Source organism: Callionymus lyra, chromosome 5, assembly GCF_982586985.1.
Source record: "Callionymus lyra chromosome 5, fCalLyr1.hap1.1, whole genome shotgun sequence".
Taxonomy (NCBI): Eukaryota; Metazoa; Chordata; class Actinopteri; order Syngnathiformes; family Callionymidae; genus Callionymus; species Callionymus lyra.
In genome coordinates this window covers 34,364,128-34,508,306 of record NC_141822.1, presented here as the reverse complement: position 1 = coordinate 34,508,306, position 144,179 = coordinate 34,364,128, and the positions used below count along the sequence as shown (strand labels likewise).

The 144,179-nt window shown below is 38.7% G+C and overlaps 1 protein-coding gene across 2 annotated transcripts; it reads left to right on the top strand.

Moving 5' to 3' along the window:
- Positions 1-25,505: 25,505 nt before the first annotated feature.
- Positions 25,506-139,042, top strand: lamc3 (laminin, gamma 3). Of its 2 annotated transcripts, none has more exons than XM_087792129.1 (28): positions 25,506-25,998; positions 34,975-35,279; positions 47,667-47,797; positions 49,230-49,396; positions 62,259-62,447; positions 63,434-63,551; positions 71,823-71,921; positions 73,785-73,921; positions 74,709-74,828; positions 84,993-85,191; positions 94,107-94,213; positions 96,653-96,880; positions 118,319-118,507; positions 119,614-119,859; positions 121,224-121,377; positions 121,441-121,583; positions 121,703-121,881; positions 125,467-125,641; positions 128,585-128,814; positions 132,525-132,601; positions 132,879-133,013; positions 134,040-134,250; positions 135,682-135,825; positions 135,959-136,061; positions 136,360-136,562; positions 137,249-137,389; positions 137,475-137,574; positions 138,288-139,042. In XM_087792129.1, the coding sequence occupies exons 1-28, from the start codon at positions 25,626-25,628 to the stop codon at positions 138,554-138,556; spliced, it is 4,872 nt and encodes a 1,623-aa protein (XP_087648255.1). In that variant the 5' UTR covers positions 25,506-25,625; the 3' UTR covers positions 138,557-139,042. The 2 variants fall into 2 exon arrangements, with proteins under 2 accessions (XP_087648255.1, XP_087648254.1); XM_087792128.1 differs by having other exon boundaries at positions 135,679-135,825.
- Positions 139,043-144,179: the final 5,137 nt, after the last annotated feature.

Below are 144,179 nucleotides of genomic sequence, written 5' to 3'. Positions count from 1 at the left end.
ACCTGTTTTCTATTATGGATATCATTTTGTTTTTGACACCCGTTCTTGGGCAGGTTTTCTATTTAAACCTTTTTTTTGTGATTGTGTTTTTGCACTTGTTACGGACTGTATTAAATCTCTTTCTACCTGAAGACTCTTTACTGTTTCCACATCTGGGTCTCTCAACTTTGAACACCTGACACTTCATCCCAGAACCTAAGCCCTTAAAGGTTAGGTCTCAGACATGTCATCTCAGCCGATACTGCACAGTTTTTCTGCTATGTTTGACCCTCTTTCCTTCGATGATTGCCTTCACGTGGGCAATTTGATTCACTGTTTCACTAATTATTGTGTTAAAATACTGGATCATCAATCTGCGAATCTGTTGTGTAGAGTCCCTCAAGGTTTTGTCCTTGGTCCTTTTATTGTTTTTGCTGTACTTGATTCACCTGGGTGAAATCATTCAGAGATAGTGATGTTTCTTACCACATTTTTGCTGATGACATCCAGCTCTACTGCTCTTTTGACCCAACTGAGCCCCAGAGGCTGAACATCTTAGTCAATTGTTTGCCAAAAATCAAACAATGGCTGAGTGAAAACACTTTGCAGCTAAATGTGGACAAAACTGAAACTCTGGCTATTGCCCTGATAATTAGGTTCCAGGGTTAAGTCAGTACTTGGGTGACTTAGGTCAGCCTGAGAAACCTGGGTGTTGTATTTGACAAAGACATGTCTCTAGTTCAATACTCCAGAAAACTAACCAGAAACTCTCTAAACTCAGGAAAATGTTATCACAACATGATCTGGAGCTTGTAAGTTTGTGACTTCTCGTCTGGACTATTGAAACAGTCTGTTTTCATGTCTTAACAAGAAGAGACTGTCTCGCCTGCAGTTGATTCATAACTCTGCAGCGAGAATTCTGACCTGCTCAAGTAGAAGAACTCACATTTCTCCGATCCTTAAATCTCTTCACTGGCTGCCAGTTTCATTCAGGCTCAACTTTAAAATGCTGGTTCTTACTTTCATAGCTATTCATGGTCAGGCTCCTCTTTACATCAATGATCTTACACCCCAGCTCGGGCTCTGAGGTCTATGGATCAGAATCTGCTGATGGTTCCTCGCACACGGTTCAGGACCAGAGGAGAGAAATCCTTCCAGGCTGTAGCTCCTAAGCTTTGGAACGATATTCCTCTCTCTCTGCACTTGATGGAGTCTACTGACTCCTTCAAGAAACATCGCAAGACATTTTTATTCGGGTAAGGCTTTTCCTTGATTTTCTTAGACTCCTGTGTTGTTCTCAGTGTTATCTTGACCTTTTGAGTATATATTTTATTGGGTATTATTTTGATTGTTTATGCACTTTGTGACCCTGGTCGGGAAAAGCGCTCTACAAACATAAATGACTTACTTACATTCTGGATCTCTACTTTGTACGTGCCCCGATAGTTTTCCTGACTGCCTTTTGCGTCAGCGTTTTTAGTTCTTCTCTGGTTGGTTGGCTCCTTTTTTTTGTTTCTCCTCTTCCCCAGTGGATCTCACGCCTTGCAGCCATTCCCGCCCTGAACTGTCTCTTTCCCTCTCGCACATTTGTTGGTCTTCACGGATTTTGCTGTTGAACTGAGATAACATAGTCGTGTAACACTGGCACCTTCTCATGGACATTTTTTGTTGTACACCGTGTTTTGTATTAAATTGTGGTATTTGATTGTCACCTCAGCCGTTGTGAATTTGTTATCTTCTGCACTTGGGTCATTTGTTAAGCAAATCATTACACTTTTATCTCAATATTTAAGAAATACTATGTAACAACTGTGTTTTTTCTTTTTTTTCTTAGATGGAACTTTCTGGTGGTGGCTACATGACTTTTATATTAACAGCTGTCTTTATTTTTTATTAAATCTTAATGTGTTAAAATGTGTTCTTGCATTTGTTATATCAGTGCAGTTATTGGTTGTTCTTTTTTCTCTTTACCTCAACCACAGATACGAAGACCCTTATGTAAATCCAGAGTCTTTAAAAGTCCATTTTTGCAGATAATGTATTGGTATTTACTTAGCCTAAAGCATCAAAAGTACAAGGTTGAGAATGGCAAAGTAATTTTTTTTATTACCATGTCCATCTCATTATTTATATATTATTTTAAAGTCATATTTGATTACATACTAACATGTCCACTTTTCACATGAAACTGCAAGCACTTAACAAAATAGGGTGACACAACAGAGAAATTTAAGATGTGTTCACCATAAAATATTTGCGACACAGATGTCAAATGTGTGTCAGCACGTAAAAGCTGTAGTTTTATTATCACATGAGTTTAATCATCATATGGAAGTGAATCAGGACTTTCTCCAGAATCTCCAGAAGAAGGCTAAGATGCTTGGAGTGAGATTTTATTTTCAAATGTTCTCTCACAAACAAATTGAGTTTATATTTAAAATAAACAAGATAAGCTACATTACTCCGGAACTGATGAATATTTACATCCATCCATACATCTAATTGCTGAATATGAGCTGGGACCTGCAACATATTAAAATCAGAGAGAGCCACAGCGACGTGGGAGGATGATTTATCTGCATTTAATTTATGTTCAACCCACTAGAATTTTCCTCCCATCAGCAGCACTCAAACTTGATGGTTTGAAGGCAGGTTTTCTTATGTTTTGCCAATTAATACACTCAAACAAAACAAATTAAAAATAAAAATTGTGATTCCCTGCAGACGGATTCCAGAAGCTGATTATATCGAGTCTCACGCCCAGAACAAACAGTTCCTGTTGGAGGTGACAGGGGAACATGATTCATCCTTACTCTTTTTTTAGTATTCCATAAATCACTGTTTTTTAAACGTTGTGTGGTTTCATCTTGAGCTGCTGTGTGAAGTTTGATCAAATTCAGAAATGGTCTGTGTTTCTTAACCAACTCCTGATTGATCCAGCTGGAAGGCTGTGGATATGGAGTGAAAACTGTGATAAACATTCTTTGAGCAGGTCGTAAAGAACAACTGTTACAATTATGGCAGATGGCACGACTGTTGAGATAATTGTTGCAATCAGGTCCTCCGAATGAGAGGCCATTGTTCTCAGCGAGAGCCTTGAGTCATCATCTGGATAGGAGAAGTCGTCTGACAGCTGTATGTCTTTCTTTTTTTGTGACAAAAAGAACAAATAAAATGTTGTTTTTTATATCTTTTATACACTCAAAATAGATTAAGCTTTTTAAATGTTATTATTTAGCAATTCCTCTTTATAAATCGTATTACTCTTTTTCTGTCATCATCACATTTGCATTCACAGGAAGAAAAGTCATGTAATCACTCACTTAAATTTTAATGTATATTTCCTTTCTCATTAATTTTTATATACATTTTAAGCTTACATTGTTAAATTAGAAAAACAAGGAATCATGCCTTTAAAGTATTGATTCATTTTATATATATGTCTTGTGCCACTAGCAGGTCATGTGACACCTTGGAGGAAAAATCACTAATTTGGCCCAATTTGGACAATTTTATTTAGGAATGTGTTGTGTTGTTTTGAGGGGAAAGTAAAGTTTCACTCTTATATGTGTTGTACACTGACTACTCTACATTATATAAAAGTGTAATTTCTTCCCATAATAAAGATACAATAAAATATTTTTCACATGCCCACATCCTTCTCTCTCTCAATGTTATCCTGTGGGGGTCGTGTCTTCACTCCCAGGAGTCTTTTTTCTTCTTTTTTTGGGGATCATTCTCAATGACTTTGTATGTCTGTGGCTGTTGTCCCTCTGCAGACTAATTTGGGGCCAATCAATTGGATCGCATCAAGAATGCCATTAATCCTGTCTTGATCTCCAGCTCCATATACAGAAATGCAGCCCCAAACATTCAAGAAACCTCCATCCATGCACCATTGTCACCTGCAGACACGCATTATTTTACTGCTCTCCAGCCCAACAACAAACAAACTGCCTTTTTCTGTTGCCAAAGCTTTCCAATTGTGACTCATCACTCCAGAGCACCTGCTGGAGTTTCCATGCACACTTGAGTCCCAACTCTACCATGGAGACCCGTTCAGGCCAGACCATTTCAGGCAGTAGATGGACATACCTCGGTCCAACTGGTTTCTGTCAGCTCTGTGTCATGGGTCGAGCAGGACAGGAGACCCAGATGCGGAAGTGAATAATCCTCGGAGGAATAGTTCAAAACAAAAGTCTTTTAATAATCCATACGGTCGGAAAGGACCGGAACAAAAAAAAGAACAGGCGCTCGGGACGGAGGCAGGACGCGGCTGGAGATCGGGGTCTCAGAACAGCAACTAAAAACAAAGGGGAAAAAGACTCACGTGAGCAACTTAAATCGCTGACAACGTCAGGGGTCTTCAAAAGACTGTTCATTCAGAATACGAGCGCGGAGCGAGATCAGAGATGCCAACCTGGTCAGGAAACTGAATACTCTGGCGAGTTCTTCCGGGTAGAGATGCTCCTTATCTGTAGGAAGAACCCGCCATTCAATCTTCCCCAGCCGCGCACCTGCCAGCGTCTGTCAAAACAAAACAGAGGACACGTACCAAACGGAAACAGAACTTCAAAATAAAACACGAATGACATAACATGACAGTACCCCCCCCCCCCTCTAGGTAGCGCCTCCAGGCGTTCTACCCGGTCTTTCCGGGTGCTCCCGGTAGAAGTCTCGGAGGAGGGAGAGGTCCAGGATGAGTGAGCGGGAGATCCAGGAGCGCTCCTCTGGACCGTAGCTCTCCCAGTCTACAAGGTACTGGAAGCCCCGACCTCTGCGGCGAACCTCCAGGATCTTGTGGACTCTGTACGCGGGGTGATCGTCAATGATGAGAGGAGGAGGTGGAGGCTCGGCTGGCGAACTGAGAGGACTGGTAGTGACAGGCTTCAGGAGGGAGACGTGGAAGGTAGGGTGGACCTTGAGCGACGGAGGGAGCTTGGGGCGCATGGCAGTGGGACTTATGATCCTCTCGATCTCAAACGGGCCAACAAACCTGGGAGCAAGCTTACGTGAATCCACTGGAAGGGGGAGGTCCCGGGTGGAAAGCCAGACCTTCTGGCCAGGTGAGTAGTCCGGAGCTGGCACACAGTGCTTGTCAGCGAGACGTCGATTCCTGGTGGCGGTGCGGGACAAGGCAGCCCTGGTCTGGTGCCAGACAGACCGACAACGTCGTAGGTGGGCACGAACTGAGGGAACCGCTGCTTCCCTCTGTTGAGAGGGGAAGAGAGGTGGTTGAAAACCATAGGCGGCCATGAAGGGTGACATCCCAGTGGCTGATGATGTCAGAGAATTGTGAGCATACTCCACCCAGGGGATATGCTGACACCAGGAGGCAGGGTGACAAGCCGACACACAGCGTAGAGCGGACTCCAGGTCCTGGTTAGCTCGCTCTGTCTGTCCATTACTCTGTGGATGGTAGCCTGACGAAAGGCTGGGATTTGCCCCCAGGGACTTGCAAAAAGCTCTCCAGACTTGCGATCCACGATCCGAGACTATGTCTACTGGGATGCCATGGAGTCTTAAAACGTGTAGGACCAGCAGGTCCGCTGTCTCCAATGCGGACGGCAATTTCTAGGGGGATGAAGTGAACCATCTTGGAGAAGCGGTCCACTACCGTAAGGATTACCATCCTACCCAGGGATGGAGGAAGACCGGTGACGAAGTCCACTGAGATGTGCGACCAGGGGCGACTCGGCACAGGTAAGGGTTGAAGGAGTCCAGCGGGGGGGCGACGAGAGGACTTTCCGCGAGTACATGTGGCACAGGCAGCCACAAACTCCTTGACGTCGCGTGCCATCTCCGGCCACCAGAATCTCTGTCTGAGAAACGAGAGTGTCCTCGAAACGCCAGGGTGACACGCTACCCTGTGGGTGTGCCCCCACTGAAGCACCTGGGCACGAGCTGGCTGCGGAACAAAGAGTCTATCAGGCGGTCCAGAGCTAGGTCCTGGGTCACTCTCCTGAGCCTCCTGAACTACCCTCTCTATATCCCAGCTGGCTGCCCTAATGAAGCACCGCTTAGGGAGGATGGTCTCATCTGCCAGACCCTCCTGGGAAGGAGCAAACTGTCGGGATAAGGCATCAGGCTTAACGTTCTTACCTCCCGGGCGGTAAGTCAGGGAAAAGTCAAATCGGCCCAGAAACAGGGCCCAACGGGCCTGGCCTCCTGTAAGTAGAGCAAGTTCCTATGATCCGTTAAAACCAGAAAGGGTACCTCTGAGCCCTCCAGCCAATGCCTCCACTCCTGAAGTGCCCCCACCACCGCCAGGAGCTCCCGGTTGCCAATGTCATAGTTCCGCTCCGCCGGGGACAGCTTCCGGGAATAATAAGCACAGGGATGCACCTTGTTGTCCTTGGCGCACCTGTGAGACAGCACTGCCCCTATGCCGGTGTCCAAAGTGTCCACCTCCACGATGAACTGACGGACTGGGTCAGGGTGTCGTAGGATAGGCGCGGAGGAGAACAGCGAGCGCAGCCGGTTGAAGGAGTCCTCCGCCTTGGAGGACCAGGTGAAAGCACTCTTAGTGGAGGTAAGCTGGGTTAGTGGAGCGGCAACCTGGCTATAACCCCGGATGAACCTACGATAAAAGTTAGCAAAACCCAAGAACTGTTGCAATTTCTTGCGGCTAACAGGCACCGGCCACTGGGACACTGCCTCCACCTTCATGGGATCTGGCCGCAGCTGACCCTGCCCTAGAATAAAACCCAGAAAACTCACGCTGGAAACTCCGAACTCACACTTCTCTGCCTTGACAAAAAGTCTGTTCTCTAATAGCTGTTGGAGAACGCGGCGGACATGGCTGAGGTGTTCATCACGGGAACTGGAAAAGATCAAAATGTCGTCAAGATAAACATACACAAAATCATTTAAGAAGTCCCCTAAGACCTCATTAATGAGTCTCTGGAAAACCGCTGGCGCATTGGTCAGGCCAAACGGCATGACCAGATACTCGAAGTGTCCTAGGGGGGTCTTAAATGCCGTCTTCCACTCATCGCCCTCTCTAACACGAACCAAGTGATAAGCACTTCGAAGGTCCAGTTTGGTGAAGATCATGGCCTTGTTCAGAGGATCAAAGGATGGGTCTATGAGTGGGAGGGGATAACGATTCTTGATGGTTATGCTGTTTAACCCCCGGTAGTCTATACAGGGTCTCAGGGACTTGTCCTTCTTACTAATAAAAAAGAACCCTGCACCAAGAGGCGAAGAAGAGGGGGGAATCAAACCGGCCGTCAGTGATTCCCCGATATAAGTGTCGAGGGCCTGACGCTCAGGACGAGAAACCTTGTACAGTCGACTACAGGGAAGTGGAGAACCAGGAAGTAGGTCGATGGGGCAGTCATAAGGACGGTGCGGTGGTAGGGATAGCGCCCTCTCTTTGCTAAAAACCTCACCCAAACTGTGATACTCCGGAGGAACGGAGGAAAGATCAGGAGGGGGAGAAATGGGAAGTGGAGGACGAGAGGTAGTGGGTGCAGACCGGAGACACTGTGAATGACAATGAGGACTCCAACCAAGTACCGTTGAGTTCAGCCAGTCAAAGTGAGGATTATGGATACGAAGCCAGGGGAGACCGAGAACTATAGGAGAAGAGGGAGAAGAAATGATAAGAAAACAAATGACCTCAGAATGGTTACCCGAAATAGTGAGGGAAAGGGGAGTGGTCTGGTGAGTCACGTCTAGGAGAGGTCTGCCATCTATGGCGCAGACCGGGCGCGGAACGTCAAGTCTTACCAGGGGTAGGTCAAGAGAGAGGGCAAAGTTCTTATCAATAAAATTTTCGTCAGCGCCAGAGTCGATCAACACAGTCTCAGAGGTTGTGGTCGTGCCAGTCGTTAACAGGGCCGGAAGTGTGATTCGGTGAGGTGAGTCAGGGGAGCTAACAGTGTGTCCCACCTGAGCACTGACGCCCATCTGTGTAGGTCGGCTAACACGCTCCTGTAGACTGCGACCGGTCTGACCGCATCTCTCCCTCAATCTATTATCAATCCTTATAGCAAGGCTGATCAGAGCCTCTAAACCCTCTGGTTCCTCCCTGGTGGCCAACTGATCCCTGACAGCATCGTCTAAGCCCTGAACAAAAACAGTGACAAGAGCAGGCTCGTTCCAACAACTCTCAGCTGCTAAAATGCGGAAACTTATGGAGTACTGTCCCACAGATTCGGCACCCTGTCTTAAACTAAGCAGTTTACGACCCGATGATGAGGCAGAACGATAAGGCAAATCAAAAACGCGACGCAACTCAGTTGTGAAACTCTCATAGGCAGACAAGATAGGTGAGTTAGACTCCCATAAAGAAGTGACCCATTCAACAGCTCTTCCCCGGAGAAGATTAATTAAAAATTCAATCTTAGCACGATCAGTAGAGTAAGAAACTGGTTTTAGATCAAAAACTAACTGACACTGTAAAAGAAACCGCCCACAAGCCCCGACACTCCCGTCATATTCTTCAGGAGAGGGTATCGCAGGCTCACGAGCATACAGCGCAGCAACAGACTGAGATGACGTGTGCGCCGCAGCGCCTGGGGCAGACTCAGGTGCGGGAGGGGCTGAGTGAAGAGCGAGTCCCTCCAACGTGGCTGTGAGTCGGAGGAGAATCGCGCTCTCTTCCAGTGACGCCTCCTCCACAGCGCATAGTCTCCTGGCTTGGGTCTTCAGGGCATCCTGAAGCTCTGAAACTTCCGCTGGGTCCATCTTGTGGCCAGAGTATTCTGTCATGGGTCGAGCAGGACAGGAGACCCAGATGCGGAAGTGAATAATCCTCGGAGGAATAGTTCAGAACAAAAGTCTTTTAATAATCCATATGGTCGGAAAGGACCGGAACAAAAAACAGAACAGGCGCTCGGGACGGAGGCAGGACGCGGCTGGAGATCGGGGTCTCAGAACAGCAACTAAAAACAAAGGGGAAAAAGACTCACGTGAGCAACTTAAATCGCTGACAACGTCAGGGGTCTTCAAAAGACTGTTCATTCAGAATACGAGCGCGGAGCGAGATCAGAAATGCCAACCTGGTCAGGAAACTGAATACTCTGGCGAGTTCTTCCGGGTAGAGATGCTCCTTATCTGTAGGAAGAACCCGCCATTCAATCATCCCCAGCCGCGCACCTGCCAGCGTCTGTCAAAACAAAACAGAGGACACGTACCAAACGGAAACAGAACTTCAAAATAAAACACGAATAACATAACATGACACTCTGAGCTGATGGCAGTGTTGGACGCTGTTTTTCCAACTAGCAACACAGACGATAGATTCATAAAAAACAAGAACAAATGCAATAAAAAGAAAGTGAAAGATGACATTTTCTGATTTCGAAGACTAATAAGCTTGATTTGTCTTCCATCAGCTGCACTGGTTCCCTTGTCGAACACTGCATCTACAATCCTCAAGGACGTCAGTTTCTTTGTGGTTCTTAAACAGAGCCAGAACAACACATCTTGAAACCCCAATCATCCTTGAAATATTTTTCTGGGAAAGACATTGTCGACGCAGAAAGCTGCAGAAAGGTTGATCGGGTCGTGTTGCTGTGCTTATGGCGGATGACCTGCGACATGAAACTGTCACAGGTGTGAACAGGTCTGCTGTTCCTCAGCCTCCTACAGCTGCTCTGTGTTTCAACCTACATCTGACATTGATGATCATTATCTATTTGGTATTCCTTGCTTGATCATGTTCCTGACTATAATCCTACAAAGTCCTTGACTTTATGTGTCCCTTCTTAATTTGTTTTATTCATGTCCCAGTACAATTTCTATTTTTACAACATGCTTTGACCTAATACTACCTGATAAATGTAAATATTCTAATGATATGAAATATAAGGTTGCATTTGTCACTCTCCCTGTTCAGTTATTTGATATCAGTCTTAGAAAACTTGACCTCATTGGTACATGAACACAGGCTCAAACACACTTCATCACCACACTCTGTTTAACGCCTCCTTTGCACATGCTGGTACTGTACATCAATATTCCCTCACACACCGGCAACAGACGGCGTTCACACCAGGCTGCACCTTAAGGCGAAGAGTTAGTGATGTATCTGGTGGGAGCTCTGCTCATTTAAAAGTCAGTGGAGGGAGGAGAGTCAGCGGGCCAGAAGCGAGAGCAGCAACACGAGGGAGCGGTGCATATGGACGGAGGCGGAACAATAGAAGGCAACATTAATATAGAGTCAGGGTTATCAGTGACGGGCTGGCTTGTGTGTAAACAAGGCCACAGGGGTTCAATGACTAATGTGAAGCTCTCACAATGTTCTCCTGTGAATTGATTGTATATTTAGGTGACAAAAGTCATCCACAAAGACAAGCAAGCAGGAAAAAATTAAAACGGTAAAATAATAATGTATCATTAAAATATATATATATATATTATTAAATTATATAATGAGTTATGGCAATTCTAAGAAAATGTTTGCACAAAATCTACAATTGTGTCCACATGAACCACATCCATGTCTCATTATCATTTTATCCTCTTTGGCTCACTTGAACTTGAAATAAAATTGAATTGAATTGAACGGAGTTTGTAGCAAAACCTTCCGCAAAGGCTTTGGACCTCATGAAAGAACATTTTTTCAAGCGTTTTTGTTTAATTTCATTTGCATTAACTTGTGAAGTGAAAGTAGATGACAGTAGGAAGCTATGACAATAAAGCAGTTACCATGGAAACCAGGTCACATGCAACTCTCTTAACAAGTGAAGCTAATAATTCAATATTCATATTCCATGATAAATAAAAAACAGTTTGTCATTCAGTCATTATAAAAAGTATATCCAGACGACAGCTCACATGGCAGCCCAGTTTGTTTCCTATTATGATTGAATTCTTCCATGAGCGTGTTTGAATCCATGCTGGCTCCTATAGAGTGAGTTTATAATGACATATACATAGGTGGTCATTTGTCAGCTAATGGTTTTCCCTGCAGACTCCCTTATGTTCCTTTCTTCCGCCATGATCACTCAAGCCAAACGCTAATTGTGCTATTTTTCACTATGGCTGTAGAATTTTGTTCTACATGGTTGACCCATCACTCTGGCAGGTGAATCTTTAATGTTCTAGCAAGGGCATGTGATGTTCTCAGATGTTCCCGCCTCTCTTACTATAAATGTCAAGACGCTTCATGTAACAGAGTTCTCTGAAACATGTTGTTTTTTTTATTTTTCTCCTCACAAGGATGCTTCGGATTTCTACTGTCTTAACTAAGCATAACCTGCACCTAACTACTTCAAACACTCACCAAGCATTTTTTTTCCTTTCTCATCTTATCTTTAGCATCTTTATAGTTCACAATATCCTGTCCCTATACTGTCCCTGAGTCAACCATCCGGCGGATTTGAAGTTCCCCCTGAATTCACAGTGGACCATAGTCCATTATGGCTTATAATACTTTCCCTCCTCCTCCAGCCAGCTGTAATCAAGCTCCGCTATGTTTATACAACGAGCCCTAGTGCGATGATGAACACTTTTACCATAACCCACCCCAGAGTGTGTATGGTAAAAGAGATTTCATCTCCAGAAAAAAACAATTCTTTTTAGTGGGCGAGGCTTAAGCACATAATGTAAATATCCCAATTAAAAGAGAGTTTTGTATAAACAGACACATACTGATGAGTACAATAGAGGTTCAAGATAAATTTAAGAGACACTTAAATGAACACATTATTTGCCCTTTATTTAAAAAACTATTTATCTTCTTATTATATTTGTCCAAACAAATGTACCATCAGTTGATACAGACATTGTGATCGACAACAAATTGAAGAAAACAAACGGCTATATTGATTTTAACATGACCTTTGATTTTATTTCATATCATCAAAACAATATTTTTCAAATTTGTCATCAAATACAACATAACAGCACAACTTAATGACTTAGCCCTGAAGAAGAAGGTTTAAGTCACAAAGAGGTTATATGACATTTGATCAAGGTTTCTAACCTGTAAGTCTGTATACAACTCACAATGTAGGATGGATTCCTGGATGTTGTTAATGCTTGACTTTCTTGTCTTAATCCCCTTCAGCCATTTGGGAGCATAGGGCCTCAGTGATTTGTCTTCACCGTTTACGTTCTCCAGCGGTCCTCTTTACCTCTTGCCTTGAGGTGTTGGCACTGTCCCAGTTCTCTCCAAGAAGGGGTGTCTCCCTCCTGCGTTTCCCCTAAGAGTTCCATTCCAGTGCTGCTCTAGTGATGGATGATGGAGGCTTTCTCAAAGTGTGCCCTGTCCACCTCCCCTTTCTTCTCCTGATGGTGACCGGCCTGTTCTCTCAATGAGATCTACGTTGTTTATCAGATGCCGAGGATGCAGCGTAGTATTGAGTTGATAAAGGTTTGGAGTTTCTACATGTTAAAACTGAAAACAGCAAAATGGATGTTCTTGGCCATCTAGATGGGTTTAAGCTGGGCAAAGCCTTCGCCTTACCTATGCACAACTATACATACTTGGTTGCCACTCCATCATTTCAGATTGCACTTCCAATGTACGTGAACTCCTTCACTGACTCTAACTCTGTTTCTCGGCAGTACACAGGTTTGGCATTTTACTCTGTTTTGACCCACGTTATCTTCGTTTTATATCAGTCCCACTTGGCTTGAGTTGTTATCTAGTATCTGGGTTTACTTCTTCATCTGGCCGATGCTGTGACTCAACAAGAAAAGATCATCCATGAAGTCTAAACTGTCTATAAACTCTGTTAGTGTACATTGTATTCCTGTCCTTCCTGGTTTCCCTCATTAGCCAGTCCAGTACAGTAGCAGTCTCAATAAACATCCCTGTCGTACTCCAGTAGTCATGTTAAAGGGTTGTTGTAGTTCAAATGCTTTCGATATGAATGATGTTAGTATCTATAATGAAGGAACAAGAGAAGTTTAAGACAATAAATCCAGGAAATAAAGAACCAGGGACAAACAGACCTGAGTTTTGTCAGGCACCAACCAAAAGTCTTATTTATGCTGCAAGCAAGTCCTGAACAAAGCTGTGAATACAACACTAGCTTTAGTTTGGAATGAGACAAATAAAGTGAAGGAATGAAGGGCACAAAAAGGAGGAATAATAAGTCCCCTGAATGAAGCCACACACTGATATATGCTGAGATGTGTTTTGTCCTCCACCAGAGTTTTTCATGTGGTGGCACTCCGTCGCATCCCTAATGAATCCAGCCCCAGAAGTGCTTAGATCATCACTCGTGTGCTTCACTTGACACGCTTATTTACAATTTCCCCAAAAAATCCCATGAGTTCTTGAATCTACACAGTCAGTAGGTTGTAAAGTAAATTATGCCATTAACGTCCTTATAGCTGAGTCACTGGAAGATTTCAAATAATCTTTATTCGTAATGAGGAAGCTGTGAAAATGTGAAACCTTCACATACACGCTAAAAACGTTTGCTTTTATACGCTTTAGTTTCAAAAATATTTATTTTAGAAAGTTTACTTTTGAGATTTTATCCAATTTTGAGTAATTTTCAAATTATTATAATTTTAATTTTTTTTGTTGAGTGTGTTATCAAATTTGCTTAATCACATGTTTATCATTGCTTGTGTTTTAAAACAATGCTGGGTCTCATTTGAAAATTAAGTATTTGAGAATCTGTTGAATAACACCTTACTCAAAGAAGACGATTGGGAAAAAAAACCCTGACCTTTGTATGCTTCATTGAAGAACAGATTTAATTTGTTCAAGTTGCCTGTTTTAACTTTGTTCTCGACTCTCTGATAATCAAAAACTTAAAGCTCTAACTTCAGAGTGAAATTGGACATTCAATGAGAAGGTTCCGTTCACATTTCTTTCAAGTTAAATTCTTGTGACTTTAAATCAACTCTCTTCTAAGATATCCGTCAGTTTTAGCTCTAAGTCAGTTTCCTAATCTTATATTTTTACCAGCAATTGTTTTTTTATTTTCTATTACATTATAACATTTACTTGAGATTGCTTTTGATTATTTATTTCTGTTTTCAAAAATACCAACTGGGTGGTAGTCGAAACAGGGAGACTTGGCATACGAGACCTGGGCTGCATCGGCTGGCTCCGTGGACGTGGAACGTCACCTCTTTGGAGCCTGAGTTGGTGCAGGAGATGGAGCGTTACCACTTGGATCTGGTGTGGCTCACCTCCACGCATAGCTTGGGCTTCTTGGGCAGAAGCTGCTGCCCCTGCGAAACAGCAACAGATAAACCGTTGACAATGGATGGATGGATGTTTTTAAAAATAATTTTTCATTATTATTTCATGTTTAAATTATTTACTTAAATTTTCAAATCTGTATTTATCTAGTCTTTTTAGATACTTTTTGGGGTTCAATGTTTTTCATATATTTCAAGGTGCAGTGTTAGTTACCCATCTCACCTAGTTCTGCAAATGAGCCATGGAGGCTCCTGATGCCCGGCAGCCATTCACTGCCTTTCAGCCATCACTGCCATGGACTGATGGTCGTATTCTTGGCTCTGACATTTTTCTTCCCATTGTTAAGTCACATGTGAATCCCTCTCCTGAAATGTTTTACTTGTGTTGTTTTTTCAAAAACAATCCAAAGAATGTGGACTTTTGACTTATTTCCTCTAAAAACCAAGTGTGTGGAAAGATGATGAAAATGGGAAAGTTGAAACAGTTTAACGTTTTACAGAATTAGAGTGTAAAAAGTGGAGACAGTGCGTGAGGAGCATCGTAATGAAGCCATTGAGGGATTAATATGCTGAGTAATTGCTGGATCTTTTTTCCTTCTCTCTAAAGCCATTTTTTAATCAACAGTCAACTAATTACAATCCCCTTTGGCTGCTTCACAGAGAAAAAGCTTTTGGTTTGGAGGAGGTGGGTGGCCAAGGAGATAAGGAAATTGGGCTTTTTGTAGAACAGAGAGATGTGAAAGTATCAGAGATTAGGATTTAAAGTGAGAAGAAAGTAGGGACCTGAGGACAAATGGATGTTATAACACTGCATCGTCATGGTTGCTGTTTGAATAAAACCATTTTTTTAGTGAGTATGTCATCACAGCATTCAGGCAGTATTCAACAAGAATTAATGAAATAAATGAAGACAGGGAAAAGACACTATTGAAAAAAAAATTGCAGTGTTAAATTCATTTCTTTTTAAATGCATCATAGAATTTTTATTTTGTTGTTAATGTATCCCTTAATGAAATTTAGCAAAACAATTGTATTCCTTTGTAGAATACTCGCTGGCTTTTTAGTCTACTGAAAATGTTGTGTAAAATACACTATATATGCAGCTTTTTATTGCCTTCATGATTATTTATTAATGTTTTACTTATGTTGTTGATGATGTTTTGTGATTGTGATCATCCAGGTTTAAATCCCTGCTTTGAAGTGACATGTACCAGCTTTAAAACACTTTTAAAGGGTTTCCTTCATCCTTCCTCGGCCTTCATCCTTGACTTTAAACATGTGTTATAGTACTATAAATACAACAAAAGTCATTTATAGACATGCTTTTGTAGAAGGGGCCTTCTGAGGGTGGGATACTAAGAGACTATATCTCTGACCAACATATACGTATTTTTGCTAATTTACCATAATGTCACCACAACAAGCTGATAGGTTGTCCTCAATTCAATCCTTTATGTTTCAGTCATCCGTAACAAGAAACTTTTTGGTCAAACGAGTGAACATTACTCAATAATATAACCTCCTTTTGATGCTTGCAAGTTTTTAATCAGACTCTTCGGATCATAGTATATAATAAAAATCTCTTTTGGTATTAAAGCAGCGTGAAAATTCCTCGTTTAAGTTATGAGAGAGCTTAGCCGCCCCACGTCTCAGAAGGACCAGGACTTCTACACATGACATCCAGATCCTCGTCAGAGCAAGAAAACACTTTTCACCCCATCACTTCAAATCTTGAAATAGCACTGACTACACTCAATAAGCTTTCCTTTGAAAAAAAATTGAAAGGTCAATTTTGGTGCTTCTTAACACTTCCCACGCTGGCGGATGGACGCTAATTGCATCCACAGCTAAAGGAAGCTTGTTTATGCAATTATTCGGGTGAGAGGCGTGTAAAAGCACATCTGAAACAGAAATAAATCCTATTTATTCATCATGCCACCATTTCTCTCTTCAATCACAGATGTTTATACAGAGTTATTTCTGAGCTGCAAGACATGTTTCCAATGATGCAGCCATTAAATATCACTTTAAAAAATCCTCCATGTGTCTTCATCCAAGGTCAGTTCTTTCTTCTCTCAGCATTTACCATCACTGGTTACCAAATGCAATCTTCCATCTCAACCGGTCCAGTCCTTTGTTAGATATGTTTTTGTCACTTCTTCGATGATTAGCTGATTTTTATTAAAAATCAATCATTGTATTTTCACCGACTCGTTTCGTGCTGCTTTGTTTCTATTTTTTTTATTGGTTTTATTCTCAATTAATGGCATTTTTAAAATGATTAATAAAATGTTGTCACTATTGTTACATTTTTTATTATTTTAGTGATTTGATTTTAAAAAGCAAAAAGATCTTAAAAGATTTTTTCCTCATATCTTTTTCTTTAAAACGCTCATACATAAAAATGTACAGTTTCAAATAAGTGCTCCCGATGGCTTTGCTGTGCTTTTCACATTCAACCAATTAATAAAAAGTGTATGTTAAGCCAGTCACCAGCCTTCCAGAGTATTGTATTTGACAAATTAGAGCTGCTTTTCTTTGGTATGGCAAGAGTCGGCAGCATGGGAAGGATCTTGTTCCCTCTGTCAGTATCAGAAGACATTCTGTTATCTCGACGGGTACGTGTGCTCCACAGCTGCGACAGGCTTTTGATTAACCTTTTTCAAGTCATTTAAAAGCAGGGCTGCCGTATTATTTCTTCCCTGTAAATATTTGTTGTTGGATTTATATCCGTTTGACTTTCCTGAAATACACCCGGAGTTGGACTAAGTATGTATTGTGGCTTTGTTAAAGCAGAGATGTATTTCATAAAAGACACTTTGGGGGTGGTGGTGGGGTTTGAGGGAGCGAGTGACAACACAGAGGTTGTGCGGTGCTCATTAGTTTGGGAGGTAATGCATTCCCTGCAGGGATATGGCAGCCGCCTTCTGCATTGCTAAGTGAAGCAAAGACAGCCCCGACATCAAATCAGTGTTTGAATCCCTAATACATCTCTACGTCGTGTCATCGTAAAAAGGCGGGTATAGCTAGCACTCCTGGAGAAACTTGTGTCATATCCTGACAGCCGGCTGCCACAGTCTCAGAGCTCGGCAAGGCAGGACGTGAAGCTTCCGCTAAATTCTGGGAATAAGGAAGCTTGGTTGAAGTTGAGCAGAGTATGCGACGTGGCGATGATATGAATGGATTCAGAAGTGAAAGCATCAGGAGGAGCAGAGGGACTGTTTGGAGGTCAACTTAGGTCAAACCCTTTGAAACGAGTCAGATTACAGGGCCTCTCAAAAACTAATATGACATTAATATTCACCACAGTCTTTGCCAACTTTTCCATGTCACAGCAAATTTTTTTTAACTGAGAGGTAACTTTCTGAAGCAGAGTACAGGGACTTTGCCGCTGCTTAAAGCGTCAAAGACCAAAGAAATGATCAATGATTTTGGCAGGAGTCCCTCCTATCAGCTGGCTATTGAAGTACGGGAGGCTGAGGTCTTATGATGTGAGCAGTCAAATGTTGCACCTTTTCGTCTGTCGTTGCTAGTGCCGTGTTCCTTGGGCTTGTGTTTTGGGGTCTCGACCTCGAGAGACAGGCTGATCAGGAAATGTGTTTCCGTAATGGGGAAAAGTGGGGACCCTGTGGGAGTGCTGGAGGCAAGGATGAGAGCTTTTATGCAGGGCATCTAGAGTAACCCTTGACACCCTCTGAATGTCACTATGGTGGCGTAGAAGAGGAACCGGAGCCACAGGCTCCTCTCTTTGCACTGCAGAACGGAGTGGTTTAACATGGTTCTTTCTTAACTAAACGTTTACTTTTGTTGGCAACTTTTGAATTGTTTATTTATTTAATTGTTTTAAATGTATGTATGAATGTTTGGATGCATGGATGTGTTATTGCGGCTGGACAACAGAATTTTTCCTTCGTCTACACTCTAAAACATACAGTAGACATTCAACTTAATCACAGAAGAAGCAAACTTTTAAAGTAAGTCCAAAACACATGTTAAATTTCATTCTAAATGAAATTTAGTTCTCTTACATCTGCTTGTTTTTCTCTTCCTTTGATAATGCCCCAAAACTGCAGTCTTCAAAGGGCACTGTATAGACATGTATTTAAGGTAAGTTTCTGCTGACACCTAGTTGAAATTTCATACATCTTTCTGAATTTGACACATGGTCAGGAATAATTAATCAAGAGATTGGTTCCTTCGTGTTTTGTTTTGGGGAGCTTGTTGAAAATCTAGTAAGTAAAGTAAAGTAAAGTACTTTAAAAGGTCAAGACACATAAGACAAACACAGGAGTCCCAGAACATCAGGTAAAAGCCTGCACAAATAAGAATGTCTTCAGATGTTTCTTGAAGGAGTCAGTAGACTCCATCAAGCACCAAGGGAGAGGAATATCGTTCCAAAGCTTAGCAGCAACAGCCTGGAAGGATTTTTCTTCTCTGGTCCGGTCTTTGTCAAATGCAACACTCAGGTTTCTCAGGCTCAGTTTGACCAACTGACATAAGTTGCTCAAGTACTGACTCAACCCTGGAACTTATGATCAGGCGCAATAACCAGAGTTTCAGTTTTGTCCATATTGAAGTGTTTTCACTGAGTTTTTTCAATGAGCCATGGTTTAATTTAAGCAAACAATTGACTAAGCTGTTCAGCCTCTGGGGGTAAGCTGGATCAAAAGAGCAGTAGAGTTGGATGTCATCAGGAAATCTCTGAATGATTTCACCCAGGGGAATCAAGTAAAGCAAAAATAATAAAGGCTTCAAAACAGAACCTTGAGGGACTCTACAGAACAGATCCGCTGATTCAGAAGTTATTTGATTGGCAGATACACTGAAAATGCGCCCAGAAAGGTATGACGAGAACCATTGTAGCACAGAACCAGACAGTCCTACTTCAAGGGGCCAATTACATCGAACACTTTAATAAAGAGCCTAAACGGAAGGATGTCGGACGAGCAATGGGAGGGTTTAATCATGTTCACCAGTGCTGAAATATCAGCCAGAGTTACTGGCTGAAAGTAGGCCCACAACGTGGAGACAGGCTCAGTGACAGCAGGGGTTCCACACAAAAGGGGAAGGATTTTCTCTTTGATCAATTTCATTTTTTCAGTGAATAATCTCAACAATGTATTGCTGGCAGCTCTACAGAAGACAGGGCAGATTTGAGGAGCAGGACACACGAGGGAATTGATCATGTCAAACAACACTTTTTCTTATTTACTGTTACCAGTTTCCGAATGTAATCAGATCTGTCAGTTTCCATCATCTCATCTAAGTCTTTCGACAAAGTCTCTTCAGACTTAGGAGATCTTCATTTGTCTAAGGGCACCGTTTTTTCTGAATTGACAAGTTCGATTTAACAGGTGCCACTTTATCCAGTACTTCAACACATTGATAAGTGAAAGAGTGAATCAATCAATCAATCAAGTCACGCCTCTGAGACCTAACTTTCAAGGGCTTAGGTTCAGGGATGAAGTCCATGTTAAACAAAACAAGAGAATGATCACTCAGATGGACATCATTTACAGTACTATACATTAGAAATGTTCAGGACAAGAGTAAAAACCAAGTCTAAAATGTGGCCTTTTTGGGCAGTGGGTTCAGAAACATGTTGCTCAAAATGAAAGGCTTCAGTTAAATTCAAAGGTTATTTAGCAGAGCAAGATGTGACGTCATCAACGTGAAGATTAAAATCTCAAAGAATAAGAACAGATCCCATTTGAATAATGGAAGATAAAAAGTCACTAAAGTCCTTCAAGAACACTGCCGCAAGAACCGGGCGGACGTCAGATTAAAACACAATAGAAAGGTCTTGTAGAACCAACCAAGATCATCTGAGACTGAAAAGAAGTGAATTCTTGTGTCTGAATCCTGCAGCCAAACCACCCCCACGATGACAGGGACAAGGCTTCCCTTCAACAGAGCAGCCAGCAGGACAGAGTTCATTAAGATGAATAAACTCTTCCTCTTTCTGCCATGTCTCTGAAAGCCAGATTAAATCCAACTTTTCTCTTGTGAAGAGATCATTCAGAGAACGTGAACCTCTCCTTGATTTCTTGTGGAACTCACCTAGTATCCGAAATAGCAGCAGATATTACGGAGAGTCCGTGTCAATGAGAAACGGAGGAAGACTCGATAATAACTGTACTGTATGATGGGCTGTTTGATACAAAATTTAATTTTTCTTATATCAAACCCTCTCACATCTACCATCAAACTCTCTAACATATTCTATCAAACTCTCTCACACCTTCTATCAAACTCTCTCACACCTTCTATCAAACTCTCTCACATCTACTATCAAACTCTGTATGAGCACTTAATAGCCGCCCCTTTTAAATATGACGAATGTTTTTTTTACGTAAGGTGCACTGAGTCTGCTGAATTTCCAAATCTATTATTCTTCGTGCAACATGACTCCCTGTCTGTCTCTGATTTTCTTCTGTTCCAACAGCCTGGACCCTGAATTTCCAAACGTCTCCACTCTGAAATGTTTGTTTCTGATCTTTTACTTCCTCGTCTCTGCCTCTAATCCCTCGCAGTCTCATCACTTATCATGAAACTAAAATAGTTTAAATAATTTAAAGAATCAAAGTTTTCAAATACAGTATTAAAATGTGACTTAAACACGGAAAACTAACTTCTCATCATTTATTTCTTTTTTTCAGATTGATGTCATTCGAAAACAAAGAAGCCAAATCACTTATTAATTAAAGGGCGATATGGCAAATGTAGAAAGCTCTATCAAACTCTCTCACATCTCCTATAAAACTCTGTATGAGCACTTGATAGTGAGTATAAGAGAGTATTACTGGTCTAAATAATAATTAGTAGTATTTTTCAGCTCTTACTATTGCATGTCCTGGTCATCTGTGGAGGACAAAAAATTAAACTTTTAAAGGATCACTATTTTTTTCTTCTATTAAGTCCCTTTTTTTATATTCTCTGCAGTGTTCCCATGCCAATCCTTATATCATCTACTGTGATGAGTAACTGAAGTATTTCCCATGTGTCACACCTCAGGAAAAATAGGACTGATCTAAACTTTCTACATTTGCCATCTCCACCTTAGTTGATAAATGATTTGGCATCTTTGTTTTCGAATGACATCAATCTGAAAATAGGCAAAAAAGGAGAAGTTAGTTTTCTGTGTTGAAGTAAACTGAATTTGCAAGCTTAGATTCTTAAAAAATTATTTATACTATTTTAGTTTAATGATAAATGATGAGACTGCGGGGGATGAGAGGCAGAGACGAGGAAGAAGATCCGAAACGAACATTTCAGAGTGGAGACGTTTGGAAATACGGGGTCCAGACTCAGATTGTTTAAACACAATGAAATCAGACACAGACAGGGAGTCATGTTGGACGAAGAATAATAGATTTGGAAAATCAGCAGACTCAATGCACCGGAGCGTAAATAAACAAACACTCTAAATATAAACCCCCCGATAAAATTCAACAAGCACACAGTATTAACTGGAGGAACAAACTTTTACAGACTGTAAAACTTTTTTCACTGTTGTAACACAAGTAACGGTCCGACCAGAAACATGCAAAACCTTCCTAGCGATAGAAATAATATTGCTGCGATAGTATATAAAAGAGATAATTTAACGTTCATGTGCACAGCGAGAATAAATAATAATAAAACAACTTACATACATATGACATATTTCAGCAGAAACGTTTATCAACTAAGTTATTAATGCGATGATATAATTAAATAAAATGATGATATCAAAAATAACATGATACTAATCCATTTTAAACTTTTTAAAACTATCAGTTTTATAGTAGATTTGATAGAGCTTGATAGTAGATGTGATCGAGTTTGATAGAAGGTGTGAGAGAGTTTGATAGTAGATGTGAGAGTTTGATGGTGGATGTGAGCGAGTTTAATAGGTGTGAGAGAGTTTAATAGAAGGTGTAAGAAAGTTTGATAGAAGGTGTGAGAGAGTCTGATAGAAGGTGTGAGAGAGTCAGGTGCTGCCGATCACATAGTCCACACATATCCATACATGCTATTGTGTTCCCCAAACTCTCTTACACCTTCTATTAAACTCCCTCACACCTATTAAACTCTCTCAAATCTACCATCAAACTGTCACATCTACTATCAAACTCTCTAACACCTTCTTTCAAACACTCTTACACCTTCTATTAAACTCTCTCACATCTACCATCAAACTCTCATATCTACAGCTCTGGTCCAATATGGTGTGTACCATAACAACAATAACTGTGGGTAAACTTGACAAATAATTGTTGTTGGACTATAAGTTAACATAATATAAATTATAATTAATTGAAAATAAAATGTAAATGATTATTCAAGGATGAAACAGAAACCATAGCAATATCCATTAAAAGGGATGTTAAAGAGGTTAAGAAATGAAACAACATAATTTATCTGCCACAAATTAATCTCTTAGATGATCTTGATAGAGAAACAGGCTGCACCTGTGAGATGCTACATTTGTGTTTGACATATCAAATTAATAGAAGGGAGAGATTTCGACAAGCACGGAGACTGTGTGTGAGGCACATCATCCTCCAGAGTAACAGGGAAGCGTGCGTTTGACTTGTCATGATGGTTGCAGAGCAGTAGGTGGTCTTTGGCAATAAAGTATCCTTGTGTGCTTTTGAAGATGCTTCCTGTGGTTTTTCTGAAAAGCCGCCCACTGAGCTCAGTCAGTCAGTACAGGTCACTCAATATCAAATCAGTAAAACTTCATTTGTCTTCCTCTTAAGATATGCAAATGATATAGAAAAACCGGGTACGAGAAACTAAACTAATGAAGCGTGAGACAGACCGATAAAACAGGTGTCGATTCAACACATTTCAGTCACAACAGAGGAATGATAACAAAGCGGCGTAATGAATAAAACTTTGTTTGCAGGAGCTTTGCATTCTCTCCATGCAGCCAAACAGGATTTAGGCCTAATAGCTCAGGATTTCACTGCAAATTGATGTGGTCCGATTGACAACAGCCCAGTCTCAGCGCTGATGGAATCTAATTCGAGGCAATCACAAGGAGATATCTGCAAGACTTTGTGATAAAACCCTAGAGGATCATAAACATACATCTTCTAAATTCATCCATCCACAAAAGCCGTTCTTCAGATCTTTTTTCTGAGACGCAGAGAAATGGTGATGTGAAGCGCTTTACATCTTTTTGTCTACCTCACTTCAACTTGCATGCAACAGAATTCAGCTCGTCTTAATCGTGTTGATCATACAGATGTTAGATAGAACATTGTCCAGATGACAGGTGTCGTTTCATTATTTTAGATTTTCATTATCTCTTGACTGAATATACAAAGCTTTATAGCTATAGAAAGATAACTTTTCGCAAAAAAAGAAGTATGTGTATTAAAGTACAGTACACGCCAAAACTATATAGTTTCATGTTGTATCATGATGCAGAATCTTAATTTTGAAAGGCCACAAGATGACTTTTGTTTAGATGGCTCAGTTAAAAAATCATGCCAGGTTTCATTGAGTTAGTAGACCAGAACCGAATATTAAAATGTAGATATTGGAAGAACTATCAAAATTAAGACACAGCTTAAAGATACAGCTTCAGCTGGGTGATGCTGTATTATGAGCCCTCAACAACCCATCACTAGAAGTCACAGTCCTCATAACCGACTAACTGCTTGTGAGTCTGTCATGAAACCACAAACAGGTGCATCTGACATTGTAGGAATGTTTTATTAGCCAAAGCATCCGAGCAGTTAAACAAAGTCACATGTTAATGAATGAATTACAGTTGACCCTATGAGTGCCACCTTGTAAGACTGTCAGGAGACATAAATCAAAGTCCACATTTGGCCTCTTATCCCAGCTCTGCTTCTGGCACTCCCGGCTGATAAAGCAGCACAGCCTCCCTTTTTACTTTGCTATTATTACAGATAAATTGTCCCTTTAGGTCGCACAACTCCCAAGAGAGACATGTCAGTCTCTTTAAAGAGATGACCTGCTGGAATATTCCAGGCAGTTTTAGCACCCAGAGTGTTTCATTACTAAACGCTGCAGTCAGCAGTTTGTCCACAGTGCTGCCAAGTGCATTCATCACCACAACCGGGATATTTTGGTGCTATAAGTGGCAGAAGCAGGTGCTCATCAGCAATAAAGTCAAGTGGAGGAAGTCGTTTTACCGTAAAATAGTCAATGAAAATACAAAGATGATTAATTTTGTCTAAAGTTACCGACTCTGGTGTCAGCAAATTTTAAAAGATGCATCAACATAGAAGGAATAAGTCAAATATAATGGCTGGGGTTGAAGCATTTAGAGAAACAAACATAACAGCAGCCTAAACATTATAACCACCACTGGAACATGAGTCATACTTCACATATTAATCTAGGCTAAAATGGGTATTTTAATGTGGTTTGCTTTTGTCCTTTGTTCATTTGTATTCTCAAACAAATGATAACATCTTCTTCAACACATCTTCTTGGCCAATTACATTGAAAGTGTCACGTTATCTCGATACACTTTGGAGTTTCGACTTATTTAAGACATGACAGAGGTACTCTGATGGAACTTTGAGGAAGATGGTGAGTTAGAAGTGTACACAAGTTGAGAAATGATGCAGGAAAGAAAGACAGACACAGAGAGCTTGACTTGTAAAACCTCCGCCAAGAATCGTAACCTATAGCAACACTACTAAAAGCTGGTCCGGACAGAGCCTGAGTCAGTCCTTACTAACTAACTTGTAAGCCCTCTGGTAATTGGTTCAACAGCAGACAAGATGATAACTGAAGATTCTTAATCTTTATATTTAAAATAATGATAAAGATATATTTCAAACATTTTAGTGGTCTGTCACATCATTGTTTATGTCAACTTCTTTATGTCCACCTCATTATTGATGCGTGAACTACACCAAACATATAATGGATAACTACCTACAAAAGATAAAGTATATTGTACCGAGTTAAATAGAAATGATTTGTTACAATAAATGAAAATTTAGGATTGCCTGAGTAAGATGTTAGACGATAAAATAGAACAATCACACTGGGTTGACCAGTCTCTGCATTTTTTATACTTAATTTTGATGTAGTTTAATCTCTTGATATAGTTTATAGTAAATTAATTGTAGATTGAGATTGCAATCTCTTATTAACAAGGTTACAACTCACAGATACATTTAAGAAGTTGGTTACTAAATTTAAGGATAAAAGCTACTTAACAGACTATGAATAAATCAAAGAAGGTTTAGGGTTTGCTATCTTACTGTCAGTCTAGGATTTGTCCTGCACCAGTTCTATTGACCAGCAGATGGAGAAGTGTTCTTAGTCCCCCACCAGGTCCCCCCTACCACCTCCTTCTCTGTCTCATGTTTCCCCCAGATGCACAAACTTCCAACACATGTGGAGAGTTTACAGAGTTAGAGAGAGAACTCGTCAGACTGCAGCAGCTCTCTGAAGTCCTGGATTATGTCTTTTTAGGATCTTCACGTATTTATCTTCACATCAAGCTTTCCTTTGATGTGTAAATGTGATTATCGTCCCACACAAAAATGGATGCAGGAGTTGTCTCTTCTCTGGCATTTCTTCTAATCCTGCGATGTGACCTTTCTGTCTGGGCTGCGATGGACTCCTGCTACGACGAGCAGGGCACGCCGAGCCGCTGCCTGCCGAAGTTTGAGAACATTGCTTTCAACCGGACAGTTGAGGTGTCCAATGCGTGTGGCTCCCCACCTGAGGACTACTGCATGCAGACCGGGTCGACCCGCTCATGCCACCGCTGCGACTCCTCACACCCCGACCTGAGTCACAGCGCCAGCCTCCTGACGGACTTCCACATCTACGGAGAGCCCACATGGTGGCAGAGCCAGTCCATGTTCTACGGCATCCAACACCCGAATATGGTCAACCTCACCCTGCACCTTGGTAAGAGCCCAGCAGCCCATCATGACTTCAACTGACCTCTGAGTCTGTCTTTCTGAAACTTTAATTATCATTAACAATCCGAAGGAGAGAACTGGGTCAAGAGAGGACTCAGGGTTCAATCAAAGTCGTTGATCCTTTTTAGTTATTCATGGTGTTTATCCTCCATTGCAGTCATTCCATGTGTGCCCTGTATCTATTCTGTGAGTAATGGACACTAGAAATTCAGAGGGTAGTCAAGGGTATGTAATAATCAAAATAAAGTGTTCATTTTTAAACATTTGGTCCAACCAAAATTACCTATTAAAATTAAAAACGACAACTGAGCAGTTTAAAGTGGCAATAAAAGTGATTACCATCCTAAAGGGATTTAGACGTGTTACACTGTATTCATACTATATTTATATATCCTAATCTCAAGTACAATATATGTATTTGTGATCTATGCTTTTTCTTACTTCCTTTATAACTATACTATTGCCACAGTAAGTTTTCCACCTCCATCCATCTTGATCATCCTCCCAAATCACAGCTGTCCTCTTCAATCACCCATGAGCCTCCTTGGTTGTTCTTGCATCTTCAACATTCTCCCAACACTCTCTTTCCACATGTCCAAGCATCTGTTCTCCCTAACTTTGTCTCCAACCTTCTCATTAGCTGTCCCTCTGATGTACTGGCATTCATTCACAATGGAATCGAATCGTCTTTTTCACAGAAAAACAATACATTATTGATATTATTATTAACACATAGTAAACCCCAAAGTAACTCGACTTATTATTATTATATACACATATTAAAGTTGGTCATTTTCTTTTCAATTTTTTTTATTTTATTTTTTTGACGACAAAGCAAGGAGGCTTGTGAACTGACAGCAGTGTTTTTGATTTCAAACATTGAGTTGCATCTAATTTGACTTTTGAGTTTTATCCTGCAGCTTTTACTTGTATGAGGAGAATTTCTGACATGCAAATGTAGAGGTCGTTGAAGGTTCGGGAAACGTAAGAGGATACAAAGTACAAAGTATCAGTGTGTTTATACTTGCTCAAGCTTAACAGACTGAGATTTGGAAACAAAATTGTAAATGTTGTGTGAAATGATAGAAAATGACCATGATCACTGGTTCCAGAACAAATAACAAAGGAATAAATCTTCTTGTGTCCTGCAGGCCCAATGAAGGACAGCCCGCTAACACAAACCATATGTTCTAACAAAACGTGCACTCGCCTATTCAGCTGTAAGCAGTCCTTGTGAAAACAAGGTCTTTGGCACATATAGCTTAAATATTTGTAAATGCACGACTAGGAGGGTGTGTGTGGTCATGAGGGGGAGATTCTTCCTCAAGTATTGACCCCTCTGTGCAGCAATTTTCCTTTTAGCCTCTAGTGAAAAAAAAACAAACAGATCTGCAATAAGGTTTTTTTTTTTTATTTAATAAATATTTGTATACGTTATCATCTATAAAGGGGTTATGAGTTCATGGGATCAGTCCTTTAATAAAACTTTATTTTATTTCGGGAAGGAATGTAGTCATGACTGTTTAAAATAGTTTAAAAAAAATGTAAAATTGTTTCATTCAGTAAATTCCTATGTGAGAAACTGATAACCTTCAGCTCAATGCTCATAGTTGGTCACGTTTAATCTTTATTAGCAAAAGAGGAGGACAGAAGTCAGTGGAGTCTTTAGAAAAATGACATGGGAATCAGAGAGAGATATATTTAATTTTTGGGCGACAGAGATTCCATTAATGAAATATCTGTGAGAGACACTTTCATTTCACCGGGGACTTAGTCAGCATTTCTATAGCCCTAAATTAAACTATGCTAATTTACCCTTTACTTCAAAGAAAGTGTCCACCGATGATGTCTGTAATCAGAAATGTGGAATACACGTTTCCAAGTGGGACATTGAAGTGAGGTAAAAGATATGATTAAATTAATCTTCATCCAAGATTAATAAAAACGCAGAGCTCCTGGCTCAGCTCTTTCGACTGAATGGCCAGGGAAGATAGAAACGGTCAAAGACAGACAAGGACTTAAAGCGAGAGAGACAGAAACACAAGGACTTACTGAGGCACACTAACAAACATAGATGGACAACAGACAACCGATGGATTCAGGCAAACACACCGAGACAGATCGGATTCTGAGACACTGCAGCGGACAGACATTGAATTATACCTTAAAAGCACATCTCCCAGCACCTGAAGTAACAATCAACAAGCCCCTCAGTTAGAATATAATCTCCAACTCTAGTCGACAAAAGTGCTCAGACCAGGTTCACATGTGTTTCATTTCTCAGAAAAGGCAGCTGCTAAGCTTGATTGGGGTAAACTAGTCCTCCTGTAGCCTCTAAGTAGGCTGAGTGACTGTGTTCGAGTAAATAAGGCAAGGATTCTTTAAACAGATTATTTTAAATTAAAATCGCTGAGAGGCCTGACTAGAACAGACATTAAAACAAGACAATAATTTCATGCATTCAACTCGAATATGGTATATTTGTGACGTTAAGATAAAAGCCATGAAACCCATCTGGTATGCATGAGGGGTTTTATGTTTTCTTTTGCCTCTCCAAACAAAATGTTCTGTCTCTGAAAGTAATATGGGATGATAAACAAAGCAGCAGGATGCAGCAGGGACACACATTGCAGCCAGGTCACAGTGGAAGCCGGGGAGGGAGGGGGGGTCCTGCTTCACAGGGAGTAAACAAAACAAAGCCAGGAAGAAAACGGGGGTGGCAGATCTGAAATTGCTGGGTGGTTGAGTTCTAAGGATTTGGGGTCAGGTTTTTCCCACAAATTCTTGGGATGGTAAACATACACACACATGTCATGTCTGCAGCTGGTTCTAATTCGTGACGGAGACGCAACATCCTGTCTGTGATGTGGAATAATGATAAAAGTCTGCAACTGTTGGCGCCGAAATCACTTCTTGGATTTTTTGGTGTGCGCGAGCTACTGAGCTTTCTTCAAGGGACTAATCTATTCTATTTCATTTCCAAACTTTGAGACACAGCGAAACTTGTAGATAAATCTCATCCGTACGATTGCTGATCGCACCACTTTTGAGTAAACATTGTAAATATTGAGTCTGCTGCAGCTCGGCAGAGTTTGGACAACAGAATCTGTGCTACATTGATATGAGTGACTCAGGGAAAGGTCGGGCAGTATAAACCTGCATGTCAGTGTTTTATCCTCAAGTATTTATGACCTCACTGGTGAGAAGCTGTTTAAGGCCTTTAAAGTCACACAAGGTCTTTTCTCAGATTTCCTAACAAATGGCATTTTCACACTCGAGCATGACCAATAAAGTCAAGGAGAAAATGCAAAATTCAAGACCAAACAAGCCAAAGGAGAATGACCTTCTTCAAATGTCAGGAGGACGATGATCTTTCAGCCCTCTCTCCATAATTCATGATAAGAAAAACTACACACAGTAAAGACAACAATCTTTTGTATTCTGTGACCTTTGCTGTTTGATTCCTGGAATTTGAGATCAAAATATAATGGGGATGAAATTGGGAATTGAACTGAGTAATTGTTACAGATTTACCACAGCATGGGTGTATTGTTATTATGCAAAGAAACTTTAAAGAAATGTAAATAATTAGCATCAAGTTTAGCACTAGCATGTCTGGTGTATAAAGTTCCATCACACCATGAAATCGTATGCATTCTCGGAACTTCAGCCGAACAGAATGTGTGTTTGTCTACAACTCGAATGGTTTCATTACAGGAATAAAAGATTATTGTAGGCCCACATTGGATATCTCCATAGATCAAGATATCAAAATGAACCTTCATTTGCATTGACTTGAGCCAATTAAATTGCGAGCCAAGTACAATAATGTGGTGTGGCCTATTTGGACCCCAGGCCGTGAGTTTAAACCATTAAGATAGCAATGTAATTCTTGTTAGCAGATATTTTTATTTTCAGTGTAAATGTACTGAGCAGATGTTTCCCAGCATAATTTAATGTGTCTAAAAAGGGTCTAAATCACTAAAGAGTGTTAGAGGTTTTTGGGGTTGTCCACTATGAGGTCCTTGCCACAATTGACACTCATCAAAACAAATAAGCAGCTTAAACCTTATATTAGGTCACCTTGACCTGAAAAATGTATTTGTAGTATCCCTTGCTTTGCTTCTGGGTCAAGTTAACAACCTCCCCGGCTTCCAGAAATACATATACAGTGGTGGAGATCCTTGGGTACCCACCTTGACCTAGAGACAACACAAGCGTTAAAAAAACATCCTGTTTTCCATGCGAAAGCATTTATATTATTGAGTTATTACCTCTAGCAAGGGGGTCATGTTTTTGTCGGTTTACATTGGCTGTCTGAACTAGAAAATCTCTGTTTCAATGAACATTTAAAGCTGCACAATTTCCTCTTCAAAACTCCCACATTTAATTTTTTTTTTTTTTTTCCTCTTCAAAACTCCCACGTTATTTATTTTTTTTATTTCCTCTTCAAAACTCCCACATTAAAATATATATATATTTCCCCCCCAATACTCCCACATTTTTTTTCCCTCTCCAATATTCTCAAATTTGTATTTATTTATTTATTTTTTCCTCTTCAAAACTCCAATTTTTTTTTCTTTCCTCTTCAAAACTCCCACATTGAAATTTATATATTTTTCCCCCCTAATACTCCCACATTTAAATACATTTTTGTTCCTCTTCAAAACTCCCACATTACATTTTTTTCCCTCTTCAAAGCTCACACATTTAATTTTTCTTTGGAGCAAAACATAAAGATGTGGTGTTTGGAAAAGTCTTTGGGTGAATTTGTATTACCTTGAATGGCTTCTTACAGTTGCAGCTCGTGGGCTTTGTTGCATCCAGAATCTAAAACATTAAAGGACAACATAACTGTATTAGACAATAGGAACAGCAAACAATTGAATCACTAAAGAAAATGGTTTCTGTGTTACTGTGCTCCTATAATGTGTGTTGCTAGAGCAACAACAACAACAATTCTATTTTGATGATGTCTTTTGTGAGCAACAAACATGAAAATGTAATAAAAGTATAATAATATTTTACTTTTCTTGATCCCTTTTATTATCTCAGGGTCAAGGTGACCCGAGGCAAATTGTGTCACTTCAAGAATGCACTAAAATAATGTTTTTGACTAATTTAGATGGGATTAATTTCCTGATGGCGAATTATTGTTCTAAATCAAAAGATTAACTATACTTCTAACTATATTTTGAAAGTTTAAAAAAATTAAATATAAACTCAAATACAGGCTCACAATAGGGTAAAATAACAAAATAATTAAACAATCCTGACAGAGAGGTTTCCTCAATCATGCGATTGATGAAGACTGAAGAGCTTTCTGATCCACATAGGCAAGATTAACAGGTAAAGTTAGTTTCATATTAAATATTCGCTCCAGAACATGTAGATTATGTCTGCTCTGCCCAATGTTAAGTGACGTTAGTGTGTGTGAAGTTAGTAAGTTAGTAGAAAATAAGAACAAGAAAAATATAAGATTTTTATGATGTCAATCACAAACCATGTTGTCCGTGAGCATAGTTGTTGAATAATGAACCATAGAATTTCTTTTCTTGATTTAACATCTTAACATCACCACCAGAAGTCAGCCGCCCTAAAATCTAGACTCCATTTCTGGCCATGTTCAACAACCTCACAAAATTCTAGTTGTTAGTAAATCACTTTAGGTTGCGATCATTTTACGTTAAGTTTATGTCATTAAAAACCAAGGATATATTTTAGTTTTGAGCGGATAAACTCACCATCGGCTGCTGGTTTTTCCATACCAGCAGAGCCCGACTCACCACACACCGAGAGAAAATGAAAGCTAAATGATCTTAAGGAAAGACACTATTAGGGCGTCAAAAAGAGACGTGGGTGTCTTTTTCCGGCGTGACAGAGCAAAGCAACAGATGTCATTAAAGCAGCCATGGTGGACGGTAAACCCTGATGAGCCAACGGAGACTTTGTGTCTAATGATGGAGAAAAAAATTCCCCAGAGGCCTCAAGAAAAAGAGTTTCTGGTCGTTGCAGTGCACCGGGGTGTTGGTGTGAATTCTGATGTCTGGCCAGTTTATTTGCTCTCATATATTTATGTTCTACTATTTGTCATAGTAAGGGAGAATGCTGACCAGAACTCCAAATTTTAGGGTTTCAGAAATCTGTATGGTATCCAAGCTACATAGGGCAAAAGGAAACATATTAAACTTTTCTATTTTGTGTTATCATTTTGTTATTCTTTAAAATTACAGTACTAGGATAGGAGTAGATTCCTTAAGCAGCCCTACCTAAGATTGAACATTCTTTTCTGGCTCCACCACTGTTAGAACAGTGTAACTACAAAATTTGCTGTTTCCCATTATAGGAGGCTTAAAAGTAGTCTCAACACTTCAGTGAAAATGGATAAAAGTCCAAATACTACTGGGTTTGACAAAGTATAAACATGTGGTTGTAATATTTCAGCTACAGGAACATAGAGGGATGTTCTTTGTGTGAGTCACCATAAGAGTTTTTGCAGATTTATGATCGATCCTGGAGCAATCATAAATGTTGACACAGACATGCTGCAGAACACTAGCAAGACTGTAGTATGTCGGGATTCTGATTCTGAAGACTGCTTCATGGAAAAAGGACTAGTAAAAGTCCAAGACAGTTCAATAGAGACCAGCAGATATTAAACATCAAGTCTATTCTGGATTACATAGCTTCTCACACTACCCCAAACAGACCTTTTTTGGGATGGGAAATAACTCGCTTTTTGAATTTGAGGATTGAAAGATTAAGGATTAAGGAGATTAATAGGAGAGAGACTTTTTTTTGTCTGCTTCTGTGGTTGCTTCTTTTATCAATCTTGTTCTTTCTAGTAAATGTTTGTCTTCTGACTGTAGACATTTAAAATCGAATGTGTCCTTTAGTTAGGTCTCTTGTGAAGGGGACCTCAAGATACAGTATGTAAACTAGTGATGGGTTGATGATAATGATGCAATGTCTTAATTTTGAAAGGCCACTAGATGTCACTCTCTGCATTATATCTGCCTCTGATCTACCAACTCATTGAAATCAGGGATCATTTTCAAAGTGAGAATGCCCACTAGTGGCCTTTTGAAATGAAGACTCATGCATCATGATACAGCATCAAACAACTAATGCTGTTTCATGAGGCCTCATCAACACATCACTAATACAAACCCCTTCACCATGACGACAAAGAATGTCAACAGAATCTGAAGCCTATTTGGACTTTTCTTCCTGTTTGTAACTAACTAGCTTCACAGTGCTCACTACTCTGAATTAAACTCACTCTGCCGTACCTTTAGATTTAAAATATCCTTCTCACCTGGCATGTATTCCCTTCAACTCTATTTCAGTTTTCACTATCTGACTGCACTGTGTCATGTTTAGGTTCCTCGTCTCAGCTTAGGTGCTAGTTTTTAAAACGACAGAAAACATTAAAACTGTTGTTTGTCTGTAGTTGTTATTGTAAAGCAGCATGAACTGTTCACAGTTCATTTTTTAGATGTTAATTTTTATGATCCCTTTTATTTTAAGTGTTATTGTTTTTTTTAAGAGAAATGTGTGATTATTCAAATGAATGCAAATCTTTTGTTTAGCGCACTGACATTGCGGGCAAAGATCTGTTATTTGAAAATGTATTGCTTAAACACCAAAGTGATTTGCTTTAAAAATATCCAGGAAATTTCCCACTCAAATGTCACACATGGGCTACCTACCACAAAAAGATTTAAAAGATTCATACATCTCTACCAATTACCGCCGGGTTAATTTCTGTTCATGTTTTTTTTTCTCAATTACTTTTATTCTTCGTCATCAATTCTTTACAACTTTTTGTTCTCTCTTGAGTTTACTTGATATTAATATTTACTTTCCCACAGATTTTTTGGCCTTTTAGAAAAATATATCGTCCTTCCTGGTCTCACATTTCTTTGTGTTGCATTTAAAGGCAATTTCTAATAGTGTTTTCCTTGAGTGTTGGGTGAGAACTGAAATGTTCTTTTTTTTAATCAAAATATTTTAAGTTCTTCGTGTTCTATTTGTGACAAATGGGTCTCTTATATTAACTTGATTTGAGTCTTTTCCTTTTTTGAGTTAAGCTATGCATTATTAGTTTGTTTTATGTTTGTAATAGTTCCCCCAAAAGCCAAAAAGAAGAAGAGAGCATGAAAGCCCCAAACAAGTCATTATTAACTAACAAGAAAAGGGTTGTACTCTTAACCTTAAAACTTTAAACTCTTCTTAGGAGTAGCACCGTCATACTAGACCTACTTTCATGTACAATAGTCCCTTAATACCAACATATTAGTGTAACCAAGTTATCATCAACTAAACAGACAAATAATTCACAACATTTATACAACTTTTTATTTAAAAATGAACTTGGTTTATGTCAGTGAAGGTCTGATGAAGATTCGTGAAGCAGTGTCATGTTGTTTAGAGGTCAGTAGGTGGCGCCATCAGTTTGAAAATAATGTTAATGTTTCATTAGAACAGTTGCTCAAAACAAAATAGTACGAAGATCACCATCTAAAATAATGACACTGTCATGAGACATTTCATATTTGATTTGATTTTCCTCTATGGCACAATGAGATTTTTCATTTTTCTAATTGACCAGTAACTCTGAAAAATGGTGATAAGAACACTCTTCTGTGTTCTTTTTTTTAAAATGCTACTGAACCAAATTTTACCTTTGATAATGAAAAAAATATATTCCTGCCTATTATTTTTATCCTGAAGGGATCGGCTACATTTTCCCAACCAAGGAAATTAAACCTTTTCACAATTGTCTCCCCCCCTCTAGAATGTAATTAAGGAGGGAAGGGAGTCAGTTTTTCTCCCTACTTGCAGCTCCGGGGATCCATCACCCCACAGTATTAGTATATTGCATAACGAACCTACAATGAATCCAGCTGTAATTCCTTCAATGGTTCCATCCATGCTCATCATTCTTGTTTCTCCACAGGGAAGGCGTACGAGATTACATACATAAGATTGAAATTCTACTCCAGTCGCCCTGAGAGCTTTGCCATCTACAGACGTACACAGGAAGAGGGGCCCTGGCTGCCTTACCAGTACTACAGTGCCTCTTGTGCCCAGACCTACAAGAAGGTTAAAAAAAGTTTCATCCGTACTGGAGAGGATGAGAAGACGGCTCTGTGCACTGCCGAGTTCAGCGATATATCTCCACTTACAGGAGGAAACGTGGCTTTCTCCACTCTTGAGGGTCGACCCAGTGCGTACAACTTTGACCAGAGTGCTGCCTTACAGGTAAGATTAACACAACAGAGATGTGTTTTCTTACCTAAACCCCAACTATTGTCATTCAGCATGTGATCTTCATAATACTATACATATCCACAAAGTTAAAAAATGACTGAGTCTACTATGCACTACTGTGTAGTGATAGGCTTTTCGTATCTGAGCAAATACACCAACTCCCTCAGCAGCCCCTCGTACCACTGTGAGCAACATCAGGCATGCTGTAGTCAGGCCAGTATCAAATTCATTCAATATTAAATTGGCTATTGAGTTATAGCATCATAAAACTGTCATCTTTAAGAATGATCTGTGTCTTAGCTAAAGAATTATGATTGATTTTTCAATTTCTCTAATATTCTGCATTCAAATGATGTACGACAGTTTTTAGGAAAGTCCAAATCTTCAAGGAGAAATAAATGGCAGTCATTGATTGTACTCCTGGATTGATTTATCACATATTAATTTGCCATTTGTAATGATCTGAAACCTATATCGAGTGAAAATCTAAAATGTGTTTCAAACAATTATTTGATTAATAAAATATTGAATCAGAAAGAATTAATTAATTAATGAATAACAGAGCGCAGCGGATGCACTGCCAGATGTTTATTTTCTACTAAATGTCCGCTTGCCATGCTGTTTAATGCGAGATGTAGAGGTTGTGCAAAGTGATAACATTAGACCCAAAATAGATGAGACTGTGCCTTTGTCTGTTTAAGATTAAAGTTTCATGTTTCAAGTTTAATGTGCACATCACTATACCATTACTGACAATATAAAATAATACTGATTCCAATTATGATGATAGCATCAATGATTGTGATCTTCGGTTTGTTGAATCCTGCATAGACTGTTTATATGATTTCATTCTACTGATCTGGAAAGGTAAGCACTATGGAGCTGTTTCTTTAACTGGATATATATTTTAATAGAGTAATGTTGTGCTGCAATTTGACTTGTCGATCAGGTTATGTGATAGTGGCAACTCTGTACACATTAAAGCTGGAAGTGAAAGTCTATCAGAGACAGTTGTTTCCATTCTCACTCATCTGAGCAATTTCTATCCAAGTATTAGTCCATCCAATATACATACATAGCATGCTAACTATTTGCCCATTAATAGTGTTGAGTTGTTCTGGTTCTCTTCCTCCCTCCTCTTAATGATTATTAATTAAGAATGATTATTCTCGTTCATTGATAAACTTATTTCTTACTTTTATATTTTAGTGTAAACTAGCCTTGGGATATTGCTTTGTTGAATTCTGCAACACAAAAAGCATTTAAGCAAATGTTTACACATATAAACACTTACTTTTCCTTAAAAAATGTTTTTTTTTTTACATTTTCCTCTGATTATGTTTTGTCTTAGGGTTCTTTGACTTTTATCATGAACAAAAAATCCAATAAGAAGAGCATGGAAAGAAACAGTACACACCATTAGGGAGATCGTCCTTTGCGCCTCTAAAAACAGTTTGTTTATAGGAAGATAAAGCGAATAATAGTATATTAACAAAACAACGAATGGTTTCATTTATTATTTTAGAGAAAATAGATGTTGTTTGCAGTGGAATATTTTCCACACTGCCAACTTGTTCTGTTCAAATATAAACTGTCTACTGTTGGATATTAATATTCAAAATGTAATTGTGTCTCCAGTCCATCTCTTTTTCAATTAATTTCCAGTAAAAAAAAAAAAAAAGACTTATTCTCTCCTGGTTCCATCCCTTCTGCTTCTGGCCAAATTTGTTTTCGCTTTTTTCCAAGTCCTTGCAGCCAAGAAAACAGCTTTTTCAATGTTTCACTCAGTTGTTGCCATCGGTGTCTGCCATGTTCTGCCTTGAGCAAAATGTTACAAGACCTGTTCTACTGCATGGCCCTTGTCGTAGCGTGTTACGTTACCAACACATGGTCTTTCCTCCTGCACATCATTAAAGACAGATAGCTAATGTCATTTAGGGGTGAAGTGAAGGAACCTATGGCTAGAAGAATGAAGCATTCTGCCTACAAAAGCTGATATTAGTCAGTCTATGAGTGATCAGTGTCTTTAAATCTTAGCTATGTTCTGCTAGTTTCACTGAACTCAGTGAAAACATCAAATCATCAGTTCCACCTTATCTGAGATCTGGGCAACCGTCTAATCATGGATGATGACCAAACCGCCCGAAGCCCATGGAAACGTTCCCCAATTCAAATAGTGAAATACCGGGACACGGTTTTCTCTTCAGCATCAGTTTGAAATGCCTTTCGCTCTTCACGCTTCACTCTTTGCTTATGAAGAAGACTTCACTAATCACTGGTGCAGTTGGTCTGCCCACCAGCAACACCAAAATAATGTTGACCAAATGCATGCTACAGCATTTGATAATCTTCCAATAACCCAGCATTTTGGCAGTTCTTTGGTTCAGCATTTAAACTCCACTTAATGGTTCTGACCAGGTCCACCATCCTACAGTTCCAAACCATTAGTGAGTCCTTTAAGCAGAACATCCCTGAAATGCTTTTTATTTTTTATTTTTAAATCACTATGTCATAATTAATTGTAGTGAGACCAATATTTTTTGGTCTATACTTGACAGTACAGAAAATGACCAGAGTTCACTGACTAGTGCAGTCCTCACATGATCAAGTGATCTAGAAAATTCATCCACTGCAGAAGCACTGGGCTCTGAAATGTTACTGTTGGGAAAGGGTGCTATGAAGCTATTTCAATTTTAATATGAAAGCAATAACCCAAAAGTTGTTGCTTGTATCATTAGCTAGTGTCATTAAAGTAAAATGTTGTATTGACTTTACTTAACTTAACAATAATACTTTTATACTTTTGAACTTCTGTTCTGTTTGGGCAAGGATTTTGTTTGTTTTGAATAATAAAATTGAAATGCCACAGCATACATTCTGTAGATCTGTATCATTGTGTAGATGTGTTTTTTCACGTAATGACTCATCCCTTCTGATCTAGATCTCTTTGGTCACTTGTGCAAGTGATCAATCATTCCTGTGTGCCTACACTATACAACTTCTGACACCAGTTGAGTAGATGATACCTATCGCGTCTTAAGACAAACAACCCACCAGTCATGTATTTCGGATACGTTTCAATGACGAACCATATCTAAGGCAACTATGTTTGCCTATTGAAGAGAGGTGACCAGCCGCCTTCCTCCCAAGAGAGGATTTTAAAAGCAGATGAAAAGTAAGAAAGGTGAGAATATGCAGCCTAAAGGAACTGTGAGACTGGATTGGAACTTTGGAAGGAGTGCCCCAGTGGACGGGCAGCAACAAGGGTGATTAAAAAGTCTAGGATTTAGCTTTGACAAAGTATATTGGAGCATTTTAACAGGTCACAATATATTGGCGTATGTTAGCATTAGCACCTAACCCTCTGTTACCACAATCGTTTCCAAAAGTCCTTTTTCTATACCCCATTACCGTCAGCTCCATCCGTCTTTCTCACTGCTTAGTGTGCATTACGCTAGCTCACCTCTTGCCCCCCCATTTTCTGCATGAGAGCAGTTATAAAGTGTTTACAGGAACATATGGCCATGGCCTTGTTTTCAAGTTTGGAGCCTGTTGAATTGTTCCTCATTTCCGAATGAATCCTTCAACAGCTATTTGCTGCTCATAGCAAGGAACCGCTGAAGGTTTATTGTTTATTTTTTCCCTTATCAGTTTCTAATAAATGCCTTAATAGACACGGGAATGTTTTTTTTCTTCTTTCCATGAATGGATTATTTCTAAGTTGAAGGAATACTTGCGGTAACAAATCGGTATCCCGCGGGTTGTAAAAGTGAAAGGAGATGCTTTGTGTGTGAAAGGGTGGGGGTGATTTTCATGTCCCTAATCTCTGGTTTAGTTCTGAGTCGTTGCAGGTGAAGAGATGCATTATTGTAGATCCTGATGAATAAATTCTGTTTGATTGCGATTAGGAGATCTGGGATTAAAGCCTTTGTGGTTTGTAACAAATGGTATCTTCTATTAAACAAATGTGGATTGTTTAAATTAATTTAAATGTCAAGGTTGGAAATTATTATTGGAACTAAACATAGGGATATGACAAATGTTTAAAAATATGTCATTTTTTTCTACAGAGCAATTCATGAAGTTCCTTTTTCTAAAAGGTCCTGACCAAAGTCTTTTTAGGTCTTTTTGTTAACTGTGTCTTTTCCTGACTCTTTTTACAAAATGTGTTATAAACTTTTTTTTGGATATTTCTGTCTTTAGGACTACCAAATTGTTTCCCTTCTGTCTAGATTACCAATTCTTTCCTGAGCCTACTAATCTCTCATAACAGATCTGTAGTCTTGAGCTGACAAATGATTTAGATTGTTATATACAAAACATCTTCTAATTGTAAGTCTGTCTTCTGTATTCAAGTCTTTTATCATTATCGTAGTCCAAAATCCAAACATCCTAAAAACTGGGAAATGTCAACATGCATGGACACCAACAAAAAAGTACCAAAACCCAGGGAATAGAAAATATCAATGCATAATCAGTCCAAGTGTATCAAAAATGCCAATTACCAAAGATGGAATTTGATTATCTGACGAATGCCAGATTTTGTTGGTTTTAATCTTCTGCCTTTATTAGGTAACCAAGTCATGCTGTGTCCCAACAACACACACATTAAATCCTGCAAAAAAAAAAAAAAACAGTAAAATAAGTAAGTAAGTCATTTATATTTATAGAGCACTTTTGTAAACCTGGGTCACAAAGCGCTAAAACAATCAGAAAATATACATACTAGAAATATCAAGATAACACCTAGAAAAACACAGGTGTCCCAGAAAATCACAAAGATAAAGGAAATTTAAACATCACACAGTTCATGTTATTCTGCTCACATGCACTCTACTAAACTGTTGATAAGGGGGTTTTACTTTTGAAAAGCAAAACATTAATTATCCATCAAAACACATTTCATGTGCTCCACAAGCTGTCGATTTAATCTGACATCAGTTGATAGCTAAAAAAAACTAGACTTATTTTCGCTTTCATGAATAGAACAGTAGGTGTGTATTAGTCGACTTTCACCTCACAGTGCAACAAAAGGGCTAAGATCTTGATTTTCCTGTCAATCTATGTTCTCCATTAGAGATGAGGTTGTGATGCTCAGTCATCAGGGAGAGAGTAGAACCGCTGCTCCTCCACATCACAAGAAAAGCCAGTTGAGGTGGCACATCCCTGGTGAGATACTAGGGACATGGCCAACTGAGAGGAGACCCTGGGACATGCCTAGGGCATGCAGAGATTTCATAGTTTAGCTGCCCTTTGAAAAGCTAGAGGAAGATTCTGTGGAGGGAATTGTGTGGGTCAGTGCTAGGATCTTCTTAATCTGTTTCCTAGATGTTAGAAATGATTGTAGATTTTGAATTTAAAGAATAAAAACAAAAATACTTTGATTATTTAAATGTGTAACTATAGTGCTTCCACGAGTGATGGCATGCGACCAATGATGGAGTTTGATGCCATGCTATCATGCAGGTAAAAATAGTTGAGAATTAATCCTTATCTATATGTTCTGTAAACAAGGCTTTACTATGTGAGCTGCCTTAAGCCTGCTCGACCTTTCATTTTGATACATCGTATTGACAGAAGGCGTTGAGGTGTGTGCATGCAGAAATGTGGACACCTTACTTACATTAGAAAGTGACTACTAATAGTGCTGCTGGTGGTAGATCAGCACGCTCTGGATGCACGTATCGACCGGTTGATTATGAAGCTGCAGGGGATCAATAAGAGGCAAGAATACATAGATTAGGTGGCAAATCTCTACACCGATCTGCCAAACACATTTTTGTTCCACCTCTCCTGCTCTGACTTTCTCCGAAACAAGATGCAAAAGATGAGAAAATATTCCTCAGTTCTCTCCCATTAGAATAAAAAGTTGTATATGTTCCCCCATTAACTCAGCCATGACTTCAGTAAAAAAAGTGACAGATGGTGTTTAAAGAAGCCTTTTCTTCAAGGGAAACAAAACAAAGTAAAAAAGAATTATACGGCGAGTGAATCATCAGAAAGAGGTGGGAAGGCGTGATCCTTTTTAACGGTGACATTCATTTTTAGCTGAATGACTAATGAAAAGGAGAAAATGGGAAACCCAATAAAAATGGGTTGGCTGAGCTGCATAAAAACAGCATTTACTGAATCCATGACGAGGGCCCTGATGGACGAGGAAATGTGAGGATGAATATCTGCGTTTTCTTCACAAATAAATCAGAACGCTACATTTTTGATTTCGAGACATTATCCCTCTGAGATTATAAAAGCTTTATCTATACTCTGGTAAGTATAGATTCTTTTTTTTTATTCATATTCATACAATACCCTTATTCTGCAAGGTGAAAGTAAAAAATGTTCTTGTGGTTTAGTTAAATGAGGTGAAATCCTTAAAAAACCTGAACTGAAACACGGATTTCTCCTGAGGATTTACAAATAAGTTTTAAGTGAGGGAATTCTCTGCAACTCTAACTTCCTCCAGCTGATACCCAAATGTCAATAAAGTTGCATTAAATACCTTCTCAGAAGCATTTCTGGTCAGTTATTCTGGTCTTTTTGGTGGTAGGGCTGTTGAAATTGACGTGTCACTGATGCAGTAAAGAAGATTGATCCATCATAACTAGTCATCGTATAACTATTTTAAAGCCTACTTCAGCATAGATTCAATATGTCCACCTGATCGTCGTCCAGCATCACCAGGTCAATCATTTTCCTAATTTTTCACGAGATCCTGAAGATTGAGCACATTTTATAATTGCTTATGTGTTTAGTGCAGTAATTCACCAGTGTCTCATTTTAATTGATCCAGGAGTTTGTTTCAATTAATTAATTATAATATGACAAACTTTTTTGGTGAAAGCAATAACCCAAAAGTATTTGCTTGTATCATTATCTAGTGTAATTAGAGTAAAAGTTGTATTAACATAACTTAACTTAACAATAAGACTTTTCATTAATTAAATTAATTGATTCAGGAGTTTGCTTTTGAGGTTTTAAAAAGTAGCCACAGGAAATAGTCCTTTGTAAAAATCCTTTAATATCCGGAGATTTTCAGTGATCATTTGTGAAAACAAATCTATCAAATAGACATGGCAAGCATACTAAATGAACCCTAAATCCTCACTGCCCATTTTTATCAACAGCATTGTTTCTCACTTCAAAATACCTCAGAAGCTAATTTCATGCCTTGAAATGGAACTTCACTGTGCAGCACTTTTAGTATTCACAGAGCAACAGACTTAATTTTCTCCAATGACATATGAATTCAACAATCTTTTCTCAAAATTATTGATTTTTATTTCACTCCTTAAATTATTGAAATGATAAAACTGCTGTCTCTGTCTTGGTATTTTTTTGTATTTCTTGTATCTGTTTAAACCTAATTTAATCGTTCAAACCATGTTTCAAGTCCATATTTTTCATTCAAACATTGGCTAAAAACTCCCATTAATATTGAATTACTGCCAGATATGGAAATGTAATTTGGCATTAAAGGACATCACTCTTGGCAAATTTCTAGAGCCAGTAAATAGAGAATAAATCAGCAGCCTGTTATTTCTCTCACTGTCAAGGCATCAATCAGGTCCAGCTCCATATACCTCGATGAGTGTTCATCTCTGAACCAGCGCATGTGGACTCACACTCGTGGCACACTTTAATGTTCTCTGTGAGGTTGTGGTTTACTTCAAACACAGTGTTTGTAAAATTTGTAAAGCTCTTCTTGCCCCCACAATAATCACACATAAGATGAAAGCTGCTGCATGAATTGAAATTTAATTTGTTCAGTCATCCATTAAAACAGTTTGTCTCTTCAGCCACCAGTCCGTCCTCTCCCTCTGAAAAGCCGTGTGGCAAATTGGAGCGTCGGCGCTGAATGACAATGAGTAAAATACAGGAGGGAGAAGGGCGGGGGCAGTACATATTGAGGGCAAAGTGAACTTAAGCAATTATATTAAAAAGTTATTAACTTTGGAATGAGGCACACTCTCTCTTGATGGTGCCTGCTGCTTGAGGCTTGGCAGTTCAAGGAAACACTGAAACAGCAAAAGTGGAGCCTGAAAAGATCCTGACCGGCAAAATTCGGAAAGCAAAACTGTTCACAAGGTCATACGCTTGGAGCGAATTTGTCCTCTATACAGGAGGCCTTCTGGCTCTTGGTGGCCTGATCCATGCCTGTGTCAACACTCCTGGGCTCTGAATCATTACATTCTTTTAAGAATAAAAGCTGCCTGATTGCCTCCACCCACCACCAAGTCAGCATCATTCCACTCTCCCAAATTTCAAGGGAGCTGGAATCAAAGTTAATTAAGCTTTTGCTGTGGTTTGCACAAATAATAAGTAATGGGCTGACTGCTAATTAACCCTAAGAAGCTGCTTCCTTTCAGTGCAGTAAGTGATATTTTGAGCCTTGTCTCCTTTTCCTAACACAATTAGCGTTGCTCATCGGAGCGCGACTTTGGCTTTCATATGATAATAGTCTAATAAACGGGGGGTTAACAGATGCACGTATTTAACTGCTGAGCGTGCATGACTTTCCATCACCTGTAAGTATGTTAAAACTCCAGAGATGAAGGTTATGAAAGAGTCCAAGGGGTCACGAAAGTAGTTTCAATGACTCTAATAATGAGTTCATGTGTCATAATAAGGCAGTCATTAGTTAATTAAGCCTAATAATTTCCCGTAGGCGACCTCCAGAGGGATCAATAAAGTTTTATCTAACTATCTAATGTGAACTCATATTACTGCATTAACTACGCGTGTCGCCCCAACTCTCTACAGTGATTTCTTTACAACGTGTTTCTTTTTTTAACTGTACATCACAAATACAACCTAAGATAAATACAAATAATAAATAAAAAGTGGGTGTTTCATAGAGCTAACTTATTCATCTTTACATCTCACATCATATCATAAAGATATTTTCATGAAATATTCAGTTAGTTAAAGGGACCTTTAGAGTTCTTGTGTTAATAAGGTTCGTGACTCTTGTATTGTTGGAGGATTTATGTTGCAGAGAGGTAAGAAGCACTGGCTTATTTTTCTTGTGTAATAACAAACAAGACTGAAGAATATAGAGACATGATAGATCAACATTTATCACAATTATGATAGAAAGAAAGATATTAGGTTTTAAATTATTATAACATGGGTTTAAATAAGCATTGTGCGGTCTGCGTTTCAATTTCTATCATATTTCTTTGCTCCTTTTTTTTGATTGAAAGCAGTCCGTCAGTGGAGCTTAACACAAATACAGTTTAAATAAGTAAGTTCTATATCCAGTAGCCATTACAAGAGCATTTTTTCATCTCAATACTTTCATTTGATTTCAAATTGATTCCAGGAGAAAAACTAGGAGTTAATTTGACACCACATCCACAATTTCCCTCTTGCTTTCATCTAATTTAAATTGTTCTCTCGCTGATGCAGCATGAGAGAGGAACTTAAAAGCAATAATTGTCAGTTTCTATTAGAAATTAGTTGCTTTTTACTCAATTTGGTCTACCCCATACAAACCTCACTTTACCTTCACTTTACCTTCATACAGCTCTGTTCATCCTAGTTAGGGTAGCCTTGCTCAGAGATAAATGGGTGGGTCCATCTCAGCCTTTAAAATCTTTTTTTTAGAGAAACACCAACCATTAGGACTCTGTCAAACCAGTAGATGGCGAAAAAAAAGGTGTCGTGGTCAGAAAGCAGCTTCACTGCTCTCCATAGGCTGCCATACACACAGTGTAAATCCTCAAGTGCTCTCCAGCTCTCAGAGATAAGGCCTGCAGAGGGAGAGAAGGAGACATAAAGAGTCCCCGTAGAAGGTAACTAACAAGGGCATTTCAGGTAAGAAAACTTAATGAGCTACAAATGCAGAGCTGCTGAGAAGCATCCTTGTACTAATTAAAATGAAAGGATTATCTTACGTCTTTTAATGTGCCTCGGAGTACACGCACACCTCGCTTGAATAGTGCATCGAAGCAGCTCTCGGAGTGTGTTTTGGCCATGAACTTATCAGAACATTACCCGAGGGACTCTTAAAATGCAAATGTTAGCTCGGGTGGAGTGGACAATGAGGTCGCTTAAGGATGTCATTGCACGCTTGAGTCCAAGCGTGAAAAAAAGTTCAGGTGGAGAGTCTCAGTGTCATCATATTCAGATATCACGTCTGCCATGTTAATAATGGATATAATATTGCAGAGGGGATCCAGATTTTTTCACAGTCTTCTTCACAGGACAAAGAGTTAAACAAAAATTCTACACAAAACACATTAAAAAATATTGGGTAAAAGTTTTAGAGGATGTGACTAAGAATGGTCTCTTATTTATCAACCTTGCTATGTACTGTAAGTATGTAAAAATGTTAGCTCTAGCTTGTGTAGCGACGGGTGAAGGGAGCAGACTTGTGAGGGAAAATATTAAAGTTTTTGGGAATAAACTCTGAACCCAGTGTCTGATGCTGACAAGCATGGTTTTTTGAGCTGTTAAATGAACATCATTTCTGAGTCATCAAGGCTGTGATCTCCTTCAGGCCAGGTCAGTGTGGTTCGTGGTTCCGGTAATGATGGAAGAGTTTTTAGCTCCTCTTAGAAGACCAGAGAGTTCAACCTCTGTGAATACAAACCAGTTAACTAAAAAAAAAAGATTTCCCCGTGTTGGAATAATCACCGTTAAAACAGGCAATAAGGTCTTTATTAAAGCTGATGAAGGCATTTGTTATTCATTGATAAAAGGCAGAGCTGAAACCAGAAACTGCACACCAGGGGTCCTTATTAGGGTGTGTGACCCACCTAACCTTTGACGGCCTGTTCTATATCTGCAGGCAGAGATCAGTGACACGCTGTTCTGATTTGAACATTTAAAACCAGAGAGCAGAGTAAAGAGACCCTGGGAAGATATGAGAAAAGTTCACTCAGCAGATTATTACACATAACAATTGAACACTTGTGAGTCTTGACAGAAAGCACTAGTTGGATTTTCACACCCATTTCTAAACTAACTGCAATCACTGCAGTTCCAACACAAGGAATAAGCCAGGTTCGATGCCAAACTCACATGGTTATCCCATTACTGACTCATGCTTGAGTTGTAAATATTTTGATCAGATCTAAATAACAGAATACCCTTTTTTTTGGCTTTTACATATACTGGGTACGGATACTCACTCTTCATAATTTTGAATCAACATTTAATCATCTTACATCCTTAACATTATCAACAATCAACAAGTTATTTTGCTAACAAACAGAGAAACTACAAATGAGAGAGAACCTGAGAGAGGAAACTATGAAAAAAAAACAGATAATTAATACCAGTCAAGTCAAGAAGTTTGAACAACATATATGAGTTTAAGATAGATGAGGTCTACATTAACATTAAAAATATTGGCTTTTGTAATCATACTTGCAGTATCGATTTTAAATCTGCCAACTGTTCGAGTATTTGAGCTTCCTACGTGTTCCTCTGTGAAATAGCAATCTTTAGCTATTCAGCCAGCAATGGTTGTGAAATCCATAAATAAAAAATAAAAACTCAAAAAAGAGTCTAGTCCTGTTATGTTGGAACCTTCAAACATAACATAGAGTATATGCTGCTAGCTGACAGTAAATAAAGTATAGCAAGACAGCAGAGCTTGTCAAAGCTCCCCTGCTGATTATAATCTTTAGTCTTCAACAACACATTACTGTTTTCGTCCACACACTGCAACATTCTCTCCCTTCACTAAACATCAAAAGAGTCCTCTGGAGAGAAGTTTCAAAATGTACATTAGGGTTTTTTACAGAACTGCCATAGAGTCCCAAACCAACCGAGACAGAAAGTTTCCCTCCAGCTATTTATTTAAAGGTTCTTTTCCTGTCATGTGTTTTTCTATTACTAGGCTTCTCTTTTGTACCTAACTTTGGCACTTGTTTTTTTCTTTCCTGTCTGATATCCTCTTTCTCCTCATCCCTGCTTTACCTTTGTGATACACTCAAACAGAGGAGCTTAAATCATATCAGGGATGTTAGCTTTGCCAAGCACTATCTATTAAAATTGAAGAAGGACTGCAGGGACAGCATTTATGACTGCTTTTCTTTTTACGACTAAGCCTTAATCATTTGTTAGCTTGTTCCTTAAATGTACATTCGATTTTGGTTACCTTTCCATTTACATCAATGCATTTTTAATTTTCATCAACTGTTTTTTGCTTGTCCAGCAGTTATCACTTACCTGTTATCTCCTCCGTCCACAGCAAGCATCTGATGTTCTGCTTGCCTTTCTTAACAGCATCACTTTATCCAAAATCCTTCTTACTTCAAGTGTGCTTCTATGTCTGTCCAAAACCAGCTGCAGCCAAAACACTGGCCTCCTTTTTCTATCCTCAAGTGTTTGGATCTTTGTCTCTAACAATTTTCCTTCTATTTCCAGGAATGGGTTACTGCAACAGACCTGCTCATAACTCTAGACCGGCTCAACACGTTCGGGGACGAGATTTTCAATGACGCCAAAGTGTTGCAGTCATATTTCTACGCCATCTCTGACTTTTCGGTCGGAGGAAGGTAAGAAACATATCGTACAAACTTCACAAACTGTGGAACCATACGATGCTGCAAACATGTGTGCTTATAGTCAATCCCATGAAACCTCTTCAATCTTAATACCTACACCTCCATCAGTCTAAAAGTCCACACCCAAGCTTGCAGATTTACTATGATAACTGATCCTCAGCTCTTTCCTCATCATGACAAACAAAGAGAGCTTCGTGAGTGTAAGTAGTAAGTCTCATCACTGACTGGTCAGTCTGTTGGTCTTCTTTCGAACCCATATTGGCTTTTATTCTGACAAAACGGATAAGAATGAGTCCGATGCATCCACAGCTTTCAACATTTTTCTGATCAAATGTTTTGACTTCTTCACCCGTCTATCACTGTCCAACTACGGCCCGGGTGTGTCTGAACTGTTTCCGGGTCATGTTATTGCATTATAAGATGATACTGAAGTATTACATTATTACATGATAGTTGAGTATTATGTTATAACATAATACTTCAGTATCATGTAATAACATATTTGTTGGGTATCATGTTTTAACGTTATAGTTGAATTTTTTCTTTTTAGTTTTTTTTTTAATAAAAAAAAAAAGGATGTATTTTTCTTTTTGTAATTTTTTCTTCTGTACATATAAACTTGGTTTTAATTTGTATCTATGTTGAAATATTCTCATTAACTTTCAAACACCTTCTCTTAGCACCATATTTTTGTCTGATTATCACTTTCCAGCAACACATCGCAATCAACACTTTCTCTTGGATAAACTTTGGAATCATTTTTACTTAAACATCATGCTGTTGAGTTGTTATCACCCTCTCTTCTCAAATCATCGTAATCACAGAGGACACAGCACTTGGGACTTTGTTGCTCACTGGCACTGCAGAGAGAAGTGGACGTTTAAACAGTGGCGATGAAGCCTTCAGAGGGATATATACAAACGTTATCTGACAGCTGTCATAAACGTTCTTGATCACAGCAGCAGCATGACAAATGATCTTTCGTTGCCGTAACACCTGAGGGAGAGACCGTTCTGACAACATGTGAGCTTTATTTCACTGCTTTTAATGCACACCTCGACAACTTGGTGTTATTGAAGGCTGAATTTATTACTTATCAATGTCAAAATCACCAAAAGATATCTGAAATGTGCAAATTTTGTTGTTGATAATCACGCTCATCCACATGGGCACTCACCCACAGCTGCAAACACACAACACCCATCAAATGCACATAATTACAAACAATCTGTAAAAGTTTAAACACTTGATAGAGTTGTTTCATTGAAGTGTTTAATGTAGGAACTGTCATAAGTATCTTAACATCTTAACATTGCTGTTGTGACAATAGCACACAGTGTAAACACTTTCACGTTCACCTTTCTGCAGCTCTCAGCTTCACTCGTTGTGAGCTGTTCTAACATCTTGCCCTTGTTCCCCGCAGATGCAAGTGTCACGGTCACGCCAGCGAGTGTGTGGAGGGAGAGAACGGTGGCCTTGTGTGTGCTTGCCAACATCACACTGTTGGTGAGGACTGTCAGAGATGTCACCCCTTCTACCAGGACAGACCGTGGGCCCGGGCAACCGGGGACTCTGCCAACGAGTGTTTGAGTGAGTAGTCTTCATTCCCTCTTACAAACCGACCGCTTACAGGCATCTGGAGACAATGAAAACAATCCTCACTGACAAGTGGCTGTCCCCCAAAATCACACTTCACCTGACATAGCAAGGCTCTTTGTGAAGTGACTGGATGGTTCAGATCTCTTGTGATGGTTTTAACACATTGGAATTAAAGAGAATTTAAGGAGCATTATAAATATTCAAATTAAAAAACTGACAATTAGCTAATTTATCCAAACTGACTATCGTTGAAAATATCATCGTCATGCGGGCAGTAGTATAACAACATCCTTATTTTTATAAAATATTCACTTTCAAGTCAAGCCCTTATTTGAGCAGTGCCTCCTCCTCTACTATGGGGGCCAACAGTGAGGGATGCCTATGCAGCTCCACAAAGCAGGGAAAGAACATGCTTGCCTTTAAATAAATGTTCACAAAAAATAAGACAGCACTAGACAAGAGAATTTAATTAGCTGAAAATACATGTGTTATTTTTCAAGTTCATGTTTTTAGTTTAGTTTAGAAAAAATCAATCAAAGTTTGCGCAGAGTACACTATTCTCTATGCTACCAAAGTACTAGGAATGAACTTCTAGTACGTATTTTGTAGATTACAGAGTTTGCATGTACATAACATATCTTTGTCACAATAGATGCATCAACGTCAAAGACATGTTTCCAAAGAGTTTGTGCCGATTTGTTGTTGCCTGCTCATTGCTTCGAAACAATAATCAGTTCAATATCTAACATAACAACAACAATCTGTTTTTTTGCCGCCCATCACTCCCATAATCCTTTGGACCTTACTTCTGAATCACCACAATACTACAGTTGACCAAAAAAGGTAGTAGTACTTGAAGTAGATTTCATTATTTTAAAGGATTTTATGTCAAAAGAAAACTATAAGTTTACCACTTCAATTTTGCTAAGGATTTGAAATGGCTCCAGAGAAGTCTGACCTCTGACTGACACTGGCCTCATCCAGCTACACCATGAGTTTGACAATAATAAACCTAGTGATATCATACCATCTATGTAAGGGTCGCTCCATCCCTTCTGTTCAAAGATTTACTTTTATAGATAGTTTTGTCATCTTTCTTAATACCCAGCCTTGATCCTTGAACTCTGATTCATGGACACATTCTTCCACATTTACTCATTAAATAAATGCACATCTTCATTGCTGCAGATTTTAACTTTGTACTACCTTTGAACTTTACATAGAAAAGATTCCCTTCACCACAGGACGCCTATTATTTCTCATTTTATTTTAATTCTTGGAACTGGTTATTGTAAGTAAGTAAGTAAGTCATTTAAATTATTGGAGTGCTTTTCCACACAGCGCTTAAACAATCAAAACAATACAAAATATATACTTAAAAGGTCACAATAACCCCATAATAACTTAGATAATAGTAGTAGTATAGTAGACCTGTTGTCTTGAAGGTGGAAAACTTTAATAGTGCTGCTGTCAGATATGGTGTATGACATAAAAACTCATCTATTTGATTTTTCTACCAGTAAAATTGGAAGTCAGGATGTTAAAGCAACAAAGTTCGCAGAAAAATTGTGTTTTATGAAGCAATACTGTAGCAATCGGTATTAAGTCGAAGGAGTTCTGGGTCTGCACCATGGCCCCTTTCATACAGGAAAACCTAAACAGAAGTCATCCAACATTCTACAATCTAAGGTTTACAATATTTCTGATCATTAACTAAAACTGAGGGTAGAGGAAACAGTGATATTCTGAGTATGATGAAGAATCAAGCTCAAGTACCTCTTTATCTTGACCAACCTCTCCGTCCACAGTTTCACTCAGAGGTTCTCAAAGTGATGGAAATAATGAACCGATGAGAACAAATGAGTCTGTGGGGGGTTCCTCAACTTTTGGCTTCAGAAAGGCTTCTTTCTGAAGCCAAAAGCCAAAAGCATCGACACTTGTTTCATGTGTTTGTCCATGACAGGCTGCTCATCATCGACGGTCATGTGGTTATTAATTAGCAGGTTGTGCTCATCATAGTTTACACTTTAACTCTGAGCTGTCGAGAATGAATTTGCAAACTGATGAGACTCATAAATTAGAGTGGCTCACAAATTGTTCCCATATTTTTATTATGCTGGAATTCTATTAAGTGCAAAGCGTGTTTTAATTACTCGTACTCTCTGTTCCGAGCAGATGGCGTCTTAAACAGAGTAGTGCCTGCGTGACTTAATCAACACAGTATATTAATAAATAAACACACGGCGTAGAAAAGAGACGCCGCATTGAAGCATACAAGTGTCGACTGTAATTGCGCATCTCTGTCAGGCACAAAACTAATTTCGCTTCAGTTTGCTCCTTTCAGCCCTTCGTATTTCAGTCAGGCACCGGAACAGCCTTCTTAATACCAGCTCAGTGTTTGGGGAAAACATTACGATAACAGTTTCCACGCCAATGTAAACTCAGGAAATGAACAATTTCACTGGGAAATTAGAAAAATAAACCGAGTGTGTATCATTGGATATGGAGAACATTCGTTATGATGGTTATCACGCGGTCAGTATCCTGTGCTTAATGATCTTTTGTCCAGACCTGGTTCTGATGCCTGTAGTGCGACTACTTATTGGTGATTCAAGAGTGAATCTGCAGGCTAGAGCAAATAGTCTGAGCTTCTGACTTGTTGAAAGTTGTCGATAGAATTAATCTACTAAATGCAATTGGACTGGATGAAGCTACCTGAGTGAGTCTTTGTGACTAGAGATGATGGACATCATAGAACATAATACGGTTAACATAGAACAGAATAACATCAAGAATGACGGAGTTGCTCTTAAAGTTGACCAGGTTTAACTAGGACAATTGAGATAAAAAATAAAAAAAAACATGGTTTTCTTGGACATTCCATGGTTACATCGCACTCACAGGAGATTGTTTGAAGAAGATAATGTAGTCTAATCATTGTTTACATGGCTGTATATGTTATACGAAAAACTTAAATACTGCCATATTATGATCGTTGGATTCAGGTCAATTTGTTTCTTCTGATTTCAGCTCCAAACTGATTGTTAATTATGCAACAACAGCAGGTAAAACATGTATAATCTTCACACAATTTGAGTCCTTGTTCACCACGCAGCACTGGACAAAACAACACCCTGGATCCTTGAAACCGTATCATTGTTGACGAACTTCTGATGGAACATTTATTAAACAAGGACACCTTAAGCCGGATTTCAAAAGCCATCAAATAATTGAAAGAATCAGAGTTGAAATTCAGTAAAGACTACTTTTTGTGAACCTTCTGAATTGAGCAGGGATTTAAGCTTCTTTACTTTCCACGAGCTGCCACTGACGTGTGATTAGGGAGAAGAGGAGAGTTTAAGGAGAACCAAGTGAAGCACTTTAATTTTATTAGAGCTTTCATTTAAAAGAATTAGCTTTGTAGAGAGACTCTTTCATTTGTGAGTCCTGAAACTATCCCTTTCACTTTAATCAGTTTAATTAAACACTAAACAATTCACTCAGTCCACTGGAGTGTTTCATTGCCAAACATATTTTTTTCTCAGCTGGACCTTACATTTTAACTAAAAATGTAACAAAGCCTGCTGCGCTGCTTTCATCTGTTTCTGAGTAATTATTTCTGATGTCTTCACCTGGAAACTTGTAGAAAAAAATGATAATGTTCTCTCCTGGTCTGTTGTTTTTATTAAAGGAAAGAAATATGGATACTTTAATAGAAGAAAGTCCAGGAACCAAAACTGATCAAGGAGGAATTTATCATGGAGGCAGAGGCTGTTGTTAAATCAAAAAGCTTTTTTTTCTTCACAGTGCAACATCAAAGTGATAAAAAAAAAATCTCTCTATCTGTCACTCTTGCACTTAAATAAAAAAGAGTGGTAAAAATATCTACATAGTAATATATATAGTATAGGACTGTGAAATTATGAAAACAATAAATATTGGATGAGGAAAAGAGGAATAATGTAGAAATATTATTAACATTGTTAATGCTAAATCTTAGCAATCAATTATCATTTTAATTCCCAAAAGTTAATGTCTTAAATTACAAACAATTTTGATTCTCAAAAAAAGCTACCATTTTCATCATTTCCATCAAATGACACCATTTTGAAATATACATATCAGTCATTTCTTCAAAAAAAAAATACTGAATGAATAAATCTTTAAAATAGATCTACATCGATACAATATATGTAAACATTAATGTTAACATTTCCAAGATAAATATATGTCATTATAAGAAAGATGTATATCTAAGATTATATTGGTATTATAGGTGTGTTTATAATTTTACTTTTAGAACAATGCCACATTGCATGCTTTTTGGGAAGGACTCGACTGCTAGTTGGTTCATGAGCTTGTTTTATTAGGCAAGTGTCCTTGGTCTGAAACCATTTAAAAATCCGTATTTGGATGAGCAACTCATTGATTCTGTGTTAGATATCGCAAACACACTTCTCCCAGCAGGTGGTAAATCCAGGTTTTATTACATAATGTCTCGGACCATCTTGAACAAGTATGCTTAAAAGACAAGTGGGGAAACACACCAGGGCTTGTGCAAAGTGGAGAGGATAATAGCCCATCACTCTCCTCAAAATTATTCCCCCCGGAGACAGAATTCATTTATAGTGTAAGCAGGCGGCTGCAGGTTATGATGATTTCCATTGTGTGATGTTGTCATTGGCTTCGCTTCCAGGCTATTTATGCCAGATTTTACTCGTCTATCCTCAGTGCTGACTTCCTGTTGACGTTTTCTAGTCTAGCTGTGTTTGCTTCATACGTATGATGAGACTCAGCAGCAACAGACTGGTTAAGATTAAAAGAGCGAAACTACTTTCTAAAAAGTGTGTGAGTCCGTGTGATTTACTCATCACACTTTGCACTTTTAGTGTTCAACTCAGTAATCACATGTGCATCTAAACAATAAAAACAAACCAATTAGAGATCTTGGGTATCCTGAAGGATTTGTGTGTTTCATATCTTATAATATGTACATTATATAATCACAACATTTATATAAACATAAATCAACGTATATGTGCTGACGACTCTCTGCGGAGGAAGCTTCTGACTCTCCAAAGGAATTCTACATGTTCAGAAACTAAATCAAAGCTTGTACATATTGGCACCTTATAAATGGAAAAATGGTAAGAAACATGATGAGTTTCATTTACGGAGGTAGTGTTGGATTATATGTGTGATAATCAGTGGCGGGCCGTGCATTTCACACTTGGTTTGAATGAATCCACCTCTTAATAACTACTTTAAGGTTATTTATACACCACATGGTTCTAAACATGTACTGTTATAGGTCAATAAGACGTTTAGATCATCATCAAATGAACACAACATCAGTGCATTATATCAAAATATCACTTTGACTACAGTCTGTGTGGTTTCCATGGCCACATGCTCTGCATCGAAACTTAGTAACACAACAACACACGGAGGAACAACAACAGGTACAATTTAATCAGCAGCTACATCACGTTGAGAGTCGCGAATATATCAATGATAGACACACAACAGCCCAGACTAAAGGGTCAGCAGCGTCTCGGGAATGAGAACCGATGAAATCAACTAGAATCAATGTTTTTAGTTAGGAAACAAAATCTGGGTCTCAATAAACTGCAGCGACACACACACACACACACGCACACACTGAAACTGCAGCACGATGCAGCGACAAACACGCACACAGTAAAGCAACACACACACAAACAAGCACCAATATTGATCTCATAAAGCGCAACATTATTTTGAAAAAATGCATTTACTCACGTAGCTCATGGACAAAATAAATAAATCCTTTGAAGCTGGTGAACGACTCGTCTTGGAGTTAGTATAGCTTTCTTAACAACGTCCAGCTTTTCTTGAAAAGTCCTTCTTGAAAATGGTTTTGCAAGGATATCCGCGACCAGATCAAGTTCTTCAGCGATTGTGTGTTGAAAAATAAACAGTTAAATTAACTCAAATCAGCGTCTTGGCAGGTATCAGAAGGGTAGCTTCCAAGACCCTGTTGCAGATGCCGCCAACTCCAATCTGAATGGTTAACACAATCTTTCGGCTGCCGTTGATTTCAATGTACAAGAGCCACTTCTGAAATGTCTGAAGGCCTCGGGTAGATTTCTTCTGGCAACACGTGACAGCTCAAATATGATTGGATGAAAGCTCTTAGACGAACGTACAATCCTGGAAGCAGTGCAAGCAAAAAGAAAGCTATGAAATTAAGAAAAAAGACTATGAGGAATAATTTAATAAATATTTATTAAAATAAACAATAAAGGAATACAGGTCAAAAAATTAGCATATTGTGATAAAGTTGATTATTTTCCATAATGTAATGATAATAATTGAACTTTCATATATTTTAGATTCATTGCACACCAACTGAAATATGTCAGGTCTTTTGTTGTTTTAATACTGATGATTTTGGCATACAGCTCAAGAAAACGCCAAATTCCTATCTCAAAAAATTAGCATATTGTGATAAAGTTCAATATTTTCTGTAATGTACTGATAAACATTAGACTTTCATATATTTTAGATTCATTACACACAACTGAAGTAGTTCAAGCCTTTTATTGTTTTAATATTGATGATTTTGGCAAAAAAGTAAAGAAAACCCCAAATCCCTATCTCAAAAAATGAGCATATTTCATCCGACCAATAAAAGAAAAGTGTTTTTAATACAAAAAAGTTAAACTTCAAATAATTATGTTCAGTTATGCACTCAATACTTGGTCGGGAATCCTTTCGCAGAAATGACTGCTTCAATGCGGTGTGGCATGGAGGCAATCAGCCTGTGGCACTGCTGAGGTGTTATGGAGGCCCAGGATGCTTCGATAGCGGCCTTAAGCTCATCCACAGTGTTGGGTCTGGTGTCTCTCAACTTCCTCTTCACAATATCCCACAGATTCTCTATGGGGTTCAGGTAAGGAGAGTTGGCAGGCCAATTGAGCACAGTAATACCATGGTCAGTTAACCATTTGCTATTGTTTTTGGCACTGTGAGCAGGTGCCAGGTCTTGTTGAAAAATGAAATCTTCATCTCCATAAAGCTTTTCAGCAGATGGAAGCATGGCATTTCCTTCTCCCCAGTCTTCCTCCAGACTCTGGCACCTTGATTTCCGAATGACATGCAAAATTTGCTTTCATCCGAAAAAAGTACTTTGGACCACTGAGCAACAGTCCAGTGCTGCTTCTCTGTAGCCCAGGTCAGGCGCTTCTGCCGCTGTTTCTGGTTCAAAAGTGGCTTGACCTGGGGAATGCGGCACCTGTAGCCCATTTCCTGCACACGCCTGTGCACGGTGGCTCTGGATGTTTCTACTCCAGACTCAGTCCACTGCTTCCGCAGGTCCCCCAAGGTCTGGAATCGGCCCTTCTCCACAATCCTCCTCAGGGTCCGGTCACCTCTTGGTTGTGCAGCGTTTTCTGCCACACGTTTTCCTTCCCACAGACTTCCCACTGATACAGCACTCTGGGAACAGCCTATTCGCTCAGAAATGTCTTTCTGTGTCTTACCCTCTTGCTTGAGGGTGTCAACGATGGCCTTCTGGACAGCAGTCAGGTCGGCAGTCTTACCCATGATTGCAGTTTTGAGTAATGAACCAGGCTGGGAGTTTTTAAAAGCCTCAGGAATCTTTTGCAGGTGTTTAGAGTTAATTAGTTGATTCAGATGATTAGGTTAAGAGCTCGTTTAGAGTACCTTTTCATGATATGCTAATTTTTTGAGATAGGAATTTGGGGTTTTCTTGAACTGTATGCCAAAATCATCATTATTTAAACAACAAAAGACCTGAAATATTTCAGTTGGTGTGCAATGAATCTAAAATATATGAAAGTTCAATTATTATCATTACATTATGGAAAATAATCAACTTTATCACAATAAGCTAATTTTTTGAGAAGGACCTGTACATTTGAATTAAATTAAAATGTAATTTATTTTCTGTAAAATAATTAGTCAGCATTTGTGCTATTAAACTGTATCTAAATAAACTGACATCTCACATGATGGATCTAGGAGGAGGCCAAAGGTCGGACGCAGGATGTACTGTAGATTACTTGGCTTGTCTCTGGAGGTTTGTTTGATGACTTTTGCCACTGTCATACAGCTTCAACAGAGCAGATCAAACTCATCTGTGTCATCCATCTCTACCTCCAATTAACTTGTTCTGCAGATCTATGATCAAGATAAATATAATAAGTAAAAAAAAAAAAAAGCAGTAACAGATGAAATGCTATTAATGCTGGCTTGCAACAACTTGGCTTATAAAGTGATCTGACTCTTCATTAAGGAAAAGAGAATATAAAAAGGTTGTCTTAGTTGTCTCACATTCCTCTGAGGCTCTGGGTGACACCTGTTGACATTGTGGCGATCTTTCAGTAGATACATGAGAACGTGTTGATGAGTCTTTAAAGTCACGACAATGTTTTTCTTGTTGTTGGTTTTTTTTTATCACATCCTGAAACCTTCTCTACTACTCTTTCCTCAACGACACATTCACCAATTATGTTTATCTGCCAGCAAATCGGGTCAACCGACACATGGGCACAGATGTGTTTCTTCGTCAACTCAGCTCGTCTTTGAAATCATTAGGCTGGCCAAGCTGTCACACACACTTATGATGGAGGCAAACTTTTCCAATCATATATCCATTTTTAACACAAACATGTTGCAGCTGAGCGGAAACATCATCTGTTATTTATAGTATAATTTGATTCCGTACGACTCTATCAGAGCGCAGCTGACAGTTAAAATAAGTGTCTTAACAAATGAGCTGTGGTCTTCAAATACACACACTCCTGCAGAATCTGTCAACATTTTATCGTTTAATTGTATGTACATTTCTGTGCTGACGAGTTTGTGTGTTGATGGTTGTAATTATGAGGCAGCTGTTGACAGCGTGTTCGTAAACATGAATTTGAAGAGCAATGCACACATTTCAAATAAGGTTATATATATACATATATATATATATATATATATATTAATAATGTTGTTTATAAATCTAAAATCTAAAATGACCTTCCTGGCTTCCATACATACATAGCTTGTTCACCTTGACCCTGAGATAACACAAGGGTTAATATGATGGGAAACTTTAAAAACAAAATTCCTAATATAACCTAATACTCACCAAGTACCAAGAAGCAAAATAGAAGGTTGCCAGGTTCAAGGGATTTTTTATGAAATGATACATTACATTACATACCTTAGCTTTCTTAACTTTATGAAAGAACAATGGAAAAAACATGAATATTTAATATGATACACTATTTTCCAAGTATGTACAGTATATTGGAGAAATCTAAAACTAATATTTGACAAAAGCTCAAAGTAAAATTATGTTTGAAATAATAGATTTTTTCAACAAGCACAGAAATATGTCTAAATAAATTGATGAGAAAATTACAATCAACAGGTACGTTTTCATTTATTTTTCTACATCATCATGTTTAACTATGAGCTCTTAATGGGCAAGTAATGTGACTCTCCTGACTGGGCGGAGCTTAAGCACATTTACTAATATTTCAATTAAAAGAGATTGTCGTACGAACAGACACATACTGTACAGTAGAAGTCCAACATCAATTTAAGAGACACTAACATCAACACATTAGTTGCCCTTTAAGGGACACATGAAGACAGACCAAGTGCTATATTTCTTCCTGGTAAGATTTAAATAAACTTATATAAACCAAACTTATACAGAAACAAATACAGCTATTACATTTTAAGGGGTAAATTTGTATCAGATAACCAGGTAGCCGGAATCTTCAGAAAATAGCTCCTTCCCCCGCTGGTGTTCTTCTCTCTCGGCTGCTGCGACATCTCATTCGTCTAGCAAATTAGATGTAAAAATGAAAAATTATTGTGCCTGCGGGTAGTGTGGCCTCCGCATCTGCATTGGATTTTTGGGACTCTTGTGAGAAATGATTCTTGTAAAAAGGGCACAGGACAAAAGGATGGCCTTTTTTCTTCTCATGAAACGCTGCAAAAGAAAAAAAATCTCCCTCCAACCACTTGATCTTTAAAACCATTGTCCTTCTACTTATATCACGAGGGATCTGCGCTCCAGACTGTTGCAGTCAAGCAATAAACCTTCACAATGGCTCCTGCTACAGTCGTAAAGTTGTTAAAACGTCATTAATGATTCAATCGGATCGGAGGATTGGTGTCATAAAAACTGTAACACCATAAGGGTTTTGTTTAATTATGCATCTTAATGTTCTGTACTGTGACATTTTCAAGTATACATGTTAAAGTAATGAGGCATGTGCTGAAGGTGCAGCACTTGAATGACAGTTGAGGTGTTTGAAACTAACATGACTAGACTTAAATGACACACTAGACTAAACTAACATGTGATGCCAAAAACAATAAACCTCTGACTAGCACTGCAAAATAAATGGATGACTGAATGAAAATGTTTAAGCGTTTTAGATAATATTTATTTCTGATTGGTTTGTGGTTTACGGTGCCTGCATAATCTTGAAACTCTTTTTTGGTTTAAAAGTTTGACAAATTTGTTTCCAATCAATCAACGGTTTAGATTTTTTTGTAAGGTATTACCATTAACCATGCATGCTTTTAAATAATGTATCACTCTTTGGTGGAAGTTAAACCCGCATTAGGAGGCACTCTTTAAAAAAGGTGCTTCAACACTTTAGACCTGACCTGATGTATGATCTAATGATACTTTTGTTAACAAGTTAAACTTCCTAAAGTCAAGCTAACGCTAGTCTGAAGGCCAAAACAAAGATAAGAGTCTATGTTGATTCCTTTGTATCAACATCACGCTTAAACTAAGTGTGACATCATTTGTCATTACACTCTCCAACTTAATAACCAGATTGATTTTTGTACACAATACATCATAGATGAGACTAGATAAAAGCCCCACTTTACAGTGATTGTCAAAGCACTAAAACAGCTCGCTGTGAGGTTTGAGTTGGTCTTTTTATTCTGACCTAGTCTGTCGGGAGACCGTGCTGAGGATCAGCACCATCACACACAAATAACTGTGTTAGTGTGCCATCCAAATTCCTGACTGGGTACCACACATTATATGCACATTATATGGTACTTAACAACTTGAATATTTCTTACTCAAAGACAAAACATATATTGAAACAGTTTCATCTGGGAGTGACTTTATTTCTCTTTAGACATCAAACAAATGCATATACTTTTCCTGAAAGCCGAACCAGAAGAAAATCTGGCCTAAACCAGGCATTGGCCATGGAAGATATCTGCCATATAAGCGGAGCTCAGCCCACAGATGGAACACTATAAAAAGCCTTAGGGACTGTATTGTTGTGCAGTCATGACTGATGTGACGTCTGTCTCCAGTGTTCATGCCCTCATTTTTGTAAATAGAGCACCAACCTACTAATCTGGTTATTCCCTAATCCTTGAACACCTTTATGTTATTATAAGAACAGCACTGATGGGGTTTCATGACACAGTGTTGTAATAATCTTATACATTTTTATTGCTATTCAGTTTTGTTTATCGACTGCTCTTTTCTAAACAAAACCAAACTTCTGCCAGACAGAATAACAGGTTTTAAAATAAAACAAGGAGCAGAGAATTAAAGTATCAACAACTTTACTTTTCTTTAGTCACTTTGCAACAAGATGCCTCCGTTCAGTTTGCCCTGGAGCTTATTTCCTGTGATGGGATCCAATTAAACAACTTACTCCACACGCTTCTGCCAGCATTTGGAAGTAATTTGACTTTTAACCTGTCTGCAGATTAAAAAATGTTGAAAACTCTAAGCATAATGGGTATTTCTTATGAAACAATTCATTTTATGATTTTCTGCTGAACACACTCAGTGTTCCCTGAAAGTACTGCCACCTGGATATCAGACATCTTGGCCCGCAGGACCACTATTTGGCACTGCAGATTTGAACTAACAACTCGCACTGACTGGTTGTGTTTGTGCTCTAGTTGCTGACCTGTGCCAGCAAACAGCAACACATGCTGCCAGGACTCTTTGTCAAGTGTCAGTTCTCGAGCACGTAGGATGAGGGATCGAGGATTTAATAACGAAAGACACTTGTCAAAAAAAGGTGCATGTAGTGCGGCTGCTAGAGGCACAAACGCTGCCTCTAACCTGTGTCACACCTTTTCCCTCCAACTTCAGATAGCTATCCAAGAGTCGAGAATTTCATACTTTACTTGATGATTTACTTGTGTTCAAAAAGTAAATGGAAAACATTCCCAATAAATAAAACGTTACAGGCCTGTATTGTTTGGCATGTCCGTCACCTCTTATTTTAGGAGGATTAAAATTATATAAAATCGTCATTTCTTTTTTTGTCAGTTCCTATTTCAAGAATCCATCAAAATATAATGAATGTATAGCTCACATATTTCCCTTTTAGTGTCATCAAAGATGGGTCTTCAAATATGGGGAATAAATAAAATATCCATGTTTGTTTTTTTTAAATACAAATCAAGCTGGCCAACAAGAATCGTGTGAATACGGCACAACGCGGATTCATAATAAAACGGGCAATTTCGCCTAAATCCCCCCTCGGGGTAACTGGTGAAGGGAGGGATTTGATGTGAGGGGGTTTGAGCTGTGCTTGTGCGTTATCAGCCGAGTAATTTGCTCTTGTATAAACATGAATTACTGTTATCTAAGTGCCCCCTGACAGACGATTGGCTCCTCATTAGGCATGTGTGAAATGAGATTAGCAACGAGCCTCTAAATTATGATCCAATCCCAGAACACATAATCTGCGACTTCTATTTCTGTTCTCTCTGTACTACCTTGATTCCTCTCTGATGTGTTTGTGCTTCACGTCCCTCACTTGACCTCCCGACCTTTCCTCAGAGTGCAACTGCAGTGGAAGATCAGACAAGTGCGAATTTGACGCAGAGCAGTACCGCAGCACCGGCAGCGGGGGACGTTGCCTGTTCTGCAGAGACAACACCAAAGGGCCCCACTGTGAGGAATGTGAAGAGAACCACTACAGGAAGTCTCCCGAGGACCCATGTCTACCCTGCAACTGCAATCACAACGGTAAACCCACAAAGAAGAATTGTTTGACAATCACTTGGGAATAATAATCAGCACCGAGAGTGGCGTATGCTTGTTTGTGACACTGGCAGAAAATGAACATTTAATTATTAGTTGAATTAGATTGCTGTGTTGCCTCAGTTAGATAAGCCAGAAAATGAAAAGTATTAGGTTCCGAGTGGGTATCACGAAGCCAAGCTTGAAGGTGTAGCTGGGAAATCTCTGGGAAAAAAATGTGTTGTAAAATAATTTCAAGAAACCGTTTTACTTGCGACTGTTGTAATCAACAATTTTGTTTTTAACTGTAAATTAATCAATCAATATATTGAAAACTACACAAAAGGTATTTAAATTGTTTTAATAAAGTATACAAGTATATAATCTTTAAGTTTTTAAGTTAATTTTGACTTTTAAATAAGAGCAAGACAGATAACATGGGGAAATTTTGTAATGGGTTCAAGTCATGAACTAGCAATGCTACAACTGATGGAAATGTATCCCATAATATTTATATGCAAATTCGTGTACAGCGGAGATCTAAAAGTGGACTCCATACATTCCTTCCACTCATGTATTCCACGTCTATAAGTGTTCTCTCCAGGAGGCGGCTGTTACTTGATGAGAAACTCTAATGATTGACCACTTAACCTGCCTGTGCACACGGAACATGCTCAGTTTAGTCAAATCAGCAGGAGGCTAGATGTTTACATCTCATCACATCTACAGGGAGAGAAATGAGCATTTGCTGTTGTTTCCTGTGTGAGGCAAGCGCTTTGATCTGATGGACTATTAAAAAGATCAAAGGTTCATCAGGTTTGTGTTTTTTTGTCTTTCGTGTCCAGAATGCCGCAACTCATTTCCTTCACAATTAACTAGAGCTGTTATTCCCAGTCCGGCTGCACACAAGATCTCTCAGAGCCACGTTTTTCTTCATAAAGTGTTCTGCGTAATTTGAATTTAATTGTTTTAAATCATGTCTTTTCTTACAGGTTCTACAATGTTGTGGTGCAGTGAAGATGGAGAGTGTTCCTGTCGAGCTGGTGTGACAGGAACAAAGTGTGATGTCTGTCAGCCTGGATTTCATTCTCTTGGACCAAGTGGTTGCAGGTAAAGACACATTCCATTTTTTACAGCAATGTACAACACGATTAGTCTGAGATGTGATGAAAACTACTCTGTTGTTTAATCATTACATACTGATTTACATCTGCTATATTCAGATGTAATGAAGGCTATGGTTAACAATGACATTACAAATCCCTTTTTTTATCATCTTAAAAACACTGAAAATAATTGTTCAAACAACTACAAAATATGAAAGATAATTAACATCCACTAATCAGTCAAGTGAACAAATTAATGATATTGTTATTGTGCTTACACACCACTAAACATTTTGAGTAATTCTTCAAATTCATCATGTATCCGGATTGAGGTCCACAACATAAACAAATGTGTGTTTCATTATCAACGTTTTCAATTGAAACTTCATCATCTGTTTCATGAAACCTCATCAGCGTATAACTAGTAATTTAATGTTTCTGAATTCTGTCAAAGCATCATACTTTTTCTGGCTCTACTGTTGGAAGAGTCTTATTTTTGTGAAAAAAATAAATGAAAACAGCCCTGATTTATTTTACTATCTGCATGTTTATTTACAGATACAAAAAGAAAAAGCTCTTGTTCTGAAGCTATTCTAATCCTGGAAGTACTCTCAGTAGTTCAACCATGACATAAATAAATACCTTTGCAGCAAAGCAGTTTGTTAGTCATAGTGCTTAAGTTTTGAAGTGAAAAGGGTAAAATAACGGCTAGAGAATTCAAGCACACAAATTATGACTTTTCAATCAAACCAATAATCCTATGGTTAATAAACTGAAAAAAACATGCAATCTGCTCCATCTTAATTCATGAGGACTCATGAAGGTATTTTCACAGTGAAGAAAAAGACAAACCTCGACACTCGACCTGCGATCACGAACTTTGGCTAGTGACTGAAGGAACAATTTGGTGAATGAAAGCATCCAAGAAGTTTAACCTATGGGGTGTTGGTTCTCCTATAGAGTGTTTCAATTTAGGAGGGAATGTGTCTTCTCAGTGAATTTTTCAGACATGTTCAAGTAGCAAAAGGACCCGGGAAAGATTATTTCCTTTAGTTGACATGGATAGAGGAGGTTTTTGATAAGTTTAGGCCGTTTCAACTTGAACTCAGGTATGCAGAAGAAAATGGATCTACTTGATCACTGCTTCCAGATTTTACTGTTAGATAGTTCAAAGATATTTATTTCAGCATCTTATCATCTGCCCGTTATGCCTATACAGGTTTCTGAGGATGGTTTTAAACAGGTGACGTATGGGGAATAACTTTTTTTAAGTTTTTTTTAAAGGGTTTTTTTTTCTGACCTCACACAGATTAGAAACACTGGTCTTCTTGCAATCCTCCCTCAAATAACTTTGTCCTGTACAAGAAGTTTCAGATTCACTGCAAGACTAAACAAGTGAATTTTGACAGCCTAAGTGATAATGTTGAATTGCTAGAGGAAACTCAAAACCCACTTTCAAACCCACAACTGTTTTTGAAGTCGTATCCTCCAGCATTCCTCAAGCCTCAATTATAAAACTACAAAGCAGTCTTTAGCAAAATGATTCTCATTTTTCTTTGTGACACAACTGTGCCTCCCTGATCTTCTTATCAGCCAGCACCAGGGTACAGGAAACATTATCAACCCGCTACGTACGGCGCAGACACGTCCAATGTGCAAATATGACCTAGAGAGAAAGCAGCTATTCAGTAGATTGTGAAAAAGCACAATTTTAAGGCACCCGTTCTTTTGAAAATAGCCCCAAATACACAATTTATCATCTGCACACGCTGGGCATACATAACACCTAATTGGAAGTTGTTTCTTTCCCCTAAAGGATTTTTATAATCTAACAAATCTACAAAGCACAGAAAGATGCAGATTTTGGATCCTTTCCGAATCCACATGAAAGGCAAAACTAATCAAGCTAATCTTTAACTTGTTTCCAGGTCAAGCGGGTAACTCTTTGGCCATCGTCGCCCCCCAAAAAAGGCCTCTTAAGAGATTCCAGTTGTTACAAGTCAAGATGCAATGCAGACCTGGACAACAAGTCTCCAGCAGTGGGCTGAGCACTCGACTCCTAAAAGAAGCATCACGGGCTTCAAAATATGCTTCACCTCTTAGTCAAGCCCTAAAGATTTAATGGATTTGAACATCAAATGAGTTGACTACATCACAATTGAGCTGTTGCTATGATTGTTCAATCGATGTCCATTATCATCTGCATGTCCAAACCCTTCATAATTTCAATGATGCTTGGCCGCTGCTTCTTTCCTGCTTTTAAAAAATTAACAGTTACACTAACCAGTCAAAAATCAGGGCCAAGGGGCATTTGCAGCCCATGAAGAGCATGTCTTCTTCTTTGGCTTTTGCCTAAGGAAAGTCAGCTTCCTCCACCTGAACCTACCTTGATGGTCCCCTAGTCCATAGGAACAAATGGGCATCATGAACATGATGCCCATTTGTTCCTCCATCTCTGACATTCTTGGTTCAGCTACTATCCCTCATTTTATGCATCATGAAAGCTCTAACTATTGTCATAAAGTTTTTCTAATTAATCAAATTTGTAATACATGAATGCAGCGCTATTGGTTTAGCTACATTATTATTACTACAAGTGTTTTCCTTCAATGTAAGTTTATGCATGTTTAAAACATACTGTGAATAAAATAAAATGTACATGTTACCATCTAATGGTGATAGTGTGAAATGTATGTGTTTGATGAAAGCACAAGTGTCGGCTCTGCAGATATTTTCCAAATTTCAAGAGCCAAATCTTCTTAGATTGTTTGCAAACTATGCAGATATATAGTATACCTAAGGATCAAAAATATTGACAAATTATTAATATATTTACAATTGGACAACTTTCTTATGGATGTACATTATATAATGAAGAGTACATTTTCATTGTGACATTCTACAGTATATTAACGATACAAATGTGTGATACATCTTTACATAACTGTAAATGAACAGCCTATTGAAGTATAAACTTACATTCAAACCTTCAAACCAGGATTGATTTGATTTGTCTTCGACAAAAGTAAAAACGCCGATGGGGGTTTCGAGTGTCGGGGCCTTTCAATCTGGAATCAAGAAGAATTTCAGTCAAAGTGGCGACACGACACCTCTAGTCCAGACTTCACATTTGCTTTTGCTCACTTCAGAAAGCCTTCAGTATTTGTATGTTCCAACAGCAGCACAACATAATTCGCTTTGGGAGAAACTAACACATTTGTTTGATTATTTGTTGGGAATAAAAGGCTCTAGAAATATATAAAGTAGAAAAACTTCCAGGAAACTTTCATAATGGGAAAAGGAACAGATTAAATGTTGGATATTAATTATATTCAACAATATTTTAACTTGATATTTTTGCTTCTTTTTTTTCTAATTTTACATTTTATATAACTAACTAATGATTCAATATTTATGTGTGCATGTTTTAAGTATAAATTGCTTTGAAATGGTCAAATTGTCTGTTTTTCTTATTTTAGATAAAATACTTAAAACCAATAAATCCTTTAAAATAAATTCCACTTATTATTGTTTTTATTTTTTCATAAACTATTTCTACTGGTTTATGAATTAAGAAGACTGAAACTCTGATGAATTGTTCTCTATTAACAGTGAATTTATTTTCTCAGAAGTAAAAACAGCCAGAAAGCTTAAACTATTAAATTACTTATAAAAATATATATATATATATATTATTAATATATATATATACGTATATATATACATTACATAACAATGTGCACCATTTCTGAATCAGTCTGCGTGTGCTTGTAGAAGGAGCCTGAACACATGATTTGCCTTCACGATAACTATCCAGTCTGAATCAATAGCTCAGTTTATGAATTGTCCTCAGCAACAAAAACAAGACCAGTGGTTTTCGGATTCTAGACAGCCAGACCAGAAACCATGCCGTCACCTCCATTTGTTGCCATGACGATACACACAATCCTGTGTGTCAGGGGAAAGTTATGAAAACAGCCTCTCGGGAGCCAATGCACGGATGACTATGTCTTCATACAAAGTCTTTCAAAAATCTTTATATGTGTCTTTGGCATCAAATATAATCAGTTTATTATGGTGGAAAGTCCCCTGTAAGGAGTTGCACTTGCATTGAGACACAGACTCTGCACATCTGATCAGCAATGATGTCCTGCAAGAAGAGAGATATACAAGATAACATGTTAGATTTGGCATGTGAAGAAAGTGGATGGATTCTGTAGATAAATAAAAACACACAATTATAAGAACATTTGAGATAATATGAGTAAAAAATGCTTTTTTTTTTTTTCATCACAACTACGCAGCTACATCTGAAGCTGAATCTGGATCGTTTGTTTATCGATTTCTCCTTTTGTTCAGGTGGTCTATCTGGTACCTCGGGTTTCCTCTCACAGCTCAAAAACATGCACCTTTTCATTTCCTCTTAGGTGTGTCTTGTGATCTGTCCAGGATGTATCTGGGATTGAGTTTAGTCCGTTGTACCCCTGTAACTGGATTAATGAAAATACATGCCATAGATGTGGGGGCTGAAACTGAAGAGTAAATCCGGAAAAAATATTTTCTAAATTCAGAAGTTTGAAATGTAAACTTGTTTTTTTACATTGCTGAGCCTTCCCGACACAAAGAAATTTGAAAATAATTCATAATTACATTTTTACCTTAACAACAGGACAGCAAGATATATATTTTTGGTATATTTGTAGTCATGTACTGAGGTTGTGTACTGTGTACTGAAGTTTTTGGGCAGAGCAAAGTTTTTACGATAGATTAGTATTTACTTGTTTGTTGACGACTCATGAAACCAGTTCCAGATTCAGATTATTTCTGATTAATAACAACACGTTACAGTAAATAACTTCAGGAAATATTTTAGATCCGTTTTTTTTCCTATAATAACAAAGGCACAACAGCAAAGTCTTTAAATAAACCTGCATGGTACAAATTGTTGTCAAAGCTTTTGAGATGTTTTTTTCTATAATTTCCTCTTTTCAAAGTAAATGTGTGTTTGCAATAATTGGTGTTTGGGCAATTATTAGGATGATTTGCTTTGTTCGATCCAATTTACTTATAAAGAGAGAGTTGAAAGAAAAATGATGTGTTAAACGTTCAGAGTGCATTAGCACTTCTGCCGCGTGTTTGTGACGAGTTCGATGTCAACTTGATTGAAAGAGAACTCTTCATCAAAAACTTCTACTCACTCATTGAAAAACTTTTGATCGAATTTACTGACTCACACTCCAATAATTGTTTCTACTTGAGCGACGTTAATCCAGTTTGTTGCCAGCATTCATTTAGCCTGTTAGTTACTCAGGGTGCACTTTTAAAAACTTCATACTTGGCTTAAAGTTGCTTCAGCTTCATACAAACCACCTTATTTCACCTACTCACACTCAACCTTCCAGACATTAATACGTTTTCGTAAACCCTCCGACATCATGACACAGATCCGCTACTTTCAGACTCTCATAAGCGCACCGCCTCCCCAGGAGTAAAGCAGTCTGACAGCGTGGGCGTCGATGTTGCTGAGGTGTGTGTGAGCATATGAGAAGTATGTTTTGAGATCCATATTCATAAGAAATCTGTCCTGGCTCTCCCTGACGCCCCCTCTACCTGCAGTGGGAATGCTAAGTTGTAATGTGGCAGAGGCTGAATCTCAATGATTTCACCACCGCTTCACTCCTGATGCAGGAAACAAAGGCTCAGAGTTCATACTTGTTATTAAAAAGCGTAATGACGCAGTAAATATTAAAAGGTAAAAAATCGTATTTTATTCTCGACAACAAAGCACCAAAACAAGTGTCTGTTTAGAGCTTTTAGAATGAATGTGGGTAAATCAGCATTAATTCAGGTTTCTTAATCTGACTTGATCCAACCAATGTGATACATGTCTTTGATATGACTCTCTACTTAATCCACAGACATATATCCACTTCCCCATCAATCATCAAATTCTGCCCGCTAGGAAACTTAGCTTACTTTAAATGCGTTTGGACTATTGTAACACATTTATTTCCGTGTCTATACAAGAAGCTGTCTCGCCTGCAGTTAATATAAAAATATACAATGAGAATTGCTCCAGTAGAAGAACTCACATTTCTATGTGATCATTAAAACTCTGCCAGTTTCTTTAAGGATCCATTTTAAAATTCTGGTTCTTACTTTAATATTATATTCTTAACAATAAATTACATAATTGTTTTTTGGTTCATTTACAAAAACTCCTTATGGTTGCTTTAGTATTGGAGTGTTTTTCCTCATGTAGTCATTAGTGAAACCATCAAATTGAGATGAACACTAGAAGCGGACCCTTAACTTATCTTTCAAAATTAAATATACCACCTCTAGAGTCATGAGGGTAAGTATTGTTTTTGTTCATCGTTTGGAACTACCTAGTCCACTTGTAAAGTCAATTTAATCAGAAACAGTCACGTATTTCTGAGCATAATGAGACACATTTGCCTAATCCTGGTCACATATTTAACGTGTTGAAGCCATCAGAATTATTAAACTAAACAAATAAAACTGCCTTTCTTCAGCCATTTTTTGTCTCCAACGATATAGGCCCGCCCTCAGCGGATTGACCTACTTTAAGAGCTATGGAATAAGTTGTATATCGTCAGAAACCAGTGACCATGCAGGAATCTTAGCTGCTTATCAAGAATAGAAGCTCATCAATCATTTCCATCTTAAGCTGAGCAGTATCTGTTCTTGCATCATCATTAATTCATCAATACACCTCCCACCAGGTGAAAGCCTTGCTTGTGTTGAATGGTCCAAGTGAAAGACCTCTTAACAGCAAGTGCAAATAGGGCCTAATGGATTTTCATTAGAACCCTGCAACTCCCGGCTTGTTTTGAATAAATAATTGATGTATATGTGGCAAAAAGACGGCCGTTATCCCTCAGAGGTTTTTCCCATCCTGCCACCCACATGTGTCGACACAAGCACACGCGCCTGCATCATTGTGGGTTGCCGGGTTGAGGTGTGAATTACGCAGCCCGCTGGAGCAGAAAGCACTATGGGCAGTTTGTGTTGAGATAATTGAATTTTTGCTAATTGCTCTTCATTATAAATCGAATATGGCAAACAGAAGTCATCCATCAATAAAGGTGGTTCAACTCAAATTTGACAAGACCTGTTGTTTTGTAATTCATTATTTTCATCTATTTTAATGACTCATGTCCAGTAGATCCAGGCTGGAGCCTCGAGATGGAGATGTGTGTTGTAAGAGTGACCTTGAGAAATACTCCCTGCTGATTGTAGAGACGCTTTCATGTCACTGACCATCTGTGTTCAGCACTGAAGAACGGGGGGGTCAGAAGAGCCGGAGAATATCCTTACAGGGCTTTTTCTGACTTTGTGATGCCCTCTTATTACTGCACATGTTAAAGAGGCCTTGGGATCTAAAATAATGAGCTCTGTCCTGCTTTATTGGAGTATGGTGAAACTTCCACCGCTTCAAATGGCCAGTGTGACTATATCATACATGTATAGTTGCAAATATTCCAACATGCTGACGACAATCAAATTTTGACTCTCTAGTAGGCTGAAATACCCCCTCATGACAAGAAAAAAGGATCAAAAGTGCTTTACATTTGACTAATGTTTATTCATGCACTGTCTGTTTAATAAATATACCTCAAAACGTTATCATATCTCTTAGCATTTGCAGATGTTCTGATGCATCTTGTTGCAATAATCCTACACACAATTGTGAAAAGACACTTGACTTAAATAAAAAAACAGAACAAACAAAACAATACAATTCACAATTTTGTTAATATTTCAGCGTACTAGTTCATTATGGGCCTGTACATTATTCATAACTGAGGTTTAGTTTAAAATGTCATTCTATTTGATTTTGTTTATTTTTTCTAAAATATCACTCCAAGTAAACATCTTCATAGTTTTTTATAGTTGTTTATTGCATCTCATTGAATTATTAATTATTATTATTACTCTAAAGGATTAGAAGCCAGAGGTTCATGGTCTAACTAAATTAAGCCTTCTAAAGTTTCCTTAAGTTGTTGTTGGTCGACATTGTAATCTTCAAATTTTGGAATGTTCTTGTTAAAGTGCGTCAACATTCAAAAGAGTGAAGAATACGTAGAAAAGTGAACATAGTTTTGCACACATGACACTTTCTTATCTTCTTCCTCAATGACAAACAGCTCATGTGGCTGTCAGCTCTTGTTTCAGGTTTCTGTTACAAAGAGGACAACAGACTATATCTGAGAGTTTTCATCGATTTCCACATGTTTTTCTGCCTCTGCAGGCCATGTGAGTGTGACCCCCGCGGCAGCATCGATCATTGCTCCCCTATCGATGGGCAGTGTCTCTGTAAGGTCAACGTGGAGGGACACAGTTGCACCTGGTGAGTCATGCTATGACAATACTTTGAACAAGTACAGTTAGTCCAAAAGTTTGGACACACCTTTCTCTTTACTTAGCCAATTGGTTCTTTCCATAACATGAATTATAAGGTTGTCTTATAGGGCTGAATCAACATAATCTTTGCACAACGCAACCAACAATTTCAACCTCATTTTTAATGCAAGACATACCATTAAGTAACCATGAAAAGGTATGATCTCTTTGGCACAGGTATGCACTCTCTTGGTGCTTTTCTAGGTCTTCTTCATCATTGTTATTGCAATATTTTAAAGCAAAGATGACAATGATATATTTGTCCAGGTCAACTTCCATGGATGAATGAGTGAAGGAAAACAATTCAATATTTATATGAGACCTTTCAAAGGAAAAATATGGTCCTGTTGCTGTTAATCTTCAGCTTTAATCTTTATCATTAGTCAAAAATAAATGGCTTTAATATGGTTGGAAAATACCCAGCTAATAAGGACAAGAAAATATAAAGACCAATGTTTATAACGCAGTAATAAGAAAGTGTAATAACATAAGTTATGTAAAACATATTGCATACATGCATTTTAAATATAGTCTATGAAATCATAAAAAATAAGGACAAATTTAATTATATAACTCTGCTCTGTTAGGCTCTTGACAGCGCCCCAACCTGGCTATTTGACTTTCGGCCGAGTGTCTGTGAAAATTAGCGGTGTTAAATGTTTTTAACGTTTTACCTCCAGGGCTTACTTCAAATTTTCAAAATTGCAATTTTACTATTCTATTCTACTTTTACATGATAGAGAAGTATTCCTGTAAAAATGGCAGACTCATGCTCGTAACTGTTGGCATTTCCACATGAAAGATGTAATAGTATAAACTTCTACAGAATCTTATCTATATATCCATCTTGTGTACGAATATAACAAGCATAAATCGTACATTGGGGGCAGCAGCTCTTAACATGATTTAATATGAAGTGATAAAAGCTTTTTTATTTTTTTTTCTATCAATCTGAAGTACAAAGTACTCGACTGAACTGTAACGATGTTCAAAATATTTTAATATTTAAAATTTAATTGTAATGATAGATTATAATAGAATTGTCAGTAAGATTTCTAAACCTGTCACACATGCTCAACATTGTTTTGTCTGACCTCAAGAATAAATACAATGTAAGGGCCACATGTGGACCCCGCATTTCGCCCAGGTGTACTTTTGAATATGCTGTGTCTTGTGTGTCAGTCAGGCTATAAAATATTTACACTGACACTGGAGAAATGAGGCGAGGATTTCTGTTATTCAGTGCAAGATAAAACCTTGAGTAAAGAGTAGAGATCCACTCCACGGTCCATAAAATCTGGACCAGAGGCGAGGCAGTGTCTTGTCTGAATAAATGAATTGGCTTGCAGAGCTGGTTTCATGACGCTCCAGTAAAATATGGACTATTGACACCAAACAGTTTTTTTGTGAATATTTGAAGTCAAGTTAAGGTAAGGACAACAAACAAATAAATGATACTCTCACTTCATAGGCTACCACCAAACACCTATAGAGAGAGTCAGTGGCTTCAGATCAGGATGGGGGCATTTCCAAACGCTCCTCAAGCCTCCAGCTATTGAATAATTCTCTTGTTTGTTGACTTTTTTCCTTGCTAATTTCACAGCTCGTTGAGCAGACCGCTCTCGTGTGTAATGTGACCGGTGTATTGGCTGAATCGTGTCACTACCTTGCGCCGCTTTTAGGTCACGTCGTTGAAGACTTTACCTCAGTGGCCCCCAACATCTGCTCTGAGAACAACTTAAGAGGAGGTGGACGTGATGAATGTTGGCTGTGAAACTCATCGTGCATCTTGTTACGTGTGTGTGTGCAGGTGCCGTCCAGGATTTTTCAACTTACAGGAGGGAAATCCATCAGGCTGCACGTCCTGTTTCTGCTTCGGTCACTCCCGTGCCTGCTCCTCCTCTGACCGCCACGTGGCCGTCAACATCACGTCGGACTTCATTGACGGTGAGTGAAAACGCAGTGGGGAAGATTTGCCTCATTGTGTGTCGTGCTAAATTGACAATACTTCTAATAATTAACAGTTTGACACGCCCAGTCATCCACTAAGAGGGTTGATGAATACACTTTTATTTTGTTGAAGATTTTGTTAAAGACAATTTACATCACAGTTATTCATTTACTGACTGATTATTGTTGTGCTTCATTAAATGTTACTAGAGTACAGATACACATTAAATGCTGATATTGAAAATATTGACCTGTTCCTCTTGTTGAGGTTTCAATACAAGATGGACATTACGGACGAGCACCTTCGAGTTATTTGGATGTTTTTAAGTGTGTCATTTTGAAACTATGATCACCGAGCAGGGTTCGCTGCGTTAAAATGGACTTACATTTTTGCCTATTACTCTAAAAGTAACAGATTTCTCTGAAAATATTCCCAAACCTTACTCGACATGAGAGTGTGTAGAAAATATGTGAAGTTTGACTTTTGTGTGAACTAACCTTTTAAGTAAGGGAGTATTTAAAGATAAATGATTGTATGGACAAACACAAAGAGAGAGGATGTGGTGCTCACTGGCCTACATGAGCACCAAGACGAGTTACACACACCCAATGGTCCCATAGCAGTGACCCGCACAGACTCTTAAACAAAGTCAGGTTTGGGGAAGCATCAAAAAATGTTTGTAGAGCCATCAGACATTATGCCATCTCACTTTGAAATCAAAATGTTTGCAGGTCAAGATGATTTTGGGTTGTACTAAAATATGGATTATGTTTTCCCCTCTAGACCAGGACGGCTGGGTGGGCGAGTTCTTTGGAGGCCAGCAATACCCCCTGCTGTGGAAGGAGGGAGAGGTTTACCTATTGCCTATCTCGGAGGATGACGTGGGTTTCTACAAAGCCCCCGGTGAGTCAGCCTGGAAAAAATAGATATTTGATGTGATCCTCCATGACAGATGTTTAATCCATGCTGGATCAAAAACGTGGTTTATAGCTCCCAAGAATACGGTTTGCCATTGTTGACGGTCATGTTCTTCAATAATAAACCCTCAGCTGCTGCTCTCGTAAATATGTAAATGATATGAGTGCTGCCGGAGCATCCGTAATACCCATGTCCTGTTTCTGTTGTTCCCCCGGTAGGATTAATCGCAGGCTTTGGCGGCGGGTCACAAGGCAGATATTTTAACACCATTCCATCCGTTCCCTTATCAGAACCATTATGAGATAAGGCAATAAGCCGGCCCAGCTCTAGGACTTAGGGCCCAACTCTATCAGCGTTATGTCCCAGCAGCCCATGGCCTGATGGAATTAGAAGTCTCAGCCATGTTGGAGAGGCAACAAAGTACAAAAAAATCTGCTTCTTGGCGAGACTGCAGGCCCTCCAGCACTTCACAGCCAGAAGCTAAACATGAGCAATCCCATTAACTGTGCTTCCTGGAGCTCTGATGGCCAGAATGTGGGCTCACGGGCAATGACTCTATTCTTGGACATTTCTTCTTTTAATTGATGCTCTCAGATGGAAGAGTAGGAAGAGATATATAGGAGGGAAAATATAAAACATTTAAATCTACAGGAAAAGGAAGAGAAGGTTAACACACTGCCTTGTGAATAATAGGTCGCAACATGGATGGTTTGTTTGTTCATTTTTTTGATTCAGGATAAATGATTAACACTATTATTTTACGTATACGTGATAATCTGTTCATATTTTCATTAGATTTGAGCAATTACATTTGACCAAAAAAAGTTGTATTGTGACTTTTGTTTTGCAATATGCAAAAAAAATAGGGAAAAATGTTTAAATTTTTTTTAAATATTACAATCTAAACGTTTGCATGCTGAACATAAAAAGATCGGAAAGTTCAAATCTGAAGATAGAATAGAATAAAAAAAAGAATACAGGAATAGAAGAAAACTGAAAACCCCAAAAGGCTGGAAACACAAAAAAAGTAATTCTCAATAGAGTTTACTGTATCTGATACGTACAGAGACCAATAGCTCTTTAAAAGACAGCTGGTGATCACCTAGATTATCTCAGTCTCTGTAAAGAGAGGGCAAAACAGGAAATAGCAAATTCAAATAAAACTTTGACACTGGCGAGTGGCTTTATTGATTAACTACTGCTCCCCCACCTACACTTTCATCAGAGAGGCTTTAGAGTGACCATTAACTTAATCACTCTAGGTGAAAATATTTACTTTCAACTTTTGAAGAATTGTGTTATTCTCTTTACTTCCACATCCCCCCCTTCGACCAAGAAAAGTGGGTGAGAGCACATCCAATCAGTATTTAACCAAGATTAAAGACTAATACAGATAGCTATTAAATATGAGACCTTTTTCATTTAAAAAAATTCACCATAAACATTATATTTGCAGTTTGACTATATGAGGGCCGGATTATAACGGGCAAGGGGCTGGATGTGTGGACCCAAATATTGATTCTTGAAAATGCTAGACAGAAGGGAACTAAGACAGATAAACTACATAGTCTTCATTAGTGTGCTTTCAACAAGTGTTTTAATGCGGCGCCATATATATATTCCCAGACTTTTAAAGCTGCTTTTTTCAGTCTTTAGCAGTGTCTCCACGGGCCGCGGCACATAGATTAGTGGCTCGACTGGCCGAGCGAAGCTTCCTGGCAGTCTGCTTATCTTCTCCACACAGCGCTTGCTCAAGTTGTTTTCTCTTGCAATAAACTCTTGAAACTGTTGCTCGTCGTCCCTCTTAATGATCTAATTTATGCCTTATTTTTGCCGAGTGGTGCATGTATACACTCACTTTACAGATTAGACCAGAGTGACGCGTTTTTTGCGAGTCGACTCAGCAGCAACCTTGCTCTCTCACGCTTGTCTTTTATTGGTTTAATTTGTATTTTGGGCTCAAATCCCTCCAGATAATGCTGACTGACATCCTCACGTCCAACTTCACACGAAATGCAATTTCTGTGATTCCCATGAATGCATTTGTCACAGTAGTTTGTTTTCTTTCCTCAGCTTCAGCAGACATAGACGGAACAAGACTCAATCATCTTTTTTCACTCGAGGAACTAAAAAAGAAAGGAGGATTTGTGTGCTTCACTTAGCTGCGGAAATATAAGCCTATGCAAGTGAGGGCGAGCTTGTCACACATGTTCCCTGAGAAGTGTTTGACACATGTTGTGATGTGTGCCACGACAGCAGGAGAAATTAATGTTTTCATGAATTTTCTTGAACAGTCGGAAACAGGCTTTAGCTTTCTTTTTTGTTGTTGGATGATTTCTTATTTCACAATTGAGCTGATAATGAATGAGAAGATATGAGCCTCACATTATCATTTATTTATTTTCATGTATTTACACTAAGAAAAAAGCTTTCTCTTTACCTTCAAATAGAAAAAACTGATTCGTGCTTTAGACTACCTTCTGAGTGGTCGATCTTATTCACTCAGAGACATGCGTGTTCTAAAACTGGACGGTTTTAGTCAAAAAAATTATATTTTCAATCATTATGTCAGCTCTCGTTCATCTTCTCTTGCAGTGTTGTATGGCACTCGTGTGACATTTAGAGTGAGAAACTTTAACCAATTTCATCAGACATCTGATTTAATGAGTTGATCTGCTGGTGCTTGTATTCATGTTTCTGCAGATACTATAATTCCATCTTGGTTGTGATATCAATGCACCTTCTCTAAATCAATAAACCTAGTGAGCAGAATAAAAATTCAACAAACATGGAGGCTTCCTCTCTCGCCTGCAGTGCAGGTCTGTCAGGTGCCACATGTTGTTTGCTGTGTGTGAACGTATATCCAAGACATTGCTGAGGGACGAGAGCGTCTCCCTCAAGCATGTTCGTCTCCACTTGTCGTCTTCCTGATCCCGGACATCTGCTTCACGGATGACCCCGGGGCGGCTCAACAGCCCAAACACTCTGGCGCAGCTGCTCGACTGTATCGGCAGCAAACATGAAGTGGCCCGAGCGGTTTTCTTGACCGGTCTACAACGAGCACTTGAATTAGCTGGACGGCAACTGCGACTCTCACGGCTGAGCGGCCTTTCATGCTGAAGGGGACATCATCTAACATAAGTCCTTACAGCAATCTGTAGAGGATTGCGGTGTTGATCCTTTTCATATCTGCCGCGGCACAGACAAACCTGCTAAGCCCGAAGCAGCAGGGACAGGAAAAGAAAGACACAAAGTCGGAAAGAGAGGAAGACAGAATTTTAATGAAAAGCCCTCTAGAAGAAGAGGAGGCAGCAGCAGCAGCAGCATATGGCTTTTCTGTCGAGGAGTGGAAGCAAAGGAAGAGCAAAGATCCATGAGAGCTGCTTCAGGCTACCTGTCACTCTGACACAAGCTGCAATTGCAGAGAGAGAGAAAAAAAATCTTCAAACGACACCAGAGCTACCTGAGTCTGCATGGAACCCAGTCGCGTGGCCTTGTCGTTCAAGAAGAAAACAAGATGTAAAAAAAAGAAAAGGTGCGGAGGAAGTGTGAGAACACGCAGACAAAAGATTAAAGAAGAAACAACTTTCAAGCAAGTGCTGATATATATTTATTATTTTATCCATTAGATGCCGCAGAACAAACTGTTGCACATGTAAAAAGACATTTATTATGAACAAGCATGGTTTAGTGAAAATGAGGGGAAAGTCCTGCATCCCCTGGTTGCTATGATGCAATCAATCTACAATTTCAGAAATAAATGCAACTAAAATGCAACAAGATTTATAAAGGTTGAGAAATGTGTGTATCTTTGCTCACACCTAATGAGAAACGGGAACAGAAGTCTGTGTGTATTATCTCTAGCTGCATCCTTTAATCTGTGACCGAGTCATGGATCATCCTGGAAGCTTCATGTGTAAAATTTTCAATTTGTTTCTTCCATTTGCTTTTGCTTTCCTTCTTTGTCTCTGATCATTGCCTGCTCATCCTTGACATTTGAGTTGCATAAATGCATTTTGTTTCCTCTTTAGTCAAGTGACATTACACACAAATACCGTTCGTTTTGATTATTGTCTCGTATGTCAATTTCTTTCATTGTGTCCTTTTATCATTTTCATGAAATGTATTTTCTCACCCATTTTAGGGGCAGGATTTTCTTGTGACAATAAAGGCTGTTATAAAAATAAACATTATTATATAACATTATATACATTTTTAAATATAATTATTGCAGGGCTCAGATCTCATCATGCCACTGCCTTTACTGCGCTATTTTGACACATTTCTGTCTTAAATTGTCCATATTTTCAAAAGTGCTTTCTCAGCAAAGCATTCATATGACAGCTACTTGCTTCCCCTTGATTAATCACATTTCCAATCAGGTGTATTGCACCTGTAAGCAAGAGAGTTTAGTTTATCGAACCTGATTAAAAGTTTTCTTTTTTAAGTGCTCCCTGTTCTTCTGAGTGGTCGATGTCTGAGAGTGGTTCTGGTTCCTCTGAGTGGGGCTGTGATGTCATCGAAAGGGAGTTGATTTAAATGGGTTGAAGCGGAAAGTCGAGGGTTTTCTGAGTACCCATCACTCGTGATTTTGTTGTTCCAGACGACTCGCCTCTGTTTTTGGCAGATTGACAGGAACAAAACTAAACTAAAGTGACACCAAATGCAACTTTTCCCCCCAGTCTTTGAACACTGAATTGTTCACCAGAACTTTCCTTAAAGTAGTTTATGGGAATTCTTCAACTGAGCTGTACGTCTAATACTAACTCTCAGTGATGGGTTGATGTTGTCAAGTTTCATTGAGTTAGTAGATCAGAGCCAAATAGTATAATACAGAATGTCATGTTGTGGAATTTCACAATTAAAACACTGCATCATGATACCGCATCAGCTGTGTGATACCGTATCATAATGCCCAATCAACCTATCACTAATAACTCTTAATAACTTATAGGTTCATAAAATGTATATTAATTAGACTTATCCATATGGGAAAGAGATAGATGCAATTTATAGATATTTTTATCTGAAACTTGTACACATTTCTTTATAAATCATGTATAAATTCATACACTCACAGTATGCGTTCTTTTACTGATACTGTTCACTTCCCATGCAGCCATGCGGGGTGAAACAGTTCAGATGGTGCTTAACAAGCTTGTGTCCTGAGTTGTGGGTTCAATCCCAGTTTGGACAAGTTTTGTAGATCCCATCGATATTTTGGTAATTTTAACATTTTTTACATATAATGAACTTAAGTCAAGAGTATAAAGAAAGCATACGCTCCTTGCAAATTGTATACACTTTACATGCAGAAAACATATATAAAATGTCATATAATCATATATGAAAAGTCTTTAAAGCAGACATGTGGTTAAAATTACTTTAAAAGAATGCTCTGCACTTTCCTTATATGTAACCTTCTTTTAACTGATATTTACTTCTTTCAAACCAAGATTTCAACCAGGAAAGTTTCCACAAAATTTGGATGGTTTTTGATAAAGATAGATTTGTTAATAAATAACATTACTTTTATATTTCCATTCATCATTTGGTAATTGTTAAAATAGAAGAAGGAGAAGGAATAGATTCTACTTTCAGAATGAATCTTCAGAGGCGAGTGGATGACAAGGCAAAAATGTAGCAAGCTATAAGTTATGCTAATTCCTGGTTATGCGTTATGCTAATTCTGGATCAAAAGAGTGCCAGAGGTTAAATGAAAGCACTTCAAAAAGTCTGTTTTAGTTTTCCTCACAAGTGGAGAAGACTTTAGTCAACCTTTAGCTCCATCCATTTCAACCAGCATGTCAAGTTTATTCAACAAAGAGTTGCTGAATCACATGTCTGAAGGAAACATGCAAGCGCCATCGCGTGTAAATATCACAGCCTATTCCTTAATAAGAAACATTCCAGTGCGTAAACACAAAGAACCTCCTTAATGAATACATTATGACATCACCTTCTGTTGAAAGTTCAGTGAATTACTCTGGATCAGTGGCTATTAAAAACAAATACATTCTCATTTAATCCCGAAAAATAATCATCTTTGTTTGCAATATTTTCACTTCTTGCTTCAATCCCATTTGTCATCCAAGAGCTGAAAATGAATATAAATCAACCACAATAACTGACTGCACTTTTACACTCACACATGAACAACCCTCTAAACGTGTGTTGTTATGGAGATTCATTACCACCACTGAGGCCGGCACTTGTTGGTCTGTTAGCGCTTTGGTTTAAACTGTTCTCATACGTCAGAGTCTCAGCGATGTCACTCACAAGTGAGCAGCATAATGATCCACGGGCTTCAAGTCCGAGCCAAAAGGGAGCGCTTTGTAAAGACGACACTCGCTTAGTCCCACAATCACATTACTGGGATCATTACCCGCCGTTATGCAAGAATCCATACAGAACATGTGTCCAATAAATCAGTCCAGAAGTGATATCTATTGACTTTTATTTGCTGGGAACACGAGACTCCTGCATTAGTCATTATTATGGTAAACCAAAGTAAGTTTCACTTCAAAAAGATGAATGAGATATCTGGTCATGCACATATACATCTACCTGGAGAGGTAGTGTTCTAAAATGGTCACGAAAAGTTTCTTTATTAAACGTAGAAATATTAGACAAACATTAACATGTCTATTTTCTTCAATTGAACTACAGTAGCTATAAGATTGAGTTCATGGAGGAGACACAGAATTAAGTGTTATTTGTCAAAGATACGTTACACATTTTATTTCTTCCGCCACTTATTACCTCACATCATCACCAATTCAATTCAATTCAATTCAATTTTATTTAAAGTGTCTTATCATAACAAAGTTATCTCAAGACACTATACAGTTGAAATAAGACTACAGTTGATTAAGGAAAAATAGATCCCAGCAATTCAACACCACCACTGTTACTCATCATATAACTAATCCAGAAGCTTATCAGGATTTCTTCTCACTTGAGAACATGTTGTCGTAAGTTAACCACATTAAGTCTCTTTTCATTTATCAGTTTGTAGTTTGTGTTGTTTTTAGGGAATCATTCTCCAGGAACTCCTAGAGAAAAAGAGTAAAATATTCATTCCATTTCTTTTTTGTATTTTCATTTTATTATAAAATTTACAATAGGACTTGAATATTCGGCCGTAAAAGAAATTCATAAAACTTTTAACTGTTTTTAATAATTTATTAATCTTTAATTTTCTTTTGTTTATCATTATGGTCGTTTTTTTTGTAATGTAATTCTTGCCTTTAAATGATTTGGAAGATTTGTGGTTCAACAGAATTTTCAGACAGTTTCCAAATAGATTGAGATACAGTAGCTATCACAAACTGAATGCTGGCATTCTCGGCTGGATGACCACAGTAATAAATATAAAAGAAGTTCTGTGAATCCACTGAAATCAGGACATGTGTCCTTCCCCTGCTCTCTTCTTGCAGACTCAATGTTCACTGCAAAACCTTTCTTACATAAGGTTGAGCAGAGATGAATTCAATCCTTTGTTTGTGGGAAGTAACTTGACTTTGTTAACTATACACAAGAATATGTATGACTGCATAAAATAACTCGTAAAGTAAAAGTCGTTCAACAGATATTAAAGTGCAGTCTGTTTTTTTGACATCTTTAATAAAGCAACAATGATTACACTCTGAATGTGATTTGTAGAAATGTTCCTGACCTTTGTATGAATGTAAAAATGAAACAGAAAAATGTCTTTCCATATTTGTGTAGCTGAACCTTTGTGGATCCTGAGCATTTCTTTTTACGACTTTATTTATCTGAAACAATCTGCAGTTAGAAATATAATGTTCGGCATAATCTTTATATCTTATCTTATTTAAAGCATGTCAAATCTAAAATCTGATCAATATCATCACTACTCATATTTCAATTATTTAAACATCAGGAGGTCGAATAGCTCAACACACGCATTAAGCAAAGAAGAAAGTTAGTTTTCTAGCTACGGTGCTAGTATTGCCAGGTAGTGATTAATTCTAAACATATGTTGATCATCTGTTTTTCTTTTGTCTTCTTATCGGTAATTTTGCTGACAGGGCAAAAAACCCAAATGGCCATAACCTTCTCAGCCGAGTTAACAAGTTATTTAATCCCTTTTCTAAGGGCTAGAGATAAAAACTGAAGTCGTTCTTCATAAGAAGGTGTAAATAGCTGACTGCTTACATCTGTTTTCTAGAGTGATTCTCAGCTTTCAAATTTAGAAGGAAGCCCTTCATCTCCTCACACTGTTGTTGTTGTTGGTCATCAAGTGAAGGTTTATTGGAAAATGTCTGACACATTTGCTGAGGAAGATGATTTCCGCGTCTATTGTTCACTTTTCTTTTACATCGATATGCATCGTTTGTCAAACTGCACTTCAATGTGTGATGGATCATTATACGTATCTTTGTTTTTATGGATCAGATATAAAGATTCTCTAAACTGCCTGCAATGGTAAATTTATCTTTCCTCTTCTGTCACTTTGCTTTGATTTAGTAGCGAAGATGTTATTGATTGATACAAATTCTTGATTGAGCCTTTTCACTGTTGTCTTTCCTCTGATCAACTACATCTCGTGCAAGATAGTTAGAATTTTATTGGTCCACGTTTCAGAGCACTGGAAAAGGGATGTGTTTCCGCAGGATTGTAGGACTTTTCATAAAAAAAAAACATTGGTCGGATTAGAAAGAATTAATGTGACATTATTTAAGTTTTCTACAGACTAATGCTGCTTGATGGCAAAATAATGAAGCGATTGCTAAAGCATGTAGCAATAACCACTCAGCCATGTAATCAGAGAAATCTTGAAAGATGAAACATGGTTCTGACCTAATTGAAGAAATTACAATGTTTCCTTTGCTTGAACCATTAAGAACTTTAATTAGTTTAACACTTCACTGAGTCTCACATCATCAAGAGAAGCCAGAAAGTTCCCACAAAGTGTCAGACACCAGGTCAACCCAGAGCAGCGATTTATCTGCAGACATAAGTTTTGTCGTTCGATAGCTCACTGGGATGATAAAGGCTGTTTGGGGAAAGCAATCAACAGAGGGACTTGAAAAAGGCACTAAACTCTCACAGAACAATTTATTCTTTCATGTATAATTGAGGAGTGAAACAAGCTGACGTCTGTGTCCTTAGAGAAATGAAATACTTCCATATATTCTCTCTCAAAAGTACTGAGACAGGTCTAGTCTCAGGTACTGTGTAGGAATGTGACCCCTTGTGCTTACAAATATTGAGAATTGATATTGTTCATTCAGCTCGAGTGGTGTTTCTATACATCTTTTATTATGAAGCATTTCTTTTTATTTAATCTAGTTTAGATTTTTTGTTTCTCCTTGAATTGAATTGTCCATTTTCAATAACGTGTTGCCACAGCAACTCTTCCTTCCTAATCACCACTCTCTGTAGCCTTTCATACGATTTTCACCCCTTTCTTTTTTTTTCCGATTGATTGTCGTCATTTGAAGAAAAAATGTATTTTAGTTGATTATACTGTTATTATTTATTTATTGTACCTTATACAACACAAAATTGATCTTAATATAATATATCTTAATATATATATAAGTGCACCTTCTGATTACAATATTATATACATTAATTTTCCTAATAAGGCTTTGTGAGCGGGATTGGTCGCCCAGACTTTGAGTTTGTCTTTGTGGGTGAGGGTTTTAATATGCAATGCATTAGGATCAGAATTGTTTTTCAAGGATACTGAAATTGACTTACAATGCCAGTGTTGTCCCCCAGGCCTTGAGTTTGAAACATATACTGGCATAGCATCTCAAACTGTTGTTCTTTAAAGCTTCCCATTTACTCTTCCGTGGCTTCAGGAATATGTCTCATTACTGATAAACAGCATCTTCCATGAAATCCAGAATACTGTAAATTTGTTTTAGTGACTTATTCATCATTCTTTCATAACATTTGGGGAATTTGTTTTAATATTTCCAGGAGGAGGTTTGTAGTCCTGTGTCTTTGAAGTGTTTCTTAATGTGTAATAATAAGTGCGCATTCAACCCTGAAGAGCTCCACCAGGGCTCAGTGAAATGGTTCTTCATGTTTCAAAACAGCGCACAACTCATAATCTTTTTTGGGAGTATGCCAATCGGCTTAATAACTGAAACATCCCTTTTTGTCTAACAGATCAATTCTTGGGTCATCAAGTCCAGAGCTACGGCCAGCGCCTCTACATCACCTTCACCTCCGAGACCCCTGAGCTCCTCCCTGACCACGCAACTCTGCAAATCCAAGGCTCCGGAATGACTGTGTTGGCTAATCTTTCACCCGAACCAGCACTTGTCCATGACCCCGGCCTCCCACCACGGATCACCTTCATTGTCAGGTACATGAAGCGGACATGGCCTTCCAGACTAAGCCAGTAGCTCATAGAGAAATACATCGACAAGGAAGTAGCATGTGAGGTGTGTCTATTTGCCAGTCATGTAAGAACAACACAGGAAAAAGACACAACACTGATACTGGAGTTTTTTGCTGCAACAACTCATTATAGAGGTTTTTCTATTTTTTAAATTGAATTGCATTGAGGGTTGAAGTACTGTCTCTACTTTCTACTTCTCTCGCTTTTCACTTGATATATGGTGTTTCCTCTACTTATTGCTGTTTCTACATCTTGTTATATTTTCATTGTGAATCAAATTGTGAATCACAGTGTCCACAATTTTACTTCTGTGAGCTGCACTGGAATTCTCGATCATATATTTCTATGTCAGAACAGAATCTAAATGTCATCTCAAGTGCTTCACTACTGCTGTTTCAAGGCCCACTAACAGAATTTCTGCCCTAAATTCAACCTTTTAAAACGGGCATTTGTCAGATTGTGGGCGGTTTGGAGGGAGGTGAGGTGTGTTGCAATCACCTGCCGACTATCGAGATAAAGATTGCGGCAATCAAACTCAAACCGTGACAAGGTTCATGGTATACGGAGCTAATGGTGATTGCAAGAATTGCTCCCAGCAATCTCCAGCAAACCTTTTTTGTTTCAGTGATTTTGAATATCAGTTTATGTTGTGTGTAACAGGTGATTGTTGAGACCAAAGCATGTTTTCCAGTGCTATTATCTTGTGTGGATTGCCTTGAAATTCATGGACTTAAGAAAGCGTACATATGGAGTTGTTTTTATTTCACTTCTTTTGTTTGTCCATCTGTTGAATGCATGAGGTAGTTTAGAGAAGGTTTTAAGGGGCAAGGCAACTCGATTAGGTGAGGATAAGGGAGGCAGAAGACCGCAAAGTAAATTCAAACATTTCCGTTATTTATGATATTTGACTCATATATGATATATTCCACGAGTTGAATGATTTTCAGAATTTTTCTCTACCTTTGTCAAACAAAGGGAGAAGAAAATATCAACCATATTTGATACATATTTACAAAACCAGAGACCGTCTTACACTACAATATATTTACTGTAAATATACTGTACTGTATGCAAAAAGAAAAAAATCCCTGAAACAGCAATACCTTGTAAGGTGAACCCCTATATATTGAGGGACAACTGTATTTAACTGTATGTATGTAACCTCCTTTTGATTATAATCCATTTAAACTTGCTCCCTCTACCTCTAACTTTACAGTTTTAGGGTAATTGGTTTCAAATGTTTTTTTTGTTATTGTTTTTTTATAAGGGCAATGCCCTGTATTTCAACCTTTTCATCATTGTCCACATTTTTTTTTTACTTTTTCAATCAATATTTTGGGTTGACAACTCGTCTTTGTGCGTGTGTTGACCTCTCTGCTGTTTTCAATTTAAATTCAACAGACAAAAGATTAATAGGTGACTCACAGCTAAGTCCAATGTACGCAGGACATTATTTTGTGTGCAAGTGCTTCCTTTCCTTCATCACCAAAATGAGAACATTTGTGAAAAATGTAAGTACAGAAAGGAGTGAAAATCCCAAATGTTCCACGACTAGTACATGCAGTTCCTTGCTAAAGGGAACAGTCTACTCTCCCCTTTAGTGATCATCTGCTGTCTCAAACACTTTCCAATTTGTTGCTGATCTTTAGCCCTCAGCTATTTGTAGAACTCTTCCACTGCCACTTTCTCTGAGAGAAATCCTCCACTAGTGTTTTTGGATTCACATTAGATACCGGTTTATTCTTCTCCAGGCACTTCTCGGCTCTCTCACGGTAAACGGGTCACTCTGGGAAGGGATAGATAATGAGCCATATTTTTGTGGAGAAATATCATTACGCATGTCAACCTGTGTACAGCTGGCCTCCTCACATTGTTGAACTTCTTAACTCTATTTCTGTTTTCTAGCCCCCATGTGGCCCACCGTCAAGTTGCCAGTAATCCTATTTATCCCACTCAACTCCTACTTCACACTCAATTGTTTGTATCTGTCTCTTAGACTCATAATCTTTCTTTAATTTCCCTCCTCTGCACCATCACAGCGAACATCTTGGGACCTACAAATGAGATTTAACCTTCTCTTCATTTAATTTTGTTTTCTTTTTTGACGATTGATTTTTTTTTTTTTTTTTTAATGATTCATCCTTAATTGTACGATGATTCTTAATTCACTCACTTTTCTTTGCTATGTCAGCTATTTTAATTTATTATAGAAGGGGGGGTGGGTCTAAATAAATACACCAAAAATGTTTTTAATTGGATTATAACCGACCCCTGGTTATTATCTGCACCAAAATAAATCTAAACGCACCACTTCATTTTTAAAGCGTAACCTCCTACTCGTTCCATGAAATCTGAAATTTAGCATCAATGGCAGGACTGGACAAATAAAAGGACTTCATACATAATGGGACTTGTTGTTTATGGAATAAGGGGGATAAGGCATAAATGGACAATTGAATAATGTCTCAGTGGCCCACATCAGACCAGCTGACCCATGACACATAATGTTCCTTAATAATTCCCATATTTTGTATTGATCTTCAATATTATTTATACCAGTCATCCTTCAGACACTGTATGTTTGCTATATTGTAGGTTTTCTTTTAGTCATTCACAGCAGAAGTCACTAAGGTTTCTGATTTCTCTGATTTTCCTCGCTACTGTCGCTCTTTGTGATTGGCTTGGACCTGTTTCCCTTTCTCTTATACAGTGTTCCACACTGTAAAGTGTCTGGAGAAAACCAAGTAATGATTTGATACTTTTGAAGTTGAAGGAGTTGAAAAAAATAGTGCATGATTTAATAAGTGATGGAACTTAAGGTAAAGAAGTAAGTATACGTTTTCCCTCACCAGATTACCTTTGCAACTCAATACATTGCTGAATCTTTTTAACTTTTAAAGATTACTTTTTTATGTTGAGAAGTTATATTCAACATGTCTCTAAAAAATAACTTATATTAATACTATTTGCAGACCCACCCAATGTCACGCTCTCAGAGTGACAGTTACGCATTAAACCATTCTAACGCCACATGCCACCTGACATTTCTCAGGCTTTAAATTTACCGTTTAATGCTTAATATTGGGGACCCAAACTTTAGTACAGAAGTAGGAAAAAAACTTCAGGCTTTCAAATGAACAGTAGCAAACCAGTGCGCCTTGTAATCCTCCTTGGTCATACTCTGTAGTGTATAAAATGCACATTTGTTTTAACTTTTTTTTTTGAAATTATATTGTTTATCTATTCATTGTTCAGAAAATATTAAAATCTTCAGTTAGTTTACAGGATTCAGATAATTTAAAATAGGAAGATTAAGATGCGTTGAATCAGTAATTACCATGGGTATCTTCTGGAAGATGTGGACGATTATCCCAGGAAATATAACATTTGAATATAGAATTTAAAAAAAATGTTCATTAAAACATTTGTCAAAGATGACACACTCATCTAGAGGGTAAATAATTGGGAACTTTTTTTGGACACTCGGCCCAGGTCTGATATTGTAAATAAAACACAAACGTTTCAAAATATCTGATATTGGCCTGAAATATCATTGTTTGCTCTTACCATTCCTCAGGCCCTATCTTAATAAATACAATTAGCTGCTCATTATTTAATGGCTGATTTATGTGTATAAAATTATATTTGTAAAATGAATCAACAGAAAAATCATTTCTAATGATGTATGCAATAAGGGGCCATTTGTCTTTTTCATATTTGCACAATCTAGACGGCACATAAGTGTATTTTCATGTTTGACAGAGCACACGAGGAAGTCTCATCAATCAAATGTCCAGGTCTGATATACCTGCTTCTCGATCAAGTGCCCCCGCTTACAAACAACTCCCCCGGCATCACTTCAACCGCAGCGTAAATGCAAATAACAAAAGCCTGGCTGTTTGTTTTGCCTTACAGCCTTGATTGGTATTAATTGTGCAGCCGATTATAAATCAAAGTTAAACGGTTAAACAGTTTTTCTGTCGGGGTATATCCATCACACGCTCAATTGAAATGTCAGGAATGTGTGAGAGAGGCGCATTTACTTCCACCTGCTGCTCTGTTATTCCTCTGTCTATGTGATGCGAGAGAATATTCAAGCATTTTTTTCTCAACTTGTCACCACAGCCTAAAGAATATAACATTCCTGTAAAAAAAAAAAGATAAAGGTATCTGGGGCAACAACATCAACAAGACTGTGTACTCACAAACATAGACCTTCTGAAGTGAGTGTTTCATGTGTCTGATTTGACTGTATTGTAACCCTGACAGTCAACAATGTTTGGAGTTCAAAAATGAAAATGACAGGTGTATTGAATTTTAGCATAACTTGTCTGCACTCACCCTGAGACAATAGGTCATTCAGGAGAGACACAAAGAAGAGTCACTGCTACAAGAGCTACAACTGGTTGAGGTTGCCCTAGCAAATTTGTAATGATGCGCCATGCATGCATTGTTCATCCTTGTCCTACTAGAGAGAGAAATCTGGGCAGACGCTGGACACTTTGGAGAGGCTATTTCTACCGCTTGGCCTGTTAATGCTTCGGCCTACTACTAGAATGACATAAAAAAAATGTGAACTGTTTGAGCTAACTCCCATTAGCCCTCCGAGATCCTACTTTGTGTGAAGTAGCCCACCGTTAAGTGACCAGGATTAAAAACTACTGCCCCTCTTGTATCCAAGTCCTTGTTTTATAAAAGGGTAAACACCATTCAGCGAGCGCTTCCAGTCAAGTGTCTACCTACAATGCAACACATTCCTCGACAAATACTCAAGTCTACAAATAACCGATATAAATTGGAAATCGGTTTTGATTTAAAAGATGTGAGTGCATTGATACACAAGCTCCTGGACCGATCTAAATTGACAAAGAACCAGTCAATGGCCCATATACAAAGTTATGAATCGGTTTATTATATCAGCAATACAGCGTCTACAAATAACCAAAAGATCGGATCAAATCCTTACCGAATCGTATCCAATCTTTTGTTTTTAAAATGTATAGTTTTAGAATCATACGTACCCCATGTATCTAGATACGTATCAAATCGTTATATTTTGGAGAGATGCACACACCTAGAAACTGACATGATTGGCTGTCAAAAATATCCTCAAGGTTAACTGAAAGTATTTTCCAAGCTCCCACCAGACTCCAATGTGTGAGTTGTTGTCTTGAAAACAGCCACAGCTTTACACTGCTTCATACCAGTCAACTGACAAGACCCATGATATATTCTGTTGCATATTGACATTGACACTGATTCATGAGACCTGAATTGAGTTTGCAAAATTGTTTTTAGTGTTAGCGTAAGTAAGTAAGGAAGATTCTTGATACACATTTGGATTGATTGGAACAGGAAGATGATTCAGAAGCAGAGCTGTGCTGATGAAGAGTCTACCAGCTGTCTCTGCTCCATAATCTTTTGCTTTAATCAAACACTGACCTCTAAAAAATAGGACACTGCATCGTGAAGCTTCATTGGCTCATCGGTACTAACTGGATAGATGGATGGATGGACTGATGGATGGATGGACGGACGGATGGACGGACGGACTTGCAAAAGTCCAGTAGTCAAAAGATACATAAAATAAGTGACTGAAATTGAATCCAAACTTGTATTATTTTCTCTTCCAGTTAGAAGATAACTCTTTTTTTTATTTTGTTCATATTCTTGCGTTCTAGTCAGAGTTTGACTGCTCTTACAGAAAAGTAGCTTCCACCTTCATTCCAATTTAATAATGAAGCTCATTCAGGTAACTGCATTCATATGTGACCCAGAGTACAGCCGCTCTGCACTGATTTAGTGTTTGTGGAATCAGTGGACTGTATAAAGTAGCTCAGAGGTTTCTTAGTGCCTCACTGAGGGAAGCAGGAACAGTGTGTCATTACTGGTTAATAAAGTTTAGCCGCCATGAACTGTCGGTCAAGTGGGACGCAGTGCATCCACACATGTTTCATGTATCAGCTCCAGAAAATGGCTGCACTTTATTCCAGCACTTATTATTTTCATGCACAAGTTGCTCCTTGATTGTTTTTCGGTATAGGGCTTCCTGATCGTCGCGGGTATCATGGCTAGTGCTAGGATTTGTCCAACCCCCGTAATCAGCCCAAATGTGGTAGCTGGAATAAAAAGAACCGATGGTACAAAGAAGTGTAATGAGATCAGTGGAGAAGTTCTTCAGAGTCGATCACTAAATGACAATCCCTGTCTCCCAAGCTTCGATGCGTCTCAGAGATGGAATCAAAGAGATCTTTTAGCCCGGGCTTTTGGTGCTGGGGGGGACTCATTATTGGTGTGCAGTCACCGGAGACAGTCACGGAGAGGGTTGAAAGGCCCAGCACCGGTTCAGGGTCCAAATCCTCTGACGCGGCAGACGATGGTGACACTATCTCTTGAAAAAATGGAAGTCAAGCATAAATTGGAACTTTTGCGATGATATTATATGTGAGAATTTAAGGTGCATCCAAAAGATCAAGCAGGTGACTTACTCTGCGTGAGTGCATGGGCTTAACGTTTTCAGTTTCACTAAAGACTTTAGTAAGTTAGGAAAACAACCATATTTGAAAGGTATATTGTCAACCTTTTACTTTTGTCTTCTTCTGTTGTTATTGATCATGTAATGTAATCCAATTATCAACTCTTTTTACACCAGTGTTGACACGTAACCCAAAATTATAATGTGTTATTGATTACTACTTATTACTGTGTTGGATTGCTAACTGTTAACAAATTACTCCAATACTCTACTTTTTTTGTGTGTCTGTGTGCACCTTTGTGTGTCTTTGGGCCCATATTAAGCATGTGTTTGTTAAGCATGTCAGTGCATATGTGTGTCTGCATGGATTAACACTTATTGTGTTTAAGTTTTTGTATGTTTCTTAAGATACAACTGGACACACGGGAGGGCAATCCCATCCTCAAAGGGCCAGGTCTGTGCAGGTTTTTGTTTAAACCAATTAAGGTTTTCAACCAAGTGTGAAGTGGCAGTGATGAGGATTAGCACCTCCAAATCCCAGTCCATTTTTGTCAGTTGGAACAAGGTCTAAAGCCTTCTCCGGGTTGGGGATGAGATTTTGCCCTAAGTAGAGGAGAAAAGTACCGTGGGGTCTTGTTCATAAGTGAGGGAAGAATGGAGATCGACAGGCGGATTGGGGGGTCATCTGCAGTTATGCGGACACTGCACCGATCCATGGTGAAAGCTACGCCAAAGGGCAAAGCTCTCTGTATACCGGTCAAGAACAAGATCGAGTATACAGGTGGCAGATATGTTTTCTCGACAGGGTGGTTGGGCTCTCACATAGAGACAAAGTGAGCAAGCTCATCCGAGAGAGGCTCGGAGTAGATCCACTGCTCCTCTGCATTGAGGGCAGTCAGTTGAGGAGGCTTGGGCATCTGCTTAGGATGCTTCCTTGACGCCTACCGGGTGAGATGTTCAGGGCATATCCGAACAGTAGGAAACCAGGACCAAGACCCAGGACATGCTGGAGAGTCTACGTCTCTCAGCGGGTCTGGGAACACCTTGGTCCCCCCGGAAGATGAGCTTGGGTGAGGAAATTCTGGGCCTCATGGCTGAAGCTGCTGCCCCCATGTCTGAAACCCAAATAAGCGATAGAAAATCTGATTTTTTTGTGAGAGTTCTTGGACTCAAAATTCTTTAGAAATATTCTAGTAGAGTGTTTTCTTGAACTATAATTTCAACTTGACTAACTATTGTAACTTGTCCACACTCATTTACTTCTTCCTGGTTGTTAATGTCTTTAAGAATAGATTTCTGTTGGGCCGTCCCCTTGTGATGATCACTCACTCTCCACGGAGCGGGCTTAATTACAGCGCCGCTCTCTGCGCTCTGCTTCGTGCTGATTAAATGGGACAATGATGATCCGGTGGGAAAGCCTGACTGGGAGTTTGTTCACTTTCATGCCCTCCCTGCTTATCTCCGTCTGACCAGCTCCATTACCACGGCGCTGTGAGCCAGTTTGTAATCGTCTCTCTTTATTACTGTGCCTACATGCTTGGCAGGGGACGGAGGATCAATGAACAGTCTGTTGTTACTGTAACACACAAACACAAATGAAGAGTCAATCATGCATCCTACTTTCAAACTTCCATTCTGAATGAGGGTCAGGAATAGGTTCTTGAGAAAGTTACTAATACCACTCCTGGATGATCAATGTGACTCAAGAGGTTCCTGAATCAATGAAATATGGTATGCAATGAAGCTAAACGTATGCAGCTACAGTGATAAGTTCAATGAGAGGGAGTGTAATAGGGGCAAGAGAGATTGGTGTCGGAAAACGAGTTGAGAGGACTACCTGACAGAACCCTGCAGGGGGATACACACCTCCTCACAAACCCACCAAAATAACTCAACAGATAATACAAACGTGCACTCTGGAAACAGGTGCATAAAACAAACAGCCAGACAAACAATGCTAATCGTCTGCACCGTTGCTTGTGATTAGAAACCATCATGTTGCCGCTCCTTACCTTCGGGACTGTGACTTGAAAGATCGTAAAGGATGCTTTTCGGTAGCACCTGTGAGGAGCTGACACAGCACCTGTCATCAAGATGGAAGGAGTTCCTGATACCTGCAGCAAAACAGGCAGATGTCAGCTGTGCAGTCTGGCTCTGCAGATCATTCTTCAGCAGATGGCAAAGCTCAATGATCAAGACCCTCGATGTGTCGAAGTCAGCACATCTACATTTTCTTCTCTCTCTACAGCTGCATAAATCCCAGAGCTGCTGAAGAAATCAGGGGACGTCAGGAGCATGTGTGATACTTTTTCATGTCATTTAAAGGCAGTCAGCGCTATATTCCGGAATACAATTATTTCATGGATTCTTACTCACCTGTGAATTCTCTTTTGTGTCCTCACAGGCTTCATGAAAGCGAAAGTTTCCAGCCACCGTTGTCGGCCTTTGACTTCCAACGTCTCCTTTACAACCTGACAGACATGAAGATTAGCAATGCTGGAGGGCAGAACTGTGAGTGTGTGTTCATGTTAGGAAATGTGATTTTGCTTTTTATATTTTTATAGAATAGACATTGACAGTTTTTATTTTTTCACCATGCTTTTGAAAGTTTACTCCAGGCACTCTTGTTTCCTCCCACAGTTGTTTGCTCTAAATTGTGCGTAGGTGTGAGTGTGTTTGCATGACTGTTTGTCTCTGACTGACTGGTTACTTGTACAGAATTTGATTTCAAGTATCATATTATAATAGTTATATCAAGACACTTCACTGTAAAAATAGAACAAGATCAGGGAGAAGAAAAACATGTCTGTATGGATGGATGGATGGATGGATGGATGGATGGATGGATGGATTGGTGATGGATGGTTGAATGATGGTTGAATGCTGGTTGGATATGTATATTACTATTCATGTAGATAGTGTGTTTAACCTATTGAGTCGATTTAAATTGATAATTAACAAAAAATAACACAAACTGGATTTTAAACCTGCTAATTGTCAACTGATATAACTCAATGTGTTTTACTCAATGGTTTCTTATATTCAAAACATCAGGGCAATGTTTACATAACAGGGCAGTAGTTTGAGTAGTAGTTTCAATGTAGTTTCAGGGTTGTGATACCATCAGAATATATAGTAAAAGCTAATGACAGGACAAGTATGGGACAAGCAGTAATCATAGAGAACTCAGTATCAAAGGTGAAGATCCATGTAATCAGAGCAGAAATGATTCTGAATCTTTGAAGGATGAAGTCTGCAGGACAAAGACAGTTAATTTCCATCTAAAAGAATTGTCTGCTCCAGGGTGTTGAGAGGAGATTGCCATCCAAACTTCAAAGAAGCAGCAAAATTCCTGTGACTTGATTACAGCATTCTTTAATCCAACAAGAATGCCTGTTCATCATGTGTCACAGTCTGCACTTCTTCACATCACAGAGGAGAAAAACTTTGCTAATGATTCAAGTTAGAACTTTCGATCGAAAGTGCCTAACAGCTCCGGGATGGCATACCTTAATATAAAACTCCCGTGAAGCTTACTCTCATCTCCCTGCCTCTAACTGTCTCCTTAACTCTTTAAATTTATCTGAATACCAGAAAGTCTCAAGTCGCTCATTGCTGGGCTTTATTGTTTTAATGACTGCGGGCTTGAAAGATGAAGAAAAAAATGTCTTTAACAGAGAGCACATAGCAATTTCACAACTCTATGAGAAATCAATGGCTTATTGGCTTAATTTGCAAGGTACCTGTTATTTCGTCAAGTCCAATAATCCGTCCTGGGGAATTAAAAATGTCTGACAATCTCCTCGAAGGAAGGATGGATGGAGCCAGGGTTTACAGTGTGACCGCAAGTGGAATGTTTTTTAATTAACATGAATATTAGGTTCACTGGCCAAAAACTATTTTAATTGCACATTTCCTTGAGTGAATGACTCATTAAAATGCAGGAGGTGCAGGAGAGCCAAGGGTAGAGGCTAAAAGGAGTCACGGAAGAGAAAGAGGAAGGTAGAAGGAAGGCACGGTGGCCAAATGATTAGCTGGAAATGAAGTCTCGTCAGCACTTGAGGAAAAAGGTTGGAGCTTGACTTCTGTAACATGCTAGCTTCCACATTAGCCTCTCTTTGTGTGTGTGTCGATGTGGGCCATGTGTAGTGAAGTTAGAAGAGGAAGAGTGAATTCCCAAACATAATTATTAGAATATTTAGTAACACGTAAAAAGAAAAAAGATCGAATGACCAAGTAAATAAATTCTATTCTATGCTATTACATAGAAATTACTTGAATTACCATTTTGAGTGCAATATTTTTTCACATGGAAGTGTATTTAATTAAATAAGTACAATATATGATATACCAATACATCACACAACTGATGCATTATCATATTTGGCTCTGATCTACTAAGGCAATGAAACCTGGCATCATTTTCAAACTGTGAGTGCCATCTAGTGGCCTTTCTAAATGAAGACACTGCATCATGATACAGCATCAAACAACGGAAGCTGTGTCTTGAGGCCTCATCAACCCATCACAGCTAAATATTATATTCCACAGCGAACAACACAACCGATATTCCTCGACAGACTCTTTGGTCTCTCTTACTTCTATTCTCAGTCTGCAGGGAGGAATTTATTCATTTGAGGTATCAAAGATTCCCAGAGAGAAGCGCACAGCTGTGTGCATGTGCTTATGTGTGCTCAGCTGAGCAGTGAGCATGTTTTTTAAGTGTATGTGGGAGGATGAAAGTGTCGGGGTCACTTTTTCATCAGACAAAACATTAGGTCAGGTGATTGTTTAAAGGTAAACTGTAGACATAAGGAAGGGAACAATTTGCAGAGCTGCTGTTGGACACACAAAAACAAGTCAGACAAGCCTTGGAGGATACAATTTCTAATTTGTTTGAATCTCTTCTTTAACAAAAGGACTCTCCTCTCTCTTTTCTTCCCTCTGCAGATACATCGCAGCTTGCAGGAGTGACCCTGACCTCCGCTGTGCCATCATCTGGGACTTCTGGTGTTCCAGCTCCATGGGTCGAATCATGTTCGTGTCCCCCTGGGTACGCGGGCCAGTTTTGTGAGCGGTGTGCAGAAGAATTCACCAGGAATTCACAGAGTCAAGGGCCATTTTCAACATGTGTGCCCTGCAGCTGCCACCAGCACGGGAGCTGCCATCCAGAAACAGGTAGAATTCCAAATAATATAGACTTGAGCAGCTGTGTCACGGGAATTTTAAACAGAGAAGAATCCTTGTCCACTGCTAATCACTGTTTAGTATCATGAAACCTCACAATAGTGTCTTATTTTAGACACATATTTGTGCAGTAGATAAAGACATTCCTTCTTTGTGTGTTTTTTACTCTTGGGTGCATGTGATTTGTAGAAATGTTCTTGATACAATTATTGACCACCTTTTGAAGGCGAAAACAGCGAAAACAGCCCTCACAATCCACACCAAAATGGCGTCATTAGTCACTGAAGCAGCATCTTTTTGAAAGCTTTGCCATGACATTATAGCAATGTCATGCTTGTCTTTCTTGCCAAAGGTTGTTGCTTCAAAACAACAACAGCAGACAACAGATCAGTTGTGTACGCAAAATGTTCAGCTTGTCCATCAATATAATGAGCAGCAAACTGCCTGATAGCTGGATGGATGTACCAAGGATGCCTGATACCAAGGAGTGACAGTAGAAGCAGGAAATCACAAACCCAAGTCAAATATTTGGAGAAATTGTATATCATCAAAGCAGACTCAAACTTGAAGTGTTCTTTACGTTTAGGAACATTAGTGCATTTATAAGTCAGTCATAATACGCCATTTATCTTGTGTGAGGACAACATGAGCCCTCTTCTATAAAAAGATGCTCCAATAATCTCTATTCCTTGTGAATTCACTTTTTTATATTTATAATGGACAAGATGTTGAGAAGTGATTGACAGGCAGGGGCAGGAAAAATGTGCCTCTTTGGATTCAAAGTCTGGGACATTCATCTAAGTCGTTTTCAACTGAGAAAGCTAAAGAAGCAAACACTAGGTTGGTCAATTTTTTACTGTTCGCCTATTGAATCCCAGTGAGGAAGGAATGGTAGCAGCTAGTCCTACAGCTAACTAAAGATTGCTCAGTAGAGGACAACACGGTGCCTAAAATAGTGACACCTAAGAATTGCTGTCAGCCATGCATTCTGTGCTTTTTTGTCTATTTTCTTTTCTTGAGCGTGCTCGTCCAATTTAACTGGGCGCTTCACTGAGCTGCAACTTGTGTTTAAAGACAGAGGCAGCCGAAGCAGCATCTGGCAGACAGAACATCCTCGACACTGTCGCTTCATCAAATTACGTACTTCAATGCCACATTCAATCATTTCATTGTCACTGTAAAGAATACAAACTTTTTTTCTTTTTTTTATTATTTATTTACCTTACATGGATTAGCAAACATGGTGATGCACCATTTACGTCACAATTTCATTTGATAATGGATAACGATTATAAGTCAACACAGACACTGATCATGGGGCCTTCGAATTATCCATAAAGGGTCACTGCAGCTTAAAGACACCCAATTCTTCTGGCAGACATCGAAGGTCAACTAATGAGTAGATTTAATTGTTTCTTAAATTCATCTTGGACCTTTATTGTACTCATCAGTATATGTCTTTTCGTATTAAACTTTCTCTTAAATCAAATACTACTGTAGAAAATGGGCTTTAGGTCCGCCCTTTGAAAATTATTGTTTTTTTTAGATTAAATCCTGTTTATGACATAACTTTAGTGAACCACACCTACTCTGCTGTGATTGGTCAAGCATCAATATTCGTTTCCACGCGTCATCAATCCCAGAAGTCTTCAACTGGATGGTGGTGGAGTAAAGGCCATTTTGTGATTATGTTATGTCATAATAGACTCCACTCTCGCAACCCCTTGTTCGCAGAGATTTCAGATGGCGAAGAACTCTATAAAGAAATAACTTTAAAACATGGTCATGATCAGGGACTTACTGCAGCTTGGAGAGAAAGACTTACTTTCCAGCGTTACCACTTACTAGCAAACACATAACACATATCACATATCCATCATGTGACGGTGCCTTTATAGTATTGTGTGTTTCAGGAGAGAGCTCTGAGCACATGACCACACAGCTCTCGCTGCAGCTCTACTTTGAATCTCTTCAGCTGAAATTCAGTTCCATATAATACTACTGACATTGGTTATGTGGCCAGCTTTTTCTGGAATAACCTGGTTGCAAACATTACTTTATTTTTGAAAACAAGATTTTTATTTGCCTAAATGATCATTAAAAAAAAAGAACATCTGCGATTTTTGGAAACAGAATCAATCAGACTCAGATCATTTTTAAAAATTATATTATAAAAACAAACGGTTAATTCCTGATCATTTTTCTATAGACCAAGTGAAATAGCTGATAATAAAATGTGTTAATATAAACCAATAAGACAAGTAAGAAAAAGTATGTGCACACGCCCGGGTCTTTCCTCACCTAGAAACCCTTTCGACAGAGCAGCTCCTCTATGGAGAAGCAAGGCTTCTGCTTTGAGCCACCCCCGGATTTCTGAACGTTCAACAATGTAAAGTAGACACCCTCACTTGGGCCACCCTGCAACATTGTTCTTTGGGTCAACACCTTTAGCTTGTAACCACATGGAGGGAGAAGGAAGATCAATCAATCGTGAAGTTACCTGGATACTCTCCTTTATACTACTTTACATGGCGAGAGCTCTCATCTCCAGCATCCCTAACCTGGAGAGACGAAAAAAAATGTATCTAATAGTTTAAGACTTAAGCTACTTTTACACAAAGCCCTTTTTCATGCCTAAGTTTGGATAATAAAGAGAAATTCTCCTGAACACTTATGTCCAACTCAAATGGTGGCGAAAACGCAGAAATAAAGGGAATGTTTTACAACTCTGAGTGCCATTAAAATCGCCATAGTGTGGGAGAGTGTTATATAAACGCAGTTCATTTAAAATGAAGTCCATTCACAGTCAGGTGCGACACTTTCATCCACATTAGAGAGGTATAATTGCTATTTTCACTGGCAGCTTGTTTAACAACACTCATTGCGTAACACTTTTCGAAAGTTTTTTTGAAAGTAAATTGCGTTAATTAACTCGTTAGTTGTCTGATCCCACCTTTGAGAAAAATGTTATACTGAATATTCATTTTCAGACATTGTAGATTGTCTTATTAGGCTTCAATAAGTCATACATAGGGTCCAAATTGGTTTGTACTATGGTCGACACCTGATATATTTCTATTTCATGAAGAAGTTTCAATGGCATTATCAATGGTTCTGAAAAAATCCTTAAATTGGCTATAGATTGGAAGCCTATGGTCACGACCGTACGGCCTCCCTGCTGAAGGTGCTGCCCCCATGACCAAACCCAAATAAGTGGCGTAAAATAAAAATAAAACATCTCAATTAATCAAAAAAGAGTTGTCCAGGTCTGCTCTTAGCCAAGACAAATTCAAAGTGTTGCAATGCTCAGGGAAATGCTCGCATGCACAGTAGAACATTCGAACCCATAAAGAATTCCGAATCAAACTTTCTTCAAGCTGGAATCAAACTTCAATAAAACTGGATTAAAACTGCAAGCAACTTTCTTACGCTGTGGCTACAGTTTTTATTCTAACTCATTTTCAATTGGTAGGATTTCCATTTAACTTTTTCCCACACTAATGAATTTTTCTACGTGTGAGACGATATAGAATGTGCCTTGAGGCACAGAGACACTTTCATCTGGACTTTTAAAAGTTTTCCAGGCAGCAACGCTTTAGTAAACTTCAGTTATTAAAAAGTCATTTCATAACTCAGTGCTCAATACTGTCAGCAACGACTGCCAACTGTACTGACAGTTTATTATTATTCCATTTTAATATATATAAAATGGATCTGGGTCAATAGTTTCATTGTTCTGAAGCAGCAAGCGTTACATGAGACGAGGGATCGTCGGAGGTTGTCGAGGCAACATTTCCTGTCACTGCGCATCAGCAGGGGAAGGGGAAAAGACGCAGGCGTTTTGACTGCAGCACTTTTCCTTCTCTCTAAAACTGACATCCAGTCATCATCACTTCAAGAGAACGTTGCTCAGCTAGCCCTCAGGAGCATTGGCAAGCCATCACTCAAACACAGAAGTGTTCTAATTCAGCAATATCCAAAATATTACCCTCATCGGATCATGAAAGGTACCTGGAAGTGGTTTGTACGTCAACAGTTGACTGTCATAGGCAATCAATAAGTTAATAAGAAACCTTCATGGATCTTACCTGGGAGCATATTATCTAGTATCCATCAATGTTTAATGCCAGCATGGACTAGGTGATGCACTAATAGACCACCACACTAACACTTCAAAACCATTTGCGATAAGAAAGAGACAGACATACACTGCTTCAACCGGACCAGTCTGTAAGCTCCTGGAGGCCTCGCACTCAAAATACTAGCATCTGTGTATTCACATCAGGAGAAGCCGAGTGAGCTGGATGGGCTCTTGTCTGAGTGTCTCTGATATGTCTGCAAACTGCAAGACTTGACTTGAAACAATTAAGTATTTATGGAGAAGGTTTCTAGGGTCTGAGAAACTTTTCTGGATAGTAACTATTATATGTTTATTCATTTAATTCGGCAAATGCTTTCTTTTCTTTAGAAAGTTCGACCCGGCAGGAGAAAACAAAAGCAAGAAGCTGAAAAACCGAAAGTGAAAATGAGGTTTTAAACCATTGATCCTTAATAAAATACAGAAAGAATGATTGAAACATTTCACCCGCTTCAAAACAAACCACAGCTGCTGTCTTGTGAAGTAAAAACTGCAGCTGCTTGTTGAGTAAACCTCGTCTCTTGTTTATATATGTGTGTATTCTGCTGCACGCACTCCGCGAGTCTTTCTCTTACTATCTCACCCTCACAGCTTGACACAACAGAAAAAAATAGACAAATATCCCTTCGAAGGTTCCAGTTTCCATGTTTTTTATCTTTCCTCAATCTCCCGTCTGCACCTCCACCCCTTCAACTTAAAGTCTCAGAGATATGACCTAGTTAGAAGACGCCTGAAGGTTTGGCACTAACTCTCCGTTATGTTTGTCATGATGTGTGTCTTACTGTGTGTGTGTGTGTTGCTGTTGCTGTGCGTGTCTGTGGTCCAAAAGCAAGTATCGGTGCCTGGCTGCCTCCTCCCTAATTAGACGTCTCTCATCTAATGATGTCTCATTTGTGCGCCACTTTCTTGTGTCTCTTGAATCTGTCACTCCTCTCTTTCACACTCATGCACTTCATCCATCCATCATTCCGCTCCTGAGACTCCTGTCTCTTCCTTTGCACCTGGATATTCACCCGATGTATATACTTGAACTCGTAGAATGTCTGTGAAAGTGTTTCGATTCTGATCTTGCAACCGAGACAAAGAGTTGTTTAGTGTATTCTTCCACCAGGGGATTCTTTGTGCGTCCTGTGTGCAGTTTCTGAGTTTTTCCATTCAGCAGGCTGAACGGACTGATGTCATAGCTGTGCTAGGTTGGAGAAAACTTTTACAGAGGACTGGACCTATCTTGATGTTAACTGTTGTTGGAAAGGTGATTAAATGGACATGCATTATACTTTGTATTCATATATTGTATGTTACATCAAGATCTTGATTGTGGTTCAAAATACTATATCTAAATAAGTGTGATGTGACATTAGTCAGTTTAACATTCCTACTCCCAATTATTCCCAATCATTGTTGGGCAGTGACCAAAAGAGGAAAAGCTGGTGGATACGAGAGACCAAAAGTTGCATTCTTTGCAAAATGTCTGGATTCAGTTCAGTCACATGCGAGAGAGAAGTCAAACCAATGCATTAAAAAATGAGAGATGCCAGTTGAGATTATTTCAGTATAGAGAATCAGATAATCTTTATTGCCAGTGATGTCAGAACCAAACCGGACTCTTTCAAATGTGAAACACTTGTTTATTGTAATTGTATTCTATGTTTAATAATATTGAGAAAATAATATGGATTTATTTCAATTTACATCATCTTTAATGCTCCAAACACATGGAATGACTGGAACTCTTTATAGTCTCCCACAAGTCGATATTGGCTGCTAATCATTACTCTTACAAATGTGTTTACAGGATCTTGGTGATTGATAACAGTTAATCCTCTTAATTAGCATAATTATTTTCTGCTTAAACCTGCTTTGGGAGAGCAGTATTAGTCATGTGCCGTGTGCATCAGGATGTAGTTAGCATTTTGATGTCTACTGGTCACCGAAGCTGCTCTCCTTTCTTATATTTTGATGGGAGTTTGGGAAGGGAAACAAAGTGCGTTTTTGTTGTTGTTTTTTTCCTTTTATCGTTTGTCCTTCACTGAAGCACATTAGCTGAAACAGAACTGCTTGATTTTTCCTGATTGAACCGGTACTTCTACCCGTGCATCTGCTACACAAACATAACATATAAACAAACATATAAAACAAATGTTGAACTTTTGATTTAAGTTCCTGTGACCCAGATTTCATTCAAATTAGCAGATGTACTACTCTTCATCATATGAAGGGCAATATGCATAATTGAAGATTGACAGAATTTACAATCTTCAAAATACACAAAAATACTGTAGTAGGTAGTAGTATACATTTCAGATTACAATCTTCACTCTACATTATAGAAATATTAATTTACATTGTATAAAAATGTCAATTGTAAGAATACAAATTATGGTTAAAGATAAATTAAATTAAATTATAATTATAACTGGGACTTTTGTGAACAAAAAATAAGTCATTCATATTTACACTGAACATTAACCACAGTTTTCATTCATGTTAATACATCTTGACACACTATTTTACATATTTAGCCACTAGATACAAATGGCAGCAGTTAACCCACATTATATTGTTTAGCTGGAAATTTAAAGGTGGTTAAAGTGGTTATTGTTCTGGTTTTCATGTGGTTCAAGAACAGCTTAAAGCTCTTAGTCTCCTGGTGGACAGACGGGGTGGCATTAAGGATGGCAGCAGAAGTATTCGGGAGGGTGTGTGCGGTCTGAGTTCACTGAGATAGGAGGCAGCGAGGTTATGGAGTGCTTTGAAGGTGAGTAGCAGGGTTTAAAATGAAATTCTGAGATGGACTAAGAGCCATTGAAGCTGTTTGAGGACACATGATGAATCGTCTTGAGGATATTAAATACACTCTACTCCTCAAAACTAATTTATTTACTAGAAAACCCATTAATGCTGTCACTGAAGTATGACAACTACTACTACCCTGTATCCAGGGACAGGATTGAGAACTTAACAGACATCAAAAAACTACTTCACCATCAATGAAACTCCTCATCTTTGAACAGCACAAAAAACATTCATTTGTGGATATCAAATCTATGAGGCAAGTGTCCACTGGAAGCTTTTCAGCCCTTGTGTCCACAGGATTAGATGGCAGTACCCATCCATGATCCTTGGGAGCACACCCTCCATAGGTCTGTATATATATATATATATATATATATATATATACAGTATATATATATATATATATATATATATATATATATATATATATATATATATATATATATATATATATGTGTGTGTGTGTGTATGTGTCAACTGTAGACTCTGTACATTGATACATTCGGGTTTGGTCTTATTGTTGGGATAGGCATTTGCTAGTCTCCTCTTGCTTCTTTATTTAACATGGCCTGCAAGCTGGAAAATAACTACCATCTATATGAAACAAGGGCGAACAGAGACAATTAATTTCAATCTTTTTTACAGCAGTGTTGCCTCAATGGCTATAAATACTACTATTGCTACAATGTGTTCTTACTCTTCCATGACCTACAAGGGTATAACTTTAACTCCTCAGCCTTTTACAGCGACAACAATAGTTTCTACATGTACAATCGTATGAATAACTATTTATCTTTGTCAGAAATGTATTAATAATTTATTTTTAAATTATACTGTGTCATCTTATACTACTACTGCACACAACAATCCATGTGTTTCAGAAGGTAACTTTGATTCTCTAATTTATTCAGAAGATGTCCTTATGTTCAAGCAATCAAAGTCGTCTTCGCCCAAATTGCAGCCGATAGTACATCAAAACAACTATTTTCTCTTTAGGCTAACCATCAGGCAGGAAATATTATCTCAGGTGCATTTCAGGTAAACCTGTCGGATTAGCTACATCCTTTTATCATTCGTCACCAGAAGAAAGTCCCGGCCGCTCCCCCTAGTACCAGAATCTTAATTGCTGTGAGATTGCCTAACGACTCGGCTCATAATGCAGGGTGTTTCCACAGACGGAATCGGGATACAATTTATTCTCCGGCAGAGGGGGGAAGCAGCCAATGGTGCTTCATAATCATGATTTATTAACAGTTAGAGTCGTGACGGTTCTACCCGCTCTAGCGTAACACAACAGATTGGAAATGTTAATATTTGTGTTGGAATAAAAAAAAAAATGTTTTTATTTGCAGACTGCTCATGCTGCAGAGCATCAGGAGTCAAACATAAACACAAACGTTTCCTTCAGTTGGTGCGTGTTTGTATACTTACCCTTTGATTTCAAGATAATTTCAATATTTTTTGCATTCTGGCATTGATTCTTACGTATTGTATGCATGTGACCTTTCTGAGGACGCCTACTTTTCCTTTTATGTAACATTGGCACTTTCCATTACACCAGCGTGTATATACTAGTGATGGTCTGATGAAGCTTCATGAAACAGTGTCATTATTTTTCAGAGCCCACTAGATGGCGGTCTCTGCACCATTTTCTTTTGTTTTGAACAAGTGAAACATCACACCATTTAAAACCTGATGGCACCACCTACTAACTTCTAAAAGACATGACACTGCTTCATGAAGCTTCATCAGGACATCAATAGTGTTAACATGGTGCACATGTGCTGCATAGGCACATCTGCTGCTTTAGCATTTTGGCTTTAGTAAAAGATATGCATTAAATCCATTAAATAAATCCGCCTTTGTTTATCATTTGTCTATAAAACAGGATTATATGTTTGAGAATATGATACAAAATCAGATAATACACTAAATGTTGATTGTACTTTACATTAACTATCAATTGATTTGTTTTTACAACATTAGCCATCAAAGTTTCTGATTCTGGTTCTGATATATTTTTGACACAGTGGTTCTCCGAAGTAGTCATTGTGACTCAATGTTGAAGAGTCAGGGCGAGAGCTTCAGGGAGAAAAGAAAAAATAATCAGAGTTCACCCAAGCATGGCATATATTTGGTCTCTATGGTCACAACCTGTCCAATGAAATGAGAATGTGTGTCACATTTGGTGAGTAGAATAAACCAGGCAATAACTTTTATGGCAGCAATACAGCTATTAAAATTTAAAATGTCCCCTTTTTTAATGTATTTCTTCTTTTATTACCATCATTTTTTAATTAAAATATTCATTTCCCATTTTCAAGTGACAGAAATAATCGTATTCTCACTATTCAATAAATGTGTTTAATTTAGCTTCTTATTTTCCTTCTAAGATTAAAATCTTCTCGATCTAGAGTTTTGTTATTTCTAAACCTCACGCAAAAGGTGACAATAATCTCTAGATGGACATTCATCCATTCAACTTTTGTCCAATACCATTTCAATGCCTATCAGGGGCCGGACTACCTTTAAAAAGATGAAAACATCTCATTTAAAAGCACAAGACCTTGGTTAAGCTGAGTATGTGAAAGAGAGATCGACACCACCTTTCTTAAGGCCACATGCTGCATCGTATTGTCTTGATGATTTTGACAGAAAACCATAAATCATACTTCCTTTAATATTACTTTCAGATGTTCCTCGCATCACCACTTATCTTTCTATTCCTTTGTTTCTTCCTTTTTCGAATTGAAACTATACCGTTTTTATATAGATGCGCAGATTTGTGATATCTCCTGATATGGTATTGGGAAGCCTGTTCTTATTTACATGGTCTGCATTCATTGTTCGCTCCGTTCACACAAACATCATCCATTAAGAGCGGCTCACGGTATCACTTCAAGCTGGAGGGTAGAGAGATTGTGTTGAACGGCGGATAAAACCAGGACGCTAAACTTTCCCCGCAGCTGTGCTCAGGCCTTCATTAATCTTTTAGGCAATTGAAACAAATGATGCTCTGAAACACCAGTGTTCCCTGAACCATGTTGGAATTCAAAATTCCAGCTTGTGTTACACCCATGTGTAGGGAGGAGTGTAAAGGAAAACATTATGTTAGTGATGTCAAGTCCAATGTCAAAATGTATTAAAATTAAAAAAAAAAAAAAATTTACAAAAAAAATGTTGCACATTAACAAAATGAAACAATAGCATCTTTCTTTCTGGCAGTATTAAAGAAATGCCACAAATTTTACACACCACTCTATTGTCATCACTGTTCACCCTAAAAGCTCCAACTAGCACACAAGCAATCACACACGGTCATGTACACCCTGATAATCACCCATAATAATTATACAAACAACGGATGGCCTTTTTACCCGTGAAGTAATGAGTGTAAAGAGAAAAACGACACCAGATGTCCAACTTAAGATAAATGGAATAGAACAAAAAAAAATATTCAAAAACACAAAATATAAAAAATCCTGAATTTAAAAATCCAATTATATTTCAATGGATTTCTAAACCAGTTATTAGGTCTTCTGTAGTACTGAATGAACCACAAAGGATGACTGGACATAAATGAAAGCTCTGAAAGTGAGGAAGGGTTTTTCGGTTTGCTGGCAGTGCTGAGATTTAGAGCCTTAATATTTTGAGTGTATTATTGTTTACAATATATTTGAGTATGCTACATAGAAGGAATAGTGTTTCATAAGCATGAATTCATTTTGGATTCTTGCTGCCATTTGGAAACAAGATAATGAGAAAGTTTTCCTCGTCTGGACAAATTTCATCAAAGTTTAAAACCTCTTCAGATCTGCCAGGAGACACTAATCCTAACCGACGGAGCGTGCACACTGTTTGTCATTTGGGTTTTGGTTTCGATGGTGAAAATAATGTGTTGCTTGTGCTGTGAATGAACAGGATCAGCGGGAGCAATTACATGCAAAGATTCTTCCTCAACTACATCTGTCTCTCCTGCTCTCCTCTTCCTCTCTCTGCTCCCTTCTCATCATCACGCTCATACAGTCCAGACGTCTGCGGGCTCAGGCTCGGCCCACCAGAGAGATTAGGGCTTTGAAAAGGGCCGACACTCAGGCCAGCGCTTTCCTCGATCAGTTTGTCTGCTTCAACTTTCTCCAATAGATTTTTCAAGCTAATGACCTTCCAGAGATGGAGATGGCATTTAACCAGACATTTGGGAGATGCACGTCCAGCTCGGCTGTCTCACTTAAAGCTCTTTGTTGGTAAACACAGACTTGCAGCTTCTACCATTTTCAGACAGCATTTTAAATGAGCTCAGTGTTTGGTTATAGTTTTCACTGGAGCTCTAATGGATGCAGCAGGACATGTACTGCTGCTCTGTGTTAGTCCAATTTATGCTGATAAAGCCTGTGGTTGTTCCTTTCCTCTTCTTCAAAAAAGCGCAGTTCCCTGCCCTTATATGACCTACTGCGGTGAGTGTGACATTTAACTGCATGCTGAAACATTATTCAAAACATGTGGCCTTGTACAAATGTCAAAATTTGAAACAAACATGCTGTTATGCAACGGAAGGAAAAATCAAAATGACTTCTGCTTTTGTAAAGTTTGTGAGAAGGATCCGTCTGTGCTGTCACGAAGAAAAAGGAGGCTCAACAGGTTCATCTGCAGTGTGTTGGAGTAGATGAGTGCATGAGTGCAGAACAAGAACTGGGCCCGGATGAAGGAGGAAAACCCGATCATTGTATTGTAGATGATCTGCACATGTAAAGGTTTAAAGAAATAATTACAACTATTTATACAAAGAATAAAGTACCATTTTGTTTTGTGATGACAATCTTGAGTAGATTTATAGATTTGTATATGTTACTTAAAATCATTTTCACACCCAGATTGCAGTTAATTAATTAACAAAGGTGTAGTTTTTGCAGTAAACAAATATATATATATGTAAAAATAATACAATATTTGAAATAGTAATAGATAGATGCTAATTAAAACTGAAGTTTTTTTTTTACTACCTGACTCATGATTCATATATTTGTATTATATTATGTATATTTGTATTATAATATAACCGTTGTGTAATCTCAGGGTCAAAGTGACCCAAAGGCCCTGAAAACAAAACACAAGGGTTAAAATGATGTTCACACCCTGATGTGATTGCAACAAAAAAATTAAACCTTATAATACAGGTGTGTTCTGAATTAACTTTTAAAATAAAAAATAGTCATCTGCCAAAAGAAAAGGTTACAAAAATAGTCCTTCCAAATTAAATTTGGACATTTTTTTACTGAGCCTGTTGTTATCATAAGACAACATTAAACAAGTATTGGACATATGTTAAATTATCTTGTCAGTTTAATACATTAGCACTCACAAACTGCAACGTATAGTACACTAAAAACACTCTCTAATCAATTGAGGCTGCCTGTTTGAAATGATGGGATGGGGCTATGTCAATCAAAATGAAGAGCTGGCATTTGTCCTGCTCCCCTCCTCTGTCTTTGGAAGAACTATCACAAAAGGGGCACTGATGCCGAACAGCTTCAGAGTTTTCCAGGGAACAGAGAGGATTGGACTTTTTAATACAAAAGCATGCTCTTGAGCAAAGTTTGTCAAGTTTCCATAGTTGAACTTGTATCTCTTCACCAACAACTTTTTAGTTTGAATCCCTTTTAAGACATGCATTATAAATTATCTCAATACATCAGCTTTTTCTATTCAGGACATAAAGTCTTATTATAGACCCCGTTATTCAGTTGTGACATTTATCCTCCCGCTGTTTCTCTCATTGTTTATTCTCCTCTGTTGTTTTATTTTAAGATCTAGCCTGAGTGAATGCATTATTTTTAAGTCTAGTTTTCTGTTTGCTGCTCCAAACTTTGATTTCTTAAAAAAGCTTCAAATCTATTGTCTGTCTAAACACAATGAATGAACCATGAATGAAGCTCATGAGCATGAAAAGGTACTTTTATCTAATTTACTTGATTAACGCAGACTGATGTGCCTAGTTTATCGCAATAAAAGTAAAAAATATAAGAGAATAAGAGAAGCTTTATATGAACCCAAATAATAAAGTATACCTTTACATTTACTTTTACTGTCGAAAAACATACAGTATAAGCAAAATATAACTTACTTGGAAAAACATTTGAGAAACATGTGAAAATGTATTAATCAATAGATGTTGAAATACTATTTGTAACAAAATATCATTATTAATAATATATATTATATTATTATAAATTGAGTACATATAATTATAAATAATATCTCGTATTAATAAAATACATTAATGATAAATCAATGTTCAAGTCATGATAATAAAAATATCATTCCAAAGACAAAAAACTCATAAAAATGTATTATATTTGTTTTTAGGTTATTTGTTTCCTCAGGAAACTGATAAAAACATGAAATATATTCAGTAACTCTTCTTGACGATAATCTACTGTGACTAAGGTTATGAGCTAATACAGATTTAAGATAAACTTAAGAAACAATAAAGAGGAAAATACCTCAAAATGTATTCAAATTCAGATAAATGCAAAGTGAATACGCCAACTTTGACCTGCGTATGGGGAAAAACACTCAGAGCGAAGATGCAATTCATCATCTGAGACCAGCCAGAAATAACCACTAAACGGTTTATCCGCCCCCAGAATAACAAAAAATGACCCCCAGTGGCTGCAACGTCCACAAAAACTGGCTGTCTCTCCTTCAGGCGTCAACGATCGCAATTTGGCTGCCAGCCACCGAGCACAATAAGGAAATCAGTGCATTTAGTTTCCTCAGTCACACAACGACAAAACTTATTACTACACTCATCCGTACTGCTCATGTTATTTACAGAGGCAGACGTAAATAGACAACCCCTCCTCCCCGCTGTCTACATCCTTAGACGGCGCTGACGAGCCACATCTGCACCAGACAGGAAGCGTGTCGGTGTCAAATTAGGGGTAAAAACATGGCCGTCGAACGATCGGGCTGCAAATGTAACTTCTACCCTCGGGCATCAGAGCCGAGAAAATCTCTTTCTGTTTTGTTTTCCCTGGTGCTTTTATTAAAGCCTTCACAAACAGGAGGGACAATATTTCTTCAACAGGCCTGGAGCTTCCAGAACGTCTGAACTGACACACAGAGTAAACACACAAAAAAGCCCCTCTTTGAAAAAAACTAAACTCAATCAAAGGATTAAAACTATAGGATTCCTCTAGAGTGAAATGGATATATACAAAATGAGGAAGGTTTTGGTTTAATAAAAGCATATTATATTTTTTCTTACTATTATTTCAGACTAGCTATTTTGATTAAAGTATTATTTATTTACTGTGAAATTAAATATATTCTCCGTTTTCCTGTTATGAAAATGTTTGTTTTAGTTTCTTACATTATAGGATTTTTGCTTTGGTTCATTTTCTCTACCCTACTTTAGGACGGCTACTTTTTTCTCTGGGTTTTTTGCCTTGCCATCAACTGGGATTTGAACTTTTGACCTCCATCTTAATCTCTACAAATTGGGAATTATTAAATTAGCATTTACAGCTCAGACAATCTTCTTGATATGTGCTAAATTTAAAACTATATATATCATCCTCTCGGCGTGTCTATCAGTATTCCCGCTGAGGTTTTTTTCCCTCTTGAGTATTCACGGAGTGTCTGTGCATCAGAAAACTTTGAATCATTTGAATCCTTTTAAAACTTTCAAGTTCTTGAAGTGACTGGGCATGGATTGATAACAATAATTACTCTGATGTTACAGCGCACCAATAACGTCGACATGCAGACACATTCTGCAGGCGTGAGACGTAACGCTGCTCTCATTAAAATTTCCCCGCCGCTTCCTTGCCTTCGGTGCGATTCACGCAGTAGCTCTCTGCTATGCATTTTTAAAAGCAGCTCACAGATCTGAGGAGTAAGAGTTATTACGAGGCTCACATGGCTAAATAAGGTTCCGTTGACTCCGATATTAGATAGAATAACGCTCCGTGAAGTGATCAGAAAACCATCAGAGAGAACAATTATCCTGTGCCTGATGAAGTGTACACTTGTGGGTGAAATCATTAGTTCAACAGCCGGGTCCAAGTGAATAATACATGACTTCCAAGCGAGTAATGCCACTTATTTAAAGGAAGCGTTTAGTAATAATGATTGTTCGGAGCACAAAGGAGTGAATCCGTCTTGGATTTCACACAGTGTTACAATGACACTGATGGTGCGCGACGTCAATCCCCAATGAGCCGTTGTAGATTTTAATGGCAGCAGGAAATGTGCTGACTTTACCGAGTGTGAAGATGACTGAGCGAGATATGAGGCGGGAATCACTGAGGGCCTCCTCCACGCTTTTATCATCCTTCTGTTGTGTGACTGCAGCTATGATTCTGAAGTCTTCCCGCGCCGCTGTTCCACTAATTGAGGGTTTTCTACTTTAATATTTAATCAGCAGAATTGAAGGTCTGTTTTCTGTTTTCTGATCGACTGATGGGCATGTTGTGTTCATTCTGAAACCTTCAATCGCTTCTCTGCTGTCAAAAGATCTATGCAGTGACTCATTGATGTCCTTAAAATGGAAATCAGCTCTGCTTTGGCTCTTAAGTTGATAAAGCAGCTCTTAGTCTTTTGGGAACAGACACTAGATACTGTCCTGAGGCCCACTATTTGTTATACATGCGTTTTTGTCTTCTCGTCTGGACTATTGCAACAGTTTGTTTTCATGTCTTAACAAGAAGGAGCTCTCTCAACTGCAGTTGATTCAGAACTCTGCAACGAGAATTCTTACCTGCTCTAGTAGAAGAACTCACATTTCTCCGATCCTTAAATCTCTTCACTGGCTGCCAGTTTCTTTCAGGATCAACTTTAAAATTCTGGTTCTTACTTTCAGATCTATTCATGGTCAGGCTCCTCCTGTTTATTGGAATACTGTGTGTTAGGTTCTCAAATGAAGTTCATTATTTTGTGAACTAAATATAGAAGACTCTACATGGGAAAAAACTTTCCCATGGCTTCTATATCAATTAAAATTCCTGTTCACTATATTTTCAAATTAATATAAATTTGTTTTAATACCACAATACTAATTTCTAAAGCATCGAATGTGATCATTACCATCTTTAGTCTCCTTTTAAGCTTAGATAAAGGACGACCAATACATACAGTATCTATGGCCTCATTATAACAGTCTTGATGATATTTGTTCTGCTTGTAGATTTTAAACAACTTCTGTTCTTTGACTTTCACCCGAAAGAGCAGCTTCTTGGTTTTAATCCCAGTCCAAACCTACCAAAGTCCAGAACACTTAAATAAATTCCTCTTCGAGCTGCAGCCTTTGAATCAAGAGCCGTTTTCTCCGCTTTTGAGTTAAGGAGCAGCACACTTCACTGCTCATCTCCGCCTGAGATTCCATGTGATATCAGCAATATACTTCTTTAGCTGCAACAAGCAGCCTGAGAGTTCTTCATAACTGCGTCACACTCCAAAGAGCTTCTTATCTGCAAGAAAGTGCTCACCTGTATCAGCCCTCGGTCTGCTCCTAATTGTAGAATCTCTCCTCAGAAACAGACACATTCAGGGACTAATGCGCTTCATTAAAAGAAAGACACTTGTGACACAGAGGTAGACGCTTGAATACATTAGTCCAGGGAACTGAGAGAGGAGAGAAATATGTCACTTCCCCACCTACCTACTGTCACACCTACTTCCTAACAGATTCTTCCTTTACACAAAATAAGTAGCAGATGGAAATGTTTTAGAGTTAAAACTACATATTTTGGGTAAATTAGGTTTCATTGGGAGGTTTAGAATAAAGCCAGACCCAAATGTAGACGCAACAACCAAACAACAGACAAAAAACGGAAAAAATGTCACCGTCCAAAAGAGACACAAACCGCACCACAAAAAACACACACTATAAATTAAATAAATCCACATTGGAGAATTCTTGAACATACCAGGAGATTATAATATGGCACCTGTTGCTGCAGGAAAGCTATCTTTAAGTTGTTGCTGAGGAGGTGATTTTTGACGGGCTGCAGCTGCTGTGAGAGCAACAGGCGCCGTGGAACTCAGGAAACAGAAAAGTGTGACAAAACATGCTGTTGTAACAATATAAAAACAAATCATACGGTCTGCTTTATTATGTATGAAAATGTAAAAATGAAATGAAAAATGGAACTGCCATCTTCAATCGACTGCTGTCAAAGTGAAACTCAACAATCAGCTCTTTATCGGATGTGTGTTTTCTAACTTTGTACACAAACCCCTTAAACATTTTATGAAAATATAAAAAAATGTTAACTAATTAAACATGTTTCCATTGCAATAGACTGTGTATGTGGTATATTCTGTCAGTATTATTCCCGGGCAAAACTGTGTGAGTGGGACTGCATCCATCATGGACAAGATGATTTACAGTGGACAGAGGAAGAGACAGTAGAGCAACTCACTAACTCCAATGAAACATCTCTTTTTTAAATTCTAGGTTTTACATTTTTAACAGGGAAAATGAAAAAAGAAATGAAATTAAGCAGTGTAATTTGCACTGTCCTCCAGTGTTGTTAGGTGTGGTACTCAATTTCCCAAAGGAGACCTCCTGAGGGATCAATAAAGTTTTACCTTACCTTACTCCTACTGTTTATCAGTATAGGGTACCCATCCTAAATATGGACGCAAGAATGAAATAATCTATAGATGGCAAATGACAGAAAAAAAGTTCTTGAATGAAGCATTGAGAGATCATTTCGTTGTTATTTGGGGTAAAAGAAAAAAAGGTGAGAACCTGTAAGGCCACCAGTACTTGAGAAAACGACACAACACCTTTTAACAGAACATGTTCAGAAAAAAAAACAGATCCAGATGTTCCTATAAACTCTAGTTAACCCGTTTTATTTGTGTTTATGCAGTCGCAGATGTTATAGGACCACACACACATACACGCCTTCTGTGTAGCTCAAGATGAAAGAGGGGCAGATGCTGTCTGTGAAATTGCTTAACGATGAGTTTTACTGTGATAGGGCATTGTGTTCAGTGAGTATAACAAAAATATAAATATTACATTAGACCCTGAAGCGCTTTTCTCGTGGCTTTTGTTTAGTATCTGGATGCACTTAAAGAAAATATATTATCATCTCTTTCAATGTAAAATGATTGTGTGATAATAAAATTACAGAAACACAATTGTCTATTTCTCCACGTTGCCAACTTAAGAGAAAATATCGTAATCAAAATAATACTTTAATACACTCAAGATGCAACAGAGATGTGCATGAAGCGGCGTCTCATTCTTAGAGCTCAATAGGAGGCGTTCTCAGTCTAAATTAACAAAAAGTTAAATTTAGTTTGACCTCATCAACCCATCAGTTACACTTAAATAAAGCATAGAACTCCATCTAATGAGCTTTGAAAATGTGTACAGTGATTCATGAAGCTTCATTAAGACTTGTTTGTTCCATTTCATGAGGTCTTGTACTTCTTTTAATGCTCTTACCAGGAACATGTTAAATTACTATGTCGAGAAATTCCTGCATGAATTAACATTAAAGCAGTTTTTAACTTATTTTTATTAATAGTATAATAGTATAATAACAATAATGACATTGATGCTATATGTACTAGTGATGGTTTGATGAAGCTTCAAAAAGCAGTGTCATTAGTTTCAGAGTCTACTAGATGGCGGTCTCTGCACTATTTTCCTTTGTTTTAAACAATTGTTCTGATTAAACATCACATCATTTTAAAACTGATGGCGCCACCTACTGACCCCTAAACAACATGACATTGCTTCATGAAGCTTCATCAGCCCATCACATATATAGTTCTAAAATAAATGTATAATTCCTTCAATATAAACGTGCTTTACATACACATGCTTTCATAGTCACACTGTTTCTTTAAGTGATATTCTTAGGGGTTACATTACTCAAACCCCTGTAGGAGTCAAGGATCTTAAGCTGACAATTTGCAACATAATTGAGATGATTTATATGGTTGTTTCGGCAGTTTGATATGATCCATTGAGTTGAACTTGACCACTGCATGATAGACGGGGATATTTAAAATAAAATCTTAACTGTAAGGTGGCTTGGTTCCAACATGGCACAAGGCTTCGGCTTACATTTTTTCAAAATATGTTTTTAGACAAATACAGTATATATCTCTCTGCCAGCTAAGCTAGTGCCAGCTCAGGTAGAATGTATCACTCTTCTTCATAAATTCAAGTTTATAACAATGAAGTCATTTTCTAGTTTAAATTATAAATCTGTCCCAGGTCAATGTGCATGGGGCACCCTTCGATGTGTCAATCAGAACAAGTCATTAATCGACATTTATCTGGAGAAAGACACTTTAAAAATTCAAATAATTTGACCCACAAGTGTCTCTCGCATGTCCTTCTGGAGCCCCTGATCTCCACATGTGTCATCAATTTATTTCATTATCTCAGTGATCGTTCTATCCTGGGATCAGATGGACATGCCAGTGACTTCACAGCGAGTCATTTCATTTCACTTATGAGGCAAAAGGAGGTCCAGGTCTATTTGTCCAAGAAGAGCCTCACAGCTGAAGCCTGGGCTCATTATGGCGACAGTCAGAGAAGCTAAAGCGGTCCTCTGTGACAACACGGAAGCATTAGATTCACTTTTTACTTGAGAGCTTTTCTTTTATTATGTGAAACACACCTCAGGGACAGGAGTGAATGGACAGACACACTGTTGGCTGTGGATTTTTCTTTTGTGTGGTTGAGTAGAAGTTTAACATGGGAACAATCTTATCTGTGTTTCCTCCAAAGTCGAGAGCCATTATTTGCACCGTTTTCTTACAGAATATCATTATTTTTATTTTTAATATGTCAATATCTCATATTGTAGCATTCAATGTATTTTTTGCCAACTATATATACTGTAATATAATAATAACCAAAATCACTTAAGTTCCTACATGAAAAGCTATGCCTGACCAAAATAATCGTTTCATGTTTTCATTTGAATGTTAGTTCCATGATCCACACATAAGTTTCTTGGTTTAAAAACATTGTCTTAAAGCAGCTCTGGGTAGTTTTGGGTACCTTAATATTTTTGTACTAAAATAACTTGTGATGATACATCAACTTAAAACTAGTTGAATAACTCATATACCGTCACTTGAGGTGTTTTGTGCGATTTTTATTTTCACTGTAAAAGTTCTTGGGGATGCTGTGAACATGCGACATGTCGCGCTGATTGTGGTAGTGGCGGGGGGGTGACTTACGGTACAAAAACAAAGTTAAAGTTATGTTATTTATAAAGCCGTCATAACACATGTCATATTTCATTATCCACAATCTCATTCATTACCTCATCGATATCCATCCTTCATTCAGTCAATAGAAGTCTGGAAACAGAAAATTTGTCCAACTGTTGCGAACAGGGACGTTTAGCGAGTGCTCATGGGAAATGTGGTCTCTCGTTGGGCTAAACACTACTACTTTAGTCCACTGGCGTCGCTCGACTAAAAATCGCATACAGCTGCTTTAAGAAATCAAGGTTAACTACTTTTTCATGACTCATTTTTGTTGAGTAAAAAAATGGTTAAGGGCTGGTTGTTTTATTTGTTGTCAAATTAAACAGTTTTCACATGGCAAAACACAAAAAACTTGCCGTTAAAGGCAAAATATGATTCGTTGTGTTGTGTTAGCACTTGAAACAGATATTATCAAGATAGCTTTGCTTAAATCACAAATTATTTTTACGAAATTTGATCTAAGACAAATTTTACTTGTGAATAATTCTTCGTTAAGTTGTTAAGACCTGGGTTGAAGGGATCTGTCCAAACTGCGTTGATGTTCTAGAAAAGCTTGTATTAAATGTCTGCAACGATTTGTGAATCAGAGACCTGCTGATGACATCACAGGTTTAACAGATGAGGGATAAACACATGAGTTTCAAGTCAAAGGTCTGATCAGCTGAGCAACAGGGGGCTTACTTCTATGTCCCCAGACTCACACCAGTTATGCGTTTGTCTCATTCTTCAGTCAGTTGTCGTCCCTAACAGGAGAGCCCCTGTGACGGCAACAAGGCAGGTGGGTGGAGCCCCCCTCCGGAGGGAGTTTGAGGAGCTCAGCTCAGTCGTTTCCAGGACATATCACAGTGTGATATTCAAAATGTGACTTAACGCTCCAAGTTGCCTTCCAAACAGCAGTTTGCTTTCTGAACTTCATAGAAATGGTAATCTCTGCTACTTGGTGCAGGAATTGCTTTACTTCTGGAAGGTCTTTTCGGACTGCATTTGGCCCTCATATTTCCCAAAGCAATTATAGTCTGGCTGAATTTAGTTGTCTTTTCCTCTCTCCACGGTGGGCCACGTGGGGGTGTGGGGGGTGTTTTTTTTTTCTTTTTCCCAGGATTGGATTTGTGGTCTGGTGTGGAAGCAGCAGTGGTGGCTCCCACTCAGAGACACAGCGCACTCTGCTGGACATGAAGTGAACTGGGAGTGTCTGTTTAAATTAGACGGTTAAAAAAACCCAACAATTCTCTGTGTTTCAGGTGTATGCCAGTGTTCACACTCCACCACTGGCGAGACCTGTGAGCACTGCCAGGGTGGTTACTATGGCAACGCTTTGATTGGCAGCCATGATGATTGTCTACCCTGCCCCTGCCCGCAACAAAGCAGCTGTGCCCAAATCGCAGAGACGAGCCAGGTGGTGTGTACCAACTGTCCAGACGGACAGACAGGTGAGCTGAGGCGCAAACGTCGGTTTGATGGCACCGAACCAGCAACACCGGCATCTTGTGTTTTTAGCAAGAATTGTAAAGTGGACGGGGAGTAAGCAGGGGTTCAAGAAGATCCCTCAGCTCGTTAATGAGACATGATGTCAACGACAACAGCAACACAATATAATGCATTGCATGGTGTGCTATTTAGTTGGCTAGATTCAATGAAACAATTCAAGAAAAACATAGAATGTTTAAAAACATTAGCCTGGAGTGACAGTTATTCTAAATATGAGGTTAAAGTTAACCCAAAATTTAAACTTCACTCATTTTCTTTTCACCCTTGTTCGACCATGTCAACTCAGGGTTGGGATTATTTTGAGACTAATGAGAGTTGAGTAAAAGGCAAAAATGTTTGTTCATTTTAATGTAGAGACAGATGCCCAGTTTTTTCTTTGTCTTCATTTTCCTCTAAAAAGACACAACATCCAATCTATATGACACACACACATTATATAAATATCTCCATAGTGCTCTTCTGTAACATCCATCTTGCATTGAAGCCTTGACAAAAAAAAATCTCCCGGTGAAATAAAAACCTTGAGCACTAGTTGCTACATTTAAATGGATATTTATATTTATATATTTTTAATATTGTTTTCACCATTGTAAATCAAATCCTTTCTATTATGTTTTCTATGATTATCAGTGTGGTTTTAAAAAGGTAGTCAGAAATGATGATTTAAAAAGGAAAAGATGCACAGTCAGATAGTGCAGACCCCTGCCAAACAGCTAATTTACGCACATATTGTTTAGCCCTTATCTCAGGGTCAAGATGACCCGAAGGCCAGAAAACAAATGTGTTTGTGGTATCCCTTGTGTTGTCTCTGGGTCAAGGTGAATGACATCCATTAGTTTGTGGGCCCTTCTACACCCCCAGCAATGTGCTAGTAAACACTTAAACACTGCAGCACATGATTCAAACACTGCACGACAGTGTGTGACGTCAATTGTCCAAGTGTGTGCCGGGCACGTGTGTCACCTGTAATTGCTGTGCAGTCATGACACTCTCTGACGCTGACCTCGAACACAAGTTCTGTCGAGCACTCATGATCTCCACCATGCAGGGATTCGCTGTCAGATGTGTGAAGATGGTTACTATGGCGATCCACTGGGCCAATCTGGAACCCCAAGGCCCTGTCTAAGGTGTGACTGCAACAGAAACGTTGACATCAATGCACTTGCGATCTGCGACCATGTGACCGGACGCTGCCTGAAGTGCCTCGGACACACAGAGGGTGAACGCTGCGACCGCTGCCAGCAGGGCTTCTACGGCGATGCCCTCGATAACACTGCCGCCCAGAAGTGCAGACGTAAGTAACCTTGGCTGGACCGAAGAGGAACGCTGGTCATTAAATCTCCTGCTCTGCTGATGATTTATTCATGGAAATTGAAGAAATGTTTTTTCAGGCAGTGAAAATTGACAATGTGAGCTAAATCTCACCATGGACGCACATGAATGAATATCAGGTTCAAGACAGGTCAAGTGGCCGGTCAAAGGACTTTTAGTTTTCCCTGGTGCTGGTTTTAATTCCATAGACGCTGGATTGATGCAGACAGTGCAGGGCTTCAGACGTAATACACTATAATTCCTGTTACTTTAAGCCTTGTAATTCTTTACTTAATGCTTTCAAATTAATTAATTCAATTAGTTAACTTGGCTGAGTAATGTAAATTCACTCGAAAGTTTAGTTTAGCATTCGCTAAATGTATTTTTTATTACAAAATGCTATTTATATTCAAACACAACGATAGATAGTTGGAACATAATGTTATTACTCCTTTAAAATAAATTAACGGTGGATACGAGAATAAAAGAAACACAAACCTTCACTGGACAGGTTTGTTATGCGCAAATGATGCATTCAATGACAATGGGCATTCCATTAAGCATGATGTTTTAATAAAACACACAAAACATATTGACTTTCTTACATTTTAGTGGAAAAAAAATTAATCTGTCCAATGATCAGACAGAAAATGCTCCTTTTTCCGATTTGATTATGACCACAACAATGATGATCGGTGCAACCATAATTTATTTTATTTTTTATTTGTATTTTTTTATTTCATTTATTGTTCCTTTTTTTCTAAATGTTTAATCACCGCATACAAAGATAATTTCCCCAATAAGTAGTTTCTTAATAATAACCTACATTGTATTTAACAAAACATCCAAAAGCAGGTTAAAATAAAAACCTCATGGTATATGTCAGAGTGAAATTAGGTAAGTAAGTAATGGTTATTTCTCGAGCGCCTTTCGAGACCAGGGTCACAAAGCGCTTTAACAATAAGGTTCATGGTTGTGGTGAGCATATAGTAGAGGAGGGGTGTGACTAGATGATGGTCAAGTTATTTAGGTTAACATGGAGGACATGGTGACCCAACCACTCATGGGAAACGCTCAAGTTGTGCATTGTTGTACAGTATTTATTTAATAACCTACTTTATTTCATACATTTGTGAAAGCCAATTCATGATTTTGGAATTCATGGAAATATATTTTCAAAAATCTCCAGAATCTTATTTTCCAAAAGGTTTTTAAATATAGATCAGACCTTTAAAAGGTACATCAAAATGTAAGTTCACTCTCACTTATTTGTCCCAGACAGAGGCCTGTGTCTTAAACCATGAATGTTTCAGCTGGAGTGCTTTTTAACTTGTGTTTGTTCTGAAGCATGCAGCTGCAATCCTGCTGGGACCACGGGCCCTGCACGAGAGTGTCACCCGCAGACAGGACAGTGCCAGTGCCTCAGTCATGTGAGTGGGCGGGACTGTGGCTCCTGTGAAGTCGGCTTCTTCAACCTGCAGTCTGGTTTCGGATGCGAGCGGTGAAGTGATTTTATTCTTTTCAAATATTTACAACAGGCATGACTTACACTCATTCTTCTCAGGTGTCAGTGCAATCCCATTGGCTCCTCGTCCACGGCATGTCATCCAATCGCAGGCCAGTGTGTGTGCCGTGCAGGAGTGGAGGGGAGATTATGTGAGTCTTGTCGCGTGGGCTTTTTTGGATTCTCCTCACGAGGTTGCAGAGGTATGAGACTTTCTTCTGCACTATGAACGGTCCAATACCCCTTCAGTGATCAGAACACATGATGAATATTCTCTTCTCTCTTTTATCTCTCCACGCTCTCACCTTTTATTCCGGCCCAGCCTGTAACTGTGACCCCATGGGCTCCGTCTCCATGCAGTGTCATGGTAATGGTACTTGTCTCTGTCGACCCGGATTTGTGGGTTACAAGTGTGACAAATGTATGCTGAACTATTTCAATAACGAGGAAACACACCAGTGTGAGGAATGTCCAGTTTGTTACGGTCTTGTTAAAAAACAGGTAAGTGATCCATTGAGACCGTTGTTAAATATTTCTCATTTATTTCTATTAATATCAAGTTAGGTTATAAATTAGATATTTTCATTTGAACCGATCATTTTTGAATTCATGGTATTAAATTCATACTCAGAATCAATAGTTGTTTAGCCTAAAAACAGGTTTTAGACAAGAAGTAGAGTTGCAGAGTATATATTAGTTCCTACTGTTGAACATTGTTCGTTGTAATCTTTGGAGGAACATTGTTGACTTAAACACAAGAATATACACAATAGTCTTTTTTTGTGAAGAAATGATGGTCAACAAACCAAAATGACACAGGAAGGGCTGCTTACATGTGAGAACAGAAAATACCTATGGCTATACTGGATAGAACGTTGCTCTTTTAGATGACACATGTTTGACATTTAGTGGACAAAAATGACTCATCTGAGCAAGCAACTCCAGTAATCCCTCATCATTCTAGACCATCTTCAAAATCTGATCAGCTACGATCAATTTCCACATAACAGATTCCAGGAGATACCAAACGATTAAAGAGTGCCATTTAGTTTTCTTATATAGTGGGAAACTGTTTCATCGAATACAATCAACCCATATGTACTTGTAGTAAACATTAGTTGAGCCTAGAGACCCTTATTCGTTATGTGAGTGCTCATGTTATTGCTCACTCGCTCTACACTAAGCTGGGCCTTGAAAGTGGCTAATATTGAGAGCAGCTCAACAAAGTTGTCATCAACAGAGTTTCCTATTCACCATTAAAGGTGGCTTTTAATATGAGGCAGAAACAAAACACCGAACATGCATGTCAAGTGGTAGCTTCTGTTAAAGAGGACCTGAAAAGTTAAGTAATATTCTACATCTACTGCAAGTAAAGATTTGAGCTGCATATTTGACCACAACAGCATGTCTTGGAAAAATTATGATGATGTTCTTTGGGGAGATTTAAACTTTCCGAAAAATATCAGTTTAACATAAAGGATGTTGCATTGTCGCGGTCTAGTGATGGTGAAAATGGCCTCCTCCTTCCCCTCCGTGACTCACACGTCTTTTTCATTATTCTGTCCCATTCTTTCCATTTTCCCTTCTCATTGATCATCGGCGACAATGCTTTGTCTTATCCCACTTTCTTCTCTTTGTGCTTGTTAGCCCATTTTCCCTTCCTGAAGAAAATGTGTGCAGAAAGGTAGAGAGGGGGGTGAGGCAGCGGAAGGGAGATCAGCAGAGAGAGCAAGGACAGTTAGAGTAATTGCAGGTGTTCAGAGCCGACAAGGCTTCGGGATGTTCTCTGAATTTATAACACCCTGGAAATCACAGCGTGCATTCACATAAGAACAAGGCCGGCCCAGAGAGAACACACGGCCACTTTAGCCGAAACAAGAGTACATAGGGAGAGAAGATGGAACATGTCGACCGCACTGGATTATTCTCTGAAGGCAAATTGAGATGCAGAGCAGCTCGGCATATGGACGTGGGCTGCGATTACCTTAAGGGACAGAAAAAAGCTGCACAGGACATCGTTAGGCCAAAAGTCTCTCTCTCTGTTCGACTTCACGTCCACCGTCTTATACACAAATACAAAGCAACAGATGGCTGTCGCGCGGCGACGCAAGCGTGGTCCATCGGGAGTCGCGGCTATTTTGAGAACATCTCATCATTGCAAGAGGCGCGATCAATACCCGACGGAGGTGGGCGAAACACCCGTATGAATAATTGCAGCAGTTAAACGAGAAACTAAAGGAAGACAGTGCATAGACATAAAGATGATAAATATTTAATGCCAGCTGAAGATGTTTATGAACCCAAGTAATGAATCACCAGTACAGTATAGTCCCGATAACTGCACACGCGTTGACTGCTACGCTAATGAACACACTACATAGAAAACACTGACAGATTTGAATGTAAGAAAAATGTAAAAAAATAACTTTTTCTCTGTGAGAATTATAAACGGTGGGTAAAGTCTGTCGATAGAATCAGTCCCACCTCCAACACTGCAACCTGCACTGTAACAGATGAAAACTCTTGAAGGAGTTAAACATGTATAACTTGAAGATGCATACATATTAAACTTAAAGAAAGAGACATGAGGTCACCAACTCCTAAAGATCACAGATACAAGCAGACAAGTTGAGGTTGCTCCGCAGGGTGCCTGGATGCTTGCTTAGAGATTTAGGTAGGCAAAGCATCTTTTCAGGATTCCTCCTCATTTCCTGGCCTCCTTATTACTTTTGTGGTAAAGACTTCCAGGGAACGAGGTCTAAATTGTCCAAATTAAATGCTCCTTTCTGTATTTCTTTTTTAGGTCTAATAATGTTTCAGTATTTTACTAGAATTCACTAAAGAATCAATCTAAAGTTAACCCATCATAACAGCAACAATCTCAACTTCCAGTCCTACATTCAGTCTCAAGGCCAGTTTGGTCCATTTGCTCAAACAGTGAATTCATGAGGAGAAGATTGCAAAAGATAGGAATCCAGATGTAACACTTAACCTCGAGCAGATCCTTCCTGTCAAGCTCCTACAGTCAGTCTTCACCCCTCGCAGTTTCATCAACCATCCAGGTCAAAACAACCTCCCATTGAACCGCGTGTGAAATACTCTTGGACAGATTTCTTCCCTCTTCTAGATTATTGTGGTTATCTCCTCAAGGGCTTCAACAGCTATAACCTCCACATCCTTCTTTTTGAACATATTTCTGTGTTCCCTCTCAAGGGTTGCAACAACAGGTTCTCTACCTCCACCTATCTTTATCCTGTAGGATCAAACTGTAGGGGGGTCAAACTATATTAAGCAAGGGCCCAAATGTTTAATCTCAATAAAGACGCAGGCCAATGTACATGTATAAAATTCAAAGTAAAGCTAATTAAAGCTTCTCTTTGTTTGAGGTCTAAGGCTCAAAATTTGAAAATGAGTAACAAAAGGTGCTCTTTCACACTCGAGACAAGAGTGTGATTGTAAGACAAAAATGTTGGATGTCAAGTTTCTAGTAAAACTAATATTCAATAGTTGGTGAAAGCCCAGAGCCTCAGGCATGACACCTTTGCTCCAGTCACACCTCTCCATGTCCTCTTTCAACCAGGAACCTCATTGATTGTCTTCCTGTGTTCCCTGTATCTCCATCTGCTGCGTTCTTATTCAACAATCTCTCCTGGTGAACCAAGATCTTAGAGTGTTATACATGTGACAGATGTGTTGGACAAGCTTATCAAAAGCGAAAGGACAATCGCGATAAACACTAACTAATCGTGGTTAACAAGTAGTTGTCGGGGAGAACAAAACATATGTGGCCTTTCAGATCTTCAATGCTTAAGAAAATCTATTTGTGACTGAAGATCCATTTTCCTCGTGCGTGCTTCCAGGAGAACATTGAAATGCTATCTCTTATCATGCTGTTTATATTCATTTATTCATTGCTTTTGTTGAATTCATGTTGTGGAGAACCAAGAATCAGTCTTCCCATCTCAATCTCTCTGTCTGAATATATAAATACAGATGCAGAGGATATTTCAAAATGCTATTTATTGTTGTCGGGGAAGAGGGACGTCTCTTTGGCGCGACGAGTCACAAATCTCTCTGCTGTCACAGGCGGGGAAGCTGAAGAGCCGTCTGCAGGATTTGGAGAAACTTTTGTCTCACTTTGATTGCCGGAGTAGATTTGCCAAGAAGCCACACTTGCTCAAGGGCCACGTGAACGGGATTCACCCACACCAGAGGGAGGATTCTCTTCCTAATGCTCTAGAGGATTTCCTGGCCTTTCAAGGTAACGCTTGTTCTAGATGTGTTTTATTTCTTCACAAAAGCTCTCTTTGATCATTTTAGGAATAGCAGTCAATTTAATTAAATATAAAACATTTTTAAACGTTTTGTAAAAGATGAAAAATGAACTAAAATTACTATTAAAACGAACCTGCTAAATGTTAAGTGTATAATTTGAATCTGTTTTCCTTATTTAAATAGATTTTATTGCATATGTTTCAATCTTCTTGATCTCTATAAAGGCTTTCAATGTTCCACCTTTTTTACAGCTATTTAAGCTCCATAAATCATTTTTGTTCTCTGGCATGCCATTTGAAGGGAATGCTCTGAAAAGAGACTTGAAATATTCATCATGCCATCTGAGTTGGAGTTAACTAACGCGGCTGTGACTGGGTCCTTGATGACTCACCATTGTTATCATGTTTGTGTGCTTTACAGAAAACTTTATTTAACCCTTCCCTGAGGTATCAACGTCATGTGCCTGCTTAACTGCGTCAGAGTGACAATGTTAAAATAGCTTGAGGATGAAGATATGGGACACCCAAGCTTCTAAGAATGCTTTGGGGACATTTGTTCTCACTCTCTTCTTTAGATAAACATGCGATGAAGCTGCAGCATCCATAATGTAGGTGCAATATATCAAAAAACTTGGTGGAGGGAATTAAAAAATGCTAAACCCCATGAGAGGACCTTTTTTTAGGCTGAGTAAAAACTGAGTAGAAGTCCTACTAACAGGCCTTCCCCCTTGTCTGATCCAAGTGTGTTGCCCAATTTCCCCACATCAAGAAAATGGCGGGATTCAGATTGTATCTTTCTGGTCAGCCTTATCTATGACATGTTTTCCATGTGATACCTACACACAGTGTCCCCAGCAGCTAACCTCATAGTATCACCAGGACACTCTTCAGTAATAAAAAAAGTCTTTACAACCCATGGCTCACAAAATTATTTATTTAATTATCTGATCAAGTTTGTAAGTAACGGTGAAAACTAAGATTAATAACAAATATTTGGCAAAAAAACAAACAAGTAAAAGCATTCAGAGCATTCAGACTTCCACCATTTCCAGATTTTTTGATTCAATATACCGTTTTTATACGATAACAGTTTTTACAGACAGTCTGCTGCCACTTTTTATCAACAATTTGCAGATGACCCCCATATGGTGAGGAAGAGCATGTCCAACAAGTGAGGTAGAAATAAAAACTTGTGAAAGAAATACATTTATTGTGTGTTTTTTCTGTTGTTTATGTTTCTCACTCAGTAGCGCCTGTGGGTCCTATACTTTGAAATCTGTATATGGTCTCCATGTTTTTGTCTACAGATCTTTATGATCTCTGTTGTTTATTTATATTCTAGCAGACCTATTCCTGGACAGAGAATACCTGCCGTTCTGACGCGTTTTGATCTGCTTGTTGTTCTCCGCTGCAACAGCGGTTCAAGACAGCAAAGTGATTAAAGCTACAACAATACAAACCTCCTCCAATTACTGCAACAGCACACTGATACATCCTCATTAACTTCGGAGGAGAAAAGGGCTTACAGGCTCAGCTGCACCCACCAAATGGAGACAAATCATAACAATATAGAACAAGGAGCCATGTGACCAACTTAATCCCAATTTATGTGACAGGCAGAGCATCTCTAATCCCTGCTTTATTGTGGTTGCAATCGTGATAACGATCCTCATTGCCTGCCCCCCCCCCCCCCCCCCACCACCACCACAACCACCACTTAAACACACACTTGTGGCCATGGAGTATGCTCTCTAGGACACTGGTGGTCTTAATGAAGGCGGGAGCAACATGGACACCAAAGGGAAGACAATTTTTTTCTATTCGTACCAACGTTTAAGGAGAGCAACAACTGGTCAATGAATGCGACTAATTAATTATGCATTTAACTTTTCTAGAAAGATCAAGGGATCTGTCTGTTACAGAAGTGAGGCAACCTCAGATATCAAGTTTCCTGGTATAGTGGAGCTGCTTCTAGTTCAATTTTGTTTCCTTAAAAGACACACACCCAACAGGACATGTTGGAGGATTGCTGACACAGTTATCTTATGTATATATCTTATCTTACTAAGCTTTCTTAAAATTCAATATTTAATAGTTTTTTGCCATGCTTAAAGAGAAGCTTCTTGGGTTCGTCTTCGGTTTCATCATTTTCAAGCAGGAGAGACTTGGCCACAAGTTAAAAAGTGTTTTAATGTTGTAAAGTAGCAAATAACTTTGGCCGTTGGATCCCACCATCAGATGAATGAAAGAGGGTTAAAGATTTGAGAATTTTATATTCCCCTCTGATGAGGTCTTGCCACTGGTGCTGGTAATGTTTGATGCACATTGTTAATACTAGTAATATTTCTAATCCATATGAGTTAACTAGAATTATTTCACAAACACTAACAGAAAAAAAGTCCCAGCAAATCACAAGCGCAACAGTGGCGAGGAAAAACTGCCTCTGTGGCAGAGACTTTGAATAGAACCAGACTCTTTGTGAAGGGTCTGGCTGGGACGGAGGGAGAGCAGAAGCAGAACAGAAGGAGAGGGAGACAAAGAACAGTGGGAGCAGAGTCTAGACAGTAAGAGGAGAGATCTTGAATCCGCTTAGCTTAATTATGTGACACTAGAGAATAATGGAAGTGATCAGGAGTTGCTTGTGTCTTTCTGTCTCTCAATAAATTCAGTTTCAACCATACAGACATATCACAGCTTAATGATTTTAAGTTTTGTCATAATTTCTCAGTTTTGTTTAATTAAGAGATCATAAAGAAAGATTAAGAAAGTCTTCTTCAGTCATGCTGAGTTTAAATGAGTCAGTCGGATGCCAGACCGCACACAGACGAAGAATTGCAGAACAAGAGTCAGCAAACGAACATTCTCTGGTGAAATAATCCTTGAAGGACTTAATGTGCTTTTTATTAGCTTTGTGCTCTTTGTTCTTTCAGAAGCGCGGGAGGCCTTCATTAAACAATTTTCCTTGCTGGAAGCGTCGGCCGCTTCTCTCGTGGCTCAGCTGCATGACATTACATATGGTCGGAAGTGCAGCATCAGCAGCAAGGAGGATGCGGGGAAAGCAGAGAGCAAGGATGCGTGTCAGACCTTCACCGACATGATGATGATGATCAAAGCGTCGCAGATTCAGCTGAAGCAAGCAACAACGGACCTGGACAATATGGTATGTCAACCAAAGTACCTGGTCTTAGGACTGATGATCATCCACCATGAGAGACTAAAATGTCTGCATTATCAAATAACCAAACAAGTGTACTTTTCTAGTTAGTCTGTGCTACTATGAGTCTCTGAAGGGTCGCATGGAGAAATAAAATGAACAGAAAGAGACATCGATTTTCAACCGGCTCCTTTATCTTGAAAATACAGGCTCTTCTCTGAATCTCTGACGGATAATGGCTGTCTTAAACTCCTGTCACTCTGCTCAAGGACCTAATTTCTTCATCTTGAAACCCATTTGAACACATCTTCAAATGCTTAATCTGTGACACTCACCAAACCAAGAGACCATTTTTTCCTGATAAAGCACCTTTGCATGTCCTTAAAAGCACTCACAAAAATATGATGTATTATTATTTTTTTGTTATTCGAAACCCTATGGTAAAGAATCCAATCAGTAAAGGGCTTGGAAAAAGTCCTTTGTGCTGAAGACAGATCCCAGAACGATTGATTTAAAACTCCACAAAGCTTGATATTCTTGTTGTGTTAATTGAGGTTAATATTTATAAAGCAAAATTATTTTATATTTTGAAAATGTTAAATAATATAACCCAGTTTTGGCAGAAGATGCATAAGTCTGGCTTCTTGTAGCCCTTTTTTGGTTGTTCGGTCACACTTATATCTCCTTCTAACTTCTGACTATTATCCCTTATCTTTGCCAATCATACCTTCAGAGGAATGATACGTTTCTTCTCCAGCTATTTGGGAAACTGTTCTGACTCAACCAGAAGTCTTTCATATGCACTAAAGCAATTACAGGATTGATGTCGTTGTTCCTTGAGTCTGTTTACTCCCAGAGCACAGAATCCCCAAAGCGACACCATGTCTTTTCATCCCACCTCATCAAACCTCTTCTGTAATAAAAAGGAAAAAAAACAACAACAATGCAGTAGAGTCTAAAATGAATAGCTCCCATTACAGACTTCACGACATCTCTTCCCTCAAACACTGGCAGCGATCTTTAATTGATGTTGTGCAGGTAGGCGGAGGAAGAGGTGTTTGTTTTGGCCTGTTTTATCACATGGGTAGGCCTGCAGCAGCAGCACTTCCATTTCATATTAACAGAAAGACTCCAGCTCGCCTCGACATGAAGAGGGAGCGTTGTCAATCGTTGATTTATATTACTCCGTTTTATTTGCATTTTCTCAAATTAAATGTCACTGCAGGGTTGGGATTATGCATGAAGCTGCGACGTTCATCAAGACTGAACCTCAGGTGTTTCATTTAGAAGCCATGTTTTCTAAATATTCCACTGTGTAACCTTTCTTCAATACCCAATGTTGCATTTAAGGACCCCAGATGAATGAATAAATCAGTGAATTTGTTATGCTCACCAGTCTCACAGAGCATTTGAGAAATCAGCTTCTCTAAATCCAAGACTACCGTGTTGTGAAAATAGGGTTCAATTTTCACGACCAGCGCTCTGACTGTAATGATTATAACAACGTATATAAGGAGTTTTCTTTGAATAATGATGTGCCTTTTGAGTTTTAGTCCAAATGTAGGTAGAGTATAATTTATTAATTTTCCTTGTTAGTTAATTATAAAACACGCTTATGAATCTCATAATCTGAAGACACTTCTTATTGTAGTGATTTATGTCTTTACAGAACAGAGGCTCTTGCAGTGATTACAATCAATCCAAAATAGTGTAAATGCAACTGACGTAATTTTGTAAGATTTAATGAAAATACACTTGAGAACAGTGAGGAAAAATTCAATGGGATGAGATGATTTACTGCTTTAATATCAGGCCAAGGAAGATATGGACTATGACTTAAAGACTTCATTAAATGTACAGATATTAACTTATTTAAGCTAAATTATTTAACTGAATATTTGAATAAAAAAAACCTCATCAATCTTATGAGAAAGAGACCATTTTACAGCATCTTACTGTTCAGTTGTTGAGGCGATGAATGACTAGATGGCTTGTTGATGATGATGAGGATGAGGAGGAGGGGTTATGGAGGTGGGCAGCAAAAATAATTGAAGACCATAGACTGTGTTTTTATGTCCTGGAGATTCTCAATCGGGACACGGCGGTGGTTGGCGCTGCTCTCAGGGTCTTTTGGTAGCAGCTCCTGGTCTTCTGGTGCAGACTGGGAGTGATCTTACTTGAACCAGCTGGCATTAGCAGCCCAAGACACAACTTGCAATCTGCCATGTGGCTCCCTTATGACCAACACGTAACAATTTGACTGTAAGTTGTGGAAGTGTTTAAGTAGTAGTCCAAGTATATATGGTCGCTCTTTTTTTGTATTTAGTATTTTATGTACAGTGTTTCCAGTTTATTTAAAATTCTATATTCAAAATATTTAACCTGCCATCCATCCATCCATTCATCCATCCATTAAACAATCAATAGATATAGAAAAAAATGAATGAACTGATAAATAATATAAAAAGCATTAGCAAACTTGGATTTAAACAGTATGAAATAGAACTGTGAAAATAAAGGATTACAGGGAAGACACAGCTGATTAAATGCTCTTAATTTGAAAGCCAAATGTTTATTTCCTCCTACTGAGGGGACTTTACTGAAAGTTTAGCAAGAACTCTCAAGATTTAAATTTGTCTCAAGAGTGAAGAGTCCCGAGCAACAGTTAGCTTGACAGCATTATGAAGTCAGCGATGTAATTGTATTCAAATGTTAAGTTACGATGACTCGATCACACGTGGTTGTCAGTGTTAAGTTGTAATGAAAGATAGCCCCGCATTATGTTGCTTCTGATTGGTTAATATTGTGTGGTGCCTTCTGTGATTGGCGTATCGGTGATCCGCAAAAGGATTTTATTATCATGAAAATATAAATATTGAGTATTAAATGTAATATAAGCGTGAGAAAAAACTAAGAATATTTTATTTAAGGCCAAAATGTAGTTTTTAAATGTTCTAAATATATTATTATCATATCTCTTTTTTAAATGCTGAAATCAAAACTGTTTATGGTCTTAATTTTATCTGTAGATTAATACCATGCAACTGTCCTTCGCCACACAAACCTCCGTTACTTTGACGTAAAAGTCCACCTTTTTTCATTTAGTTTAAAAAGTCTCTCAAATGGAGATGTGATGTAGTTTGAGGAGTTTTAGTGTATGCTCCAAACTTTGCCTTTTTACTGCGCTTGTATTTGCGATCAACAAAATTGAAGAAGACCCTTAAAAACATTCAACTTTAATGGTTGAAGACATCAGCCAGACTGTGGAAAATCAAGGCAAATAAACGTATCTGTGAGCATCATATTGGCAACATTCAGAGTTACAGCAACCGACCAGTTCAATTGTATGTATCAACCCAGTATGTGATGGATTGCCTATTGAGAGGTGTGGCACTGCCTCGCTTGTCTGTTAACCAATAGAAAGCCGTGTTATATGTACATGGCAAATTCCACAATCCTGCAATATGCATTCAGCAAGTCCTGCCCAGAATAAACTTAAAGGGAAAAACAGTCAAATTGTGTTTTGTTAAAACTGTGCAGTTACAGTCTCCTGGCTCTGAACTCTCTCTGCATTCCCCCAGAAGAGCTTGGAGAAGTTTCAGGGTGGAAAAAAGTCTTGACCCTGAACTGGTATAAGCAGTGGAAGATGGATGGAAAAATGCCTAATCATATATTGTTAGGCTTCAGCGAAATAACTCTTTCCTTTGTTTTCCAAGATCATTCCCTTTGCGATGGAGCCTGGACCGAACAAATGGAACATCATGGTTAACGAGTCTCACTTCCTTCAGAAGAGGTAAGCACTTTTGTCAGCAAGTTCCTTATTTCCTATTTGTCACTTAAGTTGCGGATGGGCCCGGGTGAACCGGCGCCTCCGGCCGTGGGACTGTTATGTCCTAGTTACAGGAATATGTTGTGGCCAGCCGGGGAGGGGAAGCCATCAATGCTGAAATCCATTTCTTCTTTCTTCAGGCATCTGTAATGGTCTGTTGTTCTTCGTTACTCACTCTCTCTCTCTTCCATTTCCTGTTTCTTTTCATTTTGACGCCCCACTCCCCAACCTTCCTCTGCAGTCACAGCGACGCGGCGGACTTCATTGAGGCCATCGCCAGCAGGGCGGTGAAAACCTCCAATCAGACCTTCAATTCACTGATGGATCTCTTGCGAGACAACTCCACTGAAGAGTACATCAGGGAACTAACGGAGCAGTGAGTACAAACACACCCACGCAGACAAACAAGTCAGAAGGATCACGCCCGATCAGAGCACGCTACAGAAAAATATCCCATCCAGCTCCTGGATTATTGCGCTTTATCTGTGTATTTCTACCTGAATTACAGTCCCTCTTTTTTCAGGGCTGGAGTTTTGGAGTGAGACATTTAGCCACAGGGGGACAGCTTCTTTCCACTATAAGCCTGTTGGGATTTGGCACAAGTGTGATTGCAAGGATTATCCCAAATGCTCGACAGAATGATGCAAAAAAATGTCTTATGATGAGGAGATGAAGCGGGGAAGAGTCCAAATTGATTCCTTCCCCTCCACAGTTCCCCCACTCCACCCCCAGAGTTGATTCAGAAGGGCTTTGTTAATCTGGGACTGGCTGTTGTATGACCGCGTGCTTGTGACGATTTACGGACGAGAATTGAGCCGTTTATGTACAGTTGGGCTCCACAGAATTGAATTTCACGGACGTATATTCCCAGTGAGTTGCTGCTGAGGGAGAATCAAACGCATGTTACTGCGTCTTTCCAGTGACAGCAGTGACGAGGTGACTAAAAATGGAAGTCATTTCAATCGTTGCAGAAAACAAAACATGGGAAACGAACTGTTCTTACAGTGAGAGGAAAATAGATTTTTAATCCAAAAGGCAGCAACACAACATGAAAAAAATATATATTCTAATAGCAATGCTCCATTAAACTTGATTTCAGGAAGTATCCATACAATTTGAAAAAATACAATCTTAAAGCTTAAATTAAATAGCTGAGACATTTCTTCAGCTGTTCTCCCTGTGCTTGCTTGGTTTCCTCTGGGCTCTCTGGTTTCCTTTCAGAGTGCAACAACTATTGATGAAGATAGTAGAAGTGTCCTTATGTGTCAATCTTAGTAGATGTTACTCCGTCCCTTATCCAAAGTAGCTCTGATAAATGTCAGCCCACTGTGAGGCAGACAGTGAATGAATCATATTGTGCACATCTTTGCAGTGTACTTTAACATTCACAATCTTTGTTAAGAATCTCACAGATGGAAGAGAAAAAGGAAAATCTGACTTCCCAGCGGAACGAAACAGCTGCTCAACATCTGTCCCAGGAGAAGGAGGTTTCTAGTTTGATTCTCGCCCTGCGTAATATCACGACATCGGTGCAGGAACTGTCCCAGAGCGGCGTGGCACCTTCACCAGAGCTGCAGCACGGCCTGACACGACCAGTCAACGACTCGGCGAAGGTCAGTGTGTACAGTGGTGGCGTGCTGCTAATGAAACGTGACCATTTCTTCTTGTTACATTATAAACCGATACATGTCTAATTAGAACAAGGCTGATGACAGCGATGTTATATAAGGAGCTTGACTGGCTCATTGAGCAAAGGCTCGTCCACAGATACATGTGACTCTCACTTTAGACAAGTGGGCCGTTAACAGTTACTGTTCCCCCCTTCATTCAACATTTGGCAGAGAGAGAAAAGCTCTGAGTGGGCACAGAAGTCAAGATCCTGTGTGAGGCTTCCTGCTGTTCCAGAGGCGGAAGAGAACCTGGTGTTACTGCAAACATGTTTCAAATCACATAAAAGAGAGAAAATGTTCCCCAAGAGTTTTCTTCAGAGAGAAACATAACATATCCTGTGCTGTCTGCCTCTCTTTCTCTCTGTGGGTCTTTCTGTCGTTCTCTCTGTCTCTCTTTCTGTGTGCCTGTCTTTCTGAGGGTCTGTCTTTCTGTCTGTGTCTCTTTCTGTATGTCTCTTTTTCTGTGTTTCTCTCTTTCTGTGGGTCTGTCTTTCTGTCTGTCTCTCTTTCTGTGTGTCTCTTTTTCTGTTTCTCTCTTTCTGTGTGCCTGTGTGTCCGTCTTTCTCTCTCTCTCTCTCTTTCTGTGATCCTGTCTTTCTGTGGGTCTGTCTTTCTCTCTATCTCTCTTTCTGTGGGTCTGTCTTTCTGTGTGTCTGTGTGTCTGTCTTTCTCCCGGTCTCTCTTTCTGTGTGTATCTATGTCTTTCTCTCTTTCCGTGTGTCTGTCTTTCTGTGCATCTGTCTTTCTTTGGGTCCGTCTTTCTAAGGGTCTGTCTTTCTGTCTGTCTCTCTTTCGGTGTGTCTGTCTCTCTCTCTGTGGGTCGGTCCTTTCGTGTGTCTGTCTTTCTGTGTTTCTGTGTCACTCTTTCTGTGGGTCTGTCTTTTCGTGTGTCTGTCTTTTCGTGTGTCCGTCTTTCTGCGTGTCCATCTCTCTTTCTGTGTGTATCTGTCTTTTTTTTGTTTCTGTCTGTGTGTCTTTCTGTGTTTCTGTATTTGTGTCGGTCTGTCTGTCTGACAGTCTTTCTGTTTCTGAATGTCTGTGTCTGTTTTTATGTATATCTGTCTTTCTGTGTTTCTTTGTGTCTGTCTGTGTGTCTGTCTTTCTGTGTGTCTGTTTTTGTCTGGGTCTTTGCATCGATCTAAAAGTTGAATAAGAGAACAAAAAGTGAAATCTTTTTGACATTAAAAAAAAGCTTTAATATTAAGGGGTAAAATGTAAAAAAAATATTAAAGAAAAAATAATTTATTAATTTGCTGTAAAAACAAGCGGAATTAGGTTTCATTAAAGGAACTTAATTTAAGTAAAGAGTAAGAGATTTAATTATCGCGATTCCTGTTTGGGAGTTAAGTCGTCTTTCCACCTCCTGTCCAGCAGGGCGAAAACCTGCTGAGTCGTACAGAAGAACTGGAGCGACGCGTTCAGACGGCGGACGACATCATCAGTGAAATCACAAACCAGACGGGGATGCTAATAAAGTCAGCCAATCATAAACTGGAGACTGTGAACGACATCAGCGAGGTGAGCGAGCATCACGATCTAACCTTCAAAAGTTCTGACGAGTGCTTTTGAACTTGCGAAAAAAAAGGAGCTTGATGTGACATGATTGTTACTGCAGCGAGGTCACATGTGCCCTTTGTTTGTTTCTAACAAGCTGCAAGCTCGTACTCAGGGGGCAAAGGTCGTCTCGCTGTCGTCGGTGGTGGCAGGAAAGGAGGCGGAGTCTGAAGTGATCACGCTGCACAGAGAACTGGAGAGTGAGTCTCAATAAACATTGTTTATGTTTCAGCCCAGTTGAGAAGATTTTAAAATTTTATTTTTTGTGTCTGATGATGGAACGTTGCACGAAGAAACTGTTGTGTTCTCATGATAAATGTGTTGTTCTGGTGTCGTCCTTTGATGAATGTTGTGCAGGAGTGTGTAAACATTGTCGATGAAATATTGCTCCTCTTTGAACTTTGATAAAACTCTGCTAACTCTTCTGTTGAATACCAAACATGGCCGTTTGTATTGGCTCTCACTGACAAGCTTTGCAAACTGTTGACACTTGCTCAGACATGGTGAGAGAGTGGCCTCAGCGGCAGGTTCACACCAGAGCGGCAATGAAGAAAGAGCGACCCCTACAGGGGAAGGTGCTGGTGGACGTTAAGAAGCGAGCCGCGGAGATCGACAAGATGGTAAAACCAGCTCTGGAAAACTCGTGGACTGCCAGGAATATTTCCAAGGAAGCAGAGGATATGGCTCACACTGCAGCGAAGGTAAAAAAAAAAAAAATTGCTCTGATGGTTAAAAAAATATAATGCAAACACTTTATCAATTATGCAAATAAACATGTCACACACCTGTGATCATTAGAGCCCATCCCAACTCCTGTGACTTCCCATTACTTCATTAATAATATGAATCTTTATTGATGAGAATATCAAAACAATCAACCTGAAGCCTGGACATAACCTCGCTACTGGCATTATATTTCTGTAGTTTATTTAATTGTGTGAAAATTATAAGTCATAGTTGATCTATTTAACCAGGTTGTAATATATTTTTCTATGTAAATCAAAGGTTTTAAGCTGAATTCCTGGGGTCACTTAAGGACAGATATCAGCAACACTGTTCTAGTTGAATACTATTTTTTTTACTTTAATCATAATAAATCAAAATAATTAAAGATATTCTAAAAAAAATCATGTTTTTTAAATAATGTGCTGATATTTTTGCAGTTTTTGTTGTATTGTACTTTTTTTCAAACATTAAACAATGAACTCAATGTCCTTTACAAAATAGTCTCCTGGATTGAATAGATATGGTTCTAAAACCACACATGAGAACATATGTTAAAAGAGGTTTAAAAAAAAGTGGTTGGTTGGGAATAGAAATTCTGCATGAAAAGGCTTGTTCAGCTTAATGAAGATGTGAATTTAAATGTTCTTTTTTTTGTCTCTAGAGATCCAAATCCACCCTCTCCCAGGCCAAGCACGCCAGGACGGCCTCGGTTCACCTGACTTCCAATATTGAATCCGCCCTACAACAGATCGGTGAACAGCAGATACGAACCGACGCAGCCAACTCCCAGATCCCCTCAGAGGTGCCCAACACAGCCTGAACACATCTGAACACAATCCATGAACATCGATCTGCAGATTTCCAGACAGTTTTCTTCTTCTCCCCAGCCTGCAGAGTCACTGACCGGCGTTAAGGAGGACATGGAGGCAGCCAAACTCCAACTGGAGCAATACTCTCGTACACTGGGCGAGCTCATCGACAAAATGGGTAACTCATCAGAACGTAGAAGTAGCTGGAAAAAACTTTAAACTCATAAATCTTCATTATGGCGCAAATGTTACATCGCTAAGGAGCTTTGCAGCTTTGAAATGCCTCATTGCACCCGGAGATACGTTTTGGATATTTATTGTGGTGTTAGAGCTTGATTAAGTGTTGCTCATGAGACCCTGAAGGGGTTTCTGTTGGTAATTTGTGTTTGTTAAAGGTGCGCTTGTTCCATTGATCTGTTGACGGCTGCGTAATATAAGTTTGCTGACGCAGTGAATCCTCTCAACTGTTATGTGTTTTGTGGCCACTGGCAGCCATCAGTGGCTATACTGTAAATGTACAGTTTAATAATGGATAGATGCAGACAGTCTTTAGTTAGATTATCAGAACCGTTAGAAATTAATTTTCAATATGCAGTTTTAATGTGACCTTGTGAGAACACAAACAAACAGTCATAGGTGGCATGTGGCCCTACAGGTTTGATATACAACCTTAACTTTTACTTCACAGAAAGAAAAAAAAAACACCCGGGGCCCCCTGTGGGGGAATAATATCTGTACTTATTTTTAATCTTTAAAACAACCAATATTTTCTTGTTGGTATGTAAGGAAATAAGTGATTTGATTTTTGAATGTTTAACTCCTGAAGACTTCATTCATTAGGTGACTTTATATAATCATTAATATTAATAGTCTCCGCCCTTTACCCATCAGATGAAAACGTGGCTCTGGAGCGATTCGACCGGATCTTAAATGAAACCGAGCGCCGCCTGACCATGCTACGTGGGAGCGTGAAAAGCCCGACTCTGGGCACGAAGATCCAGAAGCTGCGTTCGGCTGCCAAAGACCAACTAAACCGTCTCTCTATCATCGAGCAGGACATTGAGGAGATCACAGAGGAGAGAGACAGTCTCCAGGACATCGCCTTGAACCTGCCTCAGTCCTGCCCGGAGACCCCTAGGGGGCGCGGCACCAGACACTGAAGAGGCCATCGTAAAAGAACAGCTCGGTTCTGGCACGACTCTGGTCATAAACCAAGCTGCTGTTGCTTTATTTCTGTTTTAAAAATCTTTATATCCTCCTGCTTTCATTTTTCCTAAAGGCACGATTTATTTTATCACAGTAGAGAATTTTCCCATCATGCATCAGGTTCCGTCCACTCATGTGCTCCTCCTCTGCCTGCTCACAATATCAAAAGACTCATTTCTCTATGAATAAAAATCGACTATGATCTGCAGCATCAACTGCAAAATGATCCTGATTCGGTGTGAGTATTCCTCCAGACTGACTCTTTCATTTACACGCCAGGATTTCTCATCACACTGACTAACCATTCGTTTGTTTGGCCACGGCACAGTTCAGGTCAGGTTTGGAGTCGCACACAATTGTTTTTGTTTTTTTCTTCACACTTGACAGGCACTGTCCTCATGATCATGTTTGTGTTCATAAAATAAAACTGCTGAACCTTTTATCTGAGTCACTTCATTACGCCTTTGATGACTCCTCTCCTCTTTTTAACCCCTTAATGCTTTAATTGGATGGATGGATGGATAGATAAATGGATAGATATCCATGAAAGAAAACATAGTATAATCTTGAACAGTCCTAACTCAGTAGAACTATCTAGCTGTTATTTATCACTGTGTGATAAATCACTTGTTCTTCACTACATAACTTTCTCTTGACGACCCATATGAGTATTCATATGACGTACTAAATACAAGACAATTATACATGCAGGAATTTGAAAGAGGTATAGGGAATCCAGGAACAGAGGGGAGCAAGAAGGTGAATTGGTCTGGAAGTCTGGCCAAAAACAGAATGTACAGCCCAATAAATCGACATAAAAAAGTAAGTAATTGACACAAAAGGATGTCATAAAATACATGGTAAAAAAAATAAAAATCTCCACTCATAATAACAGGAAATGGAAAGAAACAAATCATAAAAAAACAGACTGTGTTCATCTTGAAAAAAAAAAAAAATTATCATAAAAAATGATTTATATTTCACTGGAGAGTGAACAGATCCTCACATTGAGAAGTCAAAACGCCATCTTAACCACCAGATCAAATATTAAGCGACTCCCCCTCGACCAGTGAGCTTGTCGACCTGCATTAGAAGACTCTGTCTGTCGTCGGATCAGTAAGCCTGTTTGCAAACAACGTTTCAAACCCCTCACTGAGACGCAGACTTTCTCCGTGTGGCGTCTCTTGTTGTTTGCTTCCGATCACGAGTGTGATGCGTGTTCGCTTTCTAGATTAAACGAGACATAAGCAAACGTCAGATGAGAGATTCTCAGGTGTGGAAAGACGACAGGTTCAAAAAGTCAAACATCTGTGGAGGGATTTGAACTGTGCGTTGGAGTTTACCACGGCTAATGTGTTCTTTGGTACTTGAGTTTGTCAACAAATTGTTAGTGACAAGAGTATTAAAGGTTCCAGCAGCAGCTGCTTGGATCCTGTGGATCGTCTCCTCTTTGCTTTACCATTGACATGTATGTTGCTGCTTAGCCTGAGTTCTTCATCCAAACATTCTCAACTATCCATCAACAAATACATTGAATCTTTTTCCCGTTCATTCAACTTCATAGTGTGTTTGCGTTATAACAATTTCAATTGAAAACAAACACACACACACAAAAAGATTTGTGACATGGAAAGTTGTGTAAACACGGGTGAATAATCAGATGAATTTAACATATTTACAACAACAAACTCGATCAAACTTCACTCATCACTGCAGTTGCATGCGTTCAGCAGATCCTCACATAGTCAAGAGTTGGATCATTTAAGACGATACTGTGTTATACAACCTTCTCTTCCATCCTGAGCTCTGCCAGTCCACAAGTGATTAACCTTAACTTGAATCATTTTTCTTTCTCCAACTCCGATACTTTGAGACTACAGAGTTGATCACACCCAAACCATTTCAGTGCCGGATGCTTGTTACCTGCCCCTTGCTTCAGATTCCCCAAATCTTCGTCTGATCCTGCTGGAGGCCTTTGTCAGCCATCTTCCACAGACCCCTGGGATCAGATGTAACCCTTCTCTTAACTCTCTTCTCTGCTCAGTTATGTTATGTCGTAATGAAGCATATTTTGTCACTTGTCAAAAGAAATCCTGCTTTAGTCATCAACACTATTTCCTTCTCAGACGTGTCTGTGATAGTTTCTTTACCTTCTACAGATCAACTTTAATTCCCAATAAAAACTAAACTCAAGGTCTCTGAACATGAGAAGATTTTCCTCGTCACTGAAAACCCCAAATTTAGATTTTTTTTTTTTCCCTTTTCTTTTTTTTTGCATCGGCTGTAAGAAAATGAAAATCATCGGCTCCTGTGTTGCAAGAAGTGAAATCATTCCGTGATGAAGATAAAGCTCCAATGTGATGAAATACTAGTCTCTGATCTTCAATCCGCTGTGACGACTCGTGGTGAGAAATGTCTGCCAAATTCACAGAAAGAGATCTTCATGAGCAGACGTGTGTGACGGTGATTATCATATTTAAGAAAAGTATTTTCTCTAGTGCTTTTTAGTGTAGGGCTAAGGTCTAAAGGGGAATCACCCCCAAAAAACATGTTTGTGTCATACAAACCTGCTGGTCTAGTGGTTATAAATATTAGATTCTACTGTTGTAAATGAACCAGTGGTTTCAACTCCTCACACACACAGCAAGCAGTCACCGCCACACAAGTTGGCAATAAAGTCACTCATCTGGGATTGTACTTTTTTAGGCTACTGAAAAGCGGTAGGAGGAACGATTGAAAACAAGATGATCTGCAATACAGTATCTGTTAAAAGGGGAAACACTAATGCAGTTAATATTGTAGCTAGAGCAGCTGTTGTACCCTGTTTTTATGGGTCTGACTCTTAATAGACAAACAACAGCTGCTTGGATGGTAGTTTGACATAATGTACAGCAGGTCTTAATGCACGCCACATAAAAGGCCACGTGGAAGTACACGGTGAATCGGAGCCATATAGGATAACAAGGAGGATTTCAATACTTTCAAAGAGAAATCTCACAGAGAAATTTAACAAAAACAATTACAATAAAAACAACTGGAGCATGTCATGGAGCATATCGTGTTTGTTTTTTAACATTGATATTCACTTTAACCCTTGTGTTATCACAGGGTCAAGGTGACCCAGTGGCCAAAAAACAAAAATTTTGTGGTACCCCTTGTGTCAAGGTAAAAACCTCCACTACTGCATATGTATTTATGGAAGCCAGGGAGGTCGTTCTTAACACGAGGGTTAAAGACATGGACCACAAAGAAAAGCTTATTTTAGGAATGATTCCTAATTAATAAATCCAATTGCACACTGAGCAAGCAAATGAGCACACACTTAACAACATATGCACTTACACACGTTTGTGTTTCATCGGTACATTTGACAATCGTTTCCAAAGTGCATTTTCAAGGTCGTGCCTCAGCAAATCGCTGAGAAAAAAAAAACTACAGGCAGACTTCCAGTCAAGCACTTAATCCATGAACCACCAAATTGAGATTTTCTTTGAAGAGAAAAAAAAAGTCACCTGAGAGAGACGTGGAAGAAACCAGAGACAGAGTTGTTTTTCTCATTGACAGCTAAGAGCGGTTTATGTTATCTAGTTTTTATTAGCTGCTCCACTGCACTCAGGGGAACTCATACCGGCACAATAACTCTCCCGGGCTGATGCTGTGAACCGCCCCAAAAAAGAGCGGTGTGTTAATGCAGGGATTAAGTCAGGTATGTTTACAGTTCATTGTAATAGTGAGCTTTTATGAAAATAATCCTCTTTAAACTCAAATGGATACTCAAATATCACCTTTGTATATAAATATTCATGGATTTACTGATGTTTATGTGAATATAAACATATTTTCTATTATTATTATGAGTTTGAGTCATACTCATGTCTATTGTCTAGGGAAGTTGTTGCATACTGTATCATTATAATAATTATTATGATCATTATCTCCAATGAAATAAAGCAAAGATCTGTGTAAAAAAAATAACTGCAGAACAACCTGCCTGAAAGAAAAAAGCTGCAAGTTTCAGAACCTTCTTTTGAATCACATCACGATCCAACAACTAACCTTCTGATCTGTAAACATCTGGTCAAGTTACAGTATCACAGTTGTTTTTGTGTTGCTTAGCAAACACATCAAGGATCAGGTTATTTTTTATCTGTGACCCGGCTCTCCACTTTCACCACGGATCCTTGAGTTCACCAGGCACATAAAGCGAAGACAAACCTGAGGAGAAAAAAGGCTAATGCCCACTTCAAACAGCACTTCCTGCTCATCCCTGCATGCCCCCTCACTGAAAGAGCGCCGTTGACACCTGGACACCGCCGCTTGCTGCCCACTCAGACTTCCGACTTCACAAGCGAGGAGAGCAAAACACCAGACAGACAGCGCATTATTCATTCAGCACACTTCCCTCCACAGATGCACGACCTCCATCCCAGTTGAATCTTTGAAGTGTCCGGCTTTCTCTGCATCCTCGAGAGGTGACATGTGACTCTCATATAAATATCCAAGAATCTTTTTATGTTTGTATTTACTTATTAAGACTTTATTATTCAAGACTGTTTATTATCTCCAATGCTGTGAATGACCTGAATTGTCCCCTGCCTCTCGCCCTATGATACTGGAATAGGCTCCAGTCTCCCCGCGACCCCGACAATGAATGCTGTGTATGACAGTTACCTTCATAAAGTCAGTTTGTTTGTTTGTATAGGGCCTGATCATTTTGTAATTTTTACTTTCTTTAAGAAAATGTAATCTGTATCTTTTTTTCTTTTCTATCCAGGATCAGGTAATTTTATATGTTTAATTGGTTGATTTCAAAAAGATGATTCTACTTTATCTACTTTATTACTGTAACAGTTGAACAAATAAAGTGGAAAAAATAAATATATCAGTATTAACAAAAAAATAAACAAATGAATTAATGACCAATTTTTCCTTCATGATAACCACCTTTCATCCGCTCCCAATAAGAATCAGGATAATCCAGATTTTTGGATCAAAGTTATTTAGATTGTAGCGAAAAGATATTAACAACACAAACTAAAGATTTGAGTCGGGATTGGATTGCTTGATCTAATCCAATTTCAGAATCCTTTTCCCTTTTGAACCTATTTTGAAGATTTGATCCAATCCAATAACCAAAATCTGATCAGATTATTCAACAACTGGCCCTTAAAGATCATGAGTTTGGTTTATAAAACCTTAATGCTCAGGTTACTGGCTATATACCTGATCAACCTCTCTCAACAGAAACAGCTTCCAGGACTCAACATTTACTTTAATAAATACATTGTCAGTGATCGCTGTGTTCAAGTCCTTGAGGCCAAAAAAATTCTCTGTGTACTCATCAACAATACAGAAAAGGATTCTTTAAAATGTCTAAAGTGTTTGTTGAATCTGCTTTTTTGCAGGCTTTGAGTAGTTGTCTCTAAATTGTTACCAGAGTGAGAACAAAAACATGACTTTTTAAGATACGACAGGCAGCATCTGTGGAGCCAACTGCTTGGCGCGCTTTATCTATTGAAGCCCTTTCACATAAACTATGTTTGTATTGTGTGTCTAGAAAAGCTGTACAAAGTCCAA

What these genes read in the sequence shown, in the direction of transcription:
- lamc3 (XM_087792128.1), top strand. Translation starts at nt 25,626, where the DNA reads ATGGATGCAGGAGTTGTCTCTTCTCTGGCATTTCTTCTAATCCTGCGA. An exon ending in TCTCACTTCCTTCAGAAGAG is followed by an intron (nt 132,602 to 132,878) that starts GTAAGCACTTTT and finishes CTTCCTCTGCAG; the next exon opens with TCACAGCGACGCGGCGGACT. An exon ending in TGGCTCACACTGCAGCGAAG is followed by an intron (nt 136,563 to 137,248) that starts GTAAAAAAAAAA and finishes TTTTGTCTCTAG; the next exon opens with AGATCCAAATCCACCCTCTC.